The 135,634-nt window shown below is 40.0% G+C and overlaps 22 protein-coding genes and 1 long non-coding RNA gene across 32 annotated transcripts in view; 11 read left to right on the top strand and 12 right to left on the bottom strand.

Annotated features, from left to right (window-relative positions):
* LOC117788905 (N-acetylgalactosamine kinase) overlaps nt 1-1,205 on the top strand; it is a 2,678-nt gene extending 1,473 nt beyond the window's left edge. For all 3 annotated transcript variants that reach the window (XM_034627845.1, XM_034627846.1, XM_034627844.1), the window contains exons 4-6: nt 1-597; nt 656-860; nt 921-1,205. The exon at nt 1-597 is cut by the window's left edge and continues 137 nt beyond it. In XM_034627845.1, the coding sequence (XP_034483736.1) occupies nt 1-597; nt 656-860; nt 921-1,107 (989 nt within the window). In that variant the 3' untranslated portion in view covers nt 1,108-1,205. The remainder of the gene's footprint in view (nt 598-655; nt 861-920) is intronic.
* Nucleotides 1,206-1,362: 157 nt separating this feature from the next.
* LOC117788910 lies at nt 1,363-2,074 on the bottom strand. Its single transcript, XM_034627851.1, has one exon. The coding sequence runs from the start codon at nt 1,862-1,864 to the stop codon at nt 1,439-1,441; it is 426 nt and encodes a 141-aa protein (XP_034483742.1). The 5' UTR covers nt 1,865-2,074; the 3' UTR covers nt 1,363-1,438.
* A 2,735-nt stretch (nt 2,075-4,809) lies between these two features.
* LOC117788907 lies at nt 4,810-7,081 on the top strand. The gene is made up of 3 exons (XM_034627847.1): nt 4,810-5,397; nt 5,825-6,147; nt 6,203-7,081. The coding sequence occupies exons 1-3, from the start codon at nt 5,136-5,138 to the stop codon at nt 6,995-6,997; spliced, it is 1,380 nt and encodes a 459-aa protein (XP_034483738.1). The 5' UTR covers nt 4,810-5,135; the 3' UTR covers nt 6,998-7,081.
* A 48-nt stretch (nt 7,082-7,129) lies between these two features.
* LOC117788904 (signal recognition particle subunit SRP68) lies at nt 7,130-9,591 on the bottom strand. The gene is made up of 4 exons (XM_034627843.1): nt 9,395-9,591; nt 8,937-9,286; nt 8,157-8,819; nt 7,130-8,100 (listed from the first exon to the last, which is right to left on the bottom strand). Exons 1-4 carry the CDS (start codon nt 9,486-9,488, stop codon nt 7,384-7,386), a joined length of 1,824 nt encoding a protein of 607 aa, XP_034483734.1. The 5' UTR covers nt 9,489-9,591; the 3' UTR covers nt 7,130-7,383.
* Nucleotides 9,592-9,836: 245 nt separating this feature from the next.
* Nucleotides 9,837-12,523, top strand: LOC117788903 (ATP-binding cassette sub-family E member 1). Its single transcript, XM_034627842.1, has 5 exons — nt 9,837-9,947; nt 10,208-10,421; nt 10,487-11,097; nt 11,155-11,871; nt 11,935-12,523. The coding sequence occupies exons 2-5, from the start codon at nt 10,209-10,211 to the stop codon at nt 12,224-12,226; spliced, it is 1,833 nt and encodes a 610-aa protein (XP_034483733.1). The 5' UTR covers nt 9,837-9,947; nt 10,208; the 3' UTR covers nt 12,227-12,523.
* A 210-nt stretch (nt 12,524-12,733) lies between these two features.
* Nucleotides 12,734-16,297, bottom strand: LOC117788902 (myotubularin-related protein 9). Its single transcript, XM_034627841.1, has 7 exons — nt 15,662-16,297; nt 15,334-15,584; nt 14,907-15,276; nt 14,363-14,838; nt 13,896-14,308; nt 13,735-13,832; nt 12,734-13,677 (listed from the first exon to the last, which is right to left on the bottom strand). Exons 1-7 carry the CDS (start codon nt 15,818-15,820, stop codon nt 13,600-13,602), a joined length of 1,845 nt encoding a protein of 614 aa, XP_034483732.1. The 5' UTR covers nt 15,821-16,297; the 3' UTR covers nt 12,734-13,599.
* Nucleotides 16,298-17,032: 735 nt separating this feature from the next.
* Nucleotides 17,033-34,146, bottom strand: LOC117788900 (GTPase-activating protein). Of its 2 annotated transcripts, XM_034627838.1 has the most exons (6): nt 33,586-34,146; nt 21,795-23,674; nt 21,477-21,730; nt 21,089-21,094; nt 20,677-20,872; nt 17,033-19,609 (listed from the first exon to the last, which is right to left on the bottom strand). In XM_034627838.1, exons 1-6 carry the CDS (start codon nt 33,767-33,769, stop codon nt 18,584-18,586), a joined length of 3,546 nt encoding a protein of 1,181 aa, XP_034483729.1. In that variant the 5' UTR covers nt 33,770-34,146; the 3' UTR covers nt 17,033-18,583. The 2 variants fall into 2 exon arrangements, with proteins under 2 accessions (XP_034483729.1, XP_034483730.1); XM_034627839.1 differs by lacking the exon at nt 21,089-21,094.
* Nucleotides 34,147-36,482: 2,336 nt separating this feature from the next.
* LOC117788374 (adenylyl cyclase 78C) lies at nt 36,483-59,586 on the bottom strand. The gene is given in 24 exon segments (XM_034627129.1): nt 36,483-37,028; nt 37,089-37,234; nt 37,297-37,525; nt 37,588-37,991; nt 38,075-38,255; nt 38,368-38,463; nt 38,521-39,239; nt 40,272-40,426; nt 40,549-40,688; nt 40,750-40,845; nt 41,181-41,769; nt 41,833-41,973; nt 43,349-43,485; nt 44,489-44,650; nt 44,717-44,806; nt 44,866-44,999; nt 45,550-45,751; nt 45,838-46,022; nt 46,142-46,310; nt 46,378-46,664; nt 47,399-47,542; nt 47,618-47,807; nt 47,869-48,328; nt 59,237-59,586. Coding segments are annotated over 24 exon segments (5,235 nt in total). The 5' UTR covers nt 59,275-59,586; the 3' UTR covers nt 36,483-36,887.
* Nucleotides 59,587-74,478: 14,892 nt separating this feature from the next.
* On the top strand, nt 74,479-76,201 carry LOC117787363 (probable asparagine synthetase [glutamine-hydrolyzing]). The gene has a single exon (XM_034625870.1). The coding sequence runs from the start codon at nt 74,515-74,517 to the stop codon at nt 76,195-76,197; it is 1,683 nt and encodes a 560-aa protein (XP_034481761.1). The 5' UTR covers nt 74,479-74,514; the 3' UTR covers nt 76,198-76,201.
* Nucleotides 76,202-77,336: 1,135 nt separating this feature from the next.
* LOC117788110 (asparagine synthetase [glutamine-hydrolyzing] 1) lies at nt 77,337-79,280 on the top strand. Its single transcript, XM_034626776.1, has one exon. The coding sequence runs from the start codon at nt 77,432-77,434 to the stop codon at nt 79,118-79,120; it is 1,689 nt and encodes a 562-aa protein (XP_034482667.1). The 5' UTR covers nt 77,337-77,431; the 3' UTR covers nt 79,121-79,280.
* Nucleotides 79,281-79,733: 453 nt separating this feature from the next.
* On the top strand, nt 79,734-90,711 carry LOC117786222 (CLIP-associating protein). 4 transcript variants are annotated; one of them, XR_004617617.1, is made up of 3 exons: nt 79,734-80,565; nt 82,457-87,132; nt 90,700-90,711. XR_004617617.1 is itself a non-coding variant. In XM_034624331.1 (2 exons), the coding sequence occupies exon 2, from the start codon at nt 82,556-82,558 to the stop codon at nt 87,023-87,025; it is 4,470 nt and encodes a 1,489-aa protein (XP_034480222.1). In that variant the 5' UTR covers nt 79,734-80,565; nt 82,457-82,555; the 3' UTR covers nt 87,026-87,344. The 4 variants fall into 4 exon arrangements, 3 of the variants coding, with proteins under 3 accessions (XP_034480222.1, XP_034480224.1, XP_034480223.1); XM_034624331.1 differs by lacking the exon at nt 90,700-90,711 and having other exon boundaries at nt 82,457-87,344; XM_034624333.1 differs by lacking the exons at nt 79,734-80,565; nt 90,700-90,711 and adding an exon at nt 81,333-81,470 and having other exon boundaries at nt 82,457-87,344.
* Nucleotides 89,004-95,482, bottom strand: LOC117786223 (putative uncharacterized protein DDB_G0282129). Its single transcript, XM_034624334.1, is given in 6 exon segments — nt 89,004-89,669; nt 90,108-90,266; nt 90,268-90,313; nt 90,370-90,542; nt 91,773-92,068; nt 94,463-95,482. Coding segments are annotated over 6 exon segments (2,001 nt in total). The 5' UTR covers nt 95,427-95,482; the 3' UTR covers nt 89,004-89,306.
* A 261-nt stretch (nt 95,483-95,743) lies between these two features.
* LOC117786226 lies at nt 95,744-99,491 on the bottom strand. Its single transcript, XR_004617618.1, has 2 exons — nt 99,450-99,491; nt 95,744-95,864 (listed from the first exon to the last, which is right to left on the bottom strand). It is a non-coding gene; the product is annotated as an uncharacterized LOC117786226 (long non-coding RNA).
* A 1,787-nt stretch (nt 99,492-101,278) lies between these two features.
* Nucleotides 101,279-103,221, bottom strand: LOC117786225 (E3 ubiquitin-protein ligase parkin). The gene is made up of 6 exons (XM_034624335.1): nt 102,915-103,221; nt 102,666-102,858; nt 102,264-102,609; nt 101,765-102,209; nt 101,613-101,709; nt 101,279-101,551 (listed from the first exon to the last, which is right to left on the bottom strand). The coding sequence occupies exons 1-6, from the start codon at nt 103,167-103,169 to the stop codon at nt 101,442-101,444; spliced, it is 1,446 nt and encodes a 481-aa protein (XP_034480226.1). The 5' UTR covers nt 103,170-103,221; the 3' UTR covers nt 101,279-101,441.
* A 247-nt stretch (nt 103,222-103,468) lies between these two features.
* Nucleotides 103,469-104,410, top strand: LOC117789064 (ADP-ribose glycohydrolase OARD1). Its single transcript, XM_034628077.1, has 3 exons — nt 103,469-103,733; nt 103,788-103,962; nt 104,025-104,410. The coding sequence occupies exons 1-3, from the start codon at nt 103,612-103,614 to the stop codon at nt 104,178-104,180; spliced, it is 453 nt and encodes a 150-aa protein (XP_034483968.1). The 5' UTR covers nt 103,469-103,611; the 3' UTR covers nt 104,181-104,410.
* Nucleotides 104,121-109,765, bottom strand: LOC117789063 (ADP-ribose glycohydrolase OARD1). Its single transcript, XM_034628076.1, has 3 exons — nt 109,624-109,765; nt 104,436-104,773; nt 104,121-104,382 (listed from the first exon to the last, which is right to left on the bottom strand). Exons 1-3 carry the CDS (start codon nt 109,670-109,672, stop codon nt 104,233-104,235), a joined length of 537 nt encoding a protein of 178 aa, XP_034483967.1. The 5' UTR covers nt 109,673-109,765; the 3' UTR covers nt 104,121-104,232.
* LOC117789062 lies at nt 104,864-109,756 on the bottom strand. The gene is made up of 6 exons (XM_034628075.1): nt 109,624-109,756; nt 107,425-107,510; nt 107,005-107,326; nt 105,796-105,957; nt 105,426-105,728; nt 104,864-105,366 (listed from the first exon to the last, which is right to left on the bottom strand). The coding sequence occupies exons 3-6, from the start codon at nt 107,308-107,310 to the stop codon at nt 105,100-105,102; spliced, it is 1,038 nt and encodes a 345-aa protein (XP_034483966.1). The 5' UTR covers nt 107,311-107,326; nt 107,425-107,510; nt 109,624-109,756; the 3' UTR covers nt 104,864-105,099.
* On the top strand, nt 109,489-116,369 carry LOC117789060 (uncharacterized oxidoreductase YjmC). The gene is made up of 4 exons (XM_034628074.1): nt 109,489-109,691; nt 110,320-110,552; nt 114,949-115,904; nt 115,966-116,369. The coding sequence occupies exons 2-4, from the start codon at nt 110,360-110,362 to the stop codon at nt 116,122-116,124; spliced, it is 1,308 nt and encodes a 435-aa protein (XP_034483965.1). The 5' UTR covers nt 109,489-109,691; nt 110,320-110,359; the 3' UTR covers nt 116,125-116,369.
* Nucleotides 111,551-113,189, top strand: LOC117786610 (uncharacterized oxidoreductase YjmC-like). Its single transcript, XM_034624947.1, has 3 exons — nt 111,551-111,581; nt 111,897-112,870; nt 112,929-113,189. The coding sequence occupies exons 1-3, from the start codon at nt 111,551-111,553 to the stop codon at nt 113,085-113,087; spliced, it is 1,164 nt and encodes a 387-aa protein (XP_034480838.1). The 3' UTR covers nt 113,088-113,189.
* Nucleotides 116,317-118,613, bottom strand: LOC117789059 (uncharacterized protein PFB0765w). 2 transcript variants are annotated; one of them, XR_004617829.1, is made up of 4 exons: nt 118,366-118,613; nt 117,434-118,309; nt 116,655-117,375; nt 116,317-116,598 (listed from the first exon to the last, which is right to left on the bottom strand). XR_004617829.1 is itself a non-coding variant. In XM_034628073.1 (3 exons), exons 1-3 carry the CDS (start codon nt 118,546-118,548, stop codon nt 116,827-116,829), a joined length of 1,608 nt encoding a protein of 535 aa, XP_034483964.1. In that variant the 5' UTR covers nt 118,549-118,613; the 3' UTR covers nt 116,317-116,826. The 2 variants fall into 2 exon arrangements, 1 of the variants encoding a protein (XP_034483964.1); XM_034628073.1 differs by having other exon boundaries at nt 116,317-117,375.
* Nucleotides 118,614-118,771: 158 nt separating this feature from the next.
* On the top strand, nt 118,772-125,022 carry LOC117788471 (nuclear transcription factor Y subunit beta). 3 transcript variants are annotated; one of them, XM_034627249.1, is made up of 10 exons: nt 118,772-119,312; nt 120,946-121,057; nt 121,131-121,295; nt 121,587-121,762; nt 121,936-122,295; nt 122,875-123,128; nt 123,186-123,408; nt 123,657-124,124; nt 124,335-124,469; nt 124,526-125,022. In XM_034627249.1, exons 1-10 carry the CDS (start codon nt 119,221-119,223, stop codon nt 124,713-124,715), a joined length of 2,175 nt encoding a protein of 724 aa, XP_034483140.1. In that variant the 5' UTR covers nt 118,772-119,220; the 3' UTR covers nt 124,716-125,022. The 3 variants fall into 3 exon arrangements, with proteins under 3 accessions (XP_034483140.1, XP_034483141.1, XP_034483143.1); XM_034627250.1 differs by lacking the exon at nt 121,936-122,295 and having other exon boundaries at nt 118,773-119,312; XM_034627252.1 differs by lacking the exon at nt 123,657-124,124 and having other exon boundaries at nt 118,773-119,312.
* On the bottom strand, nt 124,956-125,926 carry LOC117788472 (multifunctional methyltransferase subunit TRM112-like protein). The gene is made up of 3 exons (XM_034627253.1): nt 125,748-125,926; nt 125,590-125,691; nt 124,956-125,262 (listed from the first exon to the last, which is right to left on the bottom strand). Exons 1-3 carry the CDS (start codon nt 125,823-125,825, stop codon nt 125,068-125,070), a joined length of 375 nt encoding a protein of 124 aa, XP_034483144.1. The 5' UTR covers nt 125,826-125,926; the 3' UTR covers nt 124,956-125,067.
* A 431-nt stretch (nt 125,927-126,357) lies between these two features.
* Nucleotides 126,358-128,758, top strand: LOC117788117 (integrin-linked protein kinase homolog pat-4). Its single transcript, XM_034626785.1, has 5 exons — nt 126,358-126,574; nt 126,820-126,985; nt 127,051-127,452; nt 127,512-127,655; nt 127,714-128,758. Exons 1-5 carry the CDS (start codon nt 126,486-126,488, stop codon nt 128,257-128,259), a joined length of 1,347 nt encoding a protein of 448 aa, XP_034482676.1. The 5' UTR covers nt 126,358-126,485; the 3' UTR covers nt 128,260-128,758.
* The last annotated feature ends 6,876 nt before the right edge of the window (nt 128,759-135,634 follow it).

Below are 135,634 nucleotides of genomic sequence, written 5' to 3'. Positions count from 1 at the left end.
CCGCAGGTCTCTCCAGCTCCAGTGCGTTGGTCAGTGCCGCCGTGCTTGCTACAGCACATGTGCAGGGAATGCATCTGGATCGCAAATTGTTAGCCTCGATTTCGGCAAGTTGTGAGCAGTACATTGGAACCCACAGCGGTGGCATGGATCAGGCCATTGCCTATCTGGCGAAACAAGGCTGTGCACAGCACATTGAATTCCATCCCAAGCTAAAGGGCACACCTGTAACGCTTCCAGCGGGCAGTTGCTTTGTGGTAGCCAACAGTCTGGTGCAGAAGAAGAAGGCTGCCTCATCGGACTACAATGAGCGTGTGGTTGAATGTCGTCTTGCTACACGTTGGCTGGCCAAGTCTCAGAAATTGACCAATTGGCAGGAATTCATAAGATTCGTAGACCTCGAGGAGGAGTTGCGTTTGGACAATGCAGCATATGCTCAATTGATTGAGAAGCAGTTAACCAAATTGCTTTACACACGCGATGATATCTGCGAGGCATTGGGAATCACAGAGCAGCAGCTGGAAATGGATTTCCTTACGCGCAGCACTCAGCACATGCAGCAGTTCAAGCTACGTCAGCGAGCCTTGCATGTTATACAGGGTAGGAATCGGGCTTATTCATATATATAAGATTGCTCTATTAATTACGCTCCTTATAGAATCTGGTCGTGTAGTTAAATTTCGTCAGATTTGTGAGCAGCTGGAGCGACGTGCCAGCAAACAGGACATTGAGCAGCTGGGCAAGCTCATGCAGCAGTCGCATCATAGCCTAAGGGAACTCTACGAATGCTCCCATCCGGATCTAGAGCGTCTCATTGCGCTGTCCGTCAAACAGGGAGTCAGCGCCCGTGTTACGGGAGCCGGGTAAGCATCTTATTGAATCTGACAAGCTTTCACTTTTAAAGAAATGATTTCACTTTGCAGCTGGGGCGGCTGTATTGTGGCCATGTGCGATTCCATAAACGCTGCTGCGGAATACGTTAAAGTGTTGAAGCGGGAATACTATGCTCAATTGCCAGCGCATCTCTTGGAACGCTATCAACCAAATGATTTCAATGAAGTCGTCTTTACAACGTTTCCCAGCAATGGAGCCGAACTTTTTGTACAATAATCAGTTGTATAAATTATCACATTAATACGAGTAATTAAGCAGAAATCTTTTAAACTGTATATAAGCTTAGTAAACCTTTAGTTGTCCTTTGTAGCTAATGCTTACTGTAATTATTTCAATGTTAACAAGTTGATATGCAGGCTGATGTTCAACATGTTGATGTCATAATAGCTGTGCTTCAAGATTTATCAGGAAACTAATAGTCTAGAAAGATTTCCTTCTCCACTCAACGCATCCCATTAAATTCAAGCTTTAGTTAGTTTAAAATGTATTAACAAACTACAAACTAGAATACAACAAGGCACTTTAAAAATGTATATAGACTGCCGATCTAACGGCGACTCAAATAGCCCGCGTTCTTGAAGAGTTTGTAGACCTGTTCTCGGGGAATCTTTTCGGCCTCGCGATGCACCACAGCCATCTCCTTGCGGGTAAGCAACGATTCCTTGGCCAGATTGGCAGCTATAACCGGATTGTTGTAGAATCGTGCGCTCTTGGAGAATTCAGCTGGTAACTCCGACTCCCACTGGGCATTCTTTACCACCGAAGGATGTGCATCCGCTGTGGCATAACCCACATATTGGGACTCTGGCTCATATGACGGCTTAGAGGACAATCCAAGCGCCTGATGATAGAAGAATTGGGCTTGTACCATGCTCAGGGCCAGCGAGAGGCAACCGAAGAGTAAGCAAACTTGGCGGGTGGATAACATGATCACTGCAGGAGAGGAAGAGAGAGAGAGATGAAGGAGTTGCATGGTTTACCATTTTATTTTTGGATAATTGAAAGCTAATAAGTGATACGCCTGATTTATAGAGCTGCTGGTCAGTGGCAGTTTTTAATCTACAAGTTGCAAACTGTCAGTTACGTGCGTCATAAATTATTTACGGAAAAATCAATTATCGCGCCAACAAGTGGAGCGACTAGACACCCGAGTCTGAGACGGAGACACCACTGAAGTTGCACCACCTGCATTGTTGTTGTTGTGGTTGTTGTTGCTGCTGCAGTTGCAACTGGCTCTTTTATCCATGAACTTTTTATAACTGACGTTTTTTGCTTTGTGATAACACTTAAGACTGTTTGCATTGATCTCAATTGCAGCTATTTAATTGTCATGCGTGTTCCACTTTTCATTTAAATATTTCACAGACTTAGTTACATTTTTGTTGGTTGGTAAACAAATTGCAGAATGACATTCAAATTTAAATTGCATTAAGCCAAAGTCAAGGTTGTCCAACAACCCACTCTATGATTTCTTATAGTTTATAACTCCCACAACATCCAAATGCCTCACATTGGCTTTATAACTGGATGGGGCAACTTGGAACAGCACCTGGCTCGATTTGGCTGAGTTGAAACTGAAACTGTAACTGATTTTAGAATAGCGAGCTGGCGTACTTTTATGTGCTCGGCGTTGAATGCCACAAGAACGAGTTTCACTCACAACATTGAGACACAACAACGAAACACTCAAAGCTCAAAGTTGTCGCCAAATACTTCAAGTGGGAGCAACGTTTAATCACATAAATTTATTTATTTATTGTGAACTAATTATAAACTGTCGACAAACAATTTTATTTGTAATAATATTTAACTAAACTATAAATTTCAGTGAAGTAAGTTTAAATAAATGAAATATAAGTTTTCATAAATTTGTAATTGATATTAGGTAAAAACTGCCAAGCTAATGATAAACACTAAAGAAAATATAATTGAAATATAGATAAACTTTAAATAAAAAGTTATTTAAAAAAAATATAATTCATTATAAATCCATAAACTATATTATCAAAATTTCTATTATCAACTAAGAGCAGTTGACCAAAAGGCGTTGCTAGAATTGGTAAAATTCTAGAAAAACTCAATTAGACCAAATAAAAAAAGTAAATTCATGATTAATTAATTTCATTATATTAATTATGGATGAAAGAGCACTGAGTAATGCTGTTACAAAATCTGACCTAGGCCTAGGCAATAGCTGCGAGTGTTTACAATTAAATATAAGTACAATGAGTTTTTTTAGTTGTCTAAAGTTTCTCATGCTCCACTAAATGCCCGCCAAAAAAGGTCGCAAGTTGCCGGCTCGCTGCTTGCTCGATTACGCACACCTCCAATAACAACCAACTAAACACACACACACACATAGATAATAGCTCCTTTTGTACATGTGATTTGCTTAGAATCCGAATCCAAATCTGAGTCCAAATCCAACAACGTTTGCGACTTTTGAAAGTGTCGATTGACCCTGAAAATTTAATGCCTAACTCACTCGATGTATTTGTCTCAAACTCAGAAACAGACACAGACACAGACTCAGACTTTGTGGTGCTGCACATGTTTGACCCTAATTTGTTGTGGTTGCTTTTAGCTTATGCTGGGGTTATTCAACCGTCTATGTCAGCTGATGCGGAAGCTACTCCATTCGGGGCTGTGGCCAGGGTGGATAACTTGGAGTTCTGCTTCCAGCGCCTTGAACTTTTGCGTGTTGGCGGTGCACAGGTGCGTATCTTGATGTTTTGTTGTGGTATTTACATTGTTTGATTTCTTGTCTTGTTGGTATCTTTTTCTAGGGAGTGGTCCAACAAATTTGTCTTTATTTATTGCCTGTGTCGAATTTGATATTTAATTAATTGCCATTTTGTAAATGCATATGAAAGAGGCCAATTGTTAACGCTGCATTGTTCAACACACAAAGTACATATAATGAGCTCAAACTCTGAACTTTAAGTGCCTCAGCAATTGCGATTATTTGTTATAAATATCTGAATAATTATTATAAAAGGAATGGATCAATTACTAAGATATATTAAAGATCATAACAGCATAATTTAATGACAATTCATACATCTTTTCTGAAGGGACTATTTAAAAACTTTTTGTATTATTTATTCATTGATTAAATAAAATTCAAGTTAATTAATAAATAAACTGTTTTTTATTTTCAATTACAATAAAATTATATTTAACAAATTTAAATTTCTTAATGAATTTTTATTACAAATTGAGATTGGTGTATGACTAAAATAATAAAAAAATTACCATATTTATTAGCTGTAACTATAAATTAGTTTGTTAGCCCTTTAACTAAACTTTGAGCTTGAGTTATTTTTGGAGGCTGAAGTATTTTCTGATTAGCCTTCAAAATGTATTTAGTTTTTAATTTATTCAAACAACACCTCGACCCACACAAACACTTACACACTCATGGAGAGAAAGAGAGAGAGGGAGAGAGAGAGCTGCACTCAGCTGGGCGCAGTTGTGGTTCCAAGGACGCCTTATGCAATTTCAAATTCAAGTGCACGCAATTGTGGTGCAATGCTAACGACTTTGTACAATGCGGCGTATGAGCAATATCACATCCGCTTCGCCTTTGCCAGTGTCGACGTTAAGCATACGCAACGTGTGCTCTCCGCTGACTGGGTGAAAGTGCGCATTGGCGCTACCTTGAACGTTAACTACTTGCAACAACAACAACAACAACAACAACGATAACAACATAGAGAGCGACACGTTTGCCTCCAATGTCTACCGGCTTTCAATTGCACCTGAAATTAGAATAGCGTAAGCGAGATAAAGAGAGAGCGAGAGAGCGTGCTCGAATATGCTCACTCTCAGTTGCACTTGTCTGTGTGAGTAGCTGTGTATTGGTGAGTGCATTCGCATTGCATTGAAAAATCGTTCTGATGTTCTGCCTCAGTTGTCGTTGTGCAGCGCGTCGCGAGGTTTGTCAGTCGCTTAAAACATTCGCACGTATGCAACAAAATGCAACAACAACAACAGCAAAATTAACACAAGTTTTTCAATTTGTGCAAAATCAATCACATCAGCAGAAATTATTATACAATATACATAAATAAATATAAACCAAAAAGTAAAGTGACCTGTGCCCAAAACACAATTCATAAATTTGTGTCACTGGCGCAATGTCTCAAAAATGCTGCAATTGCAGAAACTGATTAATTGTGCACACAATTTGGTGGCAAGTGCAGTTTCAACTCCAGTCAATCTTCAATCTGCCAACAAGCGAAATGGCAACAACAGCGCAACATTCAGCAACATTAACAAGGACGACAACGACAGTATCTGCCAATGCAGTCACCACTCTGGCCGGCATCAATCAATATGAGGAGGACATTGTACACTTGAGCCATCTGTTTAGGGCTAAGAATGTGGTGACCTTTGACATTGGCAGCATGGCCTGCACTGCGGGCAGCAGCAGCGGCGACAATTACATGTCCTTGGTGAAGCGTGTGACAATCTACGAGGCGACAGAGGGCGCTAGTGAAATGGGTAATGAAGTCACAGCATCAATTGCATTAAAAGAAAATTCAACTCAAGCTGTGTTTTTAGTGTTTATTGATTGTTGTTGCTGTTATACATTTAGCGGCGACGTCGCGACGTCAACTGACCTTGTTACACGCATTCTAAATAGATATAGCTACGTATACGTAATATACATTCGCTAAAGGTCAACACGCACACTCGCCCACTCACACACACCAATGCATACACAACAGCGACTGAGCGACTCTCTCTCACACACACACACACAGCTAAAGAGCAAACAATTTCATTCATAAATTTTACTACAGCGTGTAAACAAAGAACAGCTGTTTCAACTGCACAAGAGAGCGCCTTAAGCGTTGCTCTCTTTCTCTCTCTCTTTGTGTGTAGTTGCTCTGTTTTGTTTTTGATATTATTTGTTGTTTTTATTTAGCTAACGCTGCCACTGTCGCTGCCGCAGCCAACGCCAGCTGCTCAGTCATCATCAAGCGTCAAATTGCGAGTCTCTCGCGTCGCCAGCTGTATCGCTGCGAGGAGGCGTTTACCAATGAGATTAATGTGTATCAGCACGTGGTGCCGCTGCTCTGTCGCTATAGCCGGCAGCCAATATTCCCACAATGCTACTTGGCCGACAATGATGATGGTAGTCCCAATGGCGAGGCCATTATTGTGCTGCAGGACCTAAAAGCGTTGGGTTTCCGCATGCAGAATCGTCTGGCGGGTCTGGAGCTGCGTCATTGCTTGCTGGTGATGAAGGTAGGTTAAGCCGCAATCCTTTCAAGCATTCTAACTGCCTGAGTGATTTTTATAGAAACTAGCGCAGTTGCATGCAGCTTCGCTGGCGGCACAGCAGCTGGAATCCGCTCACTTTGCCCAGCAGTGTGCACAGATGAAGGAGATTGTCTACTGCCCGGATGCGGCAGATTTTTACTCTCGCATTCTGGACACATCGGTGCAACAGGCGCTGGACAGTCTGAATGCCTCCAATGGCGATGGTAACCTGTCCAAGCCCATACGCCTCATTGAGCAACTGCAGCCAACGTTGTTTGGCCAGCTACAGAGAAGCATCAATGCGGCGGCAGCAACTCCATTCAGCGTGGTGTGCCATGGTGATCTCTGGCTAAACAATTTGATGTTTCGCTCACAGCCAGAGGAGGTCATATTCTTTGATCTGCAGGCCATGAGACGCACCTCGCCGGTCTTCGATATACTGCATTTCATATACACCAGCACACGTCGGCAACTGCGCGATGTCCACACGGACACCCTGCTGGCCGCCTATGCGGAGGCACTGCGCAAGGAGCTCGCTCAACAGCTGCGTCACACGCCGGCTGCCAAACAGCTGGAGGAGCTGTGCGAAACCTTCTCGCTGCAGCGTCTTAGCGAGGAGTATGTGCGTCATGTGCACTATGGACTGGCCATATCACTGTGGATTCTGCCAGCGGTCACCTTTGATGCCAACAACATACCCGATCTGGATGAGATAAGCGAACAGAATCTCAACGGCAAAGAGATTAACTGCACCCAAAAGCTGACTCCAGAGTATCATCTGCGCATCCGGGAATTGGCGCTAGAGTTCTATGAGCATGGCTATCTGGACATGTGAAGATCTGTAGTATTTGTAGTTGTATAACCATTGAAACTAAGTTGTTTGCTGCTTAATAAATTAAAGAATTAATTAGTATACAAATCCGTGCAGAACTTCACTGAGAGAGTTTCCATTGAGACCAAAAGGCAATTGCAGCACTTGTAGCTTACTTTATTACCAATAATTCCTCACTATTGTAACTTAAACTGAATTTTGTGGTTAAATGTTTGTAGTGTTTTGTTGTTTGGTTGTTGGTAATTATACTTTATACTAACAAAAGCCGGAGTCTAAAAGCAAAAACAAATAATAAACGTTCCAAAGTGTTGAACGTTTTTTCATTTTTTATAAAAGCAACATCAACATGGAATTTCATAAGAAAGGGAGGCTCGTAGGTTTGATCATTCTCACTTGTTGCCACCACCGCCCCAGCCAAGAAAACCCTTGACAAAGCCTGTAATGGATGCACCCTTCTTGCCGGGCGACTCAAGTTTATCCTCCAGCGAAGGTAACTCCACGTAGTTCATGGCCAGATCGAAGAACAACGGCTTGCAGGGTATTGGCTCCATGTCGGGCGTTAGCTTGTACACATTGGGTGCCCGGGTGTGCAGCGATTGATCCTCTTTGTATTGTGAGAGGCGCTCGTAAAGCGGCTTCGTTGTTTTCTGCGATTTAGTCGAGACCCCACTGGCATCCTCGCTGTTGTCATCCTCCAGCACGCTGTAGGCATGTGCCGAGAACTTGCTGCCATCGATGCTGGATACCATTTTCTTCAGTTCCGATTGCAACTGGAATTCGGCACATGGTTTGCCCTTGAACGACTCATTGGCATAATTGGATGCACGCTCGTACAGCGCCACCGCCTCCTTCCATTTCTTCATGTCTATAAGCGTCAGGGCTATGTAATAGCAGCGGAAGGCCTTGAATGTGTGCGCCAGATTGGCCACCTCGCTCTGATACTGAGCATCTTCCTCCATGCCAGTGATTTGCTGCATTTCCGTCACATTCTGAAGGATAATCTCGTATAGACGCGCCAGATCCTGAGGGCGTACACGCTTACCATCGCCTTGAGCTTGCGTCGATTGGGATTGCTGTTGATTGGGATCATCAAAGTTCAACTTGGCCTGGAATCAGTAATGTCAGTTTAATTGGGAATAACAATCGTGTTAGGGACTCTTACCTGATCAACCAAAGACAGATTGCGCTGCAGCGTTCGGCTATGTCGAATGTAGCTCAAATATGCCAGCAAATATTGCACGCCGGACACAGTCTGCCCTGTTGTTAGAGAGCGTAGCTTGGGATCCTGTTTGATCTCGTCCTTGACTGCCTGGATGGCATCCTTGCAATCCATAAGTATGCGCTCGATCAGCTCAATCTTGGCATCCAGTTTGGCTGTCTTGGCCAGCGATTTGTCCAGCTCCTGTGTGCTGAGCAGGAATAGACGCACCTTCTCCGGCCGCACAGTGACCTTGCGGCCACGCCAGTCGATCGTCTGCAGACCCTCGCTACTCTCCGTCTTCGTTTGGCTCACCAGCACATCCAAGTTCTCCAGCACACCCTGGGCGCGCAATTCGAGAATTTCATCGATCTTGCCGCCACTGGCACCACCGCTAATGTTGTAGGCGCAGTAGCGCAAATTGGGCGTGAACTCGTTCACCTTGGCGCGATACAATTCCTGATCGTCCTCGGGCAGCGCCTTGGCCAAATTCTCATACACCACCTGGGCGCGTTTTAAATGCTCACCGGCCGAGTCCCACAGCTGCAGTTCAAAGTGCAGAGTGCCATGCATCCAGGCCACATATGCCTCGCACTCCAGTTTGGTGCGTGCATCAAATGCATCCGTCTGCCAAATGTCGATAAACAAGGGATTAAAATATGTACAGAAGACGGGAAGCTACAAAGTCCAACAGTAACCCATTGGACATGTGGGCTATACATCCCGGCTAGATCTGATACTTACATTGCACAGCTCCTGCAGCTGCAGAGCATAGAAACAAGCGCGACGCAGCTTGTTAATCAGGTGAAAACGCTTCCTCAGCTCCGTGTTTGCCTCCTGCTTCAGCTGCATGGCGTAGGCCCAAGCGCGTTCAGCACTGATCAGCGGTATGTGAATGAAACGCTCGTCCGCCTTCTTGCCCGTGAGATGAGCCAGGGTTACATCGCGACGCTTAAAGTGACGCTTGTCGCCCTGGGGATACTTTAATGCCTTGCGCAGACGACGAATGCGGCGTGTGCAGTAGCCACGATAACGCTGGAAGTCACCATGGCGCAGACCATGTTGCTGCTGTGCATCCTTGATCATATGCAGGACTGCAATAACAGAGAAAGTTGATTAATTTAAATATTTACAATTTTTTAGGTTAATTGTCACTGCAGCTCCACTGGTGGAGGGGGAGGGGAAGCGGGGCTCACACTCACTTTCAACGGTGAAGATTTTCACAGGCTCCGCCACGGCTGTGCCGCTGTCACTTTTCTCCACATTTTCTCCACTATTTGGCTCCTCAACGACCATTATTTTAGCAATGCCAGAGCCTACAGACTTTAAAATCTACGGATTTGTAAAAAAATACAGAGATGAACGACGGTCGTCGTCGGGGAATCGTCGCCAAACGTAAACGTCATCATTGTTTTCGATTTTTAATTCAAAGTATCGATATTATAATTATATCGATAGGTTTAAGAATTTTAAAAATGTAAATCAGAAATTAGACCAATCATAGAGAAGCTCAAGTATTCTATTAGCTTAAATATGTTGGTAGATATTTTTACTTAATCCTAATTTACTTGCTATTTGTTTTAAATCTCATTCATAAATTATTGTTTGTAGCTATCGATGTTTTATTTCGGCCTAAGCTGCTACTCAACACTAATCATTAGTGTTGTGCATTCCCTTTGAAACTTGTGGCTGACGACGCAAGAGCGTGGCGTTGAACATTCGCCAGTTTTAAATAAATTTCAGCCAAGTTCACAGGTAAATAAAAGGTTAATTAGTGCATTAATGAAATAAATATAGTAAGGCGAGCTTGCCAAATGTCATAGTGCATTTGTATTCGTGCTGGAAGCATTTGTTTTGAGGTTATACTTTCACTGCACGCAGTACAGGTTGCCCCACCATCTCCCCCTCGCTGCACTAGCTTTGTTTTGACGGCCGTTTTTGACATTTGCAACGTTGACAGTGCGACAGTGATTGGGAAATTTCGTTTAATTAAGCAATCAATTGATTATTCACAGCATGTCGCGCAGAAAGGATCACGAGGAGACGGACAAGCAGACGCGTATTGCCATCGTCAGCGATGACAAGTGCAAACCGAAGCGTTGTCGCCAGGAATGCAAGAAATCATGTCCCGTGGTGCGCATGGGCAAGCTCTGCATCGAAGTGACGCCCACGTCGAAGATAGCGTCACTGTCCGAGGAGCTGTGCATCGGTTGCGGTATCTGTGTCAAGGTGTGTGTCTCTTAAGATTCAAATCTCTGTGTGTGTAACAGCTGTTGATTTCAATCTCCTTTCAGAAATGTCCATTTGAGGCAATCACAATTATCAACTTGCCCAGCAATTTGGAAAAGCACACAACGCATCGTTATAGCAAAAACTCGTTCAAGCTGCATCGCCTGCCGATTCCCCGACCGGGTGAAGTCCTGGGTTTGGTTGGTCAGAACGGTATTGGCAAGTCGACAGCGTTGAAGATTCTCGCAGGCAAGCAGAAGCCCAATTTGGGTAAATATGCCAATCCACCCGACTGGACGGAAATTCTGGCCTATTTCCGTGGCTCCGAGTTGCAAAACTACTTCACCAAAATATTGGAAGACAACCTAAAGGCTCTGGTTAAGCCACAGTATGTCGATCAGATTCCCAAGGCGGTGCGTGGCGCTGTTGGTGATCTGCTGGACAAGAAGGATGAGCGTGATCTGCAGACGAAAATCTGTGATATGCTGGACCTGTCACACATTCGCGATCGTGAGATTTCCCAGCTATCCGGTGGAGAATTGCAACGTTTTGCCATTGCCATGGTCTGCATACAGAATGCGGATATCTTCATGTTCGACGAACCGTCCTCGTATCTGGATGTGAAACAGCGTTTGAACGCTGCCTTAACCATTCGTTCGTTGCTGCATCCTACCAAGTGAGTTATTATCAACATCCGTATACTTTCTCTGTTACAATTTTTATTCAATTACAGATTCATTATTGTTGTGGAACACGATTTGTCCGTGCTGGATTACTTGTCCGATTTCATCTGCTGTCTTTATGGTGTGCCTGGCTGCTATGGTGTTGTTACTATGCCCTTCTCAGTACGTGAAGGCATCAACATTTTCCTGGATGGCTTTGTGCCCACCGAGAACATGCGTTTCCGCACGGAATCGCTCACTTTCAAGGTATCTGAATCGGCCACGGAGGAGGAGATTAAGCGTATGAATCATTACGTTTATCCATCCATGGTGAAAACACTGGGCAAGTTCGAGTTGACCGTGGAAAAGGGTCACTTCAGTGACTCGGAGATCCTGGTGTTGCTTGGCGAGAACGGTACCGGAAAGACCACGTTTATTCGAATGCTAGCTGGTAATCTTCAACCGGATGGTGAAGTGGAACTGCCAATGCTGAACATCTCTTACAAACCTCAAAAGATTTCACCGAAATTCCAAAATCATGTTCGTCATTTGCTGCACGACAAGATTCGCGATGCTTACGTGCATCCACAATTCATTGCGGACGTCATGAAACCCATGAAGATTGAGGAGATCATGGATCAAGAGGTGCAGAACCTCTCCGGTGGTGAATTGCAGCGTGTGGCTTTGGTGCTCTGCTTGGGCAAGCCAGCGGATGTCTACCTTATCGATGAACCCTCTGCGTATTTGGATTCTGAGCAGCGTCTGGTCGCTGCCAAGGTTATTAAGCGGTTAGTATTTAAATATTTCATTTGATCAAATTGGTTTTACTTAAATCTTAAATATGATTGCAGTTACATTTTGCATGCGAAGAAGACAGGATTTGTGGTGGAGCACGATTTCATTATGGCCACTTACCTCGCTGACCGTGTCATCGTTATTGAGGGTCAACCCTCGGTGAAGACCACTGCATTCACACCCCAATCGCTGCTCAATGGCATGAATCGATTCCTTGAACTGCTGGGCATTACTTTCCGACGTGATCCCAACAACTTTAGGCCGCGTATTAATAAGAACAATTCGGTCAAGGATACGGAACAGAAGCGCTCGGGTCAATTCTTCTTCCTGGAAGACGAGTCAGGTTAAGCGGTCGCAGCAATGAACACAAAATATGTAACTCTGCATATATATTTGAATGCCGTCAGCTTTGTTGGACGACTCGGTTTCTTTATTCATTCGTTTCATTGCTCTCACGTTTTTCTTTCTAATAGTTTCTTTTGTCCCTTTTGCATTTTTTAAATAATGAACACAATTTTCAACATTTCTTTTGTTATTGTTGTCCAGAATTGAGAACAACTACAGCCGACCATCATACAAATTTATTAAAGTGAGTTTTTATAAAATGCTGATTTATACCGAAAATAAAAGATATAAAAACAAAAACAATAGGAAAGGCAACTTTATATAGTAAAAATAAATTAATTTACTTTATAAAAAACGGCAAAAACATTGAGTTTCATTTTTCAAGCGTTGCAGTTTAGGATAACTATCTCATAATATTTTGCATACCACATTCAAAAAGGTAAGAGACCCAATTTGGGCCAGGACTGCAAAACAGATTTTGAATCAACCGCCAAATAATGAATTATTGGATATTTTGCAAAATAATACGTATTTATTGCACTTTAAAATTAATTAGCATAGTACACTCAAAATACGCACAATAGATATATAAATATATATGCATATAAATTACATAATGTCAATGATTTCAAATACGATCACAATTCGAAACAAACACATTAATAATGCATCCATACTAACTACAAACATTTATGTTAATACATACATACTTGGATAATCAAATTTAGAACAACGCATTTACAGCTTAATTCAATTATCAATATATTCATTTATAAACGCTTTCCAAGCAATAAATTTATGCGATTCAATCAAAATATACAAAATACCAACATTTCGAAAAAGGCAAATCTTTGAATTTTACAATGCTAAATTTGATCTCTGGCTTAGCTGTATTCATCAATCATCATTAAGTACTAATTAGTAAATTGAAGACTTATTTCACTAAAAATTCCATATAAGTAAATGCGTCAAAAATTGACTCAAATTTTTAAACATTTGATCATTTTACATTTGTATTTCTTTTTTTTTTAAAGACAATAAGAAATAAAGCGCATTACAAGTTGCAATAAGAGAGACAATATAAGATTTAAAATTTAAATGGACTTAAGTCAGAAATATTAAGTGATAGCCTGATTTGATCCAAAATCAGATCAATTTTTGTTTTTGTTCATAATATTCTTTCAGCACAATTTCTAAATGGAACTTTTAGAGACTTATTTGTTATGTATTGAATTTTGTATACAAAATAAGATTTGCTTAAATAATTCGTTTAAAATGGCTACAGAAAGTATCAAAAATAAGTGTATATCTTGTATGTATATAATATATAGTTAGAGAGACACAGAGATAGCTGCGCGATGAGGTAGCCAACAACTTTATGCGTCATCCACATCGTTAATCAGTGTCATGACTTCCTGGCTTAGTTCCAAGGCCTGTTTGCGCAGTTTTAAAGCCTGTAATATAACAAAATTTACAATCTAATTATCCATTTAATTATGTAATCAACTTACCTGAGTTCTTAGCTCCTTTTCACTTGTAACCAGCTCTTGAATTTGCGCCATTGTCGTCGCTAAATTTCGTTGATCGATCACCCAACGTAAATAGAGTTCTGGGTATATAAAGTTAGGATAATACGTTAATTGAAATGACTGTTTTCTTATCAAATACACACCGCTCCACAATTCCAAACTAATTGGCGCAACAGAAGGCCAAATCACACTAGCATTTGGTTCGTATAGTGGATTTAGCAGAGTTTGCAATACATCTGGTCGATTTAGATAAGACCACAGACTCGTGGTTCTTGTGTGCACTTGCAGCTCGTGTCGCTCCCGCTCCGAGTCGCACAGAAAGGTGCCATATTGCGAGAAGTAGCTGTGTTCAAACAGCAATATGAGCAGCTGGGTACTGAACTCAAAGCTACAGGGGAACTGCGTGTACAATTGATAGATGCAATCCAGAAAGAGTACAAAAGTGGCGCCCGAATTCTTGTTGCGGGTCTGATGCGGCGTGTAGCAAGAGTAACGATGACGCGACGCAAACGGATGACCCGCTTGGATCCATTCCCGCTCTATCAAGGCTTGTAGACTGAGAATGGAAATCATTTACAAAGTATAACATAAGATTGCTCTCGTTACTAACCCGCGCACAGTTCGACAGTCGGGATTGAGAATGATCTGCACGAGTGAGGTAACAATCAGCGTTGAATCCAGACCTTTTGCGCCATGCACGAGCACTGGACTGCCCTCCTGATCCAGGCACTGTGCCACCACACAAGAGGCATTCAAAGAATTGAGTACTAGGCTCAACCAGCCGCTGTTCTCCAGGCGAGTTAGCCACTTATCCGTGGTGCAGCCCGTGTCATTGCAGGCCTCAATCAGCTTGGCAAAACTGTCCAGAATAGCTGCAGGTGAGCTGACATTGCCAATGGCGCGATTCACCTTCTTCCACTGCGAGTAATGCAAGTCTGTCTCCGTGTTCGACTTGCCCTTGCCCCAAGTATCCACAATGAAGCCCTTTTTGCTGCGTCCCAGCACCAGATTGAGTATCGCCTCGTCGGCGCGACAACGTTTGATGCCTTGGGTGGACAACGGTTGTGAGCTACGCATAAGCGTGGCCTGAAAAAGGGAGGAGGAACATCATGAAGTTAATGTCATTTAGAGAATTTAAATGTAATTAAACCTACGCCATTCTCATGTCTGTAGCTGAGCACAGGAAAACGTCCGCCGTCTCGGAAGGCAGCGGAGAGCGCTATTTGCTCATCGCTAATTGCTTTAGGTACAATCAGTGTGGCGCCATATGTGGCACAGACGCCAAAGTCTTTGTTGACGTGGCTAACACGCCACTCGCAGGCAGAGACGCCACTGCAGCCACTGCCCACCAATGCAGCTGCTGCGTCCAAAGCAAAGCCGTTCTGCAGGGGATGGGGAATGCTGTTGCAGCTACCAAAGGCAGCAGATGTCGAAGGCGTGCATATTGTTATATTTGCCACATTGGGCGATGAGGCGCCACCCATGCTCAGTCCGCTTATCAGTTGTGCGAATTCTAGTTCCGGTCTGCAAGAAAGCACTTAAATTAGCTGGATTTGATTATATTTATTTATAGATTCATACCGAAACATGGTATAGCCATCCTCTAGTATGGTATACATGGGCCTGTAGAAAAAGGGATAGTCCAGCTCGGGATTCTGTATTGCACTCAGTGCCTCGAGGGAAGCGGACACATTGAAAAAGTCTTTGGCATACTTGATTTCCAGCGCTATAATGCGCAGATCCTTGCACTTCAGCGTTATAATGCCGCCCATGACAATATTCTGACCCATGCTTGGCTTCTTCTCCACGCTGTCGATGTTCTTGTGCAGCAGCTGGAAAGTGCACAGGATAATTCAATTAAAAAATTAATTGCCATTAGGTTGCACCAACACCACCCACTACCACCCACCCATAGTTCCTGGCTGTTCTCTTGGCGTGCGCTGAGCAGCAAATGGTGACCCGTTATGCACAGGGTGCCTTCAACTGTTGCATTTGCTGAATTCGAATTGGTTGTATGCAGAAACACCCCATCCAATTTGGGTGTTTTTATCAGATCAGCGAACTCCATGTCCCTTCAGTTCCAGTTCCCGTACCACTTCCAGTTCCTGTCGCCACCCACGCATTGACCAACATGCACAATTTGTGGCTGACCACCCACTGTGTGGTGATTTTGTTCACGCTAATTAACTTTTTGCATTTCGCCTGTGGCGCTGCCGCAGTGGCAGCTTAGCTTTTTGTTCTTGTTCTTGTTGTTGTTGTTGCTGCTGTTGTTGTCGTTGCCACTTGATTGCTTGCTCTGCTTCTTCTTGCGCTACCCGCCTTTTCCCTCTCTTTGCTTTAGCCGACCCGTCAACAGCAGTGTGGGCGTCTCTTTGAATATATACGCTCCTCACGCGCCACTTGATTGTTGCACATATGTTAGCATTCAATAAACACAACTGCCACAATTTCCCAATCCTTAAACATTTATTTACTATTTAAATTGCACTTTTTGTTAACTTTAGCAGCGATAACGGTGTGTTGCCATTCACAACGAAACGCACACACATCAAGAACAAAGCTCGCGTGGCCGTCATTTATATGTTAGTGACGGCGTTACAATAAAATAATCGTGTAAGCTATCCCAATGCGCGCGCAATTTGAATGAGAAAAGGCTATCGTTAGTGTAAAATTTAAACACTTATTAATATATAATATATATATTTATTTATACGTAAAAGTTCATTTCAAAAGGTTTGTTTACAAAAAATAGGGAAGTTTTCCATTTTGTCTGTTCCATGGCATTGAAACCAACCACAACACTTGTCAGTATTTGTCATTCAGGCTTAAAAGCTAGGGGTTGATTTGTTTCCTTTTTGTTTAAATTTTTTTTGCATCCTTGGGATGGTGATCGTGTGAATGATTTTAATTTTCAAACTATAGAAAACATATATATATATTTTTCCGAGCACGCACCGTAATTGCTAAGGTTTTATGTTTTGTAATTTTGGAAATAAATTGCTTTTCTGTTAATTGTCACAGTACGAATATATATATTTATATTAATACTTAACAGTTTTAACGTACAAGTACAATAAATGTATTGCAAATCGCATCAATCAATCAATCAATCAACTAGCACACATTTAAAGAGATGTATAATTTATGCATTTTTTAACGCATGATATATCACAACAGGATGCCAAAAATTGCCTAAAGCACGAGAATATGAGGTACTAAATTGAATAAATTAAAATAAGCTAAATAAAAGGATATAAAGATAATTAAAACAAAAATGAAAATCATTGGCGATACGCTTTATTTTGTTCGCTAAAAAATATGCTTTTCGATTCTTTGTACCAACAACTTAAAATACGTATACGTTATAAAATTATACTTAAATAAGGTACTTAAAACGAAATTATAAATGAACCGAACGGCAAATGAATTTCTTAGAAACAATAAAATGTTCTCTGGTTTTTATGTAATATGTATGTATGTATATGTACATTATGCAATATTAGAACAAAGAAATGCACAAACAAATTGGAATGCATAAACAAAACGCAAGGTATGTGAAGAGGAAGACATTTATGCAATGAATACGTTAATAAAGAGAATTATATAAACAAAACTAAATATGGCAAATTGACAAAAAAAAATATGTGTGTAATGTATTATTAAACATAAGTATTATTTAATATTGGAAGAGCTTTGGAAACAAATCGGTGGAAGTTAATAAGCTAAAACAAACATAATTTTGCGATAACAATTTCACTTTTCGTTTTTTTTTGTCCTTTTAAATTTAACATGAGAAATTAAATGCATTCAATAAATATTTATGTATGTATGTTGTATGTAAAATGGAAGTAAATTTGTTCTTAACAATGCTTCATTTTTTGTATGCCAGAGCTTTAAATACATATATGTAAGTATGTGTATATAACATTAGCTGTATGACAGTTAAATATATAACTATATGTATAGATGTGTATATATGTATATGTAAATGTACATATGTATGCATGTATGTATGTAGATTTTGTATAATAGTAGCGTTCACAATTTGTTAGAATTATTTGCTTCTTATGTATGTGTGTGTTGTTTTGCTTATATCATAGCTTAAATTTCTAGCTACACATTTAGATAGTTGCAATTTGTCTACGCCTAGCATAACTGGTATATGTAGTTTTCTATGTATATATATATATATATATATATATATATATTTATGCTTAAGCATTCTTTTCGCTATGTACAACGTTTCATTTCACTACTAATCGTATGTTCACATATATAATTATATATTTTAATAGATCGATCTTATTACAACTTACGAGTCTAGGCGTTTTAAAAAAAATCTTAGCAATTTTGGAGTTGTTTGCAAGTTTGTTAGCGGCTTAAATAGTTATCAGTTTTTCGGCTTTTAAAAAATAAAAGTAGAAAATTTGTGTGTGTTTGTATAAATACAACAAAATAATAAATAGGCTTAAACATTTAGATTTCGCTTGTTTTGTTACGTTTGTTTGTTGTTACCCCGTATATAAATGTGTATAAAAATTGTTAATTAAAAAAATCTTAGATCTACACATTCCCTTTTCAACTTTCTTGTTTTCTTGTAATCGTACATTAAAAATATGTAGTTTTTTTTAAATTAGCACACGCTTGGAAGTGTCTCGAAGTACATTGTAGTGTGTGGGGAGGAGTGAGGAGTGAGGAGGGGGAGGGGAGCTGTGTGTGTGTGGTGAGTGTGTGTGGGGGCAGTAGAGTAGTTAAATAGTTGCTGTTTTATGCGCATTTACCGCGTCAATACGATCGCTCTGGGTATGGCAAATACGCATAGTCTTGACCGCTAATAAATCGGTGGCGCCGGCTTCGACAACACAGCAGTTGTTGCTGCCACTGCCACCGAGGCGTTTGTGGCATTGGGTGGAGTTACCACCACGCTGGATGCTGTCGATGATGGGCTGGACGAGGATGCATTGCCGCAGTTGTTGTTGTTATTGTTGTTATGACGCTGGCTGCGGAATTGCTGTTGATACTGTTGCTGTTGATGCTGCTGTAAATGTTGCTGTTGCAGCTGCAATCGCTGCTGCTGCGGCTGTAGATTGTGCATAAAGTAGTTGTTCACATTCATGTTGCTGCTGTTGGTGGTTGCCGGCAGTGCACGCACATGTTGCATTTGGGGCAACACTGGCTGCAGCTGTTGCTGCAAGTGCTGATGCTGCTGCTGTTGTTGTTGCAGCTGCTGCTGCTGGTGATGATGCTGCAAGTTGAATTGGCCAGCTGCACGCATCATGTGCCAGTAGTTGTCATCGCCGATCGGTGCCTGCCGACTGCCATATTTCAGCTGACGCGTTATGCCCTGCTTATAGTCGCGATGATCCTTGTCTATGGCATAGGCCTTCTCTCGCAGCTTCTCGATCGTTTTCTTAAACTCCACAAAAGCCTGCGGCGACTGTTGTTGCAACGCACTTGCCAGCGGCACCAATGGATTGTGCTGCTGCTGTTGTTGTTGCTGCTGCTGGGGCACGTGGACATGTTGATGATAGGCAAGTGGATCGAGAAGCGCATCCAGCAGATTCATATTGGACATGATGAGCGTGTGTATGCGCTGCAGATCCAACGCCGGATCGAGAGCGGTAACCAAATCCATTTGAAAGTAGTCCATCTCCTTGGCCGAGACGTTCTTGCAACCGGGCGCATTCTCATCGGACCGACCGCAGCAGCTGTAGTAGCCGCTGATGAAGGCCGACGGATGAAAGTATTGCATGCGGATGGAATTCATCAGGCAGATCTTGTGCAGCAGGTCGAACCATTCTCGCTCCTCGACGCAGTTCGTCGTTTGTACAATAAGAGAGCGATCTTTGTACACGATCTGCGAATGGAAATGCAAATGTGAAATTATGTTAATTATCTGCATTCTTTTCACTTTCAGCCTATAAACAATAAACTCATACTCGTACTACCTATGTATGTATGTATAATTTCAGTTTTGCTTGCAACATTTGCTCAACAAACCACACAGAGAAATCGTCGCAAATCGCGATTCACACGCCCGATAAAATAAAATAGTCCCACGCGGGTGCCCCCCATTCAACTACAACAACAACAACAACTACAATAACAACGTAACCGAATTCTTTTCTTTAACGCGCGCGACTTCTTTATAGTTTTTACTCGTAGTAGTTTTGAAATTTCCCTTTTTTTTTTGTGGAAGAATAATAAACAACAATGGCTGGCGTTGCCAACTCATTTTCATAATATTGCTAATTATTTTTAATTGCCATTTGCATAGACGCAACGACTCTAGCTGAATGTTTATACAAATCATAAGTGAAAGTTACTGCGACACTGATACTTCTGTGCCCTTTTGTAATTAAAGCTAATTATCTTTTCACTTTTTTTTTAGCTGCTTGGTTTAAGCGCGTTGCCAATTCTCTTGAAAAGCAGTTATCGATCTTCGATAACGATCCCCCCAAGTGCAGCAGCCTACAAGCTCCAAAAAAAAAGTCCAAATAGACAAACGAATACACACACACACACACACACACACACAGAAACACACACGCATTTACGCGCTCTCCCAACTCTTTTGCATGTGGAATTGAACGACGTCTCTGAGTTGTGTTTGTGTTGGTGTGTGGGCTGCCTGCGCCTAATTTATTTATATTAATGCATTTGTAAACTTGTGCATTTCCGGTATTATGCATTTGCATTGTAGTTGTTGTTGTTTTTGTCGTACGCCTAATTTCAACTATAAGAAGTAATGAGAAAATATTCTACAACTGTCTACAGAGTATTCGAGTGTTCCCACTTCTTTGCTAAATGCAACGAGGCGTGTCTGCATTAAATGCTTGGAATGCTGTTCCACATACAATCCAACAGCATCCACACAAAATACGATTACTTGGAGTTGTCAATAGATCTTTGCAAGAAACTCACCTTGAAGCAGTTTTGCTTCTTGAAGCTTTTGTCTTTCAATTGCTCGACACTTCCGATTTCCTCGAGCGGTATATCACAGATGGGTTGTTTGCCCTTCGACTTGGCATAGCTTAGCGAGTGCGTTGTCAGGCGAAAGTAACGGTGCTTAAACTGGCGTCCAAAGCGTTTGCGGCTTGTCGGATCTTTGTTCATCATGCTGCACAGCATCCATATTCGCCAAGAGAGAGAGAGTGAGTGGGTGCGAGAGCAACACACACGCATAGCAAAAGAAAAAAAGAGAACGTAAGCAAATGAGCGAATGTATATATAAATTTACTTATAAATTAAAGTTAATAATTAAAATGAAAACAGTGTAAATTATATAAAAAGTGGTTATAGTTTTTCAAATTAAAAGCATAATAATTTTCCTTACCCCTCGCTAGACGTTAGTATAAATTTTGTATGTGCAAATGGTTTAGATGTGTGCGGGTGCGAGTTGTTGTTGTTGTGGATGTGTTTGTGTGGTGTTGGTGATGGGAGTTTGTTGGGCGTGATGTGATGAGTTGAGTTTTGATTTCAATTGTTTTTTTGTTATATTTTGTAAGCAGCACGCGCGTAAAAGAAGAGAAAGACAAAGAAAGTTTTGGTATTAGAATAAAATAAAGCGTAATCCAGAACCAAATGTAGTGTATATATACAAATTTTGGGATATTCTCTACTACATATATAGACAGTAGAATTGGATAAGTTATCGATAGTTTGCAATTAAAAGAATATTTTCCAATTCTACACATAGAAATATTGTAAAAAACTAAACTTACCCCTCCTTTAGTAATACTGGTTCTAGTGGCAATTGTGGCAACGGACTGCTGGGCGTCTCACAGGCGTTGGGCGTTGAGATGACCTCGAGAAAATGCTTCACTGCATCCATATGCTTTTCCGTGCAGAATTTCTTGTACAGCTCCCCGGTGTACTCCTCCTTGCAGGGTTGCTGCGAGGATCGCGAGCTGACCAAATTTCCGAGCGATTGTATCGTTTTTGAGATTAGAGTCAGCGTGCGATTCGTTTGGGCATCCTTGAAAATGATAAATAGACACATTGCAGCCAAGAGTTACAGTGGGATGCTAAAGTTTACTCACCAGACGCTCTGTGGTCAGATCAAAGAGCTTAGGTCCCAGTATGGCGGGTGCAAAGAAACGTAGAAATATGAAGCCGGAAACAACGGAATAGCGAACTTCACGATTGCGTGGAAAATGTTTTCCCGCACATTCGCGTAGATCGTGAAAAATCTGACAGAGGACCTTGGGACAACGCTCGGCACTCTTGGTGATTGCCTCGAACACACGCTCCACATAATCTTTGAGATTGTGCAGATTCGTGTCAACGGCAGAGCGATCCTTCACCTTGCTGGGATCTATTTCGCAGGGCTTCTTCTCGGCGACAATCTGCGAGAGAACCGGACGCAGCGTCTGGTGCAGATAGTGTAGACCCGACAGCCGCATGGCCTCATCCATCATCTTGGAGACGAGCGTGTTGCCACGGAATATGGTCGTTGGATCAGTCAGATTGGATATTTCATGATCGGCAAGTGCCTTGATGATGGGCGCAATGCGTTCCGTATGCGTAAAGAGACGGACGAGGGGCTGTGCCACCTCCGTTTTACCGGACACAAGTTCGCCTAGGATGTAGACAGCGGACAGGGTGATGGGTCGCTGATCCACCGATTCCAGTAGCAGGTTCAGCAAGTCATCGTAGGTGGCCAGTGGGAATACATGATCAGCGGTGTAGTTCAGATTCAGACGCAACGAGCCAATTGTCGAGTCCACGCTGAGCCGTGTGCCCGGGGGCGTGGCGCAGGAGCGAGGCGTGGCATTCAGGGAGCGACAACTGGGAGATGTGGTGCGTGGCTGCAGGTAATACCAGGCAGCTGGCTGCACCGCCTGCTGCTGCTGCTTGTTGAGCATGGGCAGACGCACCTCGCCCAGGAACACCTTGTCCGCCATGGCGCCATGTGCATCGTGCCACAGCGTCACAGCAATCTCGCAGAGATCAGCACCGCCCAGCGGATAAATCGCATACGCCTTATTCGCTGATGATTCGAGAGAGGCAGCCGATTTGTTGCTGTTTGTGGTGCCCGTGCTGCCCGGCTCCGCATCAATCGAGAGATCAAAGTACATGACCTCATCGAACTCGGGGTCAACTGTCTTTTTTCGTTGCTTTGTGCGTTTCGTGATTGTCTGTTTGTTGCTGTAGTAGGCGGTGCAGATGACAAAGGGATCACAGGTGCCCTGCTTCTTGGCGAGATCAACACAGGCGGGCACACGGATCGCCACTCTCACATTACGTCCATGCGTGTTCTTCCAATTGGCCAGCTGATCAGTCGAGGATGTGGCCAGCTGCTGCTGTTGTTGTTGCATCTGCTGCTGCTGCTGCTGATGTTGCAGCTGCTGATGCTGATGATGCACGTGTCCAAAGAGTCCAGCCGCACGCGTCTTGAGCGTTATGCCCGCCGAGTTGGCACTTGCGGCAGCGGCAGCAGCTCGTTGAATGTTGCTCAGTTCGTTGTTCTCCTTGTAGTCGTTGTTCTGCGCCCGCTGCTGATGTGTCATCGTGTGCTGGCCCAGCTCAATGCTTTCGTTGATCGCCTGTGGCACCTCCTCGAACTCCACCTCGATGTGCGCCATACCCTGCACCTCCGAATCCGAGTCCACGGGTCGCAGCGAGAACCAATGATCCTTGTGATTGTATTTGTGCAGCTCCTCGCGTTTAATCGCAATCTTGCCAATGGGTTTGTCCTGTTTCATATCACGATCCCACACATACACGGTCAGGTAGCGAAAGCGACGCGGAATTTTGAACTGATACTCCTCGCCAAAGAATGGCGACAGGGTGCGTTCACTGATCGGCGTCCGGCATATCTCCTCCTGATCCAACGCAATGGTGCAGTAAACATCCCTTGTCCCCTGCGTGCTGCAACTTGTGTTTGCCGCATTGCGACTGCTCAGGCTTTTTGCTTCACCTGCAAATAAAGAGCGTTAAACAGTAAACGTAAATACAAATTTGAATTGACGTGTGGTTCTTCTAGATGCTTGACAGTTGCAGTGCCAACTAAATGAAATCTATCACTTATGTGTAAACTTGATATTGATAAGCTATCATTTGACCTTGACACCTGTAAGAGCAGCAGATATCAAACACACACACGCACACACACATTCGGACATGCATACAAATTGTGCAAAGATTTGATGGATTATGTTAAAATAAAAAAAAATGTATTCAGCATTTTTCAGCGCTTTGTCGGTTGCCTTTGATGCCGCCAAAGGGCAGACCGACGGCAACGTGACTTCCTGTGTGTGCAAATGTGTGTGCCGATAAATTGCATTATCGATGCGCAGCCAGGTGGCCACAAAAACAACAGCAATGGCTGGCGCTTGACTAGACGGCCTGTCCCTGTGTCGCAGAGTGTTGAAAGTTAATAATAACAGTGCAGTGTTGTTGTTGTTGTTGCTGTTGCCTTGATAAGCCAAGTTAATCAGCCAATGACCAGCGGGGGGTGGGGGCAAAGTTTACTCAATGAAAAATACAAAATTAGCAGTAGCAGTAGCAGCAGTCGACGCACTCGAGCGGAAATATAATGCGTATTCCTAAGTGGTGTGTGTGTGTGTGTGTAATCATGTGCTTGTGTGCGTGCTAGACGTCATGTAGGCAATGCAAAGGCAACGCGCAAAAATTTGTTGCGAGCCTCTTTTGTGGGTATTATTTTTTTACAGAGAAATAAAAACAAAACACATTGAGAAGGTGGCTCTTCGGCCTTCCTATTGACACAGCTGCTTGGGCCCAGCTAAATGTGAGTGAGTGTGAGTGGGTGAGTGTGTGTGTGTGTAAGCGTGTTGGCATAACAATCAATTGGGTTATATTTGCTTGCGCTTTTTGCTAGTATTAGTAGCAAAACAACGGTGCTTTTACACACTAACACTCACACTCACTGCCTGCTCTCTCTCTCTCTCTCTCTCTCTCACTCGCCCGCTCTCACTTTGCTTGTCGTATAAGAAACACACGCAGCAAAAACAACAACTGCGATTGATAACAACAAGACGTCGATGTTGTCGTCTTCGTTGTTGTTTTCTCGTCGTGGCACATTCCGCGTTTCTTTTTATGAATGAATGTGGAAGCAACGAAAAGCAAACGACCAAAAATTGCCGCACATTTTATATATGCAAAAACACAAACGAAAGCCGCAAAACAACACACAACTCAACACAAAATGAAATGTAATGAAATTCAAATCAAATGACAAAAATCAAAAGTGCTTTTACTCTTTGCTACCCTACTATTTCCAAACTATTGCCAACTCGCTTGCACGCTCTCTTCGCTCGCACAGTCTCTGCCATCTCTGTCTGGCATGCTCTCTTGACCGCACGACAACGCCGACGACGACGACACGACAGTCAATTTCATTCATTCATTCATGATTCATGAATTGGCGTCGTTTTCACATTTATTTCGCCTCTGTTTTTGTTGTTGTTTTTGGAGGGAATTCCAGTCTCGTCGCCAGTCAAATAAAAAACAGCCGAAATTTTTTACGATTGTTGACGCTTTATTTATACTGAATTAATTTATGCGTGTTTTTATTTATTTTATATTTTTCCATTCCTAACGTTATCATAGCTATGACAGCACAACACATGGGCAAATTCCATTTAAATTAGCTGCAGCAATTTGCTAAATTTAGCTACTATGTTATAATCATTGAATTTTAGCACCTAATAATAATTTTCGTTGTTTAAGGAAATTGCTTTTTGTGGTGGTGGTGGGAGGAAAAGGAAAAACGGCATTGCGATAAACAGATAACAAATTTCTAGTGAATCAAAGCAAATGGAAATTTTGAAATATAATCACGAAATCACTGGACTTTGCCAATCACCGAGCCGTCCTTCAATTCAGTTTTTACAATCAATTTCGTATCATTTTACATATGCCAAGCACGCCCAGATCAGACTGCTCTGAAGGGGGCAAGGAGAAAGAGAGAGGCAGAGATACAAAGAGAGAGAGAGAGGAGGGGGGATTTCTTCGTATAAACTCAAACGGAAGTTAAGTCATTGCATTCTGTAGACACGATACTATGCCATATCCGGAGCATGTGTTTAATCAAATTTCTTTATAAATACGAAAGATCTTTCCAGATTTAAGCGATGAGAAAGACTAAGCAGAAAATCTATTCATTGAATTACCCAATTATGCCGTAACAAGTCTGGGGGGTAAAGTGCTAAAGTAATGTCTATAGTAAGTAGACCAATTTCAATCAGTTTATATGATTAGGCCGATATCTCTTTTAACTTTGCCCGTTGGTTGGGATGGGGGGATCTAAAAATAGCTGACAATACACGTGTGTGTTGCCACACCATGTGGCAACTTCTAAAGCATGCCGCACATCACATCACATCACTCCCACTTCCACAAAAATAATGAAAAGAAAAGCAAAAACAACTTTGACATTTGCCCATGGAGTGTTGTGCCCGTCAATGTCATTCATGCGCACACAAAATTACGACACGATTCGTGCATCAAGTCTGTTTATAGATAGATATAGATAAATGTATATATACATATATATAGATTGGGGCGCGTGTTTCAACAGACTCATTAAATGCTTTCAATTTCCAGGCCGCCAAAAACGGCTAAAGGAAAATTAAATTTAAAGACTTTGTAAGTAGATTTCATTTGTAGCAACGTCGCCTCCTCTGTCTGTCTGTTTTCCATTTTCCTTCTCTTCTCTTCTCTTTTTTTTTTTGCACAATATGCAAATTGATTCAGTGCAGCATGAAACGCGCGCGAATTAATGAGGCGATTACTCCAAGAGCAGAGGGTACAAAAAAATAAAAACACACGAAAAATAAAACAAAAAACGAAGAGGAAAAGCAAAGAGGAAGCTAAGGAAAAACCCCAAGACGGTTCTGTTTCGTCTCTCCGTTCTGGTAATAAATTCTAAAAGCGAGCAAAACTTTTATGCAAAAGAAAACGGAAATAGAGATAAATTCTCTTGCATACAGAGTATGTATATGTATGTGTTATGTGGATATAAATATATATATATATATATATATATGGATATATATTTGTTTTTGCGCTGCCTCGTCAGCGGATGAGAGATTTACAGACAGACGTTGCTGACTTTGCTGCTTCTGAGGATGATGGCGATGATGATGATGTTGTCTGGGTCTCTGGCCGTTTGTCTAAGCGTCAGCTTCCTGTCGTACAACAACAACAACAACAAAGATTACTTGCACTTTATGCAGATTTGTGGCAAAGGTGTTCGCCCCCAGTTCTATGGTATTCACATCACAAATCTCCTCCTCTACTTGTGAATTCTTATTTTTTTTTTTTGTTTTTCAAACATTTTCACGATGTTGTTGTTGTTGTTGTACACGTCAGTTGCATTTCATTTACAATTGTTGGGCCGGCCCTGTGAACAACTTCCTTTTTCCGTTTGTAACTTCCTTTTGTAGAAGGGCTTGCAAGTCTCTCCATCTAATTGGGCCCAAAGGAAGTAACTGGTTAGTAACTGCAATCCAGTTTGCCTTTCCTTTCTCTCTCTCTCTCTCTCTGTTTCTTGGCCATTTCCATTTGGAATAAAGAAATTTAACTCATTTTAATCATTTAGAGAAAAAAAAACCCGGTTTATTCTCTGCTATCTCTGCGGCATCTGCTTCTCCTACTTCTCATCATCTTCTTCTACTCATTCTCATCTGTTGCGTCTCTCGCTGTACGTGTCGATCGATTTCCGGTCTGATTACGTTTCTCATCCACATGATCATCTTCTCTTTTCTCGCCTGCCTGCCTGTTTGTCTGTTGTTTGGCTTCAGATCGCGTGTTTAGAGCTTTTCATCAGCGTCATCGATCGATCGATTGATCGTTTAGTTGTTGCTTTTATTATGCACTTACATCTGAGTGAGTGACTGAGGGCAGCTATCATGCATTTATATATCATTTGAGCTTATATTACTTCAAGTGTGATATGCTATCATTTATACTCGATTGTAGAGTATCACTGAAACGTTGTTTTACTTATTATTTATTTAATTTTTTATGTGAGAAAGAAAGAATTTCTTTCTTGTTTCGGTTATCAATTTCATGTCTGAGCATTGTCAGCGCCTCAATATAATCAATATGGCAATGAGTAACCGCTTATGTGCTTCATCATTGCCGGTTGCAAGTTGCATCTGTGGAACTTGTGGTTACTTTTGCGGTTGCTTCTCCACAAGTCCATATCCAAGTCCACTTTACTTTATTATTATTCATTCGCTTCTGCTTTTGATTTAAGCTTCGTCTACTATCTGGGAGTTTGCAGTGCAACAACTTTAACTAATTATAAATGTATTATTATGACAGGCCTCATGTGGCATGTCAAGCAATGAGCTGATGCTCATTTTTGGCGCCATTAACCTTCAATTATCCATGGCTGGCAATCAGTCAAGTCACTGACTTTGTCACCGACTAAAACAACGACGACGACACACGACTCGCATCTTAAAAAAGCCACAACATGGATGTGACCAAAAATAGTTGCCTATTAACTTTGGCAAACCTCTAAATTAACAAAGGTAACAACAACAACTACAACAGCAAGTGGCTTTTGTCGCCAAGTATTCCAAGTTTGTATAATGAAAATAATAATAAATAAACATTTAAAAAAAAAAAAGCGCCCACACATCACCTAGCAACAACAACAACGACAACAATTGCCGTGTGTGTGGGTTGACGTTTTTCATAGGGGTTCAACTATAAGGAGGGGTAAAAGAAGAGGCGGCTTTTCGCTAAAGCAAACAACAACCCATACAATTTCATACTTATTTACGATTGTAGAAAGTTTCAAGTTTAATTTAAAGCTTACTCAGCGCCTGGAACGTGGGGGAATATTTTGAGAGTCGCAACTGTTGCTACCCGAACTAATTTAAACTATTTTACATATATATAATAGTTTAACTAATCACAAAAGTCTAGGGTGTATTTCCAAATTTTAAAGGTGCCCTCATTCCAAAGAAAAACGACACTTGAAACAAGCGAAGCGAGTATAAATAATTGCAACCAAAATTATTTATGTATCCAAAACGTAACTATAAAAATAATAATAATAAAAGGGGAAAAACAAATTACACGAGTTCACTTCTGTGTATTTTAATGTCGGAGAGTCATTAAAATGCCCCAAAGAAGCGCCAGCACAGCGTGAAGTTCAACAAAAGCCTTGATGGGGTGCCACCAACTGTAGAGAAGCAAAGAGGAAGAGGAAGAAGAAGCAGAAGAAAACAACCCATGACTGACCCCAAGCAAAGTCAACACATCAAAGTGACGCGAGAAGAGGTCAAGCGTTAAGTCATAAAATGACAGTACCCCAAAGGGAGGGAAGGTGGGAGAGGGGAAAGCATAAAACTCTTCGTTGGACAAGAAGAAAGCAAAAGACAAATGTTAATCATACGATCTGTCGGCAGTTGCAACCTCATCTTGATGATGATGATGATCACCACCGCATCGTCATCAACAAGTACGTTCACTGTCGATGACGTTGTCAACTTTTGATGTTAATCAACGCCAAAGCAACAGCAACAACTAAAACAACAACAACTACAAAGCGAAACAACATTGCCACAAATGTCCATTGCAAGGCTTTTGTGAGGCCAGTCGAAGGCGACCTGAATAAAAAGCATTTTAGTAACGCGCTAATTACATAAAATTGTTGTTCTTTGGAAGTACAAGTACAACAAGTACAACTAAAGCAATTCACACTGTTGTAATGATCTATAAGTTCTATAAGTTAAGCTCTCTTACTTTATCCCCCCTTAACAAATAAGTTTAGCTTAGAATCTAATTTTTAAGCTTTACAATCTAACTAGAGAAACTTGGACTTGTTAAGATTGAAGAGCTTTAAGAACTTTAGGTAGGATTTTAGAGCATATTTAACGCTATTTAACAAAGGGTATTTAAGCTTCGACTTTAAATAAAAACATATTCTCTCACTCTTTGATTCTAGATTTTTTTTCAAATGAAGAGATGCCATTTTAATTGTTGTTTAGCAAAGTAACAAGCTAAAGCGAAGCTTATAAAGAAAAATATGTGTTAGAAAAATGATTTAAAGTGTAAAGAAACCGACAAAGAACAAAACGACAAACACGACAAAGAACAACGTAGACTAATTGTCAACAAAAGCAGAGAAGATCAGCAGAGATCAGTAGAAAGAATAAAGAGACTAGAACAGTCGCTGGCAGGCCAAGAAGAAGGCAAACAGTCAGTCAGTCAGCCAAATGGTTGATAACCAGTTTGGCATTTGCTGGCCAGGCCAACAGCAACAACAACAACAGCAACAACCGGCTTTTAATTAATTGCCTTTTTTAGGCAAAACTATTTCTTGTCGTACACACACACATACAGAAATGCGTGCTTATTTATGTTAAAAGTACATACAACAACTTAGTAACAACAACCACAACAAGAACTACAACAACTGTCAGCTACTTGTTAGTGTTTTCAAGTTCAACAGAATCCACAGTGCGTGTGTGGCCCATGTTAACCCCCCTCTTTCCCCTCCTCCGACCACTCTTGCCGCTCATGCCTCACCCTTCATCACATAAAAGAGAGGGCACAAGTTTATCAACTGTAATCGTCATCTGTAAATTGTCATCAATATTTCAGCATAAATTGCATATTTTGTCTTAAGACTGATGATAGCTAGCATCACATATACAATGAGTCAGTTATGAGTCATGGGATAGTAGAATGCAGCTGTGGCGCCCTCTACTGGCCAACTCTATATTTACATATGTGGCAATAATGAGTCGTTGAGATCTGTTCAATTTTGTATGGGAGGGGTCTCTTAAAGAAAATGAAATTTAGGTTATGCGCTAAACATTTTAATTAAGTGGAAAAGTATTACGCCAATTTCGGTCAGTGTTGGTGTAGAAATCGCAACAGCCAACAAAATGGAAAGCTCCAACAACAACTACAACAATCATAATATAGCAACAAAAGCGAAACTTTGTGTAATTGAAACTGAGCACGAAGTGGAAGTATTATTATTAAGCATGCAAAGCATAATGAAGTGGAAATATGAAACTTGAGAAAAATATATGCACAGACACAGGCACAGACAACCGGGCGAAGAATGGACGGAGCTTATGAACGGATAGATGGATGGACGGACAGATCCGTCCGTCTGTTGGATGAAGTGGAATGGAATGAACGTCAAATTTGCGCTTGCTAAAGGTGACTTTGCTAATGTTTTGGCTTTTGCTGACACGCTGTAATGATGTGATGATGATGTGGATATGTATTTGCCATACATATACTTATGTACCTTACATGGTTCATAAGGAAATGAGCAGCTTTCATTTAGCAATAGGTATTACCGACTATACTAAAAATATCTTGCTATGACTGTGTTTTATTTAATGGGGGGGCATTTCTTGGGGTTTTTTGCTTGAGAGATTCGAGATTTTCCAGGAACTCTACACAATAGATTTTAAAATTTTTAAAATTATTCAGCTGCTATAAATATAACTTTGGGCAAGAAAGCGAATACTAAATTCTGCTGAATTGTTAGTTAGATTTGAGACATGTTTTGGTGCTTGAAAATCCACCTATACACTTTTTTAAATTAGCTATATTGCAGATATTTTCAGCTCTACATTACTGCCAAAATTTAAAGACCTCATCAAAAATGTCAACAATTGAAAGAACCAGCAGAAAAGTTGCCTGCCGTATGCAAGAATAAAGACAGCTGAGTTTTGTGCCTCAACAAAAGGAAGCGGTAGGTAAGACAGACGGACGGACGGACAGACAAGAAGTTCAGGCCGACAAAGACACATGCGCATGCGAAAACAATTGAAGCGTGCAAAAAGAGCAACAACAACAACAACAACTTTAACACAAGGGGAGCAACAGCAGCAAAAAAGCAAAAGTTTTATGGCAAAGAACCCGGAGCCAAAACCGCACACACGAAAGAAGGGAAATTCATGTGATGGGAAACGGAAATCAAAAGCTGCTACAACGTTTGTTGTTGCAACAGCAACAGCAGCAGCTTTGCATATAATTTATGACCCCGAAGGGCAAAGAGGGCTACAGAAGGGGGAGAAGAAGTGTAGCAAAAGCTGCTTATGGTCGAGACGGAAGATTGAAATTGTTTAGTTGGAAAATGTAAAAGCAAAGCAGATCACAGCAGCAACAACAACAACAACAACAATTTGTGTTGGGGCATAAGTAATATGGAAAAAGAAGTAAAAATAAATGATATCAAGATATGTTTATTTGCAGAGCGTTGGAGCCCATGCAGGTGTGAAATGCGAGCGGACGACGACGACGACGACGACGATGGTGGCAGGCAAATGAGGGCACCTCACACACATACATGTATTAAAGCAACCCTTTTTTTTGGCTGTGGTTTTTTCTTGCGCATGTTGTTGCTTTCATAATTCTGTTTTCACACGACGACAACAGCGACAAAAAAGGCGATACAGGAAATGTAAAACCAGTCAAGTACACCAAATAACCGCAACAGAGCTCGAATCTGTCGCATAGAAAAAACGCAAATGCTGAAGTGGTTACAGTTATGAACAGGCGAACAGACGAAAAGAAAAGGCAGAGAGAGAGGGAGACAATCGTCAGGTAAATGTATGATATTAATGTCTTAGAGATCTAGCTGTAATACATATGGACAGGGCTAAGTCGAATATCAATTGTTAACACTGATTTTAAATCCATAGCTTTATAGGGTCGGAGTTACCTATTAAAACGTGCTAAATACATGACGAAATAATCCTCAAACTATAATAGCTTTTATCTGATTTCCTATCTATTTTATGCCCCGCATAATTGTCAACACTGGTGATCTGCTCATTCATGAGCACGCGGCAGCGACTTTGACCTTTTTTCGATATTGGCACACACTTTAATCGATGTGAGAGGGGCTTTGTTATCGAAAATCAGACGTGCAATAAAATGGCAAAAGGAATGAAAACGAGGTTATCAGCTAACAAACGCTCATCGCAATTCAGTTGCTCTTGATAATCATTCATAAAACAGCAAATTTGCGTTTGTGTTGGTGAGATGTCATATGTGTGTGGTAGGCGGCAGCGCCAGGCCAGAGAAAAGTACACCGAATTCGAATTCCATTCATGAAAAAACCCACACATTGCTGTACATATGCATGTGTGTGTGTTTCTGAATCTGTATGTGTGTTGGCACATGCGCTGGAGCAAAAGCGTCGTCGCTCACACACACACACTAACGATATTTCATTCACAAAAAGGGGCAACTGCACGCGGCAGCGGGAGCAGGGGACGATGCCGTAACATTCAGCCAGGCAACGGCGACGGTGTCGGCTGGTCCACAAAAAAGCCAGCGGAACTAGCTTCGTGTTGGCTTTGCCAGCAGCAGCAGCAACAGCAACAACAACAATGTAAAATGTTGGTTTGTTGCTTGCTGCATCGAAAAACACTCACACACACATACACACAACGAGGCACACACGCGAGCGTTGCCAGAACGAGATGGCACGATACGGCTGTATAATGCGCGAAAATAGCACCGCACGCTGCTGCCTCACACTCACACTCAATAAATGCATTTTCAGCCAAAAAATTAGAATTTGCTGTTGCATTTTGTTTATGTTTAACTGCATTTAACTACTATTTGCACATTTTAATAATCACTAAATCACTATTTTGACGCTGCTCTTTTTGTTATTGCATTGCTTTCATTTGGATTTTGTTGTATATTTTGGCTTTGCTTGGGCGCCCACTGGCGACGCGCTCACATTCCAATACAGTTTTCACATGGGAAAATTAACGTTCGCGTGCAAATTATTGCAAGTTGTTGCGCAGACGATGTTCGTTTAGTGTTTGTTTTCAGGTTTTCATTGATTTGCACAGGTTTACATACCAATTTTCACTTTTAATTGCTCTTCAATTCGGACTTCGCGTGTTTCAGCCATGTTGGATCCATAACTACTGCTGCTGTTGTTGTTCGCGTTGGTGTTTCTGTTGTTGCTTGCCTCGACAACAGCCACGATGTCAATAGCGTCGTCCTGCTCTTCGCACATATAGCGCTTCTTTTTCAACAGCATCTTGTTGGTGTTGGTTCACAGTGTTGCATTTAGATAAGAATTGTAAATGAAAAATAAACCGATTTTGTTCTGCCGCAACAGCTACACTACTTCAACGTATGCGATTTGCATCAGATTTTTTCGTTGATTTTTATTTATAAATGCGTTTAACATCACTTTATTGTTGTTTTAAGCACTTTCTGTGCATTCGATAATTGCATGTATGTACACCACTTTTGCGCTTCTATTTAATATTGTATAAAACTGAAAAATACGTATGCGTTCGAAATGCTATGAGCTAAATAATATCCCGACTTCGACTTGTTGAGAAGAGCGAGAGGTAAAACGCAACAGAAAATACGTCCGCGCGCCACGTCCGTTCGCAACGAGAAATGAAACGATAATGAGGGACGATTTGTAATCGAGCGGAGGAGACATAAAATATATCGATAGACAAGAGAGCGGGCACAGTGAGAGAGAGAGCGTGCTTGATGGTAAGTATGCTGTCAATGCAAAAACGTAAAAAAATACTTGCACATGTTAAATATTTGGATTTAGTAATAGATATAGTTACAGACTAAAATATATATAAATATTTTACTCTCTTGAGTCTTTCTTGCATACAATTCTGAACAACACACTAATCGTGAGCAAAAAAAAAACATAACGCTTTGCAACACTGAGTAGCGTGAATCGTGCAACAACTGCGCAATGGCGCAAAGTATTTGAATATAGTAAAATAGTATAGTTTAATAGTAAATTAATTTTATAAATGTAAGGCTACTCTTTTGCATTTAAGACAAAATTGTTTGCGCATTAAAGTAATCACAATTTTAGATGTTTCAACTTAACACACATTCACACTCGCATACGCTGCGTAAATATGTATGTATGTATGTATGTATGTATGTATATTTAAAATTTATGAATGAAACTAAAATGACCCAGCAACAACTTTACGCACACAGGGGATGCGCCGGCGAACACAAATACACAGAGAGAGGGAGAGAAAGAGAGAGAGACGCAGACAGAGCAACAAACCGAGACTGGTGCACACATGTTGCGTTAGCGCCAAGCGGAAGCAAAGTGTGTTCCGGGAAAGTTTCGGTCGTTTTTGTCGCATCAAGTGCGCTACAGGTGGTCAACATAGTGTACACAATGTATATGTGTGTGTGCATATACAATAAGACTTTGGGGTGCTATGTACTGTTTTATACAAATATTCACGCACACATATACATATATGCTTATGTGCATAGCTGACGTCCACTTATCTGTTGTGTACTTTGTTCTATTGTTTCTACTGTGCCCATATGCCGCACTTGTTCAGTTGTAGCGCATACATGTATCTATTTTACGTGGGCGTTTTGGTTCATAGGCCGACAAAACCGGCAAACTACATTAAAAATACACAAAACGAAGCAGTGAAATGTTAAATTTACTCACATTCATTCATTGTGTGTTGTTCTTTACATTTGTTGCCGCTTCTACTCTAACCTCTCTCTCTATCTCTCTCACAGCAACAGCAAATTACGATGCGTCTTATCAGCAACTGCTACACATTCATTAGGCGCTGCCGACGCCGACGCCGCCAATAAGTGGAAGTGCACAAGTGGTTGCATCGGCATTTGTTGTTGTTTCCGCATGTGTCCTCATTTTATATGTGTGTATGAATACCCTGACTTACTCACTGAAGAGATGACTTCGACTAAGTATTGTTAAAATGTACTACATACTTTAGTATGGCTTTAGTGGATTAATAATAATAAATTAATTTTTAATTTCTTAAGACTGTTTATTAATATTGAAAATTGTTATAACAAATCTCCCAGACTAGTGCAGCTTTTCAAATATTTTACTTCAGTTAGGGTATTTCATAGTCGCATTCTTGATGACTTTTGGTTGTCTGTGTTGCGTGAGTCCGAATGTCATTTGCATTTTCATCATTTCGCTCAACGAAACGTAACCAACGTGGGAAGTTGGACCGTCTGCTCGTCAAGTGCTTCGGCTCCAGCTGTCCACTTGCCTTCGTCTACGCCTGCCCCTTCCCCTTCACCATTACTTACACTTCCCTTCGCTGCATTCGTCGCCGTCTGCATCTGCGATAAAAATAGAGTTTTGTGGTCTTTGTTGTTGCTGTTTTTTTTATAGCCGCATTTATTTAGATGAGTGTTGGCGTCATTTTTCGGGTTTTCCTTTTCTCTTCTGCTTGTCATTTCATTTGGCTTCCGTTATTTTGTTAACAAAAAAGTAATACGATTTTCTCGCTTTTGACTTGTTTAATTTATCACATTTATTTTTTTTTTTACTTTTATTTAATTACAATATGGTGCATACATCGATTTTTTTGGTTTCATTTTTTTTGGCTGTGGGCTGATAATATTTTTTTACATTCGTAAATATATTCAATATTGTATTTAGGGTCGATTATCTACAAATTTATTGGCCTTTTTCAAATAAACTCACTAAGAAATGCCTTAAATGTGGGTTTTAAAATTGTTATTTTATGCACTATTTACAAACATTGATATAATGAAAACATGTGAAGATATTTGTACAGCAATCTAAAACATTTTCTCATTGTTGATTTATAGTTTGTTATAAATTAACTTTTAAAGCTACTAAAAGTTATGCTAAATTGAAATGCTAGACGTAGTTTAAGTTTAAAGATTTTAGTTTCTAGAGTAGATTTCTAGAGTCGTTGATTTAAACATACATAAATATATAGCTATTATTCATATAATAATTATAATATTTCATCATTAACTTATTTCTGTAAATATAAACGACTAGAATTGTGCTGAGATGTTACAATAGAATACATTAAAAAATATTTTACATTTAATAATTGGCTTAAAAGCTTATTAAGTAATTTCAGTGTCAATTTCTACAAACTACTCTACAGATTATGCTTTAGTAATTTCTTCCCTAAACTTAATCAACTGTGCCACCTTTGAATCATTAAATAATTGAATCATAAAATCGTTCAAAAAATAATTTCAGCTTAACTTCTCACCTACACGACACACGAACGCGGATGCTTTGAAAGCTCACCACAGCCGCAACGTGAAAAAGCTTCTCGAGCTAAAGCACACTAATACACACAAATGCATTTACTAATACAGACACAGAGATAGACTTAGACCCAATTGTTGCGCGTCGTAGGCTATAAAGCGTCGTTGTGACTTTTGGATATGGTCGTCTCAATCTGATCGATGCGTCGAAACGATGGCATATATGTCGAGCTGGCCTGTGTGACAATCGAATTGTTGGAGGAACTCTGCAGGGAGAGAGTGATCTATTAATGAGTTGGAGCATCACAGATATGCGAAATAACTACCTTCTTTTGGCGATAGGAACGAGCACGCACTCGAGTCGTATTCCGACGCACAGGATTCACCGTCGTCGACTTCTGGGAGACACGTACCGAGCTGAAGGCACTACCACGATGTCCACGACGAATTTGTGGAGAGGGCGTGCCGGTGGCTAAAGAGATAGTATGAGAATTTTAAGAATCTCAATAAAAAGGATTCCCTGTAGTTATTTACGTGTGCTTGGAATCGCTGTGCTGCGTTTGGTGGCCTGCAACATCTCAAAGACGACGGCACTGAAGGAACCATGATGCGAGGTCTGTCGCTGTAGATTCGGTGTTGGGGCAAGAGGTATGCCCGCCGGCATACGCACTGGTGAGATCAATTGGCTGTCCGAAATGCCCTTGGGATGCACATAGAACGTGGTCATCATGCCCTTGCCCTTGACAGGGATTTCGCCTCGTTTCTGCGTATCGAAAAACAACTTGAAATTCTTTGAAATGTACAATAACTCTAAGGAATGCTCACCACACATGTGTAGCCACGTGAGCAGAGCAACTCCGCCGTATTTTCCGGCACTTGAACCCGCCAGTTCTCGCCCGTGGAGTCCATGCGTGAGGCAACATTCACGGTATTCCCCCATATATCATAGACGGGCTTGCGTGCTCCAATCACGCCACTGACCAAGGGACCACTGCAGATGCCAACACGTAGCTGGAAATTGTTAAACGCATCGGCATTAATCTCCTCCAGCTTCTTCTTCATGGCAAACGCAAATTCCACTAAATCACAGACGCTGTCCTCCGAGGTTTCGCCCCGTGCACGCAGATGCTCATGATTGAGTCCAGCGGCTGCCATGTAAGTTGCGCCAACCGTTTTGATTTTCTCCACAGAAGCAAAGCGTGTATCCTCCAGCAATTCATCAAAGTCACCTGCAACGTGGAGGGAGAAGCAGGAAAAGGTTAAGGGAAAACTTGGCAATGTGGTGACGAGCGCATTTAATCAATCAACTTACAGATAATCTCATTTAGAATCCGTATGCACGCCTTGCCATTGTCAATGTCCTCGGAGTAAAAGTCCTGAAAGTTGGGTATGGAGGCAAACATAACGCCGCACAGATTATGCATCTTGGAGTACAGCTCATCCGTATGCTCGTCGGACAGGTAATAGGCGGCCACATGGTCCGGCAAAATATTCTGCCCAGGAATTCAAATCAAGCGATTAATTAATGAGCAAATCATCAAGGATGGTTGGTTGGGCAGGTGGGAGTGAATTATGGATGTGGATTTGTGGCGGTGTGGGCTTTACCTTAATTAATGTGTCATTAAGAGCACGATTCGATTTCATGTTGGTCAATTCACGCTCCGCTTGCTCCTTCCAAATAAAGTCCAGACGTGAGGTAACCTGCCAAAAGTACAGTCGATGAAGTAGAAACTTGGTTAGGATTGGAAACCGACTTACCTCCACGAGCCTGGCATGATAGCAGACCATGATAAGAAAGGTAATCAACAGTATGATCATCTGTACACCCAAAGGCATACCCCGCTCCTTTAAATTCATCAAACTGAAACTTTCCTCAATGGGAAATCTGATAAAGATAAAAGTGCTATAGAAAGCAACCATTCCCAGAGCCATAATTGCCTTGACCAAATAATAGAGCTTTAGAGCTGTCGCCAGGGAGACAAGACAAAGTACCCAGGTAAAGACAATATATTCCTGATGCACGCAACCCTGTTCATTTTCAATCGAGGTATCCGCAGGACTCCGGCTGTATCGGGTAAGGGCATGGGGACGATGGGAGTGCTCAAAGGACTCCAACGGTGTCAGGGCATTGGCCAGAGTGTGACGCACAATCTCATCCGAGGCATTGGTAATACTCTCATTAACCAGAGACACCAGGGAAATGGAGGAAGCAACTCCACTTATTGGAGCTCTGATCGTAATGTTTCTTTGGATCGTTTGCGAAACGACCAACGTTGAATCCCTCTCAGAGAATTTCGCGGAGAAATTAGCATATTTGCCTATATCGATGTTGCCATTGTAGCTGTCGGTAGGACAGAGGATCAGACCAATTGCACTTAGCATACACATGGAGACGATGACGCCACAGATGAAGAGCGTACGACGACGTCGTTGATGGACAAGTTTGGCGGAGTTAGTCTTCAAGCAGCTGGGCAGGCCTTTAAATTGGAGAAATGTGACAATTCTATAAGTCTTTAAATTTAAATTTTATTATTTTTAATTTATACTAATATTGTAACTTGTATAAAACAAGTCTTTAAATTGGATTGTGAGAAGATTCACATTTTTGTCAATAATCATGCTAGATTCGACAAAAATTTTGAATTGTGAAGTTTCTAAGACAATGTCTTGACCAACTTCAAACCTTCATAACTTTGTAAAGACTGGACTGATTTTCCAACGGAATGTCAATTTGATCATGGTTTGGCCTTTTTATTCATTCTGCATTCAAATTTAATTAAATTTGTAAAAAAAAATATTATGCTCTAAATCAAGGGTTCGATGCTAAGGGTCCCCCCTTTGAAATTTTGAAAATTGAAAATTTTAAATCTCAAGTTATCACCTTTAATCAACTCCTTATATCCTAAATAGTATAAAACAACACTTTAAATTTGTTTCTGATACCTTTCAAATTTCTGTAAAAAATCATGTGAAATCTGACAAAAATTTTGACTTGTAAAGTTGTTAGATCCAAAGTCTGCCCATCTTCAAACTTCCATAACTTTGTCAAAACTGTTTCGATTTTCAAGCAGAATGCCATTTTGATCATGGTTTGGTCTTTTAATTCATTCTGCATTCAAATTTAATTAATTTTGTAAAAAAAAATATTATGCTCTAAATCAAGGGTTCGATGCTAAGGGTCCCTCCTTTGAGATTTTGAAAGTTGAAAATTTTAAATCTCAAGTTATCACCTTTAATCAACTCCTTATATCCTAAATAGTATAAAACAACACTTTAAATTTGTTTCTGATACCTTTCAAATTTCTGTAAAAAATCATGTGAAATCTGACAAAAATTTTGACTTGTAAAGTTGTTAGATCCAAAGTCTGCCCAACTTCAAACTTCCATAACTTTGTCAAAACTGTATAGATTTTCAAGCAGAATGCCATTTTGATCATGGTTTGGTTTCTAAATTCATTCTGCAGTTAAATTTCAATAACTTCGTTAAATAAATATAGTAGTGCAATTACCTGGAAACTCCTCGGCCATGACCAGGACACAGCAAAAGGTGAGCACCACAGTGCCCACAGCCAGCCAAATTATGACTGTGGTGCAACGTGGTATAATGATGACTTGGCAAAGTACCATAAATATCCAAATGACAAATACACACAGCATGTTGGAGCTGCAAACAACACACAAGGCAAAATTCAATTAGCAATAGTTCATTAATTTACTCGGGGAGTCTGGCTAGATGATAGATGGAGAAGGGAAATAGGCCTTTCATTAACTTGAACCCAAACGCACCGGAACATATCCTCACGCAGCTGACAGAATTTCTGCTCCTGGCTCTTATCAATAAATTTCAATGTCCATGCATTCAAATATTCGCGACGGATTTCCTTATTCGAATTAATCTGAATATTCTGTTCAATGAATTCGTCAATCTGCAATGATGGATGAGAATTATGAGAAATTAAGCAAAAGTTTTTCCTTTTTTCCACTTACCTCTTCATCTAAGACAGTCACGGAAACGCGATGATCTAGCTTGGGATCAACTAGTATGGAATCGGCGCGATTTAATAGCTCCTCGGGGCTGTTGAGCTGGAAGAGGAAAGAGGAAAAATAGTTGTGCGTATTAATAAAAATAAATTTAAAAAATATTAGTACTTATTCTTATTTAGTTATACATTTTTTTATTTAAAATTTATAGAATACTAAAGACTCGATAATATTGGTATCAATTAGATAAATGTATAAATAATTAAATGTGTATAATTAGTTAAATAAAATGAGTTATTTCAATAACAATTGAATAATAAATAAAACATATATGTAACGGAAAATACGACACCTGGCGGTTGGATTGTTTAAACTGTCAAACTTTTTTTTTATATGCAAAAAGTTGTTAAAAACTTTTCTAAAAGTGTCTCACATACATTCCTAAATGGTATCTCGGGTATCCAATCCGTAGTGCTCTCATCTTCGATAATCAGACCCTTGGCACTGATGGCCTCCGTCAGATTCTGAATGCTGGCGCCATTGCGTGGCCTCAACTGTTGCTCCAACGGTGCGGACATCATGGCAGTCGGAGATGATACCGTGGAGAGACCCGCAGCAGGTGCTCCCGTGCCACCTGCATTGGCTGTGCCACCGGCTCCAACGGCACCACCGTTGCGCAGTCGGCGGTTGTTCATGGCGACGCCTTCGACCACATTGGGCAGCGAGTTCAGTGAGATGTTCTTCTTCTGCTGCTGCTGCAAGAGCTGTGAGGGTTGCACCGCGGTGGCATATTCCAGACTGCGTCCATCGATGCTGCCACCGTCACCACCACCTCCGCCACCGTAAACGCCAGCCACGCCCACAGCTGTGGTGCTGCCCATGCTGCAATCATTGCCGCTGCCACTTGCCGAAATGGATTTGGGCAACGCACTCGAAACTGGAGGAATGGAGGCACCAACTGTGGCAGATGTGGCAATGCTGCAGCTTTGATGGGCGCTACTTCGGGTGCCAAAGCGTCGCTTGGGTCTGCCACAGAATCAAGGACTTTCAAAAATCATAAAGCACTTAAAGTCTATCAAATATACTTACCGCAACGGCTCCGTCCGCTTGATCAAATACGTTGTTACGTTCAACTTGTTGAGATGACCATCCCGACTGCCGCCGTTGCCCGGTTCCACTTCGTAGGCATCATTCAGGCATTTGAGTGTCGCCTCCGAGATGTGAACGCGTCTTTAAAGGACGAAAGAGGTTACGACGAAGAAATCGGGTTATTTCAAATGCTAGTTGGCCAAAATTAAATTCAAATATTTGCCAAGAATTTTTAGCGATTGTGCGTAAAGTTTTGGCCGCCCACAAAGCCGCCTATTTGAGTATTTGAGTGTATGTATGTGTGTGTGTGTGTGTGTGTGAGACTCTACCATAATTGGGTTGTTCTACGATTTTGGTTTCTAGTCCTTGGCTTGTTTCTGTTTCCAGAGCCACAATTACATCAAAGCATTTTGCATTAAATGGAACCTTTTATTTTTCCTTCTCTCTTCGGTTTTGTGGTTGCTCTGATTTGTTGTTCTTTGCCAAGTTTTGTTGTTGTTATCGTTGTTGTTGTTACTTTTGTTACTGGTTTCTTGTGTCTAAACACGCCAAGCTTGCAAAAATTACTCAGCAATTGTTGGTGGAAGTCCAGCATTGAACATGGCCCTAATTGGCCAATTAAAAATGTGGCTGCAACTAAGATTTAAAGGCACAGCACAGCAAAGTTATTTTGGCCAAGCTACTTTTGGGATTCCAGTATTCTTTGAATTCTTGCCAATAAATTTGAGCTGCATGCCGGCCATTGTCAGTGTGCAAAAGTGTGTGTGTGTGTGTGTGAGAGCCAACAGATGAAACAATTATATATGAATCTCTCTGGGAATCAATATTGTGGGAAAATATATTTGGGAAATTGTGGGAGCTGGTGTCCAAAATTGACTCTCAACCCAGGAGCATCTTTTACAGAGATTTTCTGAGTGTCTAAATCACAGAAATTCCGCAAAAATTTAAATAACTTAATTTTAAACTTTGACTTTTCATTCTTAATAAAATTTACAATAACTGTAATTTACCTAATGCAATCAATGTAATCAATAAAAATTAAAATGTTTAATAGCATACTCAACATTCTTAAAAATGTAAGAAAAATATATATAATAACATAGCATAGTTTTTAGGGTCAATGAATTTAATTTTAATCCTAAAAGCATACATATAATAATTAGATTCGAGTTGGACTATAAAATCTATCTTATATATATAAGATATAAGTTTATCTGATATCTGCTTATCAGCGGAATCTTTATAGGAAATGAGGAAATGTTTTTAACTTTGTTTACGAGTTGTTTTCGCACTGCGATGAATTCTAGTTACCAATTAGCCCACTGTTTACCCCACATGTTTGTTTACGACAACATGGGTAATTGCCAGGACCTGGGATTGACAATGCTCTGTGCATAATTTCACAATAAATTTAAATGGGAACCAGGCACCTGAACACACACACACACACACACACAGCGAGATATACCAAAGAAATACAAGCTATTGGTGGAGATGAAAACGTGACTGGACTTACCCGGGTATACCACCAGATTCCATGTGATTTGCAATGATAACATCATTAGACCAAACGTCAAAATGCCATTTCTTGTTGCCAAGAACACCGCACATCACTGAGCCACTGTGGATGCCGATGCGCATGTTGAGGTCAACCTGCAAAATTAACACAAAAATGTAAAATTCACCAAATTATGCAAAGCACGCGCTTAACTGAAACTGCAACTGCAACAGAAACAGAAACTTCTGCATACATTTGAGAGCTGCTGCAGTTGTCAGTTTGCCAGACTGTCAGACTGTCAGACTGTCAGTCAGTCCGTCAGTCCGTCAGTCAGTCAGTTGAAGCCTGAGGCTACCAATTAAAATGATCCAATTGCAGTTTTCGCATGCATTAAATATGCTTAAAGTATTTTGTAGAAAATGCAAGAATTCCCACTTTGCTGCACCAAAAACAAAAAATGTATAAAAATTAAAATCAATTATATTTTTTTTGGGTACACGTCGCTCGTTGTGAGGTCATGATGGCTTAACACATTTTTTTTTTTACTTATGTTTTCACTGCTGTTGATGTTGCTGTCGTTTGTCGTTGTCTTTTGCTCTGCTGAGATTTGCATACAAATGAATTGTCAACACGTCCAGCAGCGGCCGGCATAGTATACTGGGTCACATCGGCCGACAACAATGTGCAATATCGTAAAAATAAAGCGGCTTGAAGCGCCAACAAAAAATGCAAAACAGCTGACAGCTGAAAAATTTGCGGCATTAAATTTAAAAAAAAATGAATGTATATAATGTGGCCAGCCAGCCGGCTTTTAAAAGCGCTTTACAGACAGACTAGCAGTGAACTGTTACCATGGAACTGTAATGGCCTAACATTTCACTGTTACCGTTCAACTCTGTTAAACAACTGTTAAGGCTTAACATTTGTCTGCTAAGTGGCGTCTGTTATATTTCAAGCAACGCTTAAAAGTATGCAACAGATTTAAGAAATTTCTAACTGCGAGCTGTGTTTGGTGACCTCAAGAATTTAGTTGAATTAACGACATAATTTATTTGTCTTCAATAAATCACTGCAAATAATTTAATCGATTTACAATTAAAGTGGCAATAATAAATGGGCCATTAAATTGTCTGTCCGTTCCTTCCCCATTTGACTTACTTGCGTGTGCAGGCGCACATCCTTGATGGCCATTATCATGTGGAGTCCAGTTTCGACGCTGCACACGGCATGATCCGGTCGTGTCTTCCAGTTGTCACTTTCGAACTGCGACACACAGTAATAGCAATCACCGAGCAGCTTAACGCGCAGACAATGATTGTCCTATGGGAACAACATAAAAGTTCCTTTTCGTGGAGAGCCTTGTCAAATATTTGAAAGTTCACTTACCTCTGCAATGCGATCGAAACGGGCAAAAAGGTCATTTAAAATTTTCACCAATTGTTGAGCTGAGGTTTTGCTCGCCAATTCCGTAAATCCCTATAGTAAATATTTAAATGTAGTTCATAGAAAACACTAATTACCTTAACTTAACTTACCTTAATGTCTGCAAACAGTATGCTCACATTATCCATGGGGTAAACATATAATTTGTTAAACTGCGTCTCCACCGTGAGATCCGGACCTTTGTACATTTCGCTGCGTATTTGATTATTCACAATGTTGGGCAAAACTGCAACCAAAATAAATGCAACTAAATACAAAACCCAACAGCCAAAAGCAATATAAATTCAGAAGCGAACTCTTGAGACCCCGTCTGCAGTTGTTAAACAACGCGAAATAACTAAAATTCTGCCACAAATGTGCATCCTGGCGGCATTGGTTTAGTTACCTGCCGTTGGCAGACTTTGCTTTACCTGGCCCAAAGGCAGATACTTAACTGGAAATTGCCTTGGCAGACAAACAGGCAACAAAGTTGTTAATACTTAGATACTTGCAGTACCTAAGTCTGTTTATTTTAAGATAAACTCTGGAGTATCCTATAGAATGAATTTGCTGAGACTTTTATAATACGAGTATATATGTATTTATGTCTATGTAAAGTCATTCAATATAGAGATTAAATTTTTCTTAAAAAAAATATTCCAATTAAGGAAGCAATTTTAAGTTTAAAGAGATATCTAATCCAAATATTTTTTATTTTAAATATGGAAACTAGTAAACCTTTATAACCATTATTTTAATAATTATTTTTTTTTTTTTTTAATCTCATTTTAACTCACTTGAATCGAGCAACTTTTGTGTGCGTTGCAACTCCTTTTCGGACTCCTTTTTGTGCTCCATAGCCTTGTGGGTTTCAATAAAGGCCAAACGCTGTCCACGATCAGTTAAATATTTGGTATACATGCCAGCGACATTTATGGCCGTGTACAGGATGAAATTGGCAATGATTTGGAAAAGAATGCAATTAGGGTCTAGAGGAAACTAAGAAAAACACACAAAAAATACAATAAAGTTACGTTAAATATAACATATTTATATTATATATTAGGTATTGTAGGGACATTTACCTTGTCCTTGTCCTGCAATTTGTTGATGGTAATCACAGCCAGGTGGCAGCTGGCGGTGATTGTGCCACCCACAACACACCATTTGAGGGGCAGTGGCAACATGGCATAGGGCACAAATATGACAAACAAAATGTACCAGACCAGGTACTCACGATTCTCGAAGCCGACGCCTTCGCTGACGAATCCTGTCGGAGGCAATAAAACATTTATGACGGCCCAAAAGGATTAGCAAATTTAATTGCCAACGCATGTGACGCATGATTTATGCTTCTCCCACGTACGCAATACAACAAAACACACTCACCCTGTATATTGAAGAGCACCCAAGTGCAGACTGCTGCCCAGTGCAAGTAATTGTTGGCAAAGCATCGCCAATAGCCCAAAAAGCAAATGGCCAAGTTGGCCATGCCACAGCAAACGGCCCAAGTAATTGCAGTCGCTGTGCTTACCGTATCTGCAGTGCTATTAGCATCCTGATCGAAAGATACATGTATATGCTAGAGGATTAGAAAGAGTTCAAGGCTAAAACCTGCCACTTACCGTATCCTGACGATTCTTCTTTGGCTGCAACATCCATATCAATGCCATCACAATCTTCAGCACAAAATCTACTACATTTACGATGATAAGCGATTTCTGGCGTTGTCTGTGTGTGTAGGTGAGATAGCTTCGCTCCAGGGAACTCTGCTTGAAGGAGTTGGTCAAGGACGGACAGAGTATGCCCTTGACCACGTTGCCACTCTTAAAGGCCGAATAGGTTTCATTTGTCAACGGTCTTTGTGGTCCTGCAATGCTTGAAAGGGATTGTCCCGATTCCAGTTCGTGATCTATTAAAAATTTAAAGATATAAAAGATTAGAATTAAAGATATTCGACTTAAAATCAGAAGATTTGGAAAGCTGATCTAAGTGCTAAGTTATAATATTTCATTAAATGTTCGCTGCAAATATTTTTTAATATCTTACAGTTGATTATTATCTGTAACACACGAAACTTAATAAAAAAAAGGAGAGTAGCTATTTTAAAAATTCCAAGATTGCAGTTAATTCATTTTTTTTAGACTCTGATTTTAATATTTTTTTTGTTTAAAAGTGTATAATGCGGTCAAAAAAGTAAAATTGTTTTAGTTAAATTTTAACTAACAACCAAAAGTGTAAGGATTTTTTTTTTTTGGTTTTCAGTTGATTTGTTTTTCTGGAACATCTCTGCATAAGAACATTTGATTCTCGACACATTTTTAAGACGAAAGGTCTGAGATATAAGATTTTTGTCATAAAAACCATCTAAGAATTTTTGTTTACTAAATGGGTTAACATAAGTGTTGGTATTTTTATAGATTCCTAATACTCTTCCTGTATGTGCTATCTCTTTTAACGGCTGCGTAGCTTTTTTCTTCAGTCTGTCAATTCCCTTTTAAGCAACTTTCTAATTTCCTTTTTCAAGCTTTTTTCCTTTCTCAGCTGCAGTTTCTGCTGCTGTGCCTTAATTAGAGGCTATAGGCTGTCTCAATTCCAATCAATTAAGCCCACTCTGAAGGATCAATTGTTGGCTGGTTGGCTTACCAAAATTGCTATTGCCAAATATGCTGCAGCTTTCGGTGCGTCGCTTTGGTCCATAGCCGGATTTGGCCTCCACAATGCGTACGGATTGCACACGCCGTGGTGTGTTTTTGGCCAAGCTGCTGCCTCCGCCAGATGCAGTTCCACTTGCAGTACCAGTTGGACATGCACTTCCTGCAGCATTTCTATTGCCATTGCCGGGTCGATCAACGTTGAGCATTGCCTGCTGTTTCTTGCGCAAATTGGACAAAATTGATGCTGTGGAGGCACGCAGCGAATGGGGCAGATCTCCGCTGTCGTCTGTCATCTGGGCGCCATCGCCGGGCAGTCGTGGTATTTTCGACATATCCGGCGGAGAGCTTAAAGCTAGTGTTGGTGTGCACGACGTGCTTGCGGTTGTGGTCGCTTCCTGCTGTTTTATGGTTTAGTTACGCTTTTAATTAGCCCTAAGTGCTGGACACAATTCAACTTACCTCGACTGCAGCAGTAGTTGTTGTTGTTGGCTTTGTTGGGGCTGTAATCTGCTCATCATTTGTGGTCTGCGCAGCGGGATTGCTCAGCCCGGGGCCAATGTCCGCATAGTCCACGTCATCGTCGCCATCGTCATCGACATCGACGTCGTCGTCGTCGTCGTCGTCGCTCTCCAGCCTTAGGTCGTCTATTTGTGCCAAGGTAATGGCACCCTTGTCGACGGCACGCCGCAGCACCACACCCTGCTCCACTTCCTCCTCTACCTCCGGCTTTGGGCCTCCGTTTCGGCCACGTTGTGTGAGCTCGGGAGGCGCGGAATGTGTCACATTGTTCTTCTGACGCCGCTGCTGCAATGCCGTGGATGGCGTCGAGGTGAGCTGCCGCAGATGCACCTCATCCGATACCAACTTGTCATCGTCGTCATCCATATTGCGCTCCTCCTCCTCCTCCTCTTCGCCGGTTCTACAATAAACATTTAAAGTTGTTCAAACTGAAAACATCATCATCTTTCTCCGTGACAACTCAAGCTTTAACTTTCAATTTACGCTTTGAAGTTGCCAACGTGTATGTGTGTGCGTGTGCTAGCCAAGTCTGATTGCTGCTAACGTGTTTCTGCTAGGCCACTTCTAATGAATACAAACATGCGCCCCTGCACAATTCACACAATTCACAATCAACCTTTGAGCCAGGCACACAAAATGTAAATGGTTTCTAAGCCTCGACATTTTCGGCGAGGCGTGAAGCTATTTGCCAAGTTTAACAGACGTTTGGGGTAGGATATTAAACTAGCAATGGATATGACAGAATGTTCTTTACACATGATGCTAATGATTAATGTGTCACAAAAGAAAAAACAAACGTATGCGTAATATTTAAGTAGTTTACAGCGCACATGTTAAACGATTTAACTATTTAACATAACACATAAATGTTATTTAAAGCACAATTTATGCAAATGTTACGCTTCACAGCTGCTTAACATAAAACACAAATGTTGTTGAGAGCGCTAGCAAACTGTTTTTAATTCGATTATATTTATAAAATGCAAAAGCTTCTTTTATTTCACTTTTTTCGAGTAGATAATCAATCGAATTATTTTCCTTTAAAGGTATTAAGGGATAATGCTGCCGCATTTGTGTATTTTTTGTGTTTCAGCCAGGTACGTGAACTGTGTAGAGTATTACAACTTTAACATTGTCTGTGTTGTGTTGTTTAAGAATACGGATTGAATAATTTTATTTTGTCGTGTAAGTAACCTACATCAAATGCTCGTTTGTATAAATAAGTCTGTATATTTAGTCCCATATTGCATATAGCATAACAGTCATATAGTCTACGTGTATATGTATGCGTATACAAGTCGAATTCATGATGGCGCAGCGGAAAACGCAAAATGGCGTCGGGGACAGTCAACAACTAGAAAATGGCGCGTTGATGTCGTTGTCATTATTCAAATTAGCATTTAGACACACACCGTTGCACACACACTTTTACACACACACACACTCACACATGCAAACACATAGCACGTCGCGACGCGTCGTCCGCTCATTCATATGCGTTGTGTATAAAAATCATAGCATACTTTTGGGCTGAGCAAAAAAAAAATTATAAATAAATTGCTGTCAAGAAAATGTTCTGTCCAAGCATTAAGAAAATTCCAATAAATCGCAGCAGCCAAGCGAATTATTTCCACACACACAGCCACACATATATGTACACATATTTAGATGTTAGTAACTACTATATATTCCACAAAATTAAATTTTACTAACTTTAGTGTCTAATTCCATAAATAGTCAAATATCAATTGCGCTAGTTCAACAAATTTTAAGCACTTGCCTCGGACATAAACATTTATATTTTCCACATTTAAATAACATTTTATATGATACGTACATTTATGTTTCACCAACTGACTGCTTGTCTGTCTGTCTGTCTGTTGTTTTTAGTTGTCTAATTTACTTTAACTACCGCTGAGAATGAACTTTGCCACCAGTAAAAAGTTGTTTGTTTTTTTTTTTGTGTTGGTTTTGCGGTTGTTGTTTGGCTTTGCAACTGCAACCAGCTGCTGTTGGCCATCTATTTGGAAAGTTGGTAACACAAGTTTATCAACTGCTGTTTAATGTTATCGCTGTTGCACGTATGAAAATAGACAAAAATAATTTGTTGTATCAGTATTCTATTTTGGGCTTGTTTACGCAGGGTTACGCTTAAGGGCGCAACAAATAGCTGTGTATTTGTATTCGAGTTGACTGCACTTCCTGTCCCATTTCAGCACATTAAATAACTGTTATCTTCTATCAGCTTTGGAATAACAATAACAAATTGCGGTTTGATTAATGTGCGGAATTGATAAGGTGCAAAGTAAACCATGAAATGCGTGATTTCAATTGCGTGATTATTGCACATAATAATAATTCCTTTCTATAATTTTCTATTGCATACTTTAAGGTTGTTTGCACTTACACTTACATTTTAACATTTATACGTTATGTTAAGTGAATATAACATTATGCAATGTAAACGACTAAACGTGCAAAATGTTAAATTAACTTTTTTATACAATATTTGTTAGGTTTGTTGATTTTGCTGAAAATCGACAGCTGTTTGCTTTAAATGAGGGTAACAACTGTAATTTTCCAGTTAACAAAGTGGCGCTTTTAGCACCTGCATTAGAAATTGAAATCTATTCATAGTCAATTAATCGACTCATGTCTAAAATACATAATTTACACACCTGTTCGATTAAATCTCAACCTAATGCGAAATCACATGCCACACACCAATTGTAATCTGTAGTTGTGGTTTTGTTATTTCAATAATTACTCGGAACACATGATTAGCACATTTTATACGCGTATTTGTTTGTAATACGAGTTTGATTTCGATTTGCATTCAAAAAATAGTCGATACAATTCGAAAGTTGCATTAGTTTCGCACTAAACCGGTTGATGTTGTCGGTTGTTGTGGTCGTTTGTTGATTGTGGATGAGTAATCCAAAAGATAAACAAAGAACAAACAAGCGCCGAACCAAACCGTACCGAACCGAACTCCAACTCGAACTGCAGGCAAGAGCGAGGGCGAGAGATAAAGTGCCTAATATAATTATCACTTATATAAATGCGTTGATAATGGCGCAACAATATTCAAACACAAAATACAAAATCGATAAATTCAGCCAGCCAACGAAGCATATTGAATCTGTTTTGACCATGATATCGAGCCGTAATAATAATATAATAATAATACAAATATGATATGGGCCAGATCTAGAAGTAGCAAGCTTTTTGTTTGCAGCTGAGCGTTGTTTGACCAGCAAAATAGTTAATTAAAAATTGTATTTACTACACTTGTTTTATGTTGCTTTTATTTATATTGATATATTTTTGCAACTGCCGCCAGCGGCGTGCTTGGTTAAAGTTGTATTTTTCTATTGGCAATATTCGGTTTTATTTATTTCGCGTCTTTCACATTGAACTGGCGTTTGGCAACTGAGCGCCAAAAGCGCCATAGACAGTCTATAATACGGGTACTCATTGGGAATATCGAATATGAAATATGGCACTCAGCAACGTTTGCAGTTCTCACCGAGCGACAAATCAGTTGGGCCACATTGTGACGCTGATATGGTAATTGAAGTGAGTCCATTGCTCTGCGGGATGATAACGATAATGATGAAGATGATTATGATGATGAGAGCGATTGATAATCCAATATCGATTGTTATCGTTTTGAATCAAACAGGAGCGGTTTCACAATGTTAAATGACAAGTTTGATTGGGGAAATTAATCAGCAATTTGTCTAATTTTAGACGAATTGTGTAATCCAAAAAGCATGCTACAAAAAACGTTGGAAAATTTAACCGAATTTTTAATTGTTGGTGGTGTTCCAGAAATGTAAAGCATCTAAAAAACCAAACAAAAATGCAATTTTTTCTTATATTTATCTTCAACTAAATATAAGAGGATACATTTTAATACCATGCTTTAATGATCCGACTATTCAATGAATGATCAATGTTGATCAATGAACAATATTATATATACAGGTGTGTTCCAGAAATCTCTAGAGATTTAGAAATAAAATGTTTATGGATGTATTATTTACAGATGTAATATTTTCAAACATTTATTTAATTTAAAGATATTATAATTCAATATAATAAATATTTAATTTTGTCAAATCTCTCAAGAATTTTTTAGACATTTGAAAGCAATGCTTTCTTTTTTTCAGCAATTGCTTTTAGGTCTGCTAGAGATTTGTAGAACACACCTGATACTGAGTTTTTATTAAAACCCATTTCCTCGTCTATTTAGACAACTATTCTCTAACGTTTCCTTTAATTCATATCATAACTTGCTTATCAGCATCCATGTCATATTTTCATAAATTCATTGTCTGTACATAACATAATAAACATTCACCTGTCAAGAGGGACAAACAAGTGGCCACAGGAAGTGAATCATGATGAGGACAATCAGGCAGACAAGAGGAAAGCAAGAGGAAAAGTTGGAGACCAGAAGTTAAGTAAGTAAGATATTTAAAATAGGAAATGGGATGGTTTGTCGATAAATATGGCTGATAAAGCTATACTTTGAAGCGCTTTGCTGTTGTTGCTATACCCATTCTTGTTATTTTGGTTGTAGTTGTTGTTGTTGTTATTGTTATTGACTGTCAAATGTATTGGCCACGTTGGTGGGGGTTTGGTTTTTTTTGCCTGGGTGCAGTTTTGTTTTTTGCGCAGGATATTCTCGTTTCTTTTGAAATTTCCTGTCAGCTGTTGTGCGTGTGTGTGAGTGAGTGTGTGTGTGATATGATATGAAATGTCAAAGGCATGTCTGCAACGTTCGCTTCTTATTTATGTAGGCAGCTGTTGGGCTTAGCTGCAAAAGTCCTTGGCCTAAGGGAAGGAAGGAAGGAAGGAGTCAGCCCTTTTTATGAGCTTTTGTTGGCTTGTTGAATTTATGGCCATAAGAAACTTGTTAAAGCGTATTATTGGGTGTGTAACAAGTGCGTATGTGTGTGTGTTTGTTTTTGTGCTCTGGCTTACAAACTCTTGAGCAAGAAGAGACACTGAGAGAGACAGAAGAAGAGAGAGAGAGAGAGAGAGAGAGGAAGAGCTGACTTAGCTAAGCGGTAAGTAGATTAAAGTCATATTTACACGCTGCTCTCTCATCTCACATATGTATGGGAGTGTGGGTGTGGGTGTGAGTGTGTGTGTGCCTCATTGTTGTAGTTGTATTTGAGTTTGTGCTGTGCGTTAAGTGGCAACAATTAACACTTGACATATTTATGCTTGGCCCCAAGGCGCAACGTGCTACACACAATGCTGCAATATGCCCTGCAATAACCACAACAACAAGTCAAAAAGAGAGAGAGAGAGAAAGAGAGTGATAACAGCTGGAGGAACAACAATTAAGACAAGGCCAACCCATCGATATGGCAACAACAATGTCTGGCAAGCTGCTTATTTTATGTATTAAGCGTTTAAGGCTGCGGTGGGCGTGGTGGCATTTTGAGGAATGTGTTGACAACACAGTTAGTCAGACAGGGGAGGGGTAGGGGATAGGAGGTTAATCTAAGGGGCAAGTTTGTTTGCAGCAGTCGCCTGTTACGTTGAATATGTGAAGCAAATATTTAAAGATAATTAGCTGAAGATGCTAAGAAACAGACAGAGATGAATACAAAATCATTAAAAGATGACAAGCGAATCTGGAGAGCATGGGGCCAAAACAATAGATTCTATTCAATCTATAATAAGCTTTTAAGAAGTGCTCTTACTTAACGCAGGTTGTCTAAATATTCAGCTTAATAGCTTGCTTGGTAATTTAAGCTGTCAACAAATTCTATTAAAGAAATTGCTTTAAAATGATTTCAATAAATAAGAGAAACGGCTTAAATAATTCGTAGCAAAGAAACAATTAAAGAATAATTTTTGTGTACATTTTATCGAATAACCAAATTTTGAAAAGTAAAAAAAAGGAATTTTAATTTTAAATAATTTTCCACAAAAAAAAATTTAACTCCTTAAAATTAATTTGATTTATGCTAATTACGCTATCAGAAGTATAGTAAAAGTCAAAATTCAAGACTTAATGTTTTTAAAAATTAGAAATATACCATCAGGGTGAAGTAAGGAAAATTTTTGATCATTTTCGAAAACATTTTATTTAATCAAATTGACTAATTGGAAAATATATGAGTGTGCTGAAATTTGGCAGACAAATCATTTGAAGTCTTGCCAAGTTACACAACATTAACTTTGTGATGGAATCGTATATATAATTATTTCTAACCACAAAGCAATTTGTGAATGCATTAATATTGAAACACTTTAATTTACATTTATCAACTGGGTCTTTAAGCCATATCATTATCGAGCACTCAGCCAGCGGCTATATACCTTGCTGAAGAGTAATCAATTAAAGCATTTTATGAGAATAAGTTGATGAGTCTATGTAATTAATTTCCGGCCCAAGCCTAAATGGCATTTCACTCGCAGACAAACTCGGCAAAAAAGGAAACGCAGCAGGTGGGAAATTTTGCCAGTCAAGAAAATTCTTTTGGACGACGACTTTTCGGACTACAGTGCACAGGATATGGCTGATTCATTTAGGTAAAAGTCGGGCAACAGAAACAATAAAACGCTGAAATACACAAAGCCAAGTCGGTGTCTTCATTGACCCCAACAAGTCAGTCAAGGAAAGGAAAGGTAAGGGAGAGAGAATAAGTGATAGGGGATAGGGGAGACACCTTGTCAAGTGGCCAAGTCTCCATGTTTGTCTCATTGTTAGAGTGTGTGTATCTTTTGGATTTGGGTTAATGTTGAACGTTGGTCAACATGGGTGTGCATTTGAAAGGGCGCAACAAAGCAGAAAATAGAAAAATTACTCAGCGACACAGAACTGAACTGGACTCCACAAAAAATGGACAATTGTACGTGTTCCGGCTTACTCTTTCCTCCAAAAATCGCCTACTCTTCTGTTGACATTTTGAAATTCAAAAATAAATAAAATTTTACAACTTGACTATTTTTTTTACCATTTAAAAAATAACGAAAACATGGCGAAAGAGATTTGAGGAATATTAAATTTTTTGAGACATTCTGTAGTGTGTTTAGAACATGCCAACGTTATTTGGTTTTTTCCCTCCGTTTCTGTTACGCATTATTATGCATAAAATGCGCTTAGGTTGCCCACAAGTCCCATCATCAAACGCTTTGATGTCCTTTTTCTAAGGACTTTTTTTCGGTACGAAATCAAAGCTATTTATTTGGCGAACGTTTGCTGATTTGAGTAAACACTGAAGTGGGTCTGGGACTCAGATTGCGGGTGCTACGAAAATTCTTTAAGCTAAAAAGAAGAAGAAAAGGAAAAAGGCAATAAGCCGTATAAGTGGCCAATTTTTAAGTCGGCTACTGCCAATCGAAAAGCCGTGCTGGTAACAAGCATTTTGCTCGGCCATTCAAAAGCCATTAAAATTGATAAATTGTCGGTGGGTAGGATACACAAATCTTGATATTACAATTGTGAGCAATAACTTTGAGCAGAACTCAATTTATTTTTTGATACAAGTCGAATTGGAGCACAGGAAGAAAAGGAAGAGAGTGTAATGTAAAGAATATTCATTACTTGCTAATTAGCTGCACAATTTTTTCGCGAATGCACAACAAAATCTTGTCACAAAGTTTGCTGCCATTAAAAGTTGGCCATATCATTTGATTTAAGTTAATGCCACCTACCACTTTGTCCCCCTTTTTGACAACCTTTCGAATTTCTTAGTTTCCTGTGTGTCAAAAATTCAGTTTTCTAAAGAGGAACGTGACGCAGTCCCCATGTAAAACCGTGAATATAAGCAGAACTTTGTCTATTTCGAGGTGAAAGTACATTAAGATACCCTGTTTTAGTAAATATAAGGTATATAAAAAATTAAAGAAAAAATTAATATTAATGTAAACAATCGAAATTGCGGGAAATACTTCTTTTAATATAAAGAAAATTAAGTATACGTTTACTATTCAATAATGAAAGACAGCTACTCCTAGGGTATCAACTTGTCAACGCCATTATCAAACTTTATTATAAGATTTTTCCTTTGTGCTGTTCTTGCTTTGGTGCTTGTTTCCTTGCTTTTGTTGTTGTTAACATCACGAAATTTGCATAGCAAAAGAAATTAGCATAAAATTAAACAGACATTTCGAGTTGTTGTCGCCGTCGTTGTTGTCGGTTAAGCGATTTGGCGTATTTAGCTGCTTACAGGTCTAATATCCAGTCATAGTCTGGTCTAGAAACTTCAATTCAATTCAATTTGAAATCAATTTTAATTGCAGTTATTTTTAAGCCGCCTTGTTTGGCATAACTGGCAGACAGCGACTTAATATCCAAAATCTTTTGACTTTTTGACAGTTGATAAAGGTACAAGTATAAAGGGTTAAACTTAAAGCCTAAAACACTTGAATCCTATTTTGTTAATATGATGAACGACCGACATTTATGAGTCACAACGAAGTGTTAAATGTTAACCCATTAAATTTATAAGCTTAAAAATTATTTTAGAGCCCTTTCAATTTGAGTAGGATATCATTTTTCAAAAGTTTTCTTAACGTTTTGCCCCCCTTTTCACAGAATTTTTAATTATGATGCTTTAAAATTCCAACGATAGATTGTTTTAGAGTAATTGCACGCACAACATTTTTACCGCCCTGGGTTGTATACTTTTTCCAGTTTTTGTTGTCTGTCAGCCTATAAAAGTGGTTTGGGGCGTGTCGTGGCTTTTTGTGCATTCAGCTGGCAAAAAGGCAGCGAAGTTGATTGTCAGTACTTTAATTTGTTATTAAAATTTCATAATTCGATCAGTGCACGAGTCAGCCCCAGTCCACAGCCTATAAACATAACGTTTAAAACTTAAAGTATCGCAAAACTGTGAAACAATGTGGGGTATGCGTAACTTTTAAATTGAACATCTAGTTAAATCACTTTATTATGTGTCAAGAAAATACATGGAAAAATGTACTATGAAGGAAAAAAATTAAATTTTCCAATTTTGATGCAGAATTAAAATAGGGACAAAATAATGATAAAATTGACATACCTTACAGAAATCGGTTCAAAATTGACAAAGTTATGGCTGTTTGAAGTTTTTGAAAAAGTGTCAAGGGGAAAGTATGGAAAAAATGGACAGTAATGGAAAAAAATTGAGTTTTCTATTTTTGATGCAGAATTAAAATAGGGACCAAATAATGATAAAATTTACATTCCTTAAAGAAATCGGTTGAAAATTGACAAAGTTATGGCTGTTTGAAGTTTTTGAAAAAGTTTCAAGGGGAAAGTATGGAAAAAATGGACAGTGATGTAAAAAAATTGAGTTTTCTATTTTTGATGCAGAATTAAAAAAGGGACCAAATAATGATAAAATTGACATTCCTTAAAGTAATCGGCTCAAAATTGACAAAGTTATGGCTGTTTGAAGTTTTCGAAAAAGTGTCAAGGGGAAAGTATGGAAAAAATGGACAGTGATGGAAAAAAATTGAGTTTTCTATTTCTGATGCAGAATTAAAATAGGGACCAAATAATGAAAAAATTTACATTCCTTAAAGAAATTGGTTCAAAATTGACAAAGTTATGGCTGTTTGAAGTTTTCGAAAAAGTGTCAAGGGGAAAGTATGGAAAAAATGGACAGTGATGGAAAAAAATTGAGTTTTCTATTTCTGATGCAGAATTAAAATAGGGACCAAATAATGTAAAAATTTACATTCCTTAAAGAAATTGGTTGAAAATTGACAAAGTTATGGCTGTTTGAAGTTTTTGAAAAAGTTTCAAGGGGAAAGTATGGAAAAAATGGACAGTGATGGAAAAATATGGAGTTTTCTAATTTTGGTGCAGAAATAAAATAGGGACCAAATAATGATAAAATTGACATTCCGCGATTAAATCGGTTCAAATTTGGCAAAGTTATGACAGCTTAAAGTTTTTGAAAGTGTTAAAAGGAAAGAAAGTTTGGAAAAAATGGACAGTGACGGAAAAAATTTTAAGCTTCCAATTTTAATGCAGAATCATAAAGAAATTCTGTTGTTAACATTTAATAGAAATAGAATTAATTAACTTGATTGATCAAATAATAATTGAGTTAAAGTAGTCGAAAGCGAGTTGTCGATTTTTCGAAGTATTTTCACGGCACTGTCTTTTATGTTGCATACTTTGTTAGATGCAAACCAATTATAACTTTAAATTGATTAAAAATGTTCTTTTCAATATTGAATAAAATATAAAAGTACTGAATTAGTTTACTTTAATATTGTTACTAGTTCTCGACGACACGAAACACATCCATTTGGGCTCAGAATACATGAGAACAGCAACAACAACAAAGTATGTATAGATGAAACACCGCCAGCCTGTCTGCAGCCATTTATAAAACATAATTGAAATATGAGATTGACATTGAATAGCAACGCTTTGTTGTTGCCGAGGTTGCTATTGTTGCTTTTGTTGTTGGTGTCGTTGCCGCCACTTTTGTTGGGATTGCGCCTTTGACAATGCTATTGCGACAATATTTTTGTTATTTGTTGTCGTTGTTGTTGTTGTTGTCGTTGGCATCTAATTGATTAATGTAAATAAAAGAAAACAACACTGCGACTCTTCATCATATTTAATTTCTGCACAAAATTACTGGCAAAGGCGACAGAAAAGTGCAGTTTGTTGATCTCTCTCGCGTGAAATTGACACTTATTTATTGTGGGTGAAGTCTGTCTGTCTGGCATCTGTCATAGAACACGTGCTTTATTAAAGCGTTTATTTTCAATCCAAATAAAAAATCAATTGAAATATAAGTCAATACATATTTAAGTAAAATAAATTTAAGCGAATTATGCTTGCTTTAACATTAACAGACAGACTATGCTTGCCCGCACTGTTATGTTAACAGCCATAAGCAGAGATGAATAAACTAACATAATGTTACTGAAGTTCATTTTCAGACTATGCTAGTTGACATAATGCTATTTAAATAACAGTTGCAGATCATGTCAAATCGCTATGTTATGTTAAATGTTTTGATTTAGCGGAAAGACAAAAATGTTTATTGGGAATCACTCAAAATAGAATTCTCATTTATCAGAAATTTCTAATTTAACATTTATCAAACGACAAAAATGTTTTTCAGTTAAATCCATTTGCCAATTCTTAAGGCTTAGCCGAACTTATAGCCAATTTGTTAATTGGGTGACTGCAAATCGACTTAAAGCCGAAAAATTCTGCATGACTAAAGGCAAATCTAGTAAATCATTGCCAGCTATATGACAACAACAGCAATAGCTGACACACACATTCACCCACACACACTCGTATAGTAGACAACGATACACTCACCTGAGGCAGATTCGTTCCTCCTCCTGCTCTGAATTCATCGTGTTGTCCTGTTTGTCGCTCTGCCTCTGACTCTATTTATATTGTTTTTTTTTTGGGTTGCTTGTCAAGTGTGAGTTTTTTTTCAGTACTTTTTTTGCTGTGCCACAAACAGGCAGTCTGTCGGAGGTCGGGGGCAGCTGTGAATCCTCGAGTTGGAGAGTATTTGCTGGGCTTTAAGGTGCTGCAAATCGTTTTAAGCTGTTGTCAATTTGCCTAATGCCGTACTTTGGAGCCGAGCAGAGGCCGAGGATGTTGTCTATTACATGATTTGGATATGGACAGAGTCTCCAGAGATTCGTTGAGCTGTAAAAGTAAAACAAACAACAGGAAATTGTAAATACTAAATAATACTTAAAATAAAGCTGTCAAATGAAAGTCTATAAATACTTTAATACCGCACTGAGATGAGCATGAGACGGCCATATGCTATGGCTGTCTCACTTACACACTTCAATCTACTCCACTTGCCACTTAGCCAAGTCATTCGCATTTAACAATGGGAGTATATAATTTAATAAATAGTTGCAGTTGACAGATTTCAAGTGGGAGCGCAGGCCGAGTTGCCAGCAACAAGATGCACAACAGCTCTAGGAACAGCAACAACAGCAACAGCAACTATAACAACAATAACAATCGCTATATAAAGCAATTCTCGTATATCAACAGCGGCAAGTGCAAAAGTGTGTGCAAGAAGTGGCATAAAAAATCAAGAAACAATGAATGTTTCATAGCATATAACGAATTTTGAATGCTCTTTCTTAAGGATATTTACCGGAGACATAAATAAATATTTGGTATAAAGAAATACGAGAAACTAAAGGAAACTGGAGCCCTTTTTCACTAAAACTGAGAAATAGTTAAAAATTGGTTATTAGTTTTTATAAATTTTTCATTTTTATGATTTTTTAAAATTTATAACATTAAACTCAAAAAATTGTCTAGATTTTTCTAAAACACAGTGAGAACATCTAGGCAGTATATTCTTCTATAGCATAGTAATTATACCCGTTACTTAAAAAATAAGTAAAAGGGTATATTGTGTTCGTTAGAATGTATGTAACTGTGAGAAGAAGGCATCTCCCACCCTATAAAGTATATATATTCTTGATCAGCATCAACAGCAGAGTCTCGACTATATCTCGACTATAGCCATTCCCACTTGTTTTTTTTCTCTTCTTCTATATATACCTATATATGATATGTATCTGTATTATACTAGTATAACATTCATCTTCTTTTTCTCAACATTTTTTTAAGACTTACGAGTGATATGACAATTTTTAATTTTTGAACATACGTATGGGAAAATATCTTTCTTTTTACTCAGCAATATGTAAATATATATTTTAGTGTATATATATATGGCGAATAGCTTGCACCATATTTATAGCAGCCACTGTAGGCACACACAAAGTAGAGAAGTAATTTTCCAATATCTAACTGTCGTCCCTTTGTCAGTGAATAAGTGTGTCTCTAAGAGAGGGAGAGGGAAAGGGAGAGAGTTAGAGTGTCTGCCTTTGTAACTGCCACAGCAAACACTACAGATGTCAACCGTAGTGCATCCTCTTATCAGGAGAATAAGGGAGTAATGGAGGGAGAGAGAGTGGGAACCTTTAATGTGGAGAGCAACCAGCAGCCGTCATCGTGTTGTCGCCAGCGGCAGCAATTCTCGCCAAGCGGAGGGGGAGGCTGAGGCGGTAGTCAGTGGAGCGTGTTCAAGTCAAATTCAATCAATGCGTGCAACTTGGTGGCCACTTGGCGATGCTGTTTGTGGTTGCCAGTTGCCACACGCCTTCCCAACCAACTGGACACCCTCAACGACTGGCCACACTTTGCATTAACTGCTTTTAGCCGAGTAATTGCAAGACTGTGTTCGCATTTGCTTGCCACAGAGTCCAGAGTCCAGAGCAGAGCAGATCGAGTATCAGCCCGACTTGGCCGCATTATTAAGTCATAAAACTCAATTTAAGACGTTTAAACGGGATGCACTTATGCGTAATCGCATTTCGACGAGGCTGTCTATTAGCCTTTTAAAAAGGAACCTTTTTCACGGCTGTAATACACCAGAGGGAAAGGAAAGAAAGAGGGAAATGTTTTACAGCCGTAACGTCATTTTTATAGTGCTCCAATGATTTAACTGCATCCTGTTGCGTGCCAACAACCGTATGTATGTCCCACCCTACCCTGATCCTGCCCTATCCTGCCCTATCCTGCCCTGATCCTGCCTTCCTTGCAATTTCTTTAACACATTTCGTGTCACACAGGTTGACAATGTAACAAGTTTATGAGTAGCGTTATCCTCCATTTTTATCCTGCGTCAGGATATACAACAATGAATGTGTCAGGAGTTATGACTGCTATGTGCAGCATGGACTTTAACATACGAGGGTCGTTCCTCAACTAACTAACAACTATTTATTTGACAAAAAGTTTCTTTTGCTCAGTTGATAATTTATTTGACACTTTCACAAATTTGCGTGTACTTTATTAAAAGTGATTTTTAATAAAACTTGCATAAAACAAAAACCAATTCATTTTTTTTTTACAGAATATCATTAACTTTACAATTTGTGCTATACTTTCTATACATTTGCTGAACTTGCTGCATCAAAGCAAAGCAATTTAGATTTCTACCGTGACGATCGGATAATAAAGAAATATCTTAAATTTATAAATAAATTCTTATCAGCATTGGCACAAAAACGAATTTAAATGAATCACATTTTCACTTCTTTCTTTTCAATGGAATTGTTTCACATTTTGATAATGTATTCTGTAATATTTGATTTTTATTTAATGTATATTGCATAATTTCAATTTCTTGTGTTTAAAATAAGAATTCCTGTGGGAAACTTGAGTACCTACAGTTATACGAGAATTTAGCGCAAATTGAACCGACTTGTGGAAAGTATTTTTTATAACTAATTTGCTGAGGCAATATGCGGGCTTAGGTCTACATGTTTACAGCTTTATCGACACCGCTCTTAAAACAAAACAATGAGAGAGTTTTAAATTTGATAAGAGAGTTGAAGCTTAAAAATATATTAAATTTATGGAAATTCTATGGAGTTATTTTATAAGCTAATTTATTTAGAAAAGTAGAATAGAAACCATAAATAAAGTCACCTAATAAATATGAGAAAATATAAATATTAAGATGTAAACTAAGTAAAATAGATCAGTATGACTAAAACGAAATATCCAAGATATTTTCAGTTTCGATAAAACAGTACAACTTGTTTATTTATCAACTCATTTGGTCAACACTCGAAAACCAATATTTCAAAAGGGTTTTACGCCTTTTTTAACCCAGCTAAATGCATAGTACAAACCATGTGCTACTCGTACTCGAATAATCCGCAAATACAATCGCAATGCGTATTGCGTTCTTTGCTATACAAAACAGAAATTTATGACATTTTGATCACGTAAAGTTCCCTTCCCTTCCCCTCCCTTCCCTTTCATTACCACTAACCCGTCACACTCAAAACACGCATATAAATCCATGTGTAATACCTTTGTGGGAGTTAAGAGAAGTGGGAAGAAGGAGGGGAATTGGTTTGGAGGGAGAGCTAACAAATTGACTGTAAATATGCTAGCGATTGCTTTGTTGCTGTTTTGTAGCGTTGCTGAAGAGTTGTAAAATTTTGCGAGCTGCGTCAAAATGTCCGCTGACGATTTATGTTAGTTCTTTGTAGTTGTTATTGTTGTTGCTGCTGCTTTTGTTGTGTAGTTTGTTTGAGGAAAACATTTTGCCATCGTGCGGCTGAAAATAATTAAGTTTTTGATTCATGTCTACGATGCCAGCAACAGACAAAGGCGCGCTAACTACAACTACAACAAATAAAGCAGCAAAAGCAACTACAACAACAACAACAACAATTACTACTATAGTACTACTGGCAACTGCTGGCAAGGACACACGTTCAACATGCACAAAGGAGCCATAACAGGCTCGTGTGCAGCTTGCACTTCTTGTTGATTCTGTTGCCCCTTTTAGCCATATTTTCACATTAAGCCCGGCGATTTATGTAGCCAAGGAGCATGAAAGAGAGACGAGACCGCAGACAGTGGCAGCCATTAAAAGCGTACCGAGCATGCAATTCGAGTTGCAGTTGCAAGTAGAGCCTTCCTGCAACTCCGACTCCAACTGCAATTGAAACTCCTTGTCGTGTTCAGCTTCCTTTATGCTTATCCTGGCCATTGTAGATTGTGGCCAGCACGAACGCATATCAAATAATTGCCATGCAACTGGCAACCGGAGTTTCTCTGCGGGTTAAGTAGCTGTCCTGTGTCATTGCTGTCCGGTTGTTGGCGGCTAATTATGCTCGTCTTAAAAATAAATTACTGACTGAGCCTCAGATTGCCCGGACCGTCGGCAGGTAATTAGTTGTTGGCACCGTTGCTGCAGCTGAACTTACAACCTTTTAATTAATCACACTTCAAGCCATATTGAATTCAAGTAAGCAGAGTAAACAAGCTTATTATAGAGCTTAGTTTTTAAAGATTAAAGATTTATACGTTAGCATTTTCTACTCCAATATGTTAATTGGAAACAATTCATTTCCACAAACAATTTTAATTGCATTTTAATAAAATATATTTAATGAATTATTAGCTGTTGCTTTTGGCAGTTGCGCAGGCAACGCTGCGTATGCGTATTTTGACAGCTTTCGTGTTACAAAATTGTTGCATACTTTTAGGCATTGTATTTATTACTATTTTGATTTACAGCGTGTGAATTTTGCAGGCTCTCAGTTTTAATAAGCTTTAATTATTGACAAATATTTATGCATCACTATGTTGCACACACACACACACACATGCGGCAATAATTATTTAATGCATTTTCATTTTAATTGAATTCGTCGTTGACGTGCGAAAATAGCGAAATTTTGTTGTTGGACTCATAAATTTCCCAATTGGGCTGCACAAAACGATAAAAGCATTTGGTTTTCAAACTCCCTACTTCAATTCAATTTAAGCGAATTTCTGCTAATCAGGTGATATGCTCGTTTGTAGTAAATTTGAAATAAATTTGAGTTCGTGGTTATTTGTTATTGTAGCTGCATTAGTTGGTATGTATATTGAATGATTTGGACAAATGGAAGCGATTAAATTTGACTATAATTTGTAATACTCATACTTAAATTATTTATATCAGCATCAAATTAAAAAAAGTTAAAATAAAATGTAAATAAAATGCGCTGCCAGTGGCATTTATATATCCAAAATCCGGTAGTTAAAACTGCTTAGCAATTTGTATAATGACAGGTAGTAAAGTAAAGACTGCGAGGCATATTAAACTTTATTTGAGAGTCATAAAAACAAATTGAAAGACAACAAAGCATAAAAACAATGGCAGAAGCTTGCATATCAAACACAGGCAGATGCAATTTCTTTCAGCTTAAATAATTTTTTTTATTTTTTACATCAGGACAAAGCAAAATGACCACAAATTGAGAAAGAGCAGCAGCAACAGCAACAACAAAAAAAGGGCAACCAACAAGCTGATAAATTTTGCATTAATTAAAAACAAAGCTCTTACTATAAGAGGGGAAAAACTATTTGCAGTGGACAGTGAGATGTGGGGGTGGGAGGAGGATTGTATTCTTATCCGCTTTGAAAAATAATTGCTATGCCAAGTTGTGTTGACTTTGAGTGACGTTGAAGCGCATTAAATTATGATTAAATAATGGAATTAAATGGGGTTATGTTTTAGCATAACATTCGGGGAGATTCCCCTCTGTCCACTGTCCAGTATAATTAATGAAGACTGAACGCGCTTATTTGCTCGTTGTAAAGCTAAAGTGTGCAGAGTTAATTTATGTACGTGCTAAGTTAATTATTTATTATTTTTTTATAATAGAATTGCCATCAATAAAATCTGAGCAAACACATTAAATATTTTTTTAAATTACGCCGATAACGTAAGTTAACATTGCAGACTTCTGTAATTTAAAGTTCAATACTGTTATTGACTCGCTAATACACAGCTTCTACTTAACAGTCTACAGTTATGTAAAGTTAACATAACTTATGTTACTGTATGTTGAGAATGCAGAAAATGTAGCTTTGATTAGAATTAAATAGTATTAGTCCATTCTAACAATCTGCTTGGCATTTCAAAGACATATTTTCGTTGCCAAGAGCACAAATTGAGCCCAAAGAGAGAGCACAAATTTATTATTTGCGCCATAAATATCAAAAATTTTAAATATTTATTTTCATTTCATTCTTGAATGGAGCTGAAAAATGTTTTGTGTGAGTGTACTTTACGTTTAGTGCTTTTACGTTGTTATTGTTTCGGTTGCTATTTTATGGACAATGGCAAACTAAACGTTTATGTATGCTGTGCATTGTTATTGTTGTTGTTTGCTTTTGCCTCTGCTTTTGGGCATGAAATTTTTTTTTAAACGTTCGCTTATCAGTTATTTTCTGCGTTCTCTGCTCTGTTTCGGGTATGTAAATACGATTGTACGTAGTAAGTTAATAAATTAAGATGAAAACAAAGTGTATAATTATATTTTTTTAATTATCAGGCCTTAACTTGTGTTTGTTTTGGACGCCAATAAGTAACGCGCCAGTTTTTATTCCAGCTATTTTTGTTTTTTTTTTTTATAGATTTTTATCGGCGTTTTATCAAAGGGTTATAACAACAACAAACAACTTGAGTATGAGCACTTGCACTTGCCATAGTTTACAACTTCATTTTGTGGGGTTTGTATGTTAAAAATTGTTTCAAGTGTCAAAATTCACAAAGCTAGAAGGACCTAATGATTTATGATATTCAAAATGCAATGCATATTCAAGCTGCATGTTCAGTTGCTCTCAATATTTGTATCTTTTGCATCTTGACAAAAGATTTGTGCATTTTAAAAAAGGCAGCTGCATGTCAAGTTAAGTTCAATATCTGTAGATATTACAATTGCTACAAACTGAGAAACTATATTAGATTCTTTGATATTAAAAAGGCAGCTGAATGCTAAGTTCCTCTCAATATTTTTATCTACAACATACATATCAAAAGCTGCAAATATTGTTACAAGAGTTACAACTTGTCAAACGATTTGTGTATAAAGTTAAAATGTTATGTTACCCTTAATATTTGTAGATATGAAATGACATTGGATTCTTTGAGTTCAAAGTTTAAAAAGGCAACTGCATGTTAAGTTACTCTCTTTATATGTATTTATAATCGATATATCTATCTATAGCTATCTGTGCTGTAGTCTGGTATTAAATAAACATCTCCTTCTTCTATATAGATCAATTTTCAGCAGCCACTTAGCCATGACTGTGGATACTTTCAATTGCATTTACAACTGCATCTTTGTCGCTGTCTGGTTTTATATGTCGCCATTGTCTGCGTCTCTAACGACGATTTTGCCCCCTGCTTTTCCACACGCTTCCCACCGTTAGGGGACCGCCTCATAAAACGCTCGTTGCTTTGCACTGTGGCAAATCAGCAAAGCTAAAGTGTATCAAGTGAATTTTTATCAGCGCCACTAGCAAATAGACAACAAATTCTTGGCAACGCAACATTGACTACACCCCCTGTGTTCCACACCCCCACCCGCCAACACACACCCACACACATGCTTACTACTATTTGGTATAAAATATTCTTGTATCTCTTTTGTTTTTGGCTTGGAATTTTCTTTTACTCAAACTGAAAATTGAAATTTTAATGCCGCGCGCATATGAATGAAATTGTTGAGCTATTAAAACAGTTGGCGGAGATAAACAAAAAGATATAAAATAAAATTATCAAAAAAGAATAGCAACAGCAATGTAAATATGCGTAACATCAACCATAATACATACATATAAAATAGCGTTTAATTTTTATCACTCAAAGTTTATCTAAGCAGTTTTTAAACCTCATTTCTGACTCATTCAGTTAACTTTTATTTGTTAGTTTACCCCAAAAATGGGCAGCCCATGGCAATAATGAATACAACTGCAATTTGAAAAGCTCAATGTCTAGTTCAATGTATATCTGTTATATACTTTATCATCATTTGCTTATTGAGCCAATTTTGGCACATGTTTTTAGTCATTATATATTTATTTTTATAATTTGTTTATTTGTTTTGTGCTTCCATTTTATGAGTTCACCTTTTGAGCCAAAATATGTACATTGTGAGCTTAAGTGATATTTGGTAATTCCATTTCATTAAAGCTAACTAATTTGTTTTCTCCGCCTGACTGCAATTGATGTGCCAAATGAACGCGGCCCAGAAAATTTACAAAGGCAACAATTTTTGATTGCCAAAAATGAGAGAAGAATGAAATCCCCATGAAAACCAATGAAAGTTCGTTCCACAAATTGTTTTTAGTGCGGGTTACCAGAGTTTTGTTTTGTTTTGTTGCAGTTTTTGTTTTTGAACTGCACCGTCGCAGCCTTGACAGCAATTTGATAGACATAAATAAACAACAAAACTGGAAGAGGAATTTACAGTCCACACAACAAAAAATAACTAAATACACTACTCTCAAAAACTTACTAACTTTACTCATTCATTTGGCTTGTAAATATGTTTAAAAGGGAAAGATCTTCTCTACAGATTAATAGTTATTTTTATTACAGATTCTATGCCACATTAAAAAAAAGATTTATGTTTTTTACGAATTTCATATTTTCTTTCATAAATTATAAAACTTTCATATTAACCTATTTTATTTAAAATATTTAAGCTTCAAAAAGCATGCTATATATATTTTCATGGAATTCTTTTGAAAGTGAATTTCATTAGAATTTCGTCTTAGGTAGCTTTTATATTTTCTCTTTAGTCGGAAGCAGTAGCTTTACGGCACCCTAAAAGACAACTGTGATATTTAGCTGTCTTTAAGCCATGGCCATAAACTCTTAAAGCCACAATATTAAAAAGCTGATAAAATGCTTTGCAAATCCCTAAAAACTAACACCTCGTATATCATAGTCTACATTTTTGGAATTTTTCCATACTTTTTTGTCAAGTTCTCTGAACGTGTGTCACAAGCCATTCAAGTCAAGTTAGTAAGCCGACAGTGAAGAGCATTAAAACCAAGTCGAAAAGCATGCGGAAATTGTGGCAACTGCAACAGCTACAAGTTTTTGAGCGCCAAAAACTGGGCTAAAACAAGGACGAAAGTGGGCAACAGACAAGAGGCAAGAACAACGGCAGTACCAACAATTAGAGCAGCAACAACTCAACCGTAAGTTGTACTAGTAAAACTGGCAAAAAAAGTTAAGAGAATGTCGCGTTTATTATCGCCTGGGGAATGCACTTGACTTTGGCCATAATTGTTGTTAGTTGACCTGGCTGCCAGCCAGTTGCGCCTCTTTGTTGTTATGGCCAAGATAGAAATTTTACAACCGAAGCGTTTAATGGCATATCGCCCAACATGACAGTAAATTAATATATTATCTACCTGGTAATACGCGTTACTGACTCGTTGCCATCCGCATTTTATATTATCACTGCTTTTATTCTAAGCTCTTTTTCAGTCAAGCGTATTAAGTATATTAAGTATACGCCACATAACACCTCATAATGACTGTCCCAATTTCACATTTATTAAAGCATCGCCTTGGGACAGATGAATGTTTTGAAAAATGAATACACTTGAATACACTCATCGTAATCATATTTAGGCTTTTAGTGCCATCAATTGACAAAAATAAATATGTTAAATGTTCGCTTTGCTCTTGAATTGAATTAAATGCCGTGTGATTGGAGCATAAATAAATTCAATTCATTCATTTAATTTTTTATGGGCATGTTGAAATTCTTGTGTGCTAGTACCTTATCAAAAGCGCTATCAAATTGTTAACGTATTTGTCTTTTGAGCATTTGAATAATGCAATTTGATTTGTATTCTCTGACATTTCACTCAACAGGTTTTCATTTCTTTCTTGGTTTCTTCTTTTCATTTCTGTGGCTGCTGTCCTAATGTTTTCGTTGCCTGAGCAACCTTCACATTGGCCTGCAGCCAAGTCCATTTCACATTTCCCATTTCCCTCGCCTTCTTCGATGCGTCTTATTGATTCAATCATGGGAATAACAGCATCTTGTTCTTCCCTCTACCAATTTATACCCTCCGCTTATGGTTTGAAATTTTATTGTTCTCACTTTCCAACGTCTTCCGTCCCTTGTCCTCCGTCCTCTGTTATGTCTTCTGTCGTCTTGTGTTCATCTGTTCCGCCTCACAAGACACGTATCTCAATGTCAAGGCTGTGGAGAATTGTGATTGTGACCCTGTCCTGAGTGTGATAGATAATTTGCCTATGACTTGTGTCTGATAGTTTGTCATGTGCTTGTTACCCTGACATCTAACTACTTAACGAGACCCTGTGATTTCTGCTGCGCCTCGAGCTGTCTATTAAATGATTTTTGCCAGGCTTATTTCCTGCATTTGACACTTGGATTTATCTGACAATATACTATACAATAAAAATACTGTCGAATTGAAGTGGTTTTAAAGATTATTTGAATTTAAAGCTTTTACATTCTAATTTATATAATATTCGGGAGTTTTAGTGCTTAGTGTTAGTGTTGCAAAATTTTCGAAAAAAAATTGGGTTTTTCCAACACATAATAAATTTTTTTAACATTTTTAGGCTGCTGATAAAAGTTAGAATTGAAAAGAGTTTAAAATGTGTTCCTAAACAGAATATGATTTTTTAGCGAGTTTCTAAAAATTAAGTAATCAAATATTATTGTAAAAAATGTAAAGAAAAAATGAAATACAGAGTTTAATGTATTATTTATACATTGCACAATTTGCCTTTTCAATTTTATAACAGACAATATAAATTGCAAATTCCTAATAATTGAAAACAAAATTAAAATTATTTTATATATGTAATATTACAAAAACTTATTTTCTTTTTAACGTAAGTGTCAACAACCAGTGTCACATATACAAACTAAAATCTTGTAAGACTCAATGTAAATTTGCCTATATATTTTGCCAAGTATATTTGGTTTATTATTAAAATTTCCTATTAAATATTACTTAGAACTATTTAGCTTGAATAACTTGCTGAATGCTCACAGAATACTGAATGTGTCATTTGATCAACTTGTACTTATTATGCACCCCTGTTCCGTACATCTACGCCCATTTTCATTACCTTTCCCAACTAGGCGACTACCAGTATTCACCTTCCTCTGCCCTTTTGACAGCTGGCCTAGTTAAAGCCCGTACATGACTGGGCCATAACATAATGCGCCAAATAGCTAATTAACAACTGCAACAGTAGCATTTTCTTTTTTCTTTTTATTTTCTCTTTGAATTTGGTTCGTCCTGGCCCGATTACCAGTCATAGCCATTAGTCGCAACAGGACACGAGGCTTGCGTGTTAAGTTATTGCTGGGCATTCATTTGATTATGACAAACAGTTACACACATACACACGCAAGAACACATATCCTTTTATACACATACACACGTACACAATTAGCCAAAGGCGTGTCCTGACAGCCGCTGAAAGGCTGAAAGTCCTTTGTTTTCTTTCCTTTAGCCTTCTCACTTATCACTTGTGAACTTACTTTTTGCAAATGCCTTGTCAAAAAAAAAGTAAGAAATTTAATTTTTTGTCACGTCACAGCAAATCATTAACAACTTGAAGACATTCACCAGACGAGGGGAGTTTAATAATGTTTGCAAGTAAAAGTATTGAAAATGTTGAAGAATTTCTATGAAAAATAGCAAAAGCCAACGTTTGAAAATTAAGAATAGAATTTGCCAGACGAGGGCAGTTTAATGAATTTATAAAAGATGGATATTGCTTAAGCAGATAGTAGATATTTGACACAAGGATAGATTAAATTAACAACAATAGATGAAATAACTTGCAAAAAAAAAATGGTATCTTTCCGTCGAACATACGCAACTTTTTTCTGATTTGATATAAATTCAAGAGTTTCCAATAATTGTTAGCAATATTTGATATAGAATGGAATAATATAAATGCTTACAAAAAATAGCTCTCATTTAAAATCCTCCTACAGGGTATCTTTCAATCGACTATCCTATACTTCTATCCATTTTTAAATACATTTAAGGGTGCTTAAGAAATGTTATTATTATTTGACGCAGCCAATTTTTAGCGCCGTTTAAAAATAGTTATAAAAATATATCAACAATTTTCAACAACATGAGCCTCTTAAGGGTTTGGGGTCTAGAGCTGACCAGGCTTTTTGCTGAATCTCAACCAGACGACAGAGGATGCGGATATGGGAGCGGATTCGCATCCGCAACCCCCGCGGCACATTGTATTTTAAACTTGAATTTATTTTCGTTACTGGCGAGTTCGCTTGTTTTGGGGCGCAACGAGGCTGCAGTAATGCGCATTGATTTTGCTACGAGCCCATCCATCGATCCGGCTGTGCTGCTGCTTATCACTGAATCCACATCTAAGTAAGTGAATCCCCAACTGAAACTCGAATTCGTGAGTTCAACTTGATGATGGAAAGCCGCACAATTTGACGCTAAAATACCTGAAAAATGTGTTGATTTGATTTGGGCGCGTGAAAACTTTTTAATTAATTGCTTAAAAGTTTGGAATGTCTGGTGTTTCTTGTGAGTCTAGCGGATGTGGATCTTAGATTGGGAGCTCTGGCTTATACGGTCGACCATCGTTTCGTTTGCCCAAATGTCAAACGTGACCCAAAAGTTGTTTGCTCTTCCCGCTGACTCGCCCCGGACGTGACAGTAATAGGTCATGCCTGATTCAATTCTTTTGCCTATTTTTGCTCTGCGCAAAAAGTTTGTTTTATTTGAATTTGATTTGATATTTTTTATCGGAACAGTTTTGGCACATAAATTTATCTACGTGTTTGCGCTTAAAATTGTTTACCTTTTATGGTTTTTTTAGGTTAATCAAACTTTGTTGTTTGCCCACCAAATGGGAGAGTTCTATGAATAGCAAAATTTAAATATTAAAATAACAAGTTATCTTTCTATAAACTCAAATTTCTAACTGGAAAATTTATTTATATTTTAAAATACTACACGTACTTAAAATCCATTGTAAACTTGAATAGACTTTAATGATTTCATTTGTTGATTTATTTTTAAATTTGGTTTCTAAACTTTGTATCGAGTTTTCACTAAATTTATTAACTTCACAGTAAATTTATTTGTAATTCACTTTGGTGAAAATCCACTTAATAATTTCACCCCTTTTATCATTTTACACACAATTTGTCCGCCTAATTGACAGTACACGAGAGGACAGAATTTTGCTCAGCATACATGAATTCACATTAAAGTAATTTACATCTTAAAGTTCCTTCTTGCGATTAATTAAATTTCAACTAATTAACACCTTGCAGGCGGCCGAAACACGAAATTCGAAAAGGCGCGCGACACTTGAAACGCGTTTTGAAAATCGTTTGGGTTTCAGTTTTGTATTGAGGCAAGCGCGTCGTATACGCAACTTCCTGCCGCACTGCGACGCGTTCTAACGGCTACTGAATGACCGTTCGGTGTGCGAGACACCGACAACCGACGACGACGATGACAACAACGACGATGACGACAACAGCAGGCGGCAATATTTGAAAGCAACAAGCATTTTTCCAGGAGCGGCATGCGGGTTGTCACTCGGTCATAAATAATGTCGAGTTCATCTCTCTGTCTGTTGACAAGCAACTTTATGTTGTTGTTGTTGTTGTAGTTGGATTTTGCGTGTGTTTGAAGACGTGTTAGTCATGCAATAAAGCTGTCGGCTTAATTAAACATATAACGGTTTTATCTAATGGGGTTGTTTGCTGCTAACGTGGACGAATTAAACAGAACCACCTGTTAACAGCGTCCAGCACGTGAGCTGTTAACAGCACTAACAGCGCTATGTTAAACAAAAGCTTTTCTTTTAGCATTTGTTTGGTTTGATTACGTATTCGCCGCTTTGAGTTTTGTTTTTGTTATTTGCATTTATGATGCATATAAACACTTAATTTAAATGTGCCCATTTAATTGCATTTTTAAATATACAATTTATTTGCATTAAAAAGTGCCATTGCCGGCATTTGCAGTTGTTGCCAAATGCCGACGTTGCATATTTCAATTGGCATCCAATTTATTTACAATAAATCTAAGTTTGATAACGATTTAATTGCATTCAAATAATTAATATGCTTTCTTAAAGCTGCTTGCATTAATGCACTTGCACTTTGAACTGCATTTAATCTTTTAAAATCTGTACCTTTTGAGCAAAAAATAATGGAATCATTTATTTGATTGAGTTCTCAGGTTTGACAGCTAGCTTTCTATAAGTAGACATTTAAATCGGTTTACAACCGAATCAATTTTTGTTTGTTTACTAAATCGAGCTCTCAAAACGAACTGAATTAAATATTAATCACATACAAATAAAAGTGCTATGAATGGCAGATTAAAACCCACTAAAGCTGATAATTAAGCTACAAAAAATGCCCCATAAAAACGTGATGCTAATTAATTCACTTTCAAATTATTTACAAACAACACCCAAATATACCTTTAATTTAATACCTATTCTAAGTACACTGAAAAAAAGGCAAATGCAGTCTTTTAAAACTTGTTTTGTATACATAAATATTTAGAACATTTATAATTTCACGCGTTTTTCCTGATTTTAAAATGTCAATGAATTGAAAGAAAAAGTCCAGTTATTATTATATTTATTATTTAATAAACGTAACGAACCAAAGTCACAAGTAGTTGCCGATGCTATTTAAAAAAAGTTAAAATTCTGAGAAGCACGACACACATTTTTGGCGCAACTAATTTCAAATTGTTCTGCATGAACGATAATTTAAAATATATTAACTGTTTTATTTAAAAACAATACAGTATGATACCCTGTACCATTCTCTATAAAAATTCATTTGATTTATAAATGAAATTGTATATATTTATTCAAATAAATCAATATGTGTAAATATTTATATTATTCTTATGTTTAATTGGAAATGATTGTATATATGGTTGCATTTTTCTATGTGTACATTTTTGCCAATTTTATAATGTTGGGAATACTAGTTGAAATGATTTAATTTAGCAATTTCACGGAATAATTTAGTCGAACCATTTGCTATATAAGCCAGATTATGTGGTCAAAATCAAACAGTTGACGCTGAAACGAGTTGCAAGTTGCAAAAGTGACGAAAAAGTAAAGAATTCGATTTCTATTCCATGTGAACAATATTAAGACAATAAGAGTAGATCCTGTTTAACGATTCCTAAAAGTTTAGCTTGACAAAATGTGCGGCATTTTAGCCATTTTCTCAGCTGACGGACAGCCAATTGAGGCGCAATCCTTGCAAGGCAGCGAGCACAGTTTACGGGAGTTGGCCTATCGCCAGAGTGGCAAGCAGCGACATCGCGGACCGGACGACACGGGCGTCGAGATAATCGCCGAGCAGGGCGTGGCAATGGTGCACGAGCGTCTGGCGGTGATTGGCGTGGAAACGGGACATCAGCCGTTGTACTCGCAGGATGGTAATATTGCATTGATTGTCAATGGTGAGATTTACAACTATTTGGAATTGACCAGGCAGATTGCCAAGCGATTACCTGGCTATAAGCCCAAAAGTGACAGCAACGTATTAATCGAGCTGTACGAGCAACATGGCCAAGAGTTGTTGCAACACATAACGGGCATGTTTGCCTTTGTGCTGTACGATCGACGACGCAGGCAACTTTTGGTGGCACGTGATCCCTTTGGCATTATACCACTCTACATGGGCCAGGATGCGCGGGGTAATCTCTGGTTTGCCTCCGAAATGAAGTGTCTGGTGGATGTCTGCGAGCAGTTGCAGATCTTTCCACCCGGTCATGTGGCAGCCGGCAATGTGAAGCAGCTGCAACCTGTGCGCTATTACAAGCCCAGCTGGAAGGAGCTGATGCCCACGCAGCCAGTCAATCTCCAAGAGCTCCAACGTCAAGTGGAGCTGGCGGTGCGTTCCCATTTGCAATGTGATGTGCCCTTTGGAGCACTGCTCTCCGGTGGCGTCGACTCCAGCCTGATAGCATCCATAGCGGCCAGGATAATGAGAGAACGGGATGCCAACTACAAACTGCGCACTTTCTCTGTGGGCATGTTGGGCTCTCCGGACTTTGAGCACGCCCGCTTGGTGGCCCAGCACATTGGCAGTCAGCACACGGAGATCGCCTTCAACGTCGAGGATTGCCTGGATGGAGTGCGTGATCTGATATACCATCTGGAATCCTATGATGTGGCCACAGTGCGTTGCAGTCTTCCCATGTTCTATCTGGCCAGACATGTCAAAAGTACCGGCATCAAGATGATACTCTCCGGCGAGGGGGCAGACGAGATCTTTGGCGGTTACTTGTACTTCCACAAGGCGCCCAACTATGAGCAGTTTCACCAGGAGATGATCACACGCTGTGAGCAGCTTCATGTCTCCGACATTTTGCGTGCCAACAAGGTAACCATGTCCAAAGGCCTGGAGCTGCGTGTGCCCTTCCTGGACACCTCTCTGGTGGACTACGTGATGAGCATACGACCGCAGGACAAGATTCCCGGACAACTCAATGAATTCTCCGGTGAGCGCAAGTGGCGAATGGAAAAGTTTGTCCTGCGTCAAGCCTTCGCCGGGGATTATCTGCCGGATGCGGTACTCTGGCGTCAGAAGGAGCAGTTCTCGGATGGCGTCGGTTACGCTCTCATCGATGCCTTGCCCGAGTTTTCCGCTCGCCATGTCAGCGATGTCCAGCTGCTAATGGCGGAAAAGCGCTTTCCGATGAATCCACCCAAAACAAAGGAGGGTTACTACTATCGCTGCATCTTTGAGGAACAGTTTTCCAGTGAGGCGGCTGCCAGAACCGTGGAAAAGTGGGCGCCACGCTTGGACTGGGGTTGCCCGGAGGATCCGTCGGGACGAGCACAAGCCGCACATGACAAAGCCTATGGAAAGTGCTAGAAAATAAATACAACAAATTAATTTTTAATTACAAAATGTTACTTTTTTGGTGTTTTGATTTTTTTTTTTTTGGTAACTGTGCAATTTTTAGCATTTCTTGAATTAATTTTTTCTCTAATTGCACCATTACATTAGGTGTGTTCCAGAAATCTCTAGAGATTTAATTGTAATTGCACTTGGAAACAACCTAAATTTCAGTTTTTTATATAAAGACTATTTTTTCTGACAAAATTAAATTTTTATTAAAAAAAAAAAAATAATAAGTTTAAACAATTTTCCTATGTAATACTGATTAATACTTACATTTTTAATAAAATTCTTATTTAATACATTTTGTTATTGTTTATATTACGTTTTTGGCAGCACATTACATTTAAATAATTAAATTAAAAATTACAAATTTTAATTTTAATAGTTCTGGAAACTTAAAAAAAATATATTTAAAAGTAATAAGAGCTTTCATACAAATAAATATTCAGTAGGTTCTTTAAAGTTCATTAGTGTTTTTGGTTTGCATACATTTGCATAATTACTTCTATAAACAAAATAAAATTACAATTAAATTGTATTTTGATGTATTTTAATGTAGTTGGCAACGCAATCACTGCATACTATTTATAATCTTTTGTTTGCGGAAATTGTAAATAACTTGACCTTGAACCGGGTTAGATACAATTGATTCTTAAATAATTAATAACAAACAGTAATAAATTGAAATGTGAAAAGGTGCCACGCGTTTGCATTTTTGATTACACGTGTACCCAACAAATTGAAATGCAGTTGCCTCTAAAAAGCGGGTCACTAAGTCAGAGAGAGAGAGAGAGAGAGAGTGGCAAACCAAAAGAGAGGCAATCCTAAAGAGAGCGGCAATGTAACGAGCAGAATATGCATATGTAAGCAAAAGCTTTTGCTGTTAAAAAAGCTCATGTTATATCTGTCTATAGTTGTTGTTGCTTTTCAACAGCAAACATAAAAATCATACCTTGGCGCGCGACCAATTTGATAAAGAAAAACAGCTGCGAGAATCCCAACAATAGCAAACATACGGCGCGGCGCCAGAAATTGCATGACGCAACTCGAAGGTGCGTGGAAATCATCCAAAACGAAGCCGGTTCGCTGCTCGCAGCGCTGCCTTTATAAGGCGGCGTTAACAGCAGCAGCGTTAACAGTTGCCATTGAACTTGGAAGCGAAACGGATCGAAGAGAGCAGAAAAAGTGAAAAGAGATATTTAAAATGTGCGGTATATTTGCAATATTTTCAAGTGATGGCGAACCGATTGGAACGCAGAGTTTTGAGGGCAGCAAGCACAGTTTAAGAGAGTTGGCATATCGTCAGAGCGGCAGGCAGCGACATCGTGGCCCGGACTCCACGGGCGTGGTGATTGTGCCGGAACAGGGCGTGGCCATGGTGCATGAGAGGCTGCGAATTGTGGGCGTGGAAATGGGCGACCAGCCGTTTGTGTCGGACGATGGAAATCTGGTGCTGGTGGCCAACGGCGAGATCTACAACTATCTGGAACTGTCAGCTCAAATTGCAAAGCGACGCGGCGGCTACAAACCCAAAAGCGATTGCCACGTTATCCTGGAATTGTATCGGGATTATGGAGTGGATCTGTTGCAACACATTACCGGAATGTTCGCCTTTGCCCTGTACGATAAGCGGAGCAAGGAGCTGCTGCTGGCACGTGATCCCTTTGGCATTATTCCCATGTACATTGGTGAAGATGCCGCGGGCAACATTTGGATCGCCTCCGAGCTGAAGTGCTTGGCGGCATGCTGTCCAAAGGTGGAAACCTTTACGCCTGGAGAGGCTCGCTTTGGCCGTGTGGGTGCCATGCGACGCTGGCGTCACTTCCAACAGCCCTGGATGCAGCTGGAGCAGGAGCAGCTGCCCAGTTTGCCATGTGAATTGTCGCTGCTGCGAGCGAGCTTGGAGTCGGCAGTGCGCACACATCTCCACTGCGATGTCCACTTTGGAGCGCTGTTATCTGGCGGCGTGGACTCCAGCCTGATTGCCTCGATAGCCACCAAGATAATGCGGGAGACCAATCCCAGTTACAGGCTCAAGACCTTCTCGGTGGGACTACGCAATGCGCCAGACTTTGAGGCTGCTCGCCAGGTGGCCAAATACATTGACAGTGATCACACCGAACTGGTATTTGAAATAGACGAGGCTCTGGACAGCATCCGGGATATTGTGTACCATCTGGAGACCTACGATGTGACCACTGTGCGCTGCAGTCTTCCCATGCTGCTGCTCACGCGGTACATCAAGAGCACCGGCATCAAGATGATACTCTCCGGCGAGGGAGCAGATGAGATCTTTGGCGGTTACTTGTACTTCCACAAGGCGCCCAGCTATGTGGAATTCCACCAGGAGCTCGTCAAGCGCGTCCAGCAGCTGCATCTGTCCGACTGTCTACGGGCCAACAAGGTGGCCATGGCCAAGGGAGTCGAGTTGCGTGTTCCCTTCCTGGACACAGCGTTTGTCAACTACGTGATGAACATACGGCCGGAGGATAAGATTCCTGGGCCACTCAATCTCTTCAAGAATGAGCAGAAATCGCGCTTGGAGAAGTTTGTACTGCGTGCAGCCTTTGCAGAGGATTACTTGCCGGATTCCGTGCTGTGGCGCCAGAAGGAACAGTTCTCCGATGGCGTCGGCTATGATTGGATCGACAGCATTCGCCGAGTGGCCACCAGCCATGTCACTGATGAAGAGTTTGCCCAGGCAGCCAACAGATTCCCCTTTAACACGCCCACGACAAAGGAGGCGTTCTACTATCGCTGCATCTTCGAGCAACAGTTTCCGGGCGAGGCTGCTGCACGCACTGTGGTCCGGTGGGTGCCACGCCTGGACTGGGGCTGTCCGGAGGATCCCTCGGGGCGGGCACAGGCTGTGCATCAGATTAATAAAGACTGATTAGCTTAAATTGCATTATTGATAAGCAGCACAAAAGAGTCTCGAATTGCATTCAATTTATTTAGTACAAATGCCTTTTGTTAATGCCACAATAAATCTTGCAACGCTGGCACAATTTATATACAAGCATTAAATTGTTTTATAACTACCTCCACACTTACAAAGTTACACACAATTTAATTCCATTTCAGCGACTTTATGTCAACAGTAAATATGATACCTCTGGTGTCTGGCAAACTAATTAAACTTGATAAGGCTTGATAGTGTCAACAATCGAAATTTACTCTTCCTAAAAACTTGGCCTTCCTGGAAATCAGTCATTTATCAAGGTAACCCCGTTCCGCCGTATAAAACAACGATTTGTTAAAAATAAACTTAGTTACAAAACTTCTCCCCCGAGGCACAACGAGCATATATAAAGAATTCATCCTTCTTTTATTTGGAATTTAAAATATTCATATTAGTTTATTAAAACAAAAATTTAAATAGCCCGCCATTTGCATTTTCTGCTTAATTTTGTCACCACGTTTTTAAACTGTATGGCAGCGCTGTGCAACGCTTGCGATGTCTTATCGATACAGCTCAAATTACATCCCTGTAAACTATCGATACTGTTGATATCGAAATGCTGTTGCGATATCAACAACCGATGAACAAGAAGAAGCAACTTTTTTTCGCAACGCGCAACAAAATCGGTATTAAAATTAAGAAAAAACTGCATAAATATTTAATTAAATCACCGCAACAACAACAACCAGTGCAAATGTGCAACAAAATGTGATTTTTGTCAAATACAGCCAGCGATACGCGGCCGAATTCTTAATGCAAATCTGACCCATGAGCAATGAGAAAGAGAGGGCGAGCGAGAGAGTACCAACAGCGCGTCACTGAAAAAGTTCACGAAATCAGCCAGCAGCAGCAGACGAGACTTTGAAGACGTTGGAATTTGTGTTGAACCCGCGGCAGCCGACGGCGCTGCGACTGCGACGTCCACCTCCAGCAGTCATCAATAACGGTAGAGAGGGAGAGAGAGAGAGAGTGAGAAAGAGCACAGTGATATAGCAACAACAAATGACATTTAATTTGCCAAAGTGAAACTGTGCGCAACAACAACAGCAACAATACAAATAAAGAAGTGGGTGAGAAGTGAGAGGAGGCAACAAGAGCAAACTGTGATCTCTCGTCTGGCAATTGTTCAATTGGCCGTGCTTGAAACGACATAGAATTTATTTAATACGTGTATTTGTGTGCGTTGCAAATTGTTTGTTAAACTTACAACTGGAAAATCAATTTTTAATATTGGCCAAAGGGGCCAAGCAGCAGCAGTTGTTGTTGCTGTCGTCAGACCCAACCCAAAACACAAATTATTGAGCGTAAAAATAAGAGAGGGAGCCAGAGCAGAAGCAGAAACTGAAGAAGAAGCAGCAGCCGGATTTGCAAATAAAGTGAGTATTTATTTTGGTATATGTGTGTGCGTGCGTGCGCTGCGTATCTTACGTATCTGTGAGCGTGTTAAAAAAAGATCATGCAACTATTTGGCCAAGACACGCATTCGCAATCGCCTCCGCTTCCGTCATTATTTTTTGTATTTTTATTTTCATGTGACATTTAAATTTGACAAATTTGACCGCAGCCGCAACAATCGAAAAATCACATTTGTCCAATTGGACAGCAGCTGTTTTAAAAACTATCGCTACGGCCTTTAATCAATTGACCATATCTTATCTTATGCTATTAAATAAAACACCACTCGGAGGTCTTTTTAATAAAAGAGTTAAAACTTGCGAGTTATGAAAGCGACGCCCAGCGCTTTGTAATTTTCTGCTGCCTTGTTGCTGTTGTTGTCGTTGTTGCTGTTGTTTTATTATAAATAGAAAATTGCGTATGCAATGCTAATTTGTTGCTTGTTCGCTCATTTGCTCAAAGCTCTCTCTCTCGCTCAAAAAATGAGTAAACAAGTCGCTGTTGTTGCTTAGTAATTGTATACACACACCTCGTTGTTGTCATATTATCTCATTCAGCCATTTTCATAAATATGTGTTATTTTTTCCTCTTTTTTTTTTTTTTTTTTTCGTGTTTTACGATTTTATTTGGTTGGTCGACGTCAGCGTTGTGCTGCCAGGCAGCGCTCTCTGGCCGCGGCCTGCCATAGACGGCTTGACGTCAACGTCAGCAGCGGCAGCGACTGCGACGTTGTCGTTTATCGTTTAGTCGAAAACGTAACAAGAGACAGTGAGATAGTCAAGCGCAAGCAGCAGCAAGAGAAACCTTCCTTTCTTCCTGCCATGTTGACTGAGCTGTCGTTTTAGTTTTGGCCACCCCAACACCCACTAAACACCACTCCTGAACGGTGAGATGATTCATATTTGTGCACAACAACAACGACGACAACGTAACAACGCCCCGCACATTATTCCCCCTTCTTATTCTCCTTCTCATTCCAGCACAGACAGATGTCCATGCCCATTCCCACCCGCATAGTCATTCACCTACTTTTTTGCAGCCCAAACACTGACTTCATTCTCCCCACACAAACATACCCACACACACGCACACATGGATACGCACTCCGATACACACATGCATAAACACAGAAATTGTTGCCCATTTTATACGTTTTGTGCGATTGTTGCTTTCGCTTCTTCTTCGCCTTGCGGCGACTGCTTCTTCTTACATTTCATAATGCGCGCGCGCAGTTGTGAATTTAAATTGGGCGGGCCATTTAAATATGAGTTCTTATACTTTCTATGAGTTTTGAATAGTAATTCGCAGAGATAGTAACAGTTTATAAGTTTTAAAATATAATTTAAAGTAAAAATAATAATTATTTTCCCGTTTTAATTTAAAATGTACGTATTTTAATTTGAATATATAACTTATTTTTAATGTGCAAAAGCACAGAATTTTTATAACTTTTGAAAAATTTAAATTATAAAACTGCTTTCCGTCTCTTTGAGAGAAACCAAAATGAGTATTGTTTTTTGTCATTTGTTTACAATTGCTTTATATATCAAGTAAATTTTATAAAATTGTCAAATATTAAACCTTTATTCTGGACAATAGGAAAATTTTAATTCAATATTTGTGTTGCATTCTTTTCGAGATAGGACATGTTACTCTGACAGTGGATTTGTATCTGGTATATAACACGTAATATATAGTCGAATTTATTTAATTGTGCAGCTCAGTTTGGTGCATCTCATTTTATTGTCTTCCAATTTATATTGACCTGTATTTTTTGGCCAGCCTTTCTGGCTGTCATAAATATTTAATACAATTTGCCAAGCAAATGACGACGAACTAAAATCAATTTTTATCCATTCACTTTTATTGCAGCTGCAGCAACACAACAAAAATAACAACAATCACAACACAACTCAATCGAGAGAGAAAGAAAGAAAGATAAAGAGAGAGTGAAACAGAGAAGGAGACAGAATGGCATACCGCAAGCCAAATGATTTGGATGGCTTCATTCAACAGATGCCAAAGGCGGATATGCGCGTCAAGGTGGCACTGGCCGAGGATCTGGTGACATTCCTAAGTGACGACACCAATTCAATTGTGTGCACAGACATGGGCTTCCTCATTGATAACCTGATGCCTTGGCTAACTGGCAGCCACTTTAAGATCGCACAAAAGTCTCTTGAGGCCTTCTCGGAGCTGATCAAGCGTCTGGGCAGTGATTTTAATGCATATACAGCGACAGTGTTGCCTCACGTTGTTGATCGTCTGGGCGATAGTCGTGACACGGTCCGCGAGAAGGCCCAGTTGCTGTTGCGTGATCTGATGGAGCACAAAGTGCAAACACCACAGACCTTAATTGATAAACTGGCTGCGATTTGCTTCAAGCACAAGAATGCCAAGGTCCGTGAGGAATTTCTGCAGACAATTGTGAATGCTCTGCACGAATATGGAACCCAGCAATTGAGTGTGCGTGTATATATAGCGCCAGTGTGTGCACTGCTTGGTGATCCCACGGTCAATGTACGAGAGTCGGCCATACAGACGCTGGTGGAGATCTACAAGCATGTGGGTGATCGTTTAAGGCCAGATCTTAGACGAATGGATGATATGCCTGCCTCAAAGTTGGCCGTACTCGAGCACAAGTTTGATCAGGTCAAACTGGAGGGATTACTGCTGCCATCGGCAGTGAAAAATACCAATTGCAATGGCCTGGATGAGGCGGACAACATGCCGGTGCGGGAGCGACCCACAAAGATTGTGAAACGCCAGCTGCACTCGGCAATAACACGTCAGAAGCCGAATCAAAATGATGTTGCCAGCGATGCGGGCGCTGTCACCATGGAAATCTTTGAGGCGAGCTTTGAGCAGGTGCCACAAATCAATATATTCCATGCCAAGGACATGGATGATGCATACAAACAGATTTTGTTAGTCATAAGCGATAAGAACACGGACTGGGAGAAGCGTGTGGATGCGTTAAAGAAAGTCCGCACTCTCCTGACGCTCAATTATCATGCCCAGCCGCAGTTTCTGGCTGTGCAGCAAAAGGAGCTTTCGATCAGTTTCCTCGACATCCTGAAGGAGGAACTCCGCTCGCAGGTGATACGTGAGGCGTGCATCACAATTGCGTACATGTCCAAGACACTGCGCAACAAATTGGACGTCTTTTGCTTTAGCATTTTGGAGCAGTTAATCCAGCTCATTCAGAATTCGGCCAAGGTGATTGCCTCCGCCTCCACATTGGCGCTTAAATATATTATCAAATATACGCATGCGCCCAAGCTGCTCAAGATCTATACGGACACGCTGCAGAATTCCAAGTCGAAGGATATTCGCTCCACGTTATGTGAACTGATGGTTCTGCTCTTTGAGGAGTGGCAAACGAAGGCGCTGGAACGGCATGCGATGGTTTTTCGGGATACGCTCAAGAAATCCATTGGCGATGCGGACAGCGAGGCACGTCGTCATTCTCGACTCGCCTATTGGGCATTCCGACGACACTTTCCCGAGCTGGCCGATCAAATCTATGGCACACTGGACATAGCCGCCCAACGGGCTTTGGAACGTGAACGGGATGGCGGCGGCGGTGGCCCCCCAAATGGCAGTCAACAATCGCTGGATTCACGGCGCACTGTGGCACCGTCACGCATTGGGCGCACGCCGGGCACACTGCAGAAGCCGGCGGCCGGCATGCGTTCCATCTCGGCTGTGGACACCGCGGCGGCACAACGCGCCAAGGCACGTGCTCAATACACGCTCTACTCGCGTCAGAAGAAGCCTCTAGTGTCGAGCAGCTCGACAGGAGGAGGAGGAGGACGAGAAACAGGAGGATCCAACGCTGGCAGCGGTTCATTGCCACGACCGCGTCTCAATTCCAATAGTAGCAGTTCCGCAGCACATAGCACTGTTTCACCTGGCGCTGTGACGCCAACAATGCGTGTGGGAAGATCACGTGCCGGCGTCTCGCAATCCCAGCCTGGTTCGCGTTCCACTTCGCCCAGCACCAAGCTGCGAGATCATTATCACATGGGCAGTTACTACAGAGGATGTGGCACTGGTGCCATACCCAAGAAAGCCTCCGGAATACCCCGCAGCACGGCCAGCTCCCGTGAGACGAGTCCAAATCGTACCGGCAGCGGCGGTGGACTGATGAAGCGCAGCATGTACTCCACAGGATCCAGTGCGAGACGCACACCTGAACGGAATAATCCAGTGCGTAACACAGCTGCATCCCGGCTCCTGGCGCAATCCCGTGAGGCGGAGCTGACACTGGGCAACAATCTAGACTCGCCGGATTATGTTTCCGGTGACTTTATGCGTAGTGGCGGCATACGGATTCGCAAACTGCTGGGACGTGATGAGTCCGATGACATTGATTCGGAGGCGAGTTCCGTGTGCTCGGAGCGTTCCTTTGACTCGAGCTATACGCGTGGCAACAACTCCAATTCCAATTACTCCCTGAGCGGATCACGCAATCGCCTCGACTGGAGCAGCCAGCGGGCACCATTCGATGACATTGAGACGATCATTCAGTACTGTGCTTCCACCCACTGGTCGGAGCGTAAGGATGGCCTCATTAGTCTCACCCAATATCTGTCCGCTGGCAAGGAGTTGACGACACAGCAGCTGCTGTGTGTCCTGGACATGTTTCGCAAAATGTTTATGGATAATCACACTAAAGTGTACTCTTTGTTTTTAGATACGGTCACCGAGTTGATATTGGTGCATGCTCCCGAGTTGCACGAATGGCTGTTCATCCTGTTGACACGCCTGTTTAACAAACTGGGCACAGATCTGCTGAATTCGATGCACAGCAAGATATGGAAGACCTTGGACGTCGTCCATGAGTATTTCCCCACTCAGCTGCAGCTGAAGGAGCTCTTCCGCATCATTTCGGACAACACACAGACGCCAACAACCAAGACACGCATTGCCATTCTACGCTTCCTCACCGACTTGGCCAACACGTACTGCAAGAGCAGCGATTTTCCCAGCGATCAAAGTCAAAATTGTGAGCGTACCGTCTTGAAGCTGGCCCAGATGTCAGGAGATCAGAAATCAATGGAGTTACGTAGTCATGCCCGCTCCTGCTTGGTGGCCCTCTACAATCTGAATACGCCGCAGATGACCAAGCTGCTGGCCGCGTTGCCCAAGGGCTATCAGGATACGGCGCGTCTCTGCATCCAGTCGAATATGCGCCGGCAGAGCAGCGGTGCCAATTCGCCAAGCAGCTCGCCATTGAGCAGCAGCAGCCCGAAGCCATTGCAGAGTCCCAGCGTGGGACCATTTGCATCGCTCAACATGGATTTGAAGTCTAGTCCACGATCGCGTCAATCGTCGGTGGAGCAGGAGCTGCTCTATGGCTGTTCCGAACTGGAGGTAAAGCACAATATACAAAAGACATCCGAGGAGATACGTAATTGCTTCTCAGGTGGTCAGTACCATTCGCTGGCGCCCAATGGCTACAATGGTCATCATCATATGCAATACTCCATTGAGCAGCAGTTGAAGCGGGAGCATCTGGAGTTGACAGCGCAGCAGGACTCGTTGTCATCCAACTCGAAGACACAATCGTCGGCCAATACCACGCAATCCAACACCCCGGAGTCCGCAACTATGCGACTCGATGTTGCAGCTCCGGTTCAACCGGCAGCCAAAATAGCCATCGACGTGGCTGAGAATGGTGAAATCATACTGCCCTGTAATCTGCACGAGAGCGAGGTGATTCGTGTCGCCCTCACCCTAAACAAGGAGCAGCCCGTGGAGCAGCTACAGACAGCGCTAACCAATCTGGGCATCTGCATAAGGAGCGGCAACTGTGAGCTGCCCAATAAGCATTTCAAATCCATTATGAGAATGCTGCTCAACATGTTGGAGGCGGAGCACACGGATGTCCTCATCGCTGGACTGCAGGTGCTCAGGAAAATCGTGCGCAGCGAGAAGATGCGTCACAATTGGTTGAACTTCCTGGAGCTGATTCTGCTGAAGATCATCAATTGCTATCAGCACAGCAAGGAGGCGATACGTGAGATTGATACAATGATACAGCGCATTGCATCTGCTCTGCCCCTGGACCTGACTATCAACATTGTTAATCCGGTGATAGCAACGGGCACCTTTCCCGAGAATATGTGCGCCATCAAAATTCTGCTGGAGGTGACCGAACATCATGGCTCAGAGATCACAGATGCCCATCTCGACATGATATTTCCGAATTTGGCCCGTTCCGCGGATGATTCACAATCGATGGTCCGCAAGGCGGCAGTCTTCTGTATTGTCAAGCTGTACATTGTCCTGGGAGAGGATAAGCTGAAGCCCAAGCTGGCCATAATGAATCCCAGCAAAGTGCGTCTATTGAATGTGTATATTGATAAGCAACGCAATCCGAGTAATTCTTGCGGCGGCTCCACAAAGAACTCATCGGCTGCTTCCTCCTCATGATTGAGGGCATCCACTCTACGGTCACACACACTCACAACCACACACACACACAAAGACACGGACGCAGTGACGTCTTTTAACTTATGCAAAAAGTGAGAAACACAACAGTAACAACAAAAACAACAACAAATTTATGATATATAACGATAAATCATACTAATTATTTATAAAAACAAAACAAAGAACTCTAATTACATATTACTTACGATGCAAGATGAGGACGATAATAATGATGCAGATGTAGATGAAGAGGAAGCTGATCAAAATCAATAATTGTGTAATTGTTTATTATTAATAAACGTTAATATAACAAAAGAAATCATAAACAAAATCCTTATAAAAGTAATTGTAGAGACAGAAACAGAACAAACTATTTATATACGACATTAACTAAAAAAAAAAGAAACAAAAAGAAACCAACAACAAATTGTATCAAACAAACTCGTAGCCAAGTCTCTGTCGTTTTTCTCCATTCACATTACTGTTTGTATGCTATTATTTCTTCTGTTGTTTCTTATAAATATATTAGTCACTAAACAATTTAATTTCCTTTAGTTGATAAGTCTCTCTCTGAAAAACGAACCCTTTTTTTGTACTTGTATGATCGATTAATTTACATGTTGTCCTGCCGGATTCCTTATTGATTTCCGCTCAACTAAATGCTAATTATTATAATTACACCGATTTCTGCTGTTTTTACAACTGAACTATTTTTGTAATTAATTTAAACAAACAATAATAAAACACTTTTAGGTTATGTAATAATATTTATAAATTAATTAAATGAATAAAACAGTTAAACAAAAATAATAAAAGAACAAAAAAAAAAGCTCCCAACATATAAACACCATTTTCTGGGTTTTATTTTCGATTCAATTGAAAAGGCCAAGCGATTTGTATATTAACATTTTTGCTATTTTGATTTTCTGTTTTGTGTATTTTATTTGTTGCTTCATAAAATTTAAACGTTCAAATATTGTTTTTATTTACACATGATCTTAATTATAGCTACATTTATGTATTTTTTTCTGTTGTAACTTTGAAAAGGTTTATCATAAAATGTCAACACTACAAGGTTTTTCTTCTTTTTTTTTTATTTTTTGTTGTTGTTTTGGTGAGTATTTTTATTATTAATTATTTATTAACAACTAATTAATTTTGTTTTGACTAAAAAACATTTTTGAATGTTGCTCGATGTGTTTGGTTTTAAATTTTAGTTTGATTTGTGAATTTTTTGGGCCCATTTGAAACCTGAACTGGTTGTTATACAATGTAAATGATAATTTTTAAAATTTAATTATTATTATTATTATTTCATTATTTTCTTTTTTATTTGTATCAGAAAATGAAATTAAATTAAGGCACTTAAATCGAAAATGAATTTCAAAGTATACATACATAAATTAATAAATTGTTAGAAATAAATTGGACAAGTACAAATTAGTGCGGTGGTTTTTGTTAGTGTATGTAATCTATAGGCTTAGTCGTAAAACTTAGTGCTTTGCTTTAATTATTTGGTACTCGAATCAAGTTAAATTACACGTACGTTTAGTATTGTTGTATATGTATATAACTAAATCGTAAACCTTATAAAGTGTTCTTGAATTAAAAGTTATTTTCAATGGCACATCTTTTGCTAATTATATTTATAAATATAATTATGATCTCTTTTTGGGCTACATTAATATATATAGTAAGTACATATATTTCAGAGAGAAGAGAATGCGAGAAAATGGTGTCTACTTAAGACTAAAAACAAATCGGAAAAGATCTGTTGAATGGTTTATAAAACTCATCCATTCTCAACTCTTGGCTTGGCTCAAACTTCTTTTGTATGGTAGACTCTTTTAGACTTACGTAAACCAAATCGAATAAAATTTAATCGATTTTCTTACACTTACACCAAATGCATTGTTCTACGAGTATGTACAGTGGGACAAAAGTACTTAACATTTGAGTACAATTTGTGTGACTTGGCTTTTAAAACGCGATTCGATTTATAAACATTCAACTACTTAATCTAAAGATTATTTTACATTTTGGCCTGGTTTTCTTTTTGTCTTCTTTTTGTGTTTCTATACGAGTATATTGAATTTTGAACGCAATCAATGACAGCAATGCCCGAAAAATACTTAACATCTGGTGAGCATTGCCGAATTTTGACCGAAAAAGGCACACACAGAGAGAATTTTTAAATGACAAACGACAAGGACACGAACTACATAATGTGTATGCAAATACCCTTACCAACTATGTCTAAGTATTATCTAATATATAATTTCTAATAGCCATTGCAACGTATTTCCCCATAACGCGATCTGCCCGCATTGTATGCCGCATAACCATATCGCTCATACGCCGCATAGTCCGGATAGGGATAACTTTGGCCCCGCATTCGATTGCGTGACATCTGATGGCTCTGATAGCTCATGTTGTGCTGCTCCTCGTAAGGCCAGTAGCCGTGCATGCCACCACTCGATGCGGCATCGTAGTAGCCACCGGAATGACTGCCACTGTTGCTGCTCGCGTACTCCTCGGCCAGACGCTCGACCAGACTCTCGGGCGTTTGCAGAAAACGCTCCGAGAAGCGTCCAATTTCGGTGGAACCAAAGGCCTGCAGAAATCCAGGCAACGGCTTAATGTCCTGAAATAGGGGAAACAAATATTCAGAAAGTTATAAAGTTAAAGTTTATAACATAAGCAAATACTATGTCTCTAAATAATGCTGTTTATTTTTTTTCTAATTTCACATATTCTGTATTCTGAATCAGAATTTCTGGTTCGTTAACACTACTAATTTTCTCAATTTCTTTACAGTAAGAAGGGCATATATTTTTTTTATTAAATTTGACAGTTTTATTGAGTTTGATAATGTTATCTTATCTTATTTCTCGGAATTTTACTCTGTGAATTAGGACCAACAAACCTATAGTTGTGAACATTTTTTTTTTAATACAAAACCTACACAATTTGTTTAGATTTTTTTTTTTGAATTACTGCTTTTATCTGAATTCTGAATTAAATTCATTGAAATCGATAAGTAAACAAATGTTAGTATAGAACTGTAAATTTATCTACTCACCCTTATCTGCTCGCGTACTGTGGATTCCGTAGCATCCACATGCTCCGACTCAGCCTCCTTTTTGCTAGCCTTGCGTTTTGATTTCTTGCTCGGTATGAGATCGCACTCAATGATACGATTGTTGCCACTGCTGTTGTGTATGTTGTTTATGTTGTAGTTATTGTTGCTGTTGTAGCTGCTGTTGCCACTGCTGTTGCTGCTGCTGCCATTGCGATTTTTGGATGTGGCATGTCGTTTGCTGCTGCTGCCGCTGCTCAGTGGCTGCTGTTGTAACAGTGGCGCCAACGCAGGTGGCACAGTGGGTGGTATTGCTGACGCGGATAGGCCATAGCCCACGGGTGAGTTCTGTGGCGCGGGCGGAGTGCGCGGTCTACGCGGCGTTGGACTCCAGTTGTGCGATGTCGTTGCTGCCGCTTCTGCTGCTGGCGGCTGCTGCTGCTGCTGCTGCTGATGCAAGTTGAGCAAAAAATCGATTTAGTTTTCAGTTGCAGAACAAAAACGAAAAAAAAAAGTTGTTACGCTCAAGTGGCGAAGCACTTGAAACTTGCCGAGGAAGGTGGCCCAGCAGTGTTGAAGCCCTAACCAACAACAGCAACAGAAACAGGCGCGTGCTCATGTTGCCAAGCGACAGCAACCCTATTAAGGGCTCCTCCTCAGCTTCTCCCAACCCCAACACCAACCCCACCCCCACCATCCCTCAGTTTCTGCCTCACAACTCGCTGCCGCATTGAAGTTCAGCGCAAGCCTCCAAAAATCAATAGGCGCCCATTCGTTTGGCTGCAACACCCTGTAAAAAGGCTTCCGGCAAGAGAGTCAACATTTTTTTGCGCGCTCTCTCTCTCTATCTCTCTCTGCCTTCCTCTCTCACTCTCTCTTGTCACTGTCTCTATTGGTGCTGCCTAGAAAGCCGGTCGATGGAGCTAAACGCATTTCGCTTTTGGTCTTCTCTTTTTGTGTCTGCCACTTTCCTCTTGCCACTTGTCACTTGCCACTGCCACTGCTGCTGTCGTATGTTGTATGTGGCATCATTGTAGTTTATGCTCGTCAGTCATTATCAGCCTGTCGTTCCTAGATTCTTTGGCCTAATTCATGTGCTGCGTATCTCTCTCTTCCATTCTCTTTTTACCAGCTCTGCAAATTTCCCACATTTTGGAGAATTTCGGAATGGTTCGTGCACCAGTTTCTAAGACTCTTGGTCGCACAGTTTGTATAGTATTTGATTTACAAAATATATTATTTTAATTTCGAAATTTTCTACCATTTTTATATTATATTTGCCTATAAAATTACTAGTTAAGTAAATTTTTGACTGTATCAAATGTATTATATTATTTTCTAAATTGCTTAAATTATTTTCTTGATGTTTTTAGGCTATATAGATAAAATCCTAAATTCCAAAGCTAATGATTTTATTGTTATTATTCTACTGTTTGAAATACTAACGGAAGTTAAATAACTAAATAAGAAGTATGCAATTTACGGAATTTTTCCTTGGGTTAAAGGTATAAATAGTTTCAGTTCATAGTCCTGTTAAAAAATGCAAACAATTCAATTACAGCCTTGCTTTTAACAGCATTTTTATCACCTGTCCGTCCCCTAATTGGTCACAGCATTTATGTCCTGCTGTTGCAGTTTTAATTTGGAATTTGTTAGTACGTAACTTACCCCATGTTCTGTTGCATCCTCGTTTATTATTTGATTAGTTGTTGGCTGCTGTTCCTGCTCAGCAATATCCTGTGGCGGTAATTTTGTTGTTGTTGTTGTTGTTACTGCTGATTCCTTGTTGGGTTTTGCCAAATTGGTTTCCGCACGCCTCACAACTTCCGGCTGCTCCTCGCCTGCCGCAGTCGTTGATGTTGCCTCCGTTGCCACCTTATCAATATCTTTTACAATGCTCGCTGTTGGTGTTGACGCTGACGCCGACGTCGACGTCGACGGCGCTGCTGTCGCGCTTATGTCATCTGGAAAATTAGCGAGAAAAAAGTCACCCAGGCGCAAAGAAAATCAATAAAGATTTTTGTCTGTTTTTTTGTATTTTTTTTTTAATATTATTTTGCTTATTTGTTGGGCATATTGTCAGGCTGGGGCGTCTGTAATTATTTTGTCATGCGTGCAGACGGCCATCAAGGGTTAAAAAGTCAGGTTGACCAACGGCGCGAGCGCCGCTGTTTTTCTTTCTTTTTTCTGTGCCCTTTTTTTTGCACACGCTTATCAAATTTCTGATGTTGCTTTGTTGCTGTTTGGGGTTGGCAAAGAGAGCGCCAAAGAGAGCGACACACCAACATGCACTTGTTGAACGTGTTAGGCACACACACACACACACACTTATCCATCTATTTGAGCTTGTTTGTGTGAGCAGCAATTGAATGTAGAAAAAAAAAAACTATAGCATGCTTTTCAGCGCATGCGACTGAGTCTGCAATGTTTACGTCTTTTTGTTGTGGCCTAGCGAAATTTGATATTTTATTGTTGTTGTTGGTATTATTCTAATGCCGTTTACTTCAAATAAATCAATTATTAGCAGTACTGCTAAAAGTAGGTGTAAATATTATTATCCGGCATGTTATACAAATTTCTATTAATACATTTAGATAATTTTCGAGGTTTTGGGACACTTTGGGCTTTCAAATGTAAATTGAAATTAAATTTTTAAAATAAAATCTCATCGAATTCCCAAGAGATTTGTGGATCAAAGTATTGTTTTTGAAATAGATCAAAAGGTTTCCTTAATAAAAAAATTGCTTAAATGTGAACAAATTAATATTAATTTTTTTGTTGTCATACTTTCCCTTATACTCTATTTAGTTGAAAATTTCCTCTAATGCTTCCTGTTGCAGGTGTTTTTCTTGCGTCAGTCTATTCGTCATAACGGACATTGATTTTTGCGTCAATGTTGGTGTCCAACAACTACAACATAAATATTGCAACCAGGGTGTTATCCAGGGTGACTCTTCAGTGTACTTTCTGTATGTGTTGGACAAACAGCAGCAGCTAGAACAACCCAACCATCAACTCAACAATCCCCAACAATTCCCAAGAACCCACCACATTACGTTGTAAAGTTCATTTACATGCTTTGCTGTGATGACATTTTACGCACACACACTCAACGTAAACACCCCTCGAGTGCGAGTGCGAGTGTGAGTGTGTGTAAGTGTGTGTGTATAAGTTGAGAGCCCATTGATAAGGACGGCATTGCCCACAAGTCTCGTTTACATTACGAAATATTTAGAAAAGCTGTCATATGTCGAGGGATGGGATCGATGTTGAGTAACTGTGTATGCGTGTGTGGCAGTGTGTGTGTGTGAGTGCCACACAATTTACACCTTCCATGCTGCCTTTCCCAGAGTGAGTGTGTGGGAGCTGAGTCTCTATGACGCGACATCAAAAAGGGAACTTATTGATTCGCAAAGTCGCACGGCTTTAGCCAAAAAAGCTAAATCAAAAGGAAACTCATCAAGAGGCGAAAGTCGAGTAACTCAGTTTCCCCCCCTTTGCGTGCCTAAATAGACAGCTAATTTTCAAGTCCTTTAAAGCAACATGACGTAGGCTCGTCAAAGCAACAACACCCACTATCCAACCAACCAAATACCCAACCACCCACACATCGTTGTGCTAAGTCAGGTCGACAGGAAGCGGAAGCATTTCAGCAGTTAACCAACGCTGATTGGTTGAGTGTTTGCAAAATGTCGACTCCTCAAAGCGACGACTGTCAGCCGCTTTGGTTTGTCGTTTGCAAATAGCTAAACTGCCTGACAGACAGACAGACAGACGGACAGACAGACAGACAGCGCTTGTCAGGGGCGCTGACGAAGCTGACGGCGCTGATGGCGACTCAAATGGACAGTCTTTGCATTCATTTGCATGCAAAATCAAGCATACGCAATGAGGTACACGCCAAGTGCCGTTTTGGCACCGTGGAATGCGAGCATTTGATGAAGATGATAATCAAAAAGTAATAATTGAATGTGTTGGCTACTTGACAAGAGCAAGTGAACTAACAATTTAATAATAATTAAATTAATCTGTTGCTTTGCAGTTGATTTACGAAATTCATAGAATAACAGTTGAAATGTTAAAACGCTGTTAATGTTAATGTAATGTAAATGTTAGTAAAAGCACGCCACATAAACTGTAAAAAACAAATTTTAATGCACTTTTGGTGTTATTTTATTCCACAGTGCCAAAAGTCAGTTGCCTGCTTTAAAGTGTTGCTTTATTTTCAAGCCCTCCATCAGAGCATTAATACTTGTTACATAATCCAGCCTGACATATGTTTGCATAAATTTGGACGAATTGTCCCTTTGCATAATTGTGAATTAAATAGAGTGTAATGCAAATGGAGACAAACTTACCGTTCAAGTCGAGAGAAGTGGATACACTTGCTCCCTTGTGCTCCTCCGATTCCTGTTGCTGTTTCTGCGAGTGTTGCTGTTGTTGCTGTTGCTGTTGCTGCTGCTGTTGTTGCTCCTCCTCGTAGTCCCTGCCATCAGCGGGACAATGATAGGAGACACAGGAGGCAGACTCCACAGACATATTCACAGGATACTCGCCACTGTAGATGGGAGTACTCTGACTGCTGTCGCTCCTTGCACGCGTGCTGCAATTGCTGATGCCACTGTCGGTGCCTGTGGCACTGATAAGTGGCGGCGATGTGGTCAACCGCTGTGCCGGCGAAGCAGCCTCCATTTCGTGCTCCAGCTTGGGCTGCTCTGGCAAGGATTCCTCCAGCTTAGGCGTCCCCTGTGGCAGCTGCTGTTGCTGCTCGGCAAAGTTGCCTCTCATTGGCTCCAGATAATTTGGTGGCAACACTGTGCGATTGGGCGCTGGAGTTGTGGAGCGTCCCGGCGGCGCATAATGTGCGGACGTGGGTTGATAGGCCGCGAAGCCACGTGACTGTCCATAGGAGGAAGCACTGTAAGGTGCAGGTGCAGGTTGCTCATAGTTGCTGCCACTTGGCGGCAATTGTTGCTGCTGGGAATAAGCGTGATGGGAATGCGGATGAGGCTGAAGATGCGACGGCTGATGGGCATGTGAGCGTGGTGGATAGTGCAGCACACTGGAGGGTATCAGCTGCTGTCCCGCCGGCGTGAACATGCCCGGATGCTGATGTGGATGCGCATGAGAATGAGGATGCGGATGTGGGTGTGAATGCGGATGCGGATGCGGCGGTTGACTGTAGTGTGGCGAAGCGTAGGGAGCATAGCGATAATAGTTGGGCATATACTGGGCGCCTGCTCCAGATCCTGCATAGCCATAGCCATAGGGATTATAGCTGCTGCCGTAGCCGCTGCGATAACTGGGCCCATAATGCGACATGGCTGCTTGCGCCTGCGCTTGAGCCTGAGCCTGCGCCTGAGCTGGATGCAGTTGCTCGTAGTAGCTGGCGGCGTATCTGTCCGACATGGCGAGCACTCTTCTCTCACTCACACTCTCTCTCTCTCTCTCTCTCTCTCTCTCTTTCTCGAAGTTGAGGCGCAACTTAGTGGCTAGTTTCGTGCAACAAGAGTAATAACAATGGCAAAGTTGACTGCCCCGTCCTATTTGTTATTGTTACGGCCATATTGCGTCGCCTTCACTCGGTGGTCAATGGCGAGGATATCCTCTTACATGTGTCTATTATTGATTTTTCTCGGCTTTTCTTTTTGCAAATCCTTTTCAGTCCGCCCTCGGTGCGGTGTCCTTCAGCCAACCACCTTTTATTCACGCTGCCAGCAATTTGTCGTCTACACTTGCATTTATTCCTTGGCTTTTATCCTGCAAGTACACAAAAGCCAAAGTTTTAATATCAAATGTTACGTGTGTCCTGCACTTATGGACTGAATATTTGATAGCAGAGCGTCTGCTGACTTACAGGTATGTGTTCTCAGGGGAGAGAGAGGTGTTCAAGTTATAGTGCATTTAACAGTTGGATAGTTCAACATTTTAAGTCAGCCAATAAAATTGAATGCTCATTTTAACCGCAGAACACTTTCTTAAAATACTCCAAAAGCAGATAAAATGATTACTACAATCGTTAGTTATTTAACTTAAATTAATTTGTTTTTTTATTTAAGTAAACTTCAACATAAAGCCAGGGATTAATACCAGAACCACTAACGTTACCAACTTCAAACTTCCATAACTTTGCCAAAACTAAATCGATTTTCAAGCGGAATGCCATTTTGATCATTATTTGGCCTCTAAATTGATTCTGCATCAACATTTTATTTATTTTGAAAATTCAATTTTTAGGTCATCACTGTCATATTTTTCCATACCTACCCCTTGACACTTTTTCAAAAACTTCAAACTCGCATAACTTTGCCAAAAATCAGCCGATTTAAAAGCGGAATATCATTTTGATCATTATTTGGCCTCTAAATTGATTCTGCATCAACATTTCATTTATTTTGAAAATTCAATTTTTTCGTCATCACTGTCATATTTTTCCATACCTACCCCTTGACACTTTTTCAAAAACTTCAAACTCGCATAACTTTGCCAAAACTGGACCGATTTTCAAGCGGAATATCATTTTGATCATTATTTGGCCTCTAAATTGATTCTGCATCAACATTTCATTTATTTTGAAAATTCAATTTTTAGGTCATCACTGTCATATTTTCCATACCTACCCCTTGACACTTTTTCAAAAAACTTCAAACTCGCATAACTTTGCCAAAAATGAGCCGATTTTCAAGCGGAATGCCTTTTTGATCATTATTTGGCCTCTAAATTGATTCTGCATCAACATTTTATTTATTTTGAAAATTCAATTTTTGGGTCATCACTGTCATATTTTTCCATACCTACCCCTTGACACTTTTTCAAAAACTTCAAACTCGCATAACTTTGCCAAAAATTAGCCGATTTTCAAGCGGAATGCCATTTTGATCATTATTTGGCCTCTAAATTGATTCTGCATCAACATTTTATTTGTTTAGAAAATTCAATTTTTAGGTCATCACTGTCATATTTTTCCATACCTACCCCTTGACACTTTTTCAAAAACTTCAAACTCGCATAACTTTGCCAAAAATCAGCCGATTTAAAAGCGGAATATCATTTTGATCATTATTTGGCCTCTAAATTGATTCTGCATCAACATTTCATTTATTTTGAAAATTCAATTTTTAGGTCATCACTGTCATATTTTTCCATACCTACCCCTTGACACTTTTTCAAAAACTTCAAACTCGCATAACTTTGCCAAAACTGGACCGATTTTCAAGCGGAATATCATTTTGATCATTATTTGGCCTCTAAATTGATTCTGCATCAACATTTCATTTATTTTGAAAATTCAATTTTTAGGTCATCACTGTCATATTTTCCATACCTACCCCTTGACACTTTTTCAAAAACTTCAAACTCGCATAACTTTGCCAAAACTCAACCGATTTTCAAGCGGAATGTCATTGTGATCAAGGTTTGTCCTCTTAATTCATTCTACATTCAAGCAAACTTAATTTCGCCATCTTATTATTGAACGCATTTAAGCCAACTTATTTGCTTAACTTTCCTAATAGTTTGTGGTAAGTTGGGGTTAAGCATGGCAGAAATATCCTGCAGCAGCTGAGCTGCAAGTTGAGCAAATGTGTTGCAGTTGTTGAAGATGATGGATGCCTCAAATAGCGCCTCATAATGAGCCCACCCTCAAAATTATGTTTGTGTTGCACTCACGCACTGGCAGCAACAACAGGCAACTCAGCTTATCGAGCGACCAATACACGCACACACACACACACAACACACATATACATAAGGACATACATGCAGATGAATGCATAATAGCCACATGCACTTCGGTCACACGCAAACCGTTAATGAGCCACAAAAGTGCACACTTTCAGAGAGTGTGAAAGAGAGAGAGAGAGAGAGAGAGAGAAGAAGTGTGTGTGAGAGAGAGAGGGGGTGGCAAATTGAATATGAAACAGTTGCCGGATCAGGAGCTATAACCAGGCAGCGTCTTGCAGCAGCAGTAACCATGCTTATGTATGTGTGTATGAGTGGGTGTGTGTATGTGTATGTGTATGAGGGAGCTTGCGCCTGACGTGTGTCGTTTATTGATTAATAAAAATGGGTTATTTTCTTGTTTTTGCAAAAATAATGTTGAACAATACAAAAAAGAAAAAAAAAAACAATTATCAAAGCGATTGATGAGTTAGGAGCGTCAAAAGCGTCAGCCAAGTTTATTGATTGGGTGTTGTATTGAAGTTAGCTGATGTCCTGCTGCTGCTGCTGCTTTTGGTTGCCGCAGCACAAATTAGCAAATTCAGCAGGCAACAAGGAGAAACAGAGAGAAGGGAAAGGATAGAAGAAAGTGTGAGGCAGCAACTCTATTAGCAGCCACGCGCTGGATAACATAATCAATGTAAATGTAAACACGCGCTGAGCGCAGAGAGACAAAAGCTAAAGAAGAGAGACCATAAGAGCGAGAGCATGCGACCGGCAGAGAGCGAGAGCGAGTAAAATGGCAAACCAAAAGGGTTATGATGAGTGCGTGTGACAGAAGACAGAAATGAGAACTGAAAATGAATTGAGCCACATAAATTGGGCAACTGCAATCAGGCTTAGCTCAAAGTCTTGTTCTACCTTTCCCAGTCTCTCTCTCTCTCTTTCTGTCTCTCTTTCTCCGATGCTCATGCGTTGCAAGTGCACAGCAGGAAACGGAAGTTTTGGGGCATGAGTTGCGAGATGCTGCTGCTGTCCGTGTGTGTGTGTGAGTGCCTGTCTGTGTATATACTGTTTTGGGACAGCAACAGCCGCCCAGTTTCAGCGCATATAAATCAATAAAAACCCAGCAGCAGTTGAGTCGCGTCAACTTACAGCACAGAACACAGAACACATAACACAGAGCACAGCTTCATTTATTCTTTGCTATGCTCTCTACAATTTAACAGTTTCATTTCACAGCAGCAGCAGAGCGCTTCTAGTGTACACAGACTCACACATACATGCGCACCTGCATAGTAATTATTAAGTTGACGTCGTTGCTTGCACATACGTCACAATATGTGAGCTCCCTACGCGCACTTGAGCTTGCAAATATTGACAGCGCCTGAAAGTATGCTGCACTTTTATTTAAATGCCATTTTAATTGAGAGCTTCATGCGTACTGCTGTTATTATTATTCTTGTTGATGCTTTTCAATAATTGGGGCAAGTGCGTAAGCTCTGTGCGTGTGTGACAAATAGTATAATGGAGCAGGGATAATTCTTTAAAGTGTATTTATTTTAAATTATTTGCAATCTTATTAAATATTCAATATGAAGACTCTTCTCAAATGGATTTCATATGTTCAAAAATATTAATTCAAATCAAAGCTTAAATTTATAAAATATTTTTGTCAATATTTACCTAAATTTTTTTAGAGTTATATTTTTTTTTATAATTTTACACATATAGTTTATTAATAATATATACTCTCATTCAATATTGTTACTTTTAATTTAAGTTACACTTTTTGCGTTCGATTAAAAGCGTTAATAGTTTTGAATAATTTCAAAAATACCGTTACATTTGCAATATTGCGCACAAATTCAAATTTTCTAGCGAATTCCCACACACTCTCATTCACGACACTCTTTACACTCTCGCGCAAAAAAATCGAAGAGAGGCTACGCAGCCAACGATCAAAAGTGCAAAAAATTGTAGACGCACTCGCACAGTGACAGTCACAATCACAATCACATTCAGATTTAGATGGGCAAGTGCCGACTGATTAAACCTTGGATGTAACTGCGTTACGTATACGCAGCGTGTGCGATGCGCGCCAAAGTCCAACGTAGACTGAAATGCGATACGGCTGGCGCGCTACCATTTATACACCGAGAGTCTCAACGCCGTTGTCGTCGGTACCCCCGAAAATTGTATAAAGAAGAAAAACTGGCAAAAGACGGCGGCGAAAAAGCAGCAAGCAAGCAGAGAAGCAGAGCAGAGCAGAGCAGCGAAACAACAACAGGGGCGACACACAGCAAGGCACACAACAGAATGAAGAAAACAGAAGAAGGAAAAAAGTAAACGGCACAACGGCTGTGCTGCACTGGGGAACCCAGCGCAAACTATGTGACCCGATTTGATGGGCAACCTGCCCACACGCGCTCTGCTTTATGAGCTTTTGTTGGGTTCGCGAGGACCATGAGGCAAGGCAAAAGAGAGCGCACGATAAAGATAGCGAGAGAGAGAGCGCGCACACATTTGGCAATTGCAATGAAGCGTGGCAGCTTGCTGTCACTCACTCTCTCTCTCTCTCTCACTCACTTGCAAATGTCATTTGTAAATTTCATTTACTTTGCTTACGAATTAGAGCACAAAACAGAAACCGAACAAAAACAGAGAGCTTTATCACAAGAGCACGAGAGTGTGGGATGGGAGAGAGAGAGACTGCAGAGAGAGCGAGTGCGCACGCGAATCGCGGTAATTGTCATGGGGGTTTCCCTGGTTCAGTGCTGGTCATGTTATCAATGGGTATGTATGCGCCTGCTTTATTGATGTGCCCGGATAATAGATACTACAAACTATTGCCTACATTAAGGCGTAGAATTCGCACATTTTCAATACATAAAACTGTTTGCTTTCAGCTAGGCCAAAAAGATAATAGTACTTGACCGATAAGAAAATCCAATGACCGTAAGTAATACTTAACCGGAAAGGTAAACAGACACGCACACATTTACACTCACTAACCATACACATATACGTATAGTTAATGCGTGTCATTTATATTGATTGAATCTGGGAGAGAGCTCAAAAGAGAGTGCGAGAGTGAGAGAGCTTACTGCTGCTCCATCATGCGCAAATGCTGCTACTCTCTTTATTGAACTGTCTCTCGCTCTCGCTGGATGCACGTGTTGTGTGTTTTGCGGTTTTCGCAGTCAACAGCAAAAGCCTCCAAAATATTGCGGGTGACAACGTTGCGGTGGAATCCCAAAAAAAAAAAATGAAAACGTAAACAAAGCGTGCGCACGCAACGCCAGAATACAGTGGGGTAGGATGATATTAGAGTGGTGCGGTGCGGCTGAGGGAGGTAACCAGTTAGTCGCACACAGTCAAGGGTGTTTTTGTTATTGATTCCGTAGACGACATACAGGGTGTGGACTAAAGGCACAAATTCCCGTAGGATTAAATGACCTAAGCTCAGGGTAAAAACAATATAACATTTATAATGAAGTTATATGAAAATTTAAAGTTATAGTTTCATATTTATTATAATTTTTAAAACTTTGTTTTCAATATTTACTTTCTTTTAGTTACTTTAACAGTCTTTATAAAAGGCAAAACGTATACAGAATAGTCAACAAATAAACGAAAGATTAAATAATGTACTCTTTTCCAAGACAAGAACGAGATTTAGCCAAACCAATGGGCGCCCATGCAGTCACGCGTCCATTCGGTTTGACAGACCCAACACCACTCGAAGCCGCAACCAGCGCGTGTGCAGACCATGTGCATGCAGCCACCTGTATTGACAGAAATTTGATCCACATAAGAAATGTTGTTATATAAGCATCTGTTACTTACCATCACGCTCCGTGGGTGTGCGACATTTTGGACAGGGTTTGGTGCTGACTTTGATGGTTACATTGCTGGCCTCCTCCCAGCGAGCTTCGGCAGCGCGCTGTAATATATAACATGTTAATATTGTATAAATATACAATATGTAAGATACTTACGTTAGGATCCACGGTGTATTCACAGGAGTTTTGTGCACTGCCTGTGGCACCCTCGGGCAAGCATTCGCCAATGTGATAGCCCTGCAGGCAATTGCGACAGAAGACATAGCCACAACCGCTCTGGCAGGTTACCTTGCGACAATCGGGCTCCACAAGCAAACCCATGCCACAGCCAGGTTGAGGGCAAAGTACACCTCCAGCCTGAAGTACAAACTCCTCAGTGGCAAAGCGTTGATAACGATCGTACTCCTCGCGGGTTAGCAGCTTAAAGTGATGTATCTCCTCAATAAAGGAGTGCTCACAGCCGGCAGGACATGGCAGCGTGTAACCAAAGTCCGGATGCGGCATAAACTGGCGTTCACTGAGACGCGAGCGACAATAATCGCGGAAGCAATCGATGCAGGTGACGTGCTGCGAGGCACACGGAAAAACCAGAACCGTTTCACTAAAAAGAAGACATTAGTTGCGGATTGGAATAGTAAGTTAATGCAGAGCTCACCTCACTTCCGTGCAGGCTAAACAGGGCACATCTTTGATGTTATTTTTAATTAAATTTAAGGGAACTGCAAAGTCCTTTTCTCCGCCCGAAACATGTTCCGCACACTTGAAGTAGAACTCGACAAAGGGCAGATCTCCCGCATCGTTGTCCACACAGGCAATTTCGAGACTCTCGCAGTGGCCACGAATGCGTCGCGGCTTGAGCACATCGTCCCAGCACTCGGGATCACGATGGACAGTGAAGGCGCCACCTTTGCAGAGGGAGCACCTCACCCGCAGTTTGCCCTTGCACAGCTTATCGCACTGGCCACAGTGGACAAAGAAGTGCGCCTTGGCCCGTACACGCTCTGCGGATGTGGCCGAAAGATTAGCAAAGATTCGTAGCTGTCCAACTGTAGCTCACCCTCGTCGGTGATGTTGAGACGTTCCTCGCTTTCCAGCTGCAGATCGAGCAGCGTTTCATTCAGCGGCTTCGATGGCTCCTCTGCGGTTGGCTCCTCCTCCATCAGAGTGCTGGCCTGCCGCTCTCGCTCCCGCTGCGTAGGGGGACGTAGTCGTATGGCATGCAGCACACTTTGTTGCCCCAGATCACATTGCTAATAAGGCAACTGATTAAAGATTAGCTATTTGTAATTCATGTATTTGAATTTACCTCAATGGTGGTCGCATCGCTGAGTTCTTTGCCTGCAAATATGATCTTCACCTCCTCCGGCTGGAGTCCCAGTTGAGGCGCCACCAGCTCCTTCACGTTCTTTATGTCCCACTGTGGCTCCAAGTTGACCGATAAAGTGCGACCTGTGTTCGTTTTCACGTAAATGCTCAGCGTGTGCGTTAGCTTGCCTCCAATCTGCAGCAGCTCCAGCATTTTGCGTATGATTGCAGCAACAAAATTGAAAATAAAACTCATTTAAATCAAGTTAAGAACAGCAAAAACATTATCTGAATTGAACTATGAATTTTGTAATCAGTTGCAAGTATTTTACAGTACCTCGTCACAGCTGTTAATTGAAGTAACTGATTCAAGCTCACAATTACTGCTCCTAATTAATCTTAGAATGTGCGCTATTCAAACGTTATAATTAAGACACCTTTGTAATTAGTTAAATACTGACATAATTACATAGTAAACGTTTAATACTGCTATTTAAATGTAACAGTGACTAAATATTTTCACTACTTTTAACACACTGCAACACTTACTCATTTTACAGCACTGAAGCAATCAGCTGTTGTGTTTCTATGCCTATTTTTGCCATTCGCTTGTCTACGTTATTGTGTGCTTTCGCGCGGCAATATTGGAAATACAATTTGAGAAACTTATTTATTTTATTTATTTATTTTGTGTAAAAATGACAGCTTTCAAGCTCAAAGAAGTCAACGGCGACTTATTTTCCGCCAGCGCCGATTATTCTATGTGTCATTGTGTAGCTGCTGATTTGCGTATGGGCAAAGGAATCGCCGTGAAATTTCGGTAGGTTAAATTAAGTTTACTTTACTCCAATTAACTCTATACTATATGTTATAGTAATAAATTTGGTCAGATGGCTGCTTTGCAGAAGCAGAATGTGCAGCCAGGAGGCGTGGCCATACTGCAGCATCAAGATCGTTACATTTACTATCTCATTACCAAGCAGAGCAGCTGGGGGAAACCCACTTATCAATTGCTGCACAGTTCTTTGAGTGCCATGCAAGAGCATATGGTAAGTCAAGCAATCTACGCATATGTAGACAAAAAGTGTAATGTCTTATCTATATCCTTAAGGCAAAACACAATGTTCAGAAACTGGCGCTGCCTCGCATCGGCTGCGGTTTGGATGGACTCAACTGGACGAAAGTAAAAGACATGCTGTTGGAGATATTTCAGGCAGATGCTACAGAGCTGGTTGTCTATAATTATGTGCCAAGCACATCTCAATAACTAACAGGCACACAATTGAATATTAAGTATTTCTAAGTTCCTTGAGCTGCTTTTATTGCGGTGGCACGTAGTTGTAGACCACAATCTCCACCTGCTCCTTGCCAAAGACCTGCTCCAACAACGCGCTAACCTTATCCCATTCCAAGCCATCGATGCCACAGCCAATACGTGGTATGGCCAGCTTATCAATCTCGTTCTTCAGCTGCAGAATAAATAATTGAATAACATAACATTTGTATATATCAATGTCTTTACCATGTGCTCGCGCATCTTCTCCAGCGAGGACTGCAGAGAATCGTAGGTGGGCTTGTCCCAGCTCTTTGGCTTGGTCACCAGATAGTATACATAGCGTTGATCATCCTTCAGCACAGCCACTTCACCGCTGCCTGCCTTCTGGGCACGCAGTTCATCCACCTTGCCATAGACCTCCTTGAACTTGACCGCAATGCCAGCGCCCATTCCAAGATCAGCGCCAACGCAATGGGCTAGGGAGTGCGTCCTGGGGGCTGAGAAGAGATCCCCATCGACCTCGTTGAGTTTATAGTTGGCAGCCATGCCCAGGACAAATGCACGACGAAAGGCGTCACGCAGATCTAAAAGTTTCGGAGAATACATTTTGTATAAGCTGAGAATTCCGACTGGACTTAAAAAAAACAGTTTACTTGGATACATAAAATAATGAATTAATTTGAATTGTCAGCCAAATGGCGGTGTCTTTTATTTGCTTTACATTGTACTCGTAAATTACATAAATATCCATAAATATGTCTTTATCCAAAACTCTTAACAACTAGATAAGTAACGGTGCGTGCATCTGGTGCTGTGTTCAAGTCCAAATAATCCCATGCAAACGATACCGCTTGGTGTTATAAATAAATATATATATATATATACAATAATCAAAAGTTATCCTTTCTGCCTAGATTGGAGTCTTCTCTCTGTAGAGCGACTGTCGGGATGAGCTGACGCTGCGCGGCAAGTGCATGAGCTTCATGTGGTGACAGGTGGGGCACATGACCTTGATGGTATCCCGATCCATGCTGGGCGGCTCATAGAAGAAGGCAATGATGTCCACGCTATCGCCGACAAAGACCAGCTCCAACAAGCTGCGCACACGCAGCCAATCCAGACGATCGATGCCACAACCCAGTCGTGGTATGGCCAACTTGGTTACATTGTGCTCACGCTAAGAGAAAATGAAGATGTTAGACTTGCATTGCATACAACAATGGGATTGCTTCTTACCATATGTTCACGCATGGCCAACAGTGCGTAGTACAATGCCGTGTAGGTGCATTTCTCGTGTGCCCGCTCCTTGGTAACCAGATTGTAAATGTAGCGACCGCCTTGCTCCAATACAGCCACATTTCCCGTGTGCTTGTGCTGCTTCTTCAGATCATCCACATGGCCAAACTTGCAACGGAACTGCAAATTGATGCCAGCGCACATGGCAAAGTCAGCGCTAACGGAATGAACCAGTGCAAAGTTTTCCGGTGCGCTAAACAAATTTCCCTTGGCCTCGGTAATCTGACACTTGGGCACAGCCAGCTGCAAATGTGATGAGATTAACAATGATTCGCTACTTTTTTTTTTGGTATAGCGTATAATTACTCACCTCTTTTGAGATGTCGTCATACTCACAGATCAGTATTTCGATGGGATACTCGCTGTGGGCAAAGATTTGCTGCATAATGCGCTTCACTTGCTTCCAATCGAGGCCATCGTTGTTGCCACAACAGATGCGTGGCATGGCCACTTTGGTGATTTCATGATTCCGCTGTGGAAATATTTGATTGTTAATTAATAAAAATCTAAAATCAATTGTAGACAGATTGAGTACCCTACCTCATGGATATATTTATTAATATTTGCATTGGAAGACTTGCTTACGATTTTACTATTATCATAAATTTAGAATTTTAACTGAGCTAAATTTTGCAATAAATTCTAATAAATAATCCGCTAAATTTTTTCTTTAAATTTGGGCTTTAATTGAATAATAAACTGCGATTCTAAAACTAATTTAACTTATATCATATATTTTAATGAACTATTCTTAATATTATAGCTTATCGCGCAAATACTCAACTATAACCATAGCTGTAAGAAACACAAACATGGCTAAGCACGAAGAAATAAAATCATCTTGATTTTCGCTTATGAATTTCGAACAGATTAATATAATGTCAACAGCTGATCTATCTTGATCCGCTTGAGAGTCTTTGTTCAAGGGTTGATCTGGTCCATCTGCTTTATCTGCTTGATCTGCTCGCTCTAGGCTGTTTATCGAGTGATTGCTTTGCCTTGTTGTTCGTGGCTCCAAACCCGTTAACGGCATATTCCCGTTTGTTTCGGTCATTCTCTTTAAAGTAAACTTAATTGATATTTTGTTCTACACTAAATTTCTTGTTTCAGAGACTACTGTGCTTCTGATTTTAAGAATGAAGTTGAATGTTTGAAGCTGACATTTTAAGTCATTAATTTTAAAGCGCATTAAAGTTCTTTAACTTGAATTCTGTATTTATATTTCTTTCTCCTAAGATTCAAATTATAATGTCTCAAAAGCTTGAAAGCGCATTAAAGCTTCAACTTGAATTGTGTTTTTCTCGAAAGATTATATCTTAACTAAAAATCTTAAAAGAGCATTGAATCTCTTACACTGGAGTTTGCTTTATTTTTCGTTCTCTGTCTTTCATTTTCTTTTTATTAAAAATTATATCTTATCTATTAAATTTAAAAGCGTATTAAAGCTCTTCAGCTGGAACTTTTCTCCTCTCTCTCTCTCTGTACTCTCAAATGATCTGTAATTGCCTCAATTGCTTACCATATGCTCTCGCAGGCAAACTAATGCCGCTTGGACATCATCATATGTGCTCGTGGCATAGAGATTCGCCTTGGTGACCAGATAATAAACAAATCGTGCATTGTGCTCCAATACGACGCAGTTGCCGCTGGTGACTCTCCGCTGCCTCAGCTCATCCACATCGCCAAAGATGAGGGCGAATTGCCAGGGGAGTGTGCCTCGGATTGCACTGAATGATGATTCAACGGCGTGTGCCAATGCATAGTTTCGTGGTGCTTGAAACAAGTCGAGTTTCGATTCGATGATTTTAACGTTCGTGTTGGCCATTTTAGTAATTTGTTAACTGCAATTAAGTGAAATTATTTCTGGTTGTGTCTGTATGCTGATTACGTTCGCTTCAATGCCAAAAACAGAATTTTGATTTGGTTTTTTCGTACTTACCCGTGTGGCACGCAGTGTGGAAACTTTCACGAGGCCAAAACGGAAACACACTGAAAACTTTTGTCTTTAAACTGTTTCAGCCAAAGCTAAAACACAGTTGGGAGAAGAACCAGAACCGATAGAAAAACAAAGCAATTAGCAAAACCTTCTGTTTCGCCTCGTCTTCGATTGGTTATTGTTATACCACAAAACCCAGAAGTTACCACAGTTAGTTGTTAGTTATTGTGGTTTGTAGTATTTTTGTTGATATGTGTTTTTCTTTTTTTTTTTTGGGCTTATCCCCCTTTGCCGCTATCGTGCTTCACCCTGACTTGATTATTAATCAATCAACTCGTACAGCTGCGTGGCGTTGTCTCGACGGTCTCAACGGTTTCGACTGTCTCCACCGACGTTCTGCACTCGAATGGAATGCGCCGAGCGAAGCGCCAAGCGAAAGCAGCTAAAACTCAAAGCCCAACTCAGAGCCTCAGTCTGAGTCCGGCCCCAATTGGGGCTTTTGGATGACAACTCTGACTCAGCATTGTTGCTGTTCTATAATATGCCATCATGCTGTTGTTGATGATGATGACATATGATTGCCTATGTGTGACTGTGTGTGTGCATTTGTTTGTTATCGTTTGTTTGTTTGTTTTACCCTTGCAGAGGGTATTATAATTCTGTCATTAAATGTGTAAGCCTTACACTGTAAAGGATTAAAGGAGGCCCCATATAGTAAATATTTGATGATAGGATGACAAGCTGAGTCAATAAAGACTAATCTATCTATTTCTAAGCTATCTTGATAAAATTAGGCTATCATAGGAACAATTGAAGAGCAACCTTTAATATAAGCATATTTAACATCCTTAAAAGATTTGGTTAAGATCAAACAACTATATCATATAGCTTCCATAAGATAGATCGCTCGAAAATTATATACGTAACTTTTAAAGGGTATCAAGTCTTCGGCGTGCTAGAGATAAGCTTTCATTTCTATTTTTGTTAGCATTTGTTGTTAATTTATTGTTTTTGCCTCTAGGGCGACTAAAATTACTCTAAAATGAGCTCGTCGAGATTATAAATCGATTCCTTAACAGTTATGCCCTTTTGCTGGGCATCCATAAAAAGCTGCTCAGCTGCCGATAAACCATAACCGTAACCATATTGATAGTCAACCTCGGTGTAGGCGAGGGAGTCTATCTATCTTGGGTTTTACTGTCAACAGTAATCAGTGGCATGTGCTAATAGGGGCACTCAGGCGAGTACTCGAAAACACTCGAAATCATTCGTGAGTGTCGTGTGTCGCGACCTGGTTGACATTTGTTATTTGCATAAGTGTATAAACAATGTGAATTTAATAATAATTATTTTTATTATGGTGCATGGCAAGTTAAATTAAATATTAGCATACACCGCATACAAATTACCATATTAAACGAATAGAAAATCACTGAAGCAGCAACAACAACAGCAACAACAATGACGCATAAGCTTTTATCTCTTCTCTGGTTTTTGCAGGTTTGAATTTTGGTCAGTTGGCGCTGGAATATACGATATATCGATAGCTCAATCGATAGTTTTGCAGCTCAACTACTCATATAAACAAATTAAATTGTTTTGCAGATAGCTGTAAAAAGTTAACATAACTGCACAACTAACTTAACAAAGTGCATTTAAATGTTTTTGTTATTAATAAGCAATTGCTAACAATCGTTTTCCAATGTGCAGTTGTCTGCTGGTTATTGTCAAGGTCATATTTGTTTGTATGCGCGCTCTCTATCGCTCTTTATGTTTCTCTCTCGTTCTCTATTGCTTTTTGTGTCTGCTTCCACGCATTTCTACGCATGGCGCGAGCAATTGTATACAATTTAAATTTCACTTTTCATCAATTGATAGACGCTTGGGGCACCTTGTGGAAAAGCGATAGCGTCGTCGTCGCCGTCAACTACAACGCCTCCAACTCAGTTCATGGCAGTTCAACTTGGCGCTCCGACGACGCACAACGACGACAACGAAGCACGAGAGGCGACCAGCGCCAAATGAAATAAAAAAAATAAGAAGAACAAAAATACGCATTCTGCTTTGTGATTTGTTGTTAGCTTCGTAGTTTTATGCGAATTGTGCTGTTGTTGTTACTGTAGCTTCAGGCAAATTACATAAATAGATTGTTTGCGTGCAAATATAAATTAGTTGCGATTTGTATTTATAATAATACTTTACGTAGTATTTGTGTTGTTAGTTGTTGTGCTTTCTGGCGCGCTATAAACATTCGTCTTCTATTTCGTTGGGTAATTATTATTATTACAATACGACGCGTTAAATCTACCCAAAAAAATCACAACTTTAAACGCGCTCAGCACAATTAAAACGTTCTGAGACACACGCGGCTAGAGAATAACTAAAAAGTGCAAGGCAAAAAGGCAAAAAACTTGAGAGCAACAGAAGCGGAGACGGCAGCAGAGTCGACGACGTCTGCGTCAGCTGTTTTGGGTTGTTGCTCCCCCTTATTTCCCCTTCGTTCGTTACGTAGCTCGTTGTCTTGTCTGTTTGCTTGTTGTTATTTTTACGTGCTCGTCTTACGTCGCTTTAACTAGTTTCTGTTTTTGGGCTTTGTTTGTGTGATCGTGTTGTTGTTATTGATATTTTTTGTAGTTCAATTTCGCGATACACTCTCCGACAGCTAATTAGAAACGCGTGTGATAAAAAGTTGTAAATAAAGTTAAGATGTAAAGGATATTAACAAATTTGAAAGTTTCATTTAATAATAGTAAACATATTGGATAATTGCCTATTTGTTAAACATTGCTCTAGAAGTAACAAATTGTTTTGAAGTTAAATATTTAAAAATGATAAGTCTTTCAGTTTCATGTCTTTAATTTGGAATTATTTCTTTGGAATTTTATGTTAAATTCACAGATGTGCTATTTAGGTGGCGCCTAGTGTAATCACTCTGACTATGGCATCGTTGACATTGCGCTGCTCGCGTCGTGCGATCGCTGCCAACACCCACACAAGCAACAGTTGGCGGTTAATTCACACACTTCAAAGGCGCCAACAATTACAACAAGCATGTGGGCGTGTTCGCGCAGCTGCAGCAGCGCATACAACAACATTTACAACAGAACCAAAAGCAAATGCAAATAACAGCGGTAAGTTTAAGCTTTATTATGCAAATAGCGCGTGCAATTGTTTATTATCTATGTGTTATGATTTATATGCCTATCTCTGGGCTTCCTCCTCTACGCCAACGGACAACGAAATGAGTTGACAACCCTGTTCAGCATTTCGAATTGATTTCGAACTCGTATGCTGTCACCGGGTTCTTATCGACGCGAATCTTACGAATCTTGCGAATTGTGTTTACTCCACCCACGCAAAGTCAACCAAATTTTATAGATATAAAAGTCATATTCATATACGTATATAAGCATTTATAATTAAAACAAACGTTTCTCTGTAGCTATAAAATCAGCGAATGTGACTCAACAAGTAACAGTTTGTTTATATGTAAAAGCAATTTAATTTTTAAGGGGGCGCACTTTTTAGTTAATGAAAAATATTTTTTACAGCATAGGGAAGTCATTACGCGATAAGTGTAAATATTTAAATACTGCATGCACTTTATTTCCCATAAAAATATATTCTAGAAACAAAACGCAGCTAAAATACTTATAGTGTGATTAGTAGCAGTTTATACTATAATTTTTTATATAAATTATTTAGTGAACAAACGACATCTCTAAGCTGTTTTTTACAGTTTCATGGTCATAATATCATCATAATAATTATTATTGCAGTCATTATCTTATGCTTTATTTCTGTATCAATAAATAGATACAAATGTTCATATATTACAATAAAAACACATAAACGTTGGGCGTTTTCGAGTTCACTCATCAAAAATCGTTTATTTATTTGTGACGTCGTTGGGTCTTTCATTCAATTTCGGTTTCAGTCATTGTTCCAGTTCGAACAAGCATTACTAATGACAAGTTGATTGCCTAATTGAAAGCGCATTAAATGAACACCCCAACACTTGTTCTCGATATTTAACAAGGCCCCCGAAAAACCCGTTTTGCTTCAATTAACTTTTTATCATTTCTATACACGAGTCAAAACAGGCGATGACAAATGTAGTGTGATAAATATGGACAGAATATATCTCTACAATTTACCTGGTTTATTATTAATGCATATCCGTAATAACACAGTGTGAATCGATAAATCAAACAGAGTGTAAGCCTTTTAACGTTCCCAGTTTTTTGCTGAATTGATGATCGTTATCATTTCTTAACCCATATTAGAAACAGGCTTAGGGCAGTTCCAAGTATAGATAATTCCCTACTCACAAATTATATAAAATAGAATTAAAGTCGTGTCGATTCGTGCTTTTGAAAATTGATAAACGGGCGTGTGATTTATTTTCGTGTCGTGATCTCTAATTTAAGCCCACATCTTTCAGTTGTAAAGTATCCGTAGAACTTCAGCTTAAGGACACCTTTTCTTAGGCCTTGTCCTAATACGAAGCAAGTCTCGGTGTTCTAAGAAGAAAACCCCCAAACTGGTGACCATTAAGGAGTCGCGTCGTTTTATGATCGATTGTTTCAAGGCTCTCAATGTGCCGGATAAGCATGCTGTGGCCCAGGCCGATCTCTTGGTGGGCGCGGATTATCGTGGACACTTTAGCCATGGCATGAACCGACTAGAGATGTACATCAACGATCTGGCAATCAATTCCACAGATGGCTGTGCCGAGCCAGAAATACTCAAAGAAACCAAAGCGACTGCCTGGGTGGATGGACACAACGGATTGGGCGCTGTTGTGGGCAACTTTTGCATGGATTTGGCCATCAAGAAGGCCAAAGATGTCGGAGTGGGCTGGGTCTGTGCCAAGGGATCCAATCACTATGGTATGGCTTGCTGGTACGTTCTTAGGGCGATGGAACACGGCCTCGTTGGCATGTCCATGACAAACACTTCGCCATTGATGGCTCCAACGGGTGCCAAGGAGGCAGCACTTGGCACAAATCCCATCTCTTTGGGTGCACCTGCTGCGAATTGTGATAGTTTTCTGCTCGACATGGCCACAACTGCGGTGGCTGTCGGGAAGATTGAGATTCAGCGCAGGAAGGGAGCTCCTCTGCCCGATGGCTGGGCACAGGGACCCGATGGTAAGGTGACAAACGATGCCGAGCTGGCCTTCAACACGGCCTGTTTAATGCCCCTGGGCGGCTCCGAACTGAACGCTGGCTATAAGGGCTTTGGTCTGGGCGCCATGGTGGACATTTTGACGGGTGTCATGTCCGGCGCCAAGTACTCCACACAGGTGCGAAAATGGACGCACACGGGCGCCGACATAAAGGCAGATCTGGGGAATGTTTTCATTGCTGTCGATCCCAATTGTTTTGCTCCTGACTTCGAGGAGCGTATGAGCGATTTCAATTGTCGTTTGAGAGGAGTTCAACCTGTAAGTGAGATTGTATTAATATTAACTAATTTCATATTAATATATATACTTTTTACAGACCGATCCCAAAAAGCCTGTAATGATTGCCGGCGACAAGGAGACGAAGAACATGGAGAACGTGGATAAAGCGGGGGGCCTTGAGTATCTGGAGAATCAGCTAAAGACCTGCGAAGAACTGGCCAAGAGACTTAAAATAAAACCAATGAAATTTATCTAAGCCGAAAATGGTATAGATCCCTATCTTTTCCAACTATTTTTAATCTCACATGTATCGCCAACATTTTAAATAAATTATAAAAGTGAATAAAAACAAACCTAGAAAAAACTGAAGCTTTCTTATAATAAATGATAATAAACGAGTGGAAATAAAGCATTATATTGATATTAAATATTTTTAAATTATTTGTTCTTTCATACTGTGGAATTAAAAATTTTAAAAAATAATATAGAAATCTTATTATACCTTCATCAGCTGCTGGGAAGTTAAAAAACAGGCCATGGTTCTATTGATAAGAATACCTCCCAATTTGACGCTGATAAGATTAAGTTTCTAAGGCTATTAGCTTTATATAAAGTGCTTTCTGGGCTCCCCTAAGTCATGTTTGTTAATGCTTTTTCATCAGCAATTGTCGCTTTCATTGTGTGAGGTCAGCGCAGAACTAGCTGGAACTCAAGAGGGTGTGACCCATGTAAACAAGTTAATACCACATAAATATTATGACAAATGTTCCAAGTAAACACTTCAGAGTACTTGTAATACACTTCATTATCAGCGATGTTTCAGTATCTTTCCGCTACAATTAATCAATAGTGCGTATCCAACACATTGCAGACCCACATTGCATAATTAATTTATCCATTAATTGTTATTAAAATATTTCATTCATATCATATGCCGCAATTGAAGTTCAAGGTCATTGACAACAAGCAGCAACACTCGACGTTGCTGCCACTTCCCACATACACTTTGAAATTGTAAAACTTGAACTCGGCTACAGTCGCAGTCACATCAATATGTTCATATACATGTCACATGAATAATTAATTAACTCGTGTATATTTAAGTATGTTATATGTAGGTATGTGTTTATTTTTATATGTATAGAATGACTGCGAGCCCCCTAGCACAGAAACCGAAAAACAGAAGCCGAAAATGAAATACCCTTGACAGCTTATTATGTACTGTATATATGTTTAAGTCGAGCATATATATTCTTGAGATCTAATTCATCAAAAATTGATTATTTATTTAACAATTAATTGATATTGGGGTTCTAGAGAACTACATCCGACTCAAAAAATTATCATGCCTTTGACAAATGGATTTTTAATTGTAGAAATTAAGATAAACAGATCAAACATATTCATTCCCATCATATATATAGGAAAATTCATGTTCTTTTTTATAGAATAAAATTATAGTTGTTCTTTCTTGCTTGAAAACATTAAATCTATTGTTTCTAAACATTTTTAGAAATAAAGAACAAATATTTTTTGGGAATTCAACTACTGTTTATCAGAATATTTGATTTCGAGGTATTGCTAACCTACTAAAATTATACTAAAAAGAAAAAACTAGTTACACGCGCGTTGTCCGAGCATAAAGAGATTGTGAGTTCGCTTAGTTTCCATATCATCATCGACAAGCTATATAAACACACAGACACACACACACACTTTGGCACAACCTGCTAGACTGATAAGTATTCGGTAAACATGCTTCTTCTCTCACGCTTGCTCTCTCTCCCCCTCTCTTGTTGACATATAAGCAAGATATGAGAAAATTTCAACTTTGCCAAAAAAAAAACCAACATCAGAAATTATAAAATACCCCGCTCCCTTTGTTGTTTCTAACTGAGAATAGGAGAGTCTCTAGGGGCCTAGGGGTCTCTACATATGTATGTGTGACTGAGAATTTGCTAGATTAATTATTTGACTTTGAGAGGGGCCGCTCCAGGCCATAAAGCAGTCGCAAACTCGCCGCGTATCTGAACGAACGCAAAACGTTCCGGCTTCTTTCGAATTATTCGTATCCATTGTTTATCAAGGTATTGTTTTTGTTGTTGTTGTTGTTGTAGACTTTGCCATCTCCATACGAAGAATGTCGTCGGGATCAAGTTCAGCCAATTTGGTGGCAGTTGCCGAGTCGCGTCGCTTTATGATCGACTGCTTCAAGGCCGTCAATGTTCCCGAGGAACACGCGGTGGCTCAGGCGGAACTTCTGGTTGCTGCCGATTATCGTGGACACTTCAGTCATGGCATGAATCGCCTTGAGATGTACATCAACGATCTGGCCATCAATTCCACAGATGGCGCTGTCGAGCCAAAGATACTCAAGGAAACCCCTTCCACGGCCTGGGTGGATGGACATAACGGATTGGGCGCAGTGGTGGGCAACTTTTGCATGGATTTGGCCATTAAGAAGGCCAAAAATGTCGGAGTTGGCTGGGTCTGTGCCAAGGGATCCAATCACTACGGCATGGCTGGCTGGTATGCCATGCGGGCGATGGAACAGGGCCTCGTTGGCATGTCCATGACAAACACTTCGCCATTGATGGCTCCAACGGGTGCCAAGGAGGCTGCTCTTGGCACAAACCCTCTGTCTCTGGGTGCACCTGCTGCCAATGGTGACAAGTTCCTTCTGGACATGGCCACAACTGCGGTGGCTGTGGGTAAGATTGAGATTCAGCGCAGGAAGGGAACTCCCCTGCCCGATGGCTGGGCTCAGGATCCTGAGGGTAATGTTACCAACGATGCCGAGTTGGGCTTCAGCACGGGCTGCCTGATGCCCCTGGGCGGCTCTGAGCTCACCTCCGGCTACAAGGGCTTCGGTCTGGGCGCCATGGTGGACATTTTGTCCGGCGTGATGTCCGGCGCCAAGTACTCCACACAGGTGCGAAAATGGACGCACGCAGGCGCCAATTCAGCTGCAGATCTGGGACAGGTCTTCATTGCAGTCGATCCCAACTGCTTTGCACCTGACTTTGAGGAACGCATGAGCGACTTCAATTCACGTCTGCGAGGAGTCCAGCCGGTAAAAAATAATTCTTTATTCCTTCCAGCTCAACTCTTAATTCTCTTCTTTATCTTTCCAGACAAATCCCGAAAAGCCCGTGTTGTTGGCCGGTGACAAGGAGGGAAACAACATGAAGTCCGTGGACGCAGCTGGCGGCATTCAGTATCTTGAGAATCAGTTGAAGACCTGCACAGCTCTCGCCGAGAGATTGAAGATTAAACCACTGTCCTTTATTTAAAATGGAATATGAGGCTTAGTTCCAATTAAGTCGTTTTCTTCACGCCATACTCTGAAGCAGCTTTTGCATTTTGCTAGACCAAAGGACTTTGATTAGTGCCTAAGATAAAGATCGGTTAAAACCAGTTATATGCAAAATTTCATTTTGCACTCCATAAATTCTAAATGAACGTAAAGTTTTTTATATGATATACAGCTAGCATCATGATAATCACATTTAATAAATAGCTTTAAACAACGAGTAAATATTAGATTGGAGTTTGAAGATTGGACAGGTCAAGTATTTGGAACTATTGAGAAATCTGGAGTTTCATCTAAGAGCGAAAGGTATTTTAAACATAGTTTTATCTGCCGAAATGTCTAGAGGTCTTTCTCTCTGAAGAAGTTTGTACTGCTGGTAGGATTTTTAATAAGTTTACTCCCTTAAAATGACTGAAGTTGAAAGTGTTTCTACGGCTTCGATTCGAGTTTCACCCTATAAAGGAAGAATTTTGAGAAAGTAATCTTTCTAAAAGTTCAAGAAGAGTATACTGTGTGAATAGCTGGAGATCCAACCAAAACGCTAAGTATTTTGATCAAATTCCATCCGGTGGAATCGTAAGAGATCCTCAGAAAAGTTGAGGTATCCTCATATAAGGGTAAGTATGATCTGTCTCTCTTACTGTCTCTCTAATTGAGCCACACTAAAGGTTTATGTCAGGAACTACTTTTTCATGAAAGTGGCAAGCTCGTTTCCATAAACCATGTCCTTAATTGCATTTGCCGCCATTCTACGACCATCTTTTCCCGCTGTGATCGATTCCTTCTTGATGCGCAATTTGAAGTGACGACAAGGAGTATCAAAGAGGAAAGGCGTTGGCTGTATGCAGGGATTCACGATCATTGCCGAACGCAGCTCTTCTTCATTTTCGGTTTTGGACATGGACTTGATGAAGTCAATGTATCGTTGATTCTCTTCGGTTAGTTTACGCTTTTCCTCAAGTAATAGCATATTTTGAGCCTGTGCCATCGATTGTTGACGCCAGAAGTTTTTCATTTTCTTATTTAACTCTACTAGCTCTTCCTCTGTAAAGTCCACATGCTTTTTTAAGTCCAGCGTTTCCAGTGCGAAACTGTCACTAACATTTCCCATATCGATGGGATCAACGATCTCACCGCCAACAATGATCTTTTCCGACTCCGTTTGCAGTTTTCTGCAGGTGATCGACAGAGCCAAGAGCAATTCTCCGCTCTTCACGATCTTCTCGAAACGCTACAAGGGATATTATGGTTTTGATGGAGAACTAATGTTAGAAATATGGTAACCTTACCTTGGTCAATTCGTAGCACTCGGTGCTGAGAATACGAAGCTTCTCGTGAGTTGTAATACGATCAACATGCATGCGTTCCTCAATCTTTTTGCGCACATTTGCAAAGTACTCATACTCCAATTTGAGATCATTGATCGTGGTATTATTTTCAGTTTCAATACGCAACATTTCACGTTGAGTCTCATTCTGTAAACCAATGAATTTCATCTCCTCTATGTCTAGTTTTCGTGTCTCCTCCACAAAGGCCTGTTGACGCTCAGTTAAAGATCGAATGCGTTCGTATTTGTGGGCATCCAATTCTGTATTGTGAAGAGAGTCCACGAATTCATTTAGTTGACGCTGCATGTCTGTCATTTTCTTGACAACCTGATCGCGTATTTGGAATCGAGCTTCGATATCTTTGTTCACATAATGATCGCGTTGTTCCAGATATATCTGATAGTCGAGCTTCAGCTGATCGCGTGTGAATACATTGGAGGCATGTATTATATTCTCGCTGTTCTCATGCATCGCCTCGACTTCTTCGGTGCGGAAGTGAACCTCATCGTAGAACTCCTTGAGTAGATCCTCAGCCTGTTGTTCGTACATTCGCTTGCTGCTCTCAAGCATGGCATGATAACAATCCCCAATGTGATCAATCAGTTCGAGAGTTTTAGAAAAGTTACGTGAATGCTGTTCCTGGGTCTGGTCCATGTCATCGAGCAGCATCTGGATGTGATCGTTCTTATGCTCGATTATTTCCGCAGCACGTTCGCCCCATTGAACCATCTCCTGACGCAGCTCGACAGTTTTAATCTCCTCAGCAATGGCATTCCATTCTTCCATGCCACGCAACTCCATGCGCTTTCCCAGCTCCAATTCAGTTTTCAAATTGTGCTAAGGGTATTTTTTTAGTCGAGATTAAATTTATTAGACATTCTTCTTTTACTAACGCGTAGAACGAGCTTCTGTTCTTCAACTTTCTGCAGACGCTTGGCTTCTTTGCGTGCCGCTTTCTTTTCTTTCTTGGTCATTTTAGGTGGCCCCTGCGGCGCTTTGTTCATCTCGTCCATTGCCTCCTCCAAGTATGTATCCGTGATACGCGTTATGCGTACTTCCGGTACAGGAAGCGACATTTTGTCCTTTATCGATTATAATATAATGTATTTTAAATTGTATATTCAGTCTGTATGACTAAAGTTTAAATATTTGTTGACTTCAATTTGAACTGAAAGTCAAAGCGAGGCTGAAGCTTTTACAACTGTCTGGCGCTAACCAACACTGTCTCAGCAAGTGGAGCTTGGCGCCAAACTGAAAGCTCGCTCCCACACAGCATCTCCGAGGCAGTTAAACCATGACTATCGTGCTGGCCAAGTCAGTAGACGTTAAAAGCTTGCCACGCGCGGTTGTCAGTTATGGCGTAAATGGAAAATAACAACAACAACCATCGCAGCAAGGAATAAGAAGCAGAAATCCTGGCACTAACGGCACGCCGACTCTCCGTTTACCTGTGTCTGTGTGTGTGTGTACTCTGTGTTTTTTTCCGGCTGCGCCGTGTAAACAAAAATAACTTTGCTTGTTGTGTCTGGGTGTGTGTGTGTGTGAGTGTGCTCTGGTGGTGGTTTACAACCCCCAACAACAAAAACAACTACAAAGCTCGAGTGGCAAGGGCAAATCCAGCAAAAGTTTTTGGGGTTGCAGACAGTTGGCAAACAAGCTGCGAATTCTTGTTTAAATACCCATAAATATTCAACAAAAAAATAAAAAACGATAAAGGATATACGTATATCAAATATTGAGCATCCAATATGAGCGATGCAGGCGCATCCAATGGCCACGGTGGCTATCAAAAGTTGCCGCCCGGCTGGGACTGTAAATATGATCAGGCGACGGGCAACTGGTAAGCGCAAAAGTGCATTAAAAAACGTCATAAATATTTATGCATGCAACTTAAAAACGAGTAAAACAACCATTGAAATTTTGTTGCATGTCATAGAATGGAATTTATCGTATACAAGTGAATGGGTGATAGAGAGGGAGGTAGAAAAATGAGTACAGTTTACAATGTACGCGCTTAATTTCCATTGCATGCTTCTAGGCGGCGGCATTTAAGCTGTGTATGAGAGAATGCTATGGCAACTCGCGTGGGGATGGATTGAAAATTGATTGCTTTGCGAGCCGCCTTAAATGTCAAGTGTGTTCGTCGAACTCCTTAAATAGCACATTATTAATAGATGCTAAAACTGCGATATCAAAGTCCATTTAGGCAGCTACAATGTTGGAGTTGTAAATATATGAAGACTCAATCCACTTATGTTATGCCTAAAATCAGTGCGGTACTTGGTGTAACATTTATTCTTAGATTTCTATAGCATACTATTGGGCATAGCATACTTTTGGGCTGTACTAAAATTCATAGCAATATTCACAGTACTTGATGTCGTATTGACTTTCAACTCAGTGTAGCATACTTTTGTGCTGACCATTAAATAAAAGCAGCCTTTTTCTCTGAAATTTATCAAGCAAACATTTAGACTGTACCGTTTTATTCAGTTAGGTACCTAGAAGCAATGAACTGCGTTTGTAGATTTTCATAGCATATTTTTTGACTGCGCTGAATTTTAATACAGTTCTATAGCCTTTAGAATAGTACAGACGTACTTACATTTTGATGGCATTCTTTTGGGCTGAGCATTTAATGAATGTAGAAGTTGCCTCTGAAATGTATAAAGCATATTTTTAAATCAATGCGCCGTTTGCAGTAGTTATTTTTGTGCTGCAAAGGCTACGGGTCATAGTCTTAGCATAAATATGTTAACATGCCTTGTACGGCCTTTTTATATTTCATAGCATACTTTTGTGCTGTTATTTAAATGTATATAAATTTCAGCTGCAATATTTGCAATAGTTGCCGCTTTAAAGCTATTCATTATGCTTCTAACAACACTTAAAGCCATGAAACTCATTCACAACGTCAATTGGCCCCATTTAAACGCATAAATTGTGTCACTTCCGCAATGACAGACTGCAACTTGTGCTCGTCTCTCAACTTCACATTTGTTGATGCCATTGCTGAAGCTGTGTGCAATTAAGCAGCGACTTGTCATACGTTAAATTCAAGTGGCCACTTGGCATAAGTCTCGTCTCCAGTTGAGCTGCTGCTGTTGCTTCTGCAATCACAGCCAAGATTAGCTGTCAAATGTGATGATGTTGCCGTCTGCCTTTTGGCAGCTACTTGGCACGTGTCGCTATTTAGAAGCTTACCTTACCTTACCCTTTACATGCAACACAAATAACCATAAATTTCCCAAATGTGCCATCAATGTGTGAGTTGAGAAAAATTTACCACCAACCAGACAGACAAACAGGCAGACAGAAAGACGAACCCAACAGTTGAAGCATCTCTACAATCAACCCCTGCTGAAACTGGAAGCTTTTGGTCGGTTGGGGGTCGGAGGGTCGGTCCTTTTTATGGCCTTTGATTTGCACTTTTATGATGCAACACAATTGACTGTCATTTGTGCCCATTTCAGCTATTATATAAACTATCTGACCAAGGCCATGCAGCTGGAGGATCCGCGTGGAGGACGCAATTACAAGCAGTTGCAAAACGAACGCTGCTCGACAGAGTCCATTGCGCTGCAGGTGAGTCAAGTTGCATGGCACAGTTCGCTTAGATTAAGTAGCATAAAATAAATTAAATTTTGTGCTTTTATAGCCCATGACACAGAGCTCGCACCACAGCTCCCCCTTCCACGTCGTGTATCCCAGCAACAATTTAACGGCCGTGCGCGCTTTCCAGGAGCGTGAGCAACGTCAGCAGCCCGCATTGCACAATTTATCAACGAGCCCGCTGCTCTCCGCATCCTCTCGAGGACAACTGGTAAGGCTGCTAACCAGGGATCCAAGCAGTATAATATTTAGTTAAGCAATTCACTTTAAGCGAATATCTTTTGATTTGTATTAAATTTATGTTTTTTTTCAAATCTGAAACATTTTTCTTTAAGATAATAAATTGTAAGATTATAAGAGGCATTAAAATACTTTATTATTTTTTCTAGATTGATTTTTTAGATTTTTTTTAAATTTTGATACTATTATTTTCGGTCCTTGCTGCAATGCGGCAGCTTCTCGTACCGCTTACCTTATTTATGGTTGTGGTTTATTTCCACAGGAAATGTCCTCGCCATTGCCATTCCAGCGTGCTCGCTTGGCCTCCAACATGTCGCGTCGTTCCACCATCCAGGAGACCTCGTTTAGCCATCATAGCGATACAAATGTTGTGGTAACCAAGATACAAAACATGTTTCCGACTGCCGATGAGAATCACATCCGATTGCTGTTGAAGCGGTAAGGGAATCATACTCGAGACTAGGCTCGTTATCCTTGCTAATCTTTGTGTATACAAATTTGTATTTCTATCTTCTCACACGCTGCCGCTTGTTGCACAAACCCACATGCCACTTGCCACATGCCACTAACCCCGCTTACTAATCAACCCCAATCTTAACCACTTTGAGCAGCTACTATAATCGCGAGGCTGTCGTCATCAGCGCCTTGCAGGTGGAGAAGCATCCGGTGACGATGCCGGGTCCATTTGTTACCCCGCCCGCTCAGCGTCATTTGTTCCACAGCAATTCTGCTTTCTATATGACACCACCGGCGCGTCGCCTGGACATGGGCGCCAGCCGGGTCACAGTCGCATCCCGCACGGCGAGTCCCCTGCCCGGCGGCCGTATCGGTAGTCTCATGAGCATGCAAAGTAGCCCTCATCCTGGACAAGTTGCAGCTGCTGCTGTGGGTGTTGCACCACCAGCACTACACGGTTCACCACAGTGGCGCAGTTCGCCCAAGCCACATTCGTCGCCCAAAATGAAATTGAGGTGCGCCAAGGACATCGTTATCTAGTTGCAAGATAAGAGATGAAAAGCAATCAACTAATGGGAAATTGGAAAAGGAAAACAGCAAAGGGGAAATCCAATGTCTCATTTTCCGTGTGCTGAAATTACAGATTAATAGTTGATAAAACACTTGGACAGTATTAATTACTTTAAACATACTCTATATATGGATTTTGTCATAATTACTTTTTGTTAAAATGACAATAACATTTCCTGTTAACATCACATTCAGAATATGAATAGAATTCATAAAATTTAACGTTATTATCATCTGTTAACGTAACAATAGCAGTTTTTGCAAAAATCAGAGTTATTCTTTCATTTTCAGTCGATAACGTGCAGTTCTAACCAAATTAATGCATCTTAACACAACTTCTTTCTGTTAACATCACAATAACATACTCTATTAACATCGCATTAACATTTTAAGGTCTTTACCTTACCAAGAGTTGCTTTCCATCTCGATTATTTCGCGTAGTACTCTTTAAGCTAGCTTCTCTTCTTCAGACTTTCTTTATCCATAGTTAAAAATCGATTTTAACGACAATTCTCTTTAAACAGATATATGAAAAACATATTTCCCAAGGCGGACGAGATGCTGCTGTTGGATACCTTGGCCAATGCGGATAACAATGTGCAGTACGCCTCGGAGAAGCTCATATCCTTGGGTTACATTAAAAGAGACGTGCAACAACCACACAGACCCAACAATCGCCCACCACAGCTGGGACAGGATCAGGAACAAGGGAACGATCAAGGCGTGCAGCACATTCCACTGCGTCCCAAGGAGTACACGGCAGAGGAGAAGAAAGACAGTAAGATTCTGATTCTTCCACTTCTTTCTCTCAAATTTTAACTCGTTTAATTCTTAGTGGAAGCCATGTTCAAGGAAAAGTATCCCCAGATTCCAGAGCGCATTATTTTGATGGCTCTCGAATCGGTCAATTATGCAGAGGATCGTGCCACGCAAATCTTACAGATTGTCCAGGACGAGGACGAGCAGCGCAATAAAAAGCATGCCACAGCCAGGGGCATGCAACAAGAGAGCTGCAAGACGCTGGCGGTGGAGCAGGTGGAAGGATCTGTGCCACAGAGGTACGTAATATGGCTAAGGTTGAGCTGAGAAGCTACTGTTTTGGTATTCATCCCACCTCAGCCTCTTGACTCTGCTGCTTTATCAGTTTTGTTAATCGATTGCCTATTTTCTCTGTAAACCTTTGTTGCTGCCACACACACACACACACACACACATACACACATACACCCGCCACACATACTTACACCTTTGCTTGTTTGCTATGTGCGCTGCCACGCCCACTGCCCATCATCATTATCATTATCAGCAATAAGCCACATAAGGTACATCGCCATTTGCCATCCATCAATGTCACGACACCCACAACGGCCACCACACAGGTTATCCTTAGTAATTCACCCCTGGAGGAGCAGCAACAGCAACAACAACGGGAACAACAACAGCAGCAGGAACAGGAGCTAAAAACCACATCACCATCAATTGCATCATCACATTCATATGTCTCACCAGCACAGTCACCACATCTTCCTTGCTATGAACGTTTGACCACCAAAAGTATCCTGGCACGTTCATCCTTCAACAACAACAACAGCAAGTACAACAATTACAACAACAACAACTACAGCATCAATGGCTATTTGCATGGCTCGAATAGCAATTCCTCCTATTCCTCCTACACAACATCAATGGCGTCCTCATCTTTGGCATCCGCCTCGGCCAGCTCCATAACGAAGGCAATCGAGTGTCGTTCGCGCGCCAAAACTGATTCACTGAAGTATGCCCATAACCGTTAAACCAATTAACCTATTACCGTTTCGTTTTCTAAAATTTGGCGCATGTTTTTTAACTTTGCACGTTGTCAGCTTATTTTGATTTCAATGCTGAACTTTTCTTAGGCATGAAGCAATTTTTATAATCCCTAGAAAATAATCTGTTAATATTTTCAAACGAAAAAGAACTTATCAAAGAATTTCATCCCTCACAGACAGCGTCAGCTTTCAGCGCATTTGGAGAACTCTCACATTTCGGAATCCGCCGAATTTCAGTCGCTTATCGAACGCATGGCCACTTTGGGGCCCAATTCTCAGTTGACCAAAGGCGCCGACGAGAATCTATTGCTGTAAGTCGGTCAACTTTTAACTTAAATAATTCTAAAAGAAAACTTTCTTTTTATAGTGCTGATTACGTCACTTGGAATGGCCCGAACACAGCGCTGACCCAGAAACAATCCCCTCAAGGAGCCGATGTCAATTTGTTGGCAGCTGAACGTAGTTATAAGCCAACTGGACGGAATGAGAAGCTCTGCAAAGGCGCCAAAAAGGACTTGGCCAAGGGCAGCATCTATGCGAAAATTAAATGTAATTAGAAAATAGGATAACAAGCGATGTCCCTGCGAGTGCCAAAACCATTAAATTAGAAGCTGCCCTCCAGTAAACCAGACTTAACTTTTACATGTCGTAACGCATTTTGCTCCAAGTGTTTCCCAAAACAAACAAAACAAAAAATACATATATGTACTCGTATAATCGCTAATATTTAAGTATACTCTTGCACATCCACACACATTCACATATTCCATCCAATCTCTAATTAATTATTTTGGTGGTCGTATTAACAACATTTTTTATAGACAAACTTTGCAGCTTGAAATATAAATCGATATTTAAAACTAACTAACTTAGTAATATGCGTGATTGGTACAAAACATTTTGGAATCCTCAAACTTCGTCTTCGTTTAGCAGCATATTGGGTATACCATCGGTTATGGGAAATACTCTTCCTGTTTCCGGGCACTCCAGCTGACCCTCGAGCACATCTATTTCAAACAACAAGTGATGCAGTTTCTGCATCAGCTGCTCATTCTCGGTTATGTTTTCGGGTTGAGATTCGGGAATATCTTCAGCGCATTCCGCCTGAAACCAGAAAATGATTTATTTAGAGTCTCTTATGAAAGAATACTTGGATCTCAGTGACTATAAGAGCTAGAGACACCAAGCTTGGCAAACAAATTTATGCATATCCTAAGCAAACAAAGTTTGTTTTTGAATTTTTGAAAAGAAGACGAGTTATTAAAAAAAATCATTTAGCGCTGTCAAAAGAAAAACAAACCCATTAACGCTACAAATCTTGTGTGGTTTCTTCGTGTAATAGAATTTTTACAGAATAAGTACAGGGTCTCTTGCAGTTGGGCATTGCAGAGTTTCCGACTTGCTACTAAAAGCGAAGGTAATTCCACTCACCACCTGTGCAGCGCCATATATGGCTGACCAGTCCAGCTTGGGCAGCAGCCTTTCTATAAATACAGGATTAAATTCACTTTCTACCACATCCTTTTTGCTGATCTGTAGAAAACATATTAAAGTCATGGAACAATCAATAAGAGGTCTGCAATACTCACCGTCAGCTTCAGTGGATATCCAACCTTGACACCCTTGATGGCCATCGAAGTTAGGAAATTATAAGTGCTTAGTTTCATATTGCTGCTTTAATATTTGCTTACTTTAACAATAACTAACTTTATTTAAACAAAAACAAATGCGTTATGCGAAACGCACGTTTTTGGCATTCACTTGGCAATGCGCTCTAAACAGCTGTTTTTTTAATCGAAAGCGATCACATTGTAGAAGCTGCCGATAAATTTGCAACAGAAAACAATACCGATAGCGTTGCTGAATTTAAATTTTAGGTAATGCAAATTGAAAAGTGCAATAGCTTAGAATTTATAATTCGAAATTGTATAAGATATAGGTTAAAGTTTTAATGAAGGTTTGACAAAATTAATTATAAAATAATATAGAAATATCAACAAAACTCTTTCAAAATATCTGAAAAAATTAATTCTAAATTAAGAAAAGTTTAACAAGGTATATTTATTCCAAGCTACTATTTTTGACATTTTACCTAAAATGGTGCGGCTTACCAGATCGGACAATTTTGATGGGTGGCAGCCTTTTGGGCCAAAACAGTGTTTCCACATCAGTGTTGCCAATTTAATAAAAAATAAAACACTGATTGCAGCCCACCAACATAACAACTGCTGCAATTTTAAAGTTTTTAGACGGTTTTTAATGTAAATTAAGTGCAATTCGTGGTTAAAACATTGTTAAAGTGCATAATAAACGCGTGTAGTAAAGATATGGAGGATATATTTCACTGGTGCCGCGAGGGCAACTCAATTCAAGTGCGCCTCTGGCTGGATGAGACCGAGCATGACATGAATTTGGGGTAAAATCGGGTTTAAATGGTTTTAAATGAATGTAAATTGTGCATATGGTTTGAAAGTACATCAAATAGTTTGCAAATATCTGCTATTTTGGGCTACACATAAGATAAACCAATTGAGATTGAATGTATCGAGAAGTGACGTCATGATTTATTCTTGTGTTGTGTAAACAATCAAACTAAATATGTGAATGTGTGTGTTTCTCTCTTGCTCTCTTTCTTGCTCGCTCTCTCTTTATTGCTGGTAGTGATGATCATGGCTTCAGTCCACTGCACTGGGTGGCCAAGGAGGGGCATGCCAAGCTTGTGGAGACGCTGTTGCAACGCGGCGCTCGCGTCAATGCCACCAACATGGGCGACGACATTCCCCTACATCTGGCTGCCGCCCACGGACATCGCGATGTGGTTCAAATGGTGAGTTGATTTAATGATGACGCCAATATAGAGGCACACATTAATATATTTATTGACTCACACAGTTGCTACGAGAGCGATCGGATGTGAATGCTGTTAATGAGCATGGAAACACACCACTTCACTATGCCTGCTTCTGGGGCTATGACATGATATGCGAGGATCTGTTGAATGCTGGTGCATTGGTCAGCATTGCCAATAAGGATGGTCACACGCCAGTGGACAAGGCCAAGCCAAGTCTGGGCAAGCGCATGCAGGATCTGGCCGAGAAGAGCGGCCAGGAGATGAAGGTCATCAGTTTCAAGGAGCAGAGTTGGCTGGGCATGAAGACACGCTCCCGTGACGCCACCTTGTCGCGCTTCAAGGGCATTAGCATGGGTGATCTGGATCTGCACACGAAGCTGTCGGTGGCGCCCTCCGGAGAGACGTGGCGCGGTCGCTGGCAAAAGAACGATGTTATTGCCAAGGTTAGTACTTAACCAGCTCTTAATAGAGATACAATTAAACGGTTTCTATTCTTTGACAGATTCTAGCTGTGCGTCAGTGCACGTCGCGCATTTCACGTGACTTTAACGAGGAGTTTCCCAAGCTGCGCATTTTCTCGCATCCCAACATTTTGCCTATTATTGGTGCCTGCAATTCACCGCCCAATCTGGTGGTCATTAGTCAGGTAAGTATCGATTCTCCCACATCTCAGCTATATCTTTTAATTGTAAATTTATTTGTAGTTTATGCCACGCTCCTCGTTGTTCAATCTGTTGCATGGCGCCTCGGGCGTTGTGGTGGACACCAGCCAGGCCGTACACTTTGCTTTGGATATTGCACGCGGCATGGCCTTTTTGCACTCGCTGGAGCGGATTATACCGACTTATCATCTGAACAGTCATCACGTTATGATCGACGATGATCTAACGGCACGCATTAACATGGGTGATGCCAAGTTCTCCTTCCAGGAGAAGGGACGCATCTATCAGCCTGCCTGGATGTCACCAGAGGCGCTGCAACGCAAGCCGGCCGATCGTAACTGGGAGGCCTCCGATATGTGGAGCTTTGCCGTGCTCATCTGGGAGTTGACCACACGTGAGGTGCCCTTTGCCGAGTGGTCGCCCATGGAGTGTGGCATGAAGATTGCACTGGAGGGACTGAGGGTTAAAATACCTCCAGGAACCTCCTCGCACATGTCTAAGCTCATCTCGATATGCATGAATGAGGATCCGGGCAAGCGACCCAAGTTCGACATGGTTGTACCAATCCTCGAGAAGATGAAGCGCTAATCCACAGTGCGAAATGAAAAGTAAAAATAGTTGCACCTTAAAAGCAACATAGTTACGAAGCCAAAATGTGCCTGTTTACAAAACTGTGTAGCTAAAAAGAATAATGAAAAGCGAAGCGGAGCGGAAGGAAATGCTCCCTTAATGTGTTTGCCAACTAATTGTAATTATACTACTTTGTGTTAATTAACTGAAACTTAACTGAATCTAACCGACACCGCAAGTGCCTTAAAATTCTACAGTCCAATTTGAAATATTTACAGGTAAATCTTTTACGTTTTCTTTTGTGTTCTTTCTGCCTCTCTATGTGTAGTATTTATGTGTCATTTTCACGTTTTGTTCTTATGAATTTTGATAATGTTTAGACGGTGCTCGATTTTGTATTCGTTTTAAGTTGATTTATATAAATACATTAACAGTTAAGCCTTTAAAGTACGTATTTATAAAGCATATATTTGTTACTAATGATTAAACGAAATTTTGTGTACCTATAAACCAAACTGAAATATTTATACGATTTCTTGAGTTCTTCTCGATTACTTTTCATTTTAAGAGTGTGTTCTTTTAAAGCTCTCTTTAGCTTTTGCCGCTAAAAAGCAAAACAATATGAAAGCTTCCCTTGTACAAGAGTGTGTTTGTCTGTATGTGTGAGTGTGCGTTGCGGGTAGTCAGCGTGAGCAAAACGGCCCTGACCTCGTTTCATTATGTGCACGCGATTCTGCAGCGCGTGGGCAGAGCAAAAGCAGAACAGAGCAGTGAGTGCAAGAGAGCGCCGGCGTGTGAGAGCAGCTGTGAGAGTATAAACTTTTGGCATACAAAATGCAATGTGTAACATGGAATTGCAATTAATTAAGCATACAAATTCATTGTACAATTACAAGTAAAGATAATTGAATATAACAAATAAATTGTATTTATATGTATTTAAAATTTAACTGCAGTTTTTAGCGCCCGCGGCTGCCATTTTCAATTTGCCGCTCTCTCGTCGCATTGTCGGCTTGACGCTGGGCTCTCTGTTTATGTTTTTGCGGCACCGTTATGTATTTGGGTCTGCTGCTGTTGCTGTTGTTGTTGCGGCGAGCTTACACCATGTGATTGTTTTGTTGGCTCTTCGCTCTTCGTTCAACGGTACATCCTGTGAGCCTGCATTTGTACGTGTGTTTGTATTATTGCAGCTTTAAAAAAGTTTTGCTGCATTTTGTTGTCGTCGTCGTCGTCGTTGATGTCGCTGTCGTCGTGCTTTTCGGCCCAGAGGCTGGTCGCTCGGTCTTCATACAGCAGCGGGCAACGTTGCAGTGTCCAAAAGCCGATTTACAGTTTTATATGCCAGTTATGTGTGCAACCAACAAACAGCGACAGCATTTCCGCAATGCCGAATCCAACGATTGAACAAAAGTGCCCACTAAAATAAACATTAAATGCCAGTGAGAGTTAGTTAAGAGTAGAGTTAAATTATTCAATAAGAACTGATATTTAAGACGCTATTAAACTAAGTGAAAAAGCTTCGCTTTAAAAAGAAAAGCCGCACACGAAATTAAAGTCGCCGCAGTGAAAGTGCAAGAAAAATTGCATGGCATCTTTTAGGCGCAGCGTATAAAAGTTTCGCCCTCCATTGATCATTGTTGTTGTTTGATTGTTGTTGCACTTCTAAGCGAACAAACAGCAGCTGTTTAAATGTATTTTAGTGCTTGCACTCAACAACGGCCAGCCCCCTTGAGGGCCGGCAACCCATGGAGTATTCAAACTCAACGCGTTTGAATCATAACGAGCAACTGCAACAACAACAACAACACGAACAACAAACCAGGTTAGTGTTTATAAATATATACTATAAAATTTGAAAAAGCATGTGCCCCATTTTTAAGACCGCACCTGAGCGTCACACTTTATACTACACAAAAAAAAATTATCATTCTAAAATTCATATTCAAAATTAAAAAAAATGCAGGGACTCAACATTAAAAAGCACCACAAAAAAACCGAAAATATGTAATATTACTAAAAGTATTTTTCTTACTTGATTTAAAAAATGCCGAGTTTACTTTTGAGAAGGTTTGGAATTGTTTTTATGCCAGAATTCTGTATTTTTTTCCTGTGTATATTCTATGTTTTTATAATTTTTTTGCTTTCTCGTTTTTTTAATTAACCAAGCAATTGCACGGGCACGAGTGCCAACCACCCACGTGCCTTTTGTGTCTCACGTAATTTAAAAAAAAAAAAATAATAAAAGAGGAAAAATATAACAAAAGTTTTAAGCATCCCGGAGCTGCGTTGTGGATGCTGCTGCCGCTGCTGCAGTTGCTCCTCATCATTCATTTGGGTGACGAGTGAGCCACTAACCTACATACATCCTGCCCCCTCTACACACCACACACCACACACCATAGAACAACCGCAGTAACTTTCGTTTTGTAGTTGTTGCTTTTGTTTGCCGGTTTGCCACGCCCACGTACCATCGGGGCTGAGTGTTGATGAGTGCAAATGTGGAAATGTGGAAATGTGAAAATGACATGGACCAAGTGGCAGCAGGAGACGACGCATCAAATAGACGACCAGGCATAACAAATGATGAGATTTTCCTGCTCAAAGCGGTCGATTCTCTGGTTTGATTCTTCCTTCTGTGTCCATGCATAAATCAAAAGTTCGAATATTGCACATTTCAGCAGAAAAGCACAGAAAGGGAAAACTCACTTACAGACACTCACATACTATAGAAGGAAAACTCATAGATAGAAAAGCGGCTTCTTGGCAGAAACTAAAACGCCACATGGGCAAATATTTCACTTGTGCTTTCGAGTAGCGCATCGAAAAGCGAAAATATTGTGACAACATCCACAGCAACAACAGCAACAAACAGCAACAAACAGCAACAATGATAGACGACACAACTACGAGTAGAATCTCTGTTTCGAGTGCTTGTTGGGATGCAGCACTTGTGTGAAGTGCATAACAACGTGGAAATATTGTAAAAGCAAACTACAAGATAGGCACACAGAGAGGGACAAAATAACAGACAGAGACAGTGCCAGAGAAAGAGGAAGAAAGGGTAGGGTAGGGACAGATTGGCGGCACGGAATTCCAAATGCCTAAGCTGAGGACATCAGTGGAGAGCGACAAAGCAAAATGCAATAAAGCTCAGTGGAGGCATAGAATATCAAACATGGAAGCATCTCACAAAAGGGAAGGGAATAAGGAAGATGAAGTTGCGGCACACGATGCGATGGTTACGTCCTAGGAGATGGGCATATAAAGCGCATATTGATTTTTAAAGTGTCCTGTAGCTGAAAGGAATAACAAAAGGGGTATATACAGTGTTGCCAATTTAAAGCAATTATTAATAATATTATGTTAAATTTGGAATTAATTGGATAGCTGAATAGGATGAAATAGGATATATTTCCAAATATAGATTGATCAATATTTATTTCGACTGAAGTAGTTTTAAAAAGTCACAGGCAATCTAAAAATGTCTCTTTATATCCCAGCAATAATACAAGTTACAGAGTATTTTCTAGTCGCCTATTAATAATAAACAAACTGCTGTCAGATGCAAATGGATGCCACAAAAATAAGTGGGTTTGTGGCTAAACAGCACGGGAAAAGGGAATGGAATCGGGAAAAACTGCAGTGCGTATGAGTAATATATGTGACAACAGAGCCACAGCGACCACAGTGCGTATACGTAATGCGAAAGTGCATTGAAGCGAAACCGCGCTTGATTTCAGATTGAAAGTGAATAAAGTCTATTCAAAGCAAACTCGTTAGCTAATCAGTATTAAATATTAAAGCGAAGTCTACGACAAACCCTTTTCTACTTTGAACCATTTATTTATTGGCGGCGTTTAAGCCTGAGCTATCGATCAATGTGGCTGACATTGTTAACTGTTTGCCCAGTTTCTGGCTCTCTCTTTCTCTCTCTCCCACTATCTTTCACCCTCAATCGTTGATATTCAATAAATTCTGTGCCGGACCGCCAGGAAAATGGCCAATTACGAGCAATAACGAGCCAAGAAGTATGCCAGTCCACAGAGATGGGGGTTGGGTTCGGCATGGAGGATGTGGCTGGGATTGGAGTGGGGGTGGGTGGATAGTCAGTCAACTGGCAGTTGGCCCTGCTCGACTGCACTCAACATGAATGGCCATTTTTCCAATCAATTACGTGACCTGCGCGATGTGAAAGGCAAATAAATAAGGATACGCGAGAGGCGTTGCAAGGAGCCCAAGACAATTGGCGAACGTTAAAGCATTTAATTTTGTAGGCCAGGTCGGCAGCTTAATTGCATTTCGATTAAATTTGACATTGACAATGAAAATGAATATCAATTCGAAATCAATTGAAATTGTATCTTTTGTTTTGCAGGCTTTCCATTGCAAGTGGCTATTTTCGTAGCACTGATACGCCAACAACTACAACAACAGCAAGCGAAGTAATAACAACAACAGCAACTGCAAGTGCACCTGCAACTTTGGGCAGTCAACGTTGCCTCAACACGCCACCCACAACACCCAGCAGCCCATTTCGAGAACCACCCCAAAGTCCATCGGACGGACACACCTCATCGCTGAGTTCGCATTCCGTTTCCAGCGATATTTTATTGGGTATGTATAGCTCAAAGTAAACTATATAAAGTCACAACTAGCAGATACTCTTTTGTATATTTAAAACGATTAAAAAAATAAATTAGATGGCTTATTGTACGTTATCCTCTTTCTCCGTTTTCATACACAATGTATCGTTATAAAATAATGTAAATTTAAAAAACATTTATTTTTTCAAAAGTGTATATCATAAACACGACAATCTTTAGGAATTTGTAGAGAAAGGTGTGAATTTTTCATAGGTTTGATTGCAATTGCATTGTTGAATTTGTTGGGTATTTTATAGTATCTCATTCTAAAAAAACTGTTTATCTCTTTTGATTAATTGTCTTTAACAGCAAACACATTGCTATAATTATCATTTTCTATTAAAGAACAGTCTTTTAAATCGGTTAATAACATCATGTCTAATTCTATTTTAAATCGACTTCAATATTGAAAAATTGAATTTTTGACAAACTTTAAGCTGTCATAACTATGTCAAATCTTAAACGATTAATTTGCGAAGTGCCAGTTTTATCATTATTTGGCCTCTAATTTGATACTGCATAATAAATTGAAAAACTCCAAATATTCAACACTATCCTTTATTTTTCTGACTTTCCCCTAGAATAATATTAGGAGCCTTTTATCTATTTTTATATCAAACCGCTCTACTTCAAAACTTGTATACAGGGTATTTGAAACGTTTGCTACACTTTGCCTAAATATAGGTTTATATTTTTCTTTCGCTCTTGCTCTGTTATTTATAGCTGCCCAGTTTCGCTCACGAAACAGATCATGACCCAGGAAAGAAACGGCAACAACAACAAGAGCAACAAATAAAATCGCAACATTTTATTGAGGTTGCTGACATTCAGCCAAACATTGCAAATGCCTCTGATGTTGCAGCCTCTGTTGCTGCCCCATTCCACAACTGAATCCCATAGCTCCCACTGAGGTTGTACGACCCAAAATCTCTTTTGTGTTGGGTTTGGGTTTCAGCTTGTTTGTGCCACATGCCACACACAAATACACACACACATACACACACTCGTATTTAGAAGTGTTGACCAGAAATTCCACAGGCAAGAATCTGTGCTCTAGGCTCATGTGGTTGCTGCTGTCGATGTTGTTGTTGCTGTCGTTGTTGCTGCTGTGGCATCATGTGTAACGTTTATATGGATTTTGTGTGCTTTGCAATTCTGACATGAAAGACTCTGGCACAAACAGCGGGAGGTTGTGGATCTTTTTTATTGTTGCTGCTGTTGTTGCTGTAGCCTTAAAGATCCTTGGGGACAAAAGTTTGCCAAGCGTGCTGCTGTCTTTTCAACTGAAATAGCCTGTTAGATTGTTTGCTGATAAGTTGGCAAAATGGTTCATGTTCTCATTTCCAGATTCCCAGAAGAATGACAACCTTCAAGTGTTGCTTTATAATTTCATTAAAATGTTTTCAAATTCGTATTTGAGCTTTTTTTTTTAAGAAATTTAGAAAATAAATTTATTCAGGAATTTATTTGGAGATTATTATTTTACATAAATTTTTTTATTGTTCTAAGTATACTAATAAATAAAAGTTTTGCTGAAATTTAATATAACTATACGGCAACTGATTTCTCTAATTTTGAAAAAATATTCAAGTAATAAAATCCCTTACATATCAGAAACACCAGCATTTTTTTTTCGGAATGTTCATTAAATTTTTCAGACATTTGGAAACACATCTGACTAAATGGCATTATCTATACTTAATTCAGACTCAAAGCATCATTCTTAAAAAGAAAAACTCCCTAAGCTAATCGCCCAAAAGTATGCAATACAATTTTAAATTAGGCCATAGGTTAACAGGTTTTTAGCACTCGATTTTAGGTTTTATTATTTGTTTTATGTATTAGCTTTACATGCATAGATATATGCTACGTGAAATTTTTGATAATTGATTATATTCAAAGAGAATTTATTTCTAAATTGAATTCAGTTTAACTTGTTCTGAATCCAGCTGATAACTCATAATTTCTCACTATAAGTGATAATTTCTAATGCCAACTTGATAGCTTGTTTACAGCTTTGTTGCCATCATATCAGTCAAGCCCCAAGGCAAACGGCAGCAACAACAATCGCCAACTAGCCACAAGAGCAAGAACAACAACAACAATAAGAGAAACAGAAACTATGAAAAAAATGTGCAAAGTAAACAAGAATTGTAGAATCTAGCAGCAGGGGCATAATAATGAGCAAATAAATAAAACTAAACGCATTTGCGCCACTTTGTTGCTGTTGCTCTCGTTGTTGTTGCTGCTGTTGTTGTTGTTGCTGCTGCCCATGACGTTACTCAAGTCATTGAACTTAGACAAGCAAATATAAACGCAACAAAAAAACAGAAATGAGTAAGAGCAGCAGCAGCAGCCGCCGCCGCCGCCGCTTGATAAGTGAAATGCAATGGGCGCATGCCAGAAAATGGGCATGGTCATTCATTGGCATAGGCAATGGGCAACAACAACAACAACAGCCCACGTGGATGTGGTGAAGGGGCCTCCCAGCAAATAACTCTCACTCAAAGCACACACACTCACACTCACACTGATGCTTATGCTCGCTCACACTCTCTCGCAGAGACACGCATACACTAACAGCGATTACACAATCATCGCCTGGTGCGCCAGTGAGCGGCATTTTCATTTTTCTCTTCCTGGTTCGTCGACGTCGACGCCGACGCCAACGTCGCGTGTCTTATGGCGTCGTGTATGTGTGTGTGTGTGAGAGATCAGGTTTTATCAGGCAAATGCAATCGAACATGTTA

The sequence above is a fragment of the Drosophila innubila genome (genome assembly GCF_004354385.1).
Source record: "Drosophila innubila isolate TH190305 chromosome 3L unlocalized genomic scaffold, UK_Dinn_1.0 0_D_3L, whole genome shotgun sequence".
Taxonomy (NCBI): domain Eukaryota; kingdom Metazoa; phylum Arthropoda; class Insecta; order Diptera; family Drosophilidae; genus Drosophila; species Drosophila innubila.
This window is presented reverse-complemented; position numbering and strand designations above follow the sequence as displayed.

Coding starts and splice junctions, on each gene's coding strand:
- LOC117788910 (XM_034627851.1), bottom strand. CDS start 1,864: ATGCAACTCCTTCATCTCTCTCTCTCTTCCTCTCCTGCAGTGATCATG.
- LOC117788907 (XM_034627847.1), top strand. CDS start 5,136: ATGGCAACAACAGCGCAACATTCAGCAACATTAACAAGGACGACAACG. Junction 5,398..5,824: donor AGAGGGCGCTAGTGAAATGG/GTAATGAAGTCA, acceptor GTTTTTATTTAG/CTAACGCTGCCACTGTCGCT. Junction 6,148..6,202: donor ATTGCTTGCTGGTGATGAAG/GTAGGTTAAGCC, acceptor TGATTTTTATAG/AAACTAGCGCAGTTGCATGC.
- LOC117788904 (XM_034627843.1), bottom strand. CDS start 9,488: ATGGTCGTTGAGGAGCCAAATAGTGGAGAAAATGTGGAGAAAAGTGAC. Junction 8,820..8,936: donor AGCTGCAGGAGCTGTGCAAT/GTAAGTATCAGA, acceptor GACATTTGGCAG/ACGGATGCATTTGATGCACG. Junction 8,101..8,156: donor ATCTGTCTTTGGTTGATCAG/GTAAGAGTCCCT, acceptor TACTGATTCCAG/GCCAAGTTGAACTTTGATGA.
- LOC117788903 (XM_034627842.1), top strand. CDS start 10,209: ATGTCGCGCAGAAAGGATCACGAGGAGACGGACAAGCAGACGCGTATT. Junction 10,422..10,486: donor GTTGCGGTATCTGTGTCAAG/GTGTGTGTCTCT, acceptor ATCTCCTTTCAG/AAATGTCCATTTGAGGCAAT. Junction 11,872..11,934: donor GCTGCCAAGGTTATTAAGCG/GTTAGTATTTAA, acceptor ATATGATTGCAG/TTACATTTTGCATGCGAAGA.
- LOC117788902 (XM_034627841.1), bottom strand. CDS start 15,820: ATGGAGTTCGCTGATCTGATAAAAACACCCAAATTGGATGGGGTGTTT. Junction 14,839..14,906: donor GCTACAGACATGAGAATGGC/GTAGGTTTAATT, acceptor TCCCTTTTTCAG/GCCACGCTTATGCGTAGCTC. Junction 13,678..13,734: donor AAAAGGAGCTAAGAACTCAG/GTAAGTTGATTA, acceptor GTTATATTACAG/GCTTTAAAACTGCGCAAACA.
- LOC117788900 (XM_034627838.1), bottom strand. CDS start 33,769: ATGCTGTTGAAAAAGAAGCGCTATATGTGCGAAGAGCAGGACGACGCT. Junction 23,675..33,585: donor GCAATTAAAAGTGAAAATTG/GTATGTAAACCT, acceptor CTTTATTTGCAG/GTGAAGCAAAAAGCCTGAGC. Junction 19,610..20,676: donor AGAAGCAAAACTGCTTCAAG/GTGAGTTTCTTG, acceptor TTCCATTCGCAG/ATCGTGTACAAAGATCGCTC.
- LOC117787363 (XM_034625870.1), top strand. CDS start 74,515: ATGTGCGGCATTTTAGCCATTTTCTCAGCTGACGGACAGCCAATTGAG.
- LOC117788110 (XM_034626776.1), top strand. CDS start 77,432: ATGTGCGGTATATTTGCAATATTTTCAAGTGATGGCGAACCGATTGGA.
- LOC117786222 (XM_034624331.1), top strand. CDS start 82,556: ATGGCATACCGCAAGCCAAATGATTTGGATGGCTTCATTCAACAGATG.
- LOC117786225 (XM_034624335.1), bottom strand. CDS start 103,169: ATGAGTTTTATTTTCAATTTTGTTGCTGCAATCATACGCAAAATGCTG. Junction 102,210..102,263: donor TTAGCCTGCACGGAAGTGAG/GTGAGCTCTGCA, acceptor TCTTCTTTTTAG/TGAAACGGTTCTGGTTTTTC. Junction 101,552..101,612: donor CACACCCACGGAGCGTGATG/GTAAGTAACAGA, acceptor CTGTCAATACAG/GTGGCTGCATGCACATGGTC.
- LOC117789064 (XM_034628077.1), top strand. CDS start 103,612: ATGACAGCTTTCAAGCTCAAAGAAGTCAACGGCGACTTATTTTCCGCC. Junction 103,734..103,787: donor GGAATCGCCGTGAAATTTCG/GTAGGTTAAATT, acceptor TATATGTTATAG/TAATAAATTTGGTCAGATGG. Junction 103,963..104,024: donor GTGCCATGCAAGAGCATATG/GTAAGTCAAGCA, acceptor TATATCCTTAAG/GCAAAACACAATGTTCAGAA.
- LOC117789062 (XM_034628075.1), bottom strand. CDS start 107,310: ATGGCCAACACGAACGTTAAAATCATCGAATCGAAACTCGACTTGTTT. Junction 105,958..107,004: donor TTTGCCTGCGAGAGCATATG/GTAAGCAATTGA, acceptor ATATTTCCACAG/CGGAATCATGAAATCACCAA. Junction 105,367..105,425: donor TGGCCATGCGTGAACATATG/GTAAGAAGCAAT, acceptor ATTTTCTCTTAG/CGTGAGCACAATGTAACCAA.
- LOC117789063 (XM_034628076.1), bottom strand. CDS start 109,672: ATGTTTATAGCGCGCCAGAAAGCACAACAACTAACAACACAAATACTA. Junction 104,774..109,623: donor ACTAACAACACAAATACTAC/GTAAAGTATTAT, acceptor CGAAACTTTTAG/ATCTGCGTGACGCCTTTCGT. Junction 104,383..104,435: donor AGAAGATGCGCGAGCACATG/GTAAAGACATTG, acceptor TTTATTCTGCAG/CTGAAGAACGAGATTGATAA.
- LOC117789060 (XM_034628074.1), top strand. CDS start 110,360: ATGGCATCGTTGACATTGCGCTGCTCGCGTCGTGCGATCGCTGCCAAC. Junction 110,553..114,948: donor AGCAAATGCAAATAACAGCG/GTAAGTTTAAGC, acceptor TTGTTGTTGTAG/ACTTTGCCATCTCCATACGA. Junction 115,905..115,965: donor GTCTGCGAGGAGTCCAGCCG/GTAAAAAATAAT, acceptor TTATCTTTCCAG/ACAAATCCCGAAAAGCCCGT.
- LOC117786610 (XM_034624947.1), top strand. CDS start 111,551: ATGGACAGAATATATCTCTACAATTTACCTG. Junction 111,582..111,896: donor ATATCTCTACAATTTACCTG/GTTTATTATTAA, acceptor CTTCAGCTTAAG/GACACCTTTTCTTAGGCCTT. Junction 112,871..112,928: donor GTTTGAGAGGAGTTCAACCT/GTAAGTGAGATT, acceptor TACTTTTTACAG/ACCGATCCCAAAAAGCCTGT.
- LOC117789059 (XM_034628073.1), bottom strand. CDS start 118,548: ATGTCGCTTCCTGTACCGGAAGTACGCATAACGCGTATCACGGATACA. Junction 118,310..118,365: donor AACAGAAGCTCGTTCTACGC/GTTAGTAAAAGA, acceptor AAATACCCTTAG/CACAATTTGAAAACTGAATT. Junction 117,376..117,433: donor AGTGCTACGAATTGACCAAG/GTAAGGTTACCA, acceptor TATCCCTTGTAG/CGTTTCGAGAAGATCGTGAA.
- LOC117788471 (XM_034627249.1), top strand. CDS start 119,221: ATGAGCGATGCAGGCGCATCCAATGGCCACGGTGGCTATCAAAAGTTG. Junction 119,313..120,945: donor GATCAGGCGACGGGCAACTG/GTAAGCGCAAAA, acceptor TGCCCATTTCAG/CTATTATATAAACTATCTGA. Junction 123,129..123,185: donor GGCAGAGGAGAAGAAAGACA/GTAAGATTCTGA, acceptor TTTAATTCTTAG/TGGAAGCCATGTTCAAGGAA.
- LOC117788472 (XM_034627253.1), bottom strand. CDS start 125,825: ATGAAACTAAGCACTTATAATTTCCTAACTTCGATGGCCATCAAGGGT. Junction 125,692..125,747: donor GATATCCACTGAAGCTGACG/GTGAGTATTGCA, acceptor TGTTTTCTACAG/ATCAGCAAAAAGGATGTGGT. Junction 125,263..125,589: donor TATATGGCGCTGCACAGGTG/GTGAGTGGAATT, acceptor TTCTGGTTTCAG/GCGGAATGCGCTGAAGATAT.
- LOC117788117 (XM_034626785.1), top strand. CDS start 126,486: ATGGAGGATATATTTCACTGGTGCCGCGAGGGCAACTCAATTCAAGTG. Junction 126,986..127,050: donor ATCGCGATGTGGTTCAAATG/GTGAGTTGATTT, acceptor TGACTCACACAG/TTGCTACGAGAGCGATCGGA. Junction 127,453..127,511: donor AGAACGATGTTATTGCCAAG/GTTAGTACTTAA, acceptor ATTCTTTGACAG/ATTCTAGCTGTGCGTCAGTG.